This window comes from Myotis nattereri, assembly GCF_964212035.1.
Source record: "Myotis nattereri genome assembly, chromosome: 1".
Classification (NCBI taxonomy): Eukaryota; Metazoa; Chordata; class Mammalia; order Chiroptera; family Vespertilionidae; genus Myotis; species Myotis nattereri.
In genome coordinates this window covers 163,266,793-163,410,971 of record NC_138075.1, presented here as the reverse complement: position 1 = coordinate 163,410,971, position 144,179 = coordinate 163,266,793, and the positions used below count along the sequence as shown (strand labels likewise).

The following is a 144,179-nucleotide window of genomic DNA, read 5'->3' as shown; positions in this document are numbered from 1 at the left end:
ATTGATTTCTCCTTGTAGTTCTATCAGTTTTTGCTTCAGCAGTTTAATGATCTTTTTATACGCACATTATATGTTTAGGATTATTATGTCTTCTTGTCTTTTAACCTTTGTACTAGCTTTTGTGTTGGTTAATCTATTGCTTTTATTATATGTTTGCCTTTGTCAGTGAGAAATATTTTCTTTCCTCTATTTTCTTAGTCATTTAAAAACAAGTTTTCTTCTTAAAGAGGTCTCCTAAATATCTATATAGACTAGGGGCCCGGTGCACGAAATTCGTGCACTGTGTGTGTGTGTGTGTGTGTGTGTGTGTGTGTGTGTGTGTGGAGTGTCCCTCAGCCCAGCCTGCCCCCTCTCACATACTGGGAGCCCTCAGGCATTGACCCCCATCACCCTCCAATCGCAGGATCGGCCCCTTGCCCAGGCCTAACGCCTCTGACAGAGGTGTCAGGCCTCTGACAGAGGTGTCAGGCCTGGGCAGGGGACCCTCATTTCCCCCCATCACTGGTTCTTCCCCCAGCCTAGGCCTGATGCCTCTGGCCCAGGCGTCAGGCCTGGGCAGGGGACCCCCAGACCCCTCCGATTGCTGGCTCTGCCCCTTGCCCAGGCCTGATGCCTCGGCCAGAGGCGTAGACCCCCATCACCCTCCGATCGCCTGATCGGCCCCTTGCCCAGGCCTGACGCCTCCGCCAGAGGTGTCAGGCTTGGACAGGGGACCCCCATCTCCCCCCGATCACTGGCTCTGACCTCCGCCCAAGCCTGACGCCTCTGACCCAGGCTTTAGGCCTGGGCAAGGGGACTATCATATCCCTCCAATCCTCGGCTCTGCCCCCCCCCCCCCCCCCCAGGCCTGATGCCTCTGGCCCCGGCATCAGGCCTGGGTAGGGGACCCCCAGCCCCCTGCCCAGGCCTGATGCCTCGGCCAGAGGAGTTGACCCTCATCACCCTCTGATCACCAATCACTGGATCGGCCCCTTGACCAAGCCTGAGGCCTCTGACAGAGGTTCAGGCCTGGGCAGGGGATCCCCAGCTCCCTGCGGTTGCAGGCTCCGCCGCTGCCCAGGCCTAACGCCTCTGGCCAAGGCATCAGGCCTGAGTAGGGGACCCCCAGCCCCCCGCCCAAGCCTGATGCCTTGGCCAGAGGAGTTGACCCTCATCACCCTCTGATCACCAATCACCGGATCAGCCCCTTGACCAGGCCTGAGGCCTCTGGCAGAGGTGTCAGGCCTGGGCAGGGGACCCCCAGCTCCCCGCGGTTGCAGGCTCCACCTCTGCCCAGGCCTAACGCCTCTGGCCTAGGCATCCGGCCTGGGCAGCGGGGACCCGCAGCTGCAGCGGCCCCGTGATCATGGGCTCCGCTTTAGGCCCAGGCAAGGGACCCCTAGCTCCCGGGACTGCCAGCTTCGACTGTGCCCAGCTTCCATCGCTGCCTCCACCCCTACTTCCTGCTATCACTGGCCAGGGCGGCAAAGGCGCCTGATTCTCTGATCATGGCTGGGGGGCAGGGCAAAGGCAGCCCCAGGGCCGCCTTTGCCCTGCCCCCCACCTCTTAGCTCCCCCCTGGGTTTCTGATCACTGTCAGTGGCAGGGGGCTTCTTCCTGCTTTCCCTTTCGCCTCCCTGCATTGTGCCTGCAATATGCAAATTAGCTGCCATCTTTGTTGGCAGTTAACTGCCATCTTAGTTGGTAGTTAATTTGCATATAGCCCTGATTAGCCAATGAAAAGGGTAGCGCCGTACACCAATTACCATTTTTCTCTTTTATTAGTGTAGATAAATAGCTAAGAGACTGACCCTTAGGTATGACATGCACTGACCACCAGGGGGCAGATGCTCAATGCAGGAGCTGCTGAGCAACAGGAACTTTGCAGAGTGCCCTCTCGCACTAAGGGACCCCTTGGGGGATGTTGGACTGCCGGTTTAGGCCTGATCCCTGCAGGCCAGGCTGAGGGACCCAACCTGCCGGATGGATCCCGCTCACTCTGCAGATGCCCTTCGAGCCCCAGTGCTGCCCCAGGTGAGGCCAGCTGGGGAGGGACTGCGGGAGGTTGGCTCCAGGGTGTGTCCGTCCTGTCTTGCCCAGTCCTGCCCCACCAGCCACCTTCTAATTACTTTCCTTTCAGTGTGCATGAATCTGTCCACCAGGCCTCTACTTTCTTATAATATTGGTTTGATAGTGGTGAACTCCTTCAGCCTTTTCTTGCCTGTGAAACATTCCATCTCTCCTTTAATTCTAAATGATAGCTTTCCTGGGTAGAGTAATTTTAGTTGTAGGTCCTTGCTTTCCTTTTTCCCCCAAATTACGGTTTGTATCCAATATTATTTTTCTTTCATGTGTGCCAATCTCTTTTTGCCTGCAAAGTTTCTCTTCAGAAATCAGTTGATAGTCTTATAGGAGCTACCTTCTATATAACTCCTTTTCTCTTGCTGCTTTTAAGATTAACCTTTGGCATTTTTGTGTTGTTTTTATCTCCCCTATATACTCCACCAACCCGCATAATTTTCCCTCCAGCAATCAACACACTATTGTCCATGTCCATGAGGATTTTTGTTTTTGTTTTTGTTTTTGCTGATGTGTGTTTTGGTGTGGGTCTCTGATTTCATCTTATTTGGGACTCTGCACTTTCTGGACTTTTATGTCTATTTTATTTGCCATATTAGGGAACTTTTTAGTAATTATATCTTCAAATCTTTTGCTCACTCTCTCTTTTCTTTCTAGTACTCCTATGATGCAAATGTTGTTAAACTTCATGTTGTCCCAGAGATCCCTTAATCTATCCTCATATTTTTTTTTCTTTTTGCTACTCTGCTTGGGTGTTTTCTGCTACCTGTCTTCCAAATTACTGATTCTATTATCTGCTTTATCCATTTTGCTATTGATTCCCTCTAATGTATTCTTCATCTCAGTTCTTGTATTTTTCATTTCTGACTGGTTCTTTTTTATGGTTTCTATCTCCCTTTTTTTGTGTGTGTTTTTTATGCTAATTCTTTTTTAAAATATGTTTTTATTGATTTCAGAGAGAGAAAAAGGAGAGGGAGAGAGAGATGGAAATATGATGAGAGGGAATCAACTGACGGCCTCCTGCACAACCCTACTAGAGAGTGAGCCCAAAACCTGGGCATGTGCCATGACTGGCAAACAAAACTATGACCTCCTGGCTCATAGGTCCATGCTCAACCAATAAGGCACACTGGCCGGGCTCTATCTCCTTTTTTATGTTTCTTATCTCTTTGTTGAAGTTCTCACTGACATCATCTATTCTTCTCCTAAACTCATCATCTATTCTCACTCCTAAACCAGTGTTTTGAACTCTTCATCTGGTCTTGCCTCCATTGCATTTAGTTTTATTTCTGGAGCTTTATCCTGTTCTTTCATTCGGGACATGTGTCTTTGTGTCCTCATTTTGGCTACCTCCATGTGTTTGCTTTTATGTATTAGGTAGATCTACTACATCTCTAGTCATGGCGCCTTATATGGAATGTATCCTGTGAGATTGAGTGGCAGTCTCCCTGTTCAACTGAGCCAGGTGTTCCAGGGTGCCCCTTGTGTGACTGTGTGTACTCTCTTCTTGTACTTGAGCCTTGATTGCTATTGGCACATTAGTTGGTGGGATTGACTCTTGGGCTGACTGGCTGTGAGGACTGGCCATGACTACAGTGGACAAGCTGTTATGTGGGGACTGACCCCACAGAGTGGAATTCACTTTGGTGGGGATGTGGTGCCTGCCAAGTCCACCCTTTGGGTATGTCATTAGCAGCATTAATTGGGTGGTGCTCTGGTGTGGTCTGAAGCTGGCCACCAGGTGTGTTGGTTCTGGGGATTCTTGAGAGAGGCTCTGGTTCAGGCAAAGATAAGCTGCTGCCTTTGTCTGACCTAGGACTGCATGATAGGAACTGCAAAGTGGTCTGTGGTTGGTAGCTGCCTGTGCTGGACCTAGGGACAACTGGAAATGTTATGCTGTGAACTATGGCCAGCTGCCACAAGTGCTGAACTTTGGACCACTTAGCAAGAAGTACGGGGCATCTGAAGGCATTTTTGGATTTGTGGACCTTTGAGAAACAAAGAAAGCCCATAGCATGGACCAAGGCCAGCTGCTTGTGTGGATTATCTGCCGGGGTCCAACCCCAGCGGGTCCAGGGGTTCCCAAAGTCGTAGACGGAGTCGGCGAAGAAGGAATGACACGGAGACAGCGTTCAGTTGATCAGCAGCCTAGCCAGGATCTCCAGCCAAATTCTGGTCTCGATCTCCAGAGAGGTTCTGCTTAGGATCTCCAGCCAGGTTCTGTGTCCATGGTCTCTTGCTAGGTTCTCCAGCCAGGTTCTCCAGGTTCTCCAGCCAGGTTCTGTAGCCATGTTCCCTCGCTAGGTTCTCCAGCCAGGTTCTGTCCAGGTTCTCCAGCCAGGTTCAGTCACCAGGTTCTAGTCAGGTTCTCTTGCCAATTTCTGTAGTCAGGTTCAGTCCAGGATCTTTTGCTATGTTCTCTCGCTAGGTTCTGTCTCTAGGTTCTGAGGCCAGTTTCTGTCCAGGATCTTTTGCCATGTTCTCTCCAGCGAAGTTCTTCTGTCTCTAGAGAACGTTCTGTGTAGGTTCTGTGCCAATTTCTGTCTCTCTTCATTCTGTCTTCTTACATCTGTATTTATACCAGTTGATTCCAATCCTATCAACCTCTATTTCAAAGGTTAGGGCGTTTCTTATCTCCATTCCAGGGAGTAAAGATTATGTAGCTTAAGCATGATTGTTCGTAGTTAAAGTGATTAATTACCCACCTGGCACTTAGTTGAGTGGTTTTATTCCCTCCCTAACTTCAGGGGAAAATCCCTACTTGGGGAAACAACCTTTCTCAGAGAGGTGACCTTGGTTAAAACACATAGTGCCAAGAAGGTGAGCAAACATATTAAGAACAGTATGTCATATATGCCAGGTCCCTTGAAACAGCAAGGATGGACTGGCTCCCTGCAATTATCCTCTGAAATAGGTTTTGGGCCAGGCGTGTGAATTAGATGATACTGGCTCTCAGAGCATCACCAGGGTCGGGTAAGAGCAGTGTTAGCCAAGTTGATGAAGACTCAGATTTGGCACCTGCCTGCAGATTATGGGGGTAAAGGGGTCAACAAAGGAACTATGGCACCTGCCAGCACTTTAGTCTCTAAGATTGCTGCCCCTCCAGCCCTCACCTTGAAGTCAGAAAATCAGTTTCTCCCCATATGTCCCTGAGACTCTTTGAGTTGCTGTCCCTTCTCTGGAGCTTAGAGTAAGTGTTGTGAGCAAGTGAGGCTTTGATGGCCCCTTTAAGAGAATGCCTGGGTTTACAGCAGCCCTCCATCTCACCAAGAGTGAGTCCCTGCTGATTTTCACAGCCAGCTGCAGTGGGTATTTCTCTTCTCAGCACAGGAGCTGCAGGTTTTGGAGCTGAAACTCCTCACTCTTCAGTGGGGATCTCCGTGGCCAACGTGTTCCTCCCTATTCTTAACCACCACATGTGGATGTGTGACCAGTCTGTTCCACATTTCTGCCCACTCAGAATATTTTAAGGTTACCTAAAAATCTGTTGATGTGTGAATATCCAAAACTGTAGGCAATTTTTATAATAATTTATTTCAGTCAAACAGGATATACCTGGAAGTAAGATCTCAACAGACTGAGAAAAATGCTTCTGAAAAATGGCAGTTTGCAGCTTCCTTTATGCATTTGGAATTAAGAGAATGTAAGGCTCAGCCTGTGTGGCTCAGTGGCTGAGCATCGACCCATGAAGCAGGAGGTCACATGCCCACATTGTGGGCTTGATCCCCAGTGGCGGTTGTGGGGGGTTGTGCAGGAGGCAACCGATCAATTATTCTCTGTCATCATTGATGCTTCTCTCTCTCTCTTTCTCTCTGTCTCTCTTCCTTCCTGTCTGAATCAATAAAAACAATTTTTTTAAAAAGAGAAGAAAACGTAAGGAACATCACATTCAGCAAGGAATGGACTGAAGGACAAGACAGTAAATAAGATTATATGTTCTCTTGAGGGTGTGACACTTTAGAAAGAGGTGCCTTAAAAGACGCATTTCAAAGGAGTGTAACTCAGATGCACTGAAACAATGGACAAGGCTTGCTTAAGGCAAAGATAGTTCTTTTTTTTTTTTTAGATATATTTTATTGATTTTTTTACAGAGAGGAAGGGAGAGAGATAGGGAATTAGAAACATCGATGAGAGAGAAACAACGATCAACTGCCTCCTGCGCATCTCCTACTGGGGATGTGCCCGCAACCCAGGTACATGCCCTTGACCGGAATCGAACCTGGGACCTTTCAGTCTGCAAGCCGACGCTCTATCCACTGAGCCAAACCAGTTTTGGCAAATAGTTCTTTTTAAAAAGATATATATTTTATTGATTTTTTTACAGAGAGGAAGGGAGAGGGATAGAGAGTTAGAAACATTGATGAGAGAGAAACATTGATCAGCTGCCTCCTGCACACCCCCTACTGGGGATGTGCCTGCAACCAACATACATGCCCTTGACCGGAATTGAACCTGGGACCCTTCAGTCCGTAGTCCGATGCTCTATCCAATGAGCCAAACCAGCTAGGGCAAAGATAGTTCTTTTACTAAAGGAGTTATATGCCTGGGCATAACTGTTCACCACCACCTGCCCAAATATGAATTTCTCATCAGATCAGCCTGTGAGAACCACTTTTCTGTCCATTCATCCTTCCCTGGTACATATTTCTATATTACTAACACAGTGGAGTTCATGCCATTTGCATTACTTTACAATCATTATACAATATTTTTATTTCTGCAGCATCACAAAAATGATCATTTGCATACCTCTTCATCAAGCTGACCCATATATTTCACTTAAGCATTCAGATTATTTTAGTTTGGTGCTCAGAAAAAAAAACAACTGCCAAGAACAATTTATGGTGTTGGTTTTGGGTAGATCAAACATATTGACTTAGCAGCTTAAATGTTTGGCTACTATTAACCTCTCTCCTTACCCCGCCTCAACCCCATGATATCCAAAAGCTATTAGATTATTTATGCACCCATGAGAAGAGTTACATCTGTTTTGTTTTCCAAGTATCTTTTAAGTAAATATTAGCCACATTGCTTTGCCATGACATTTGGCCAATAAAACAAGAAATTTGGAATGGATAATTTTGGAGTTCCTTGCCAGGAGTGTTCTTTCTGACGCTTCTGAAATGGTGGGGGCTTTTTGGATAGATAGCAGAATGTCTTACTCCAACTCTGTTATGCTTTGCTTTATATTTGTAGAGTAGTGGAAAATATATGGGTTTAGACAGATGTGGTTAAGGATTCTGCCACTGTCACTTATCAGCTTCGTGATACCATTGGAAATTGTGGAGCTCTCTACAGCTGCACGATCTCAACTGTCTGGTTTTAATTGATTGTTTCATAGCTGGACACCTGAACCAGGTTGGACACCTGCTATAGATTGAGTGTTGTGTCCTCCCCAAATTCATATGTTGAAACCTAATCCCTAATGTCATGGTATTTGGAGGTGGAGCCTTTGGGAGGCGATTAGATCACAGGCTGGAGCCCTCATAACTTGGAGTAATAATGCCTTTATACAAAGAGACTCCAGAGAACTCCCTTGCCCTTCCTACCATGTGACAACACAGAGGATGGTTGTCCATACACCAAGAGTTGGGCTCTCACGAGACACCAAATCCACCTTTACCTAGATGTTAGACTTCTCAGCCTTCAAAACTACCAGAAATAAATTGTTTAAACTAGTTTGCTGTTAAACGGATCTTTTTTTTTTTTTTTTTTTTTAAATATATTTTATTGATTTTTTACAGAGAGGAAGGGAGAGGGATAGAGAGTTAGAAACATCGATGAGAGAGAAACATCGATCAGCTGCCTCCAGCACATCTCCTACTGGGGATGTGCCCACAACCCAGGTACATGCCCTTGACCGGAATCGAACCTGGGACCTTTCAGTCCGCAGGCCGACGCTCTATCCACTGAGCCAAACCGGTTTTGGCTAAACGGATCTTTTTAACAGCAGCCTAAATGGACTAACATAAATTGAATTCAAATTATTCCTAATACTGATCCCACCATCACTCTATAAACTCATGTTAAGTCCAATGAATCTTTCTAAATTGATTGGGGTATATGAGCTCCTTGATGCCTCCCAGAAACTCTGAAAAGTGGTCAGACTCCCTTTCTTCATCCTGCTCTGCACAAGTGAAGGTGAGCAGCAGGGAGAACAAGGTGGTGACCATTCTGTACAAGCAGTGTTTTCTCTTCTGGGTGGATGTAGTGTAGCCCAATATGACCAACTACACTTACATAAGTAAAGTTGAAAACAGATAATAGTGTCATTCCCTCGACAATTTTAGAGAAATGTACCCTTTATGCTAATGCATACATGTTGACAGTTTATATCTAATTAAGTACTTGAATGCAGTATGCTCCCCAAGTGTTGGTAGAAGACTTGAGATTTATTGAAAATAAAACTCATATTCTTTCTCTTATTCATGGCACTAACCAAAGGATAGTAGAATTGCACAAGGGTGAGTGTTTTTCTTTTTTGACTCTGTGAAAAAGATCATTATTTAGTTTTTAATAGAATGTTCTCTCTACAAAGCCTCCTTTGAGACCTTCAGTCAGATGCCCTCCTTTGAAATAGCACAACCCGATGGTCTGACTTGTTTGCCTGTGTCTTTTTTGCCATAGATTGTGAGTTTCTTTTATGGGTAATCATTGTAGCTAATATTTATTGAAGATTGTCCTATCTGCCAGGTTTCCTGGTAAGTGTTTTAAAGGGATTGTCTCATTTGTTTAACAAACAATGCTTTGAGATGGTACTATTATTCTATTATTTTACAAATAAGGGCAAATTCACGCAGCTGGTAAAGATAGGGTCTGCCTGGAATCCAAGGCCATGTCATAAGCATGACCCCGTACTGTCTCTAGGCAAAGGTAGAGGCCGTCTCTTATCCCTCCTTGCCCCCCCAGTGCACCCAACTGAATGCCTGGAACAGGGAGGTGCTCAGTCAGTGCTGCTAGGTATTGAGTAGAGCAGAAATGCCAGGCACCCTTTCTGTAAATGACTGGTGTCTGACCTCTCTGCTATGAAGAGGAGGGGGGTGCTGGGGCAAACACATTCCTCTGGCTTGTACTTCTCTCTGTCCTATGTCATTTGTGCTGCTTCCTTACTGCTCCTTCTTTCTAACTGCAGCATGAGGATTAGAAGTTGCAGCTTAGTGCACACAAATGGGAAATAGAGCACTGGGAGAGAATATAAGTGGAATCCAGAAAAAAAAGTGGGAGAGAAATTAAATTTACGTGGAAACAAATATTTAACTAAAGAAATCAAGCTGTGACCTGTAATTGGCATATTACAAAGTCCAGGTCTGAGGGCTGGCCCATTTCTCTCTGATTTGATATAGTTTGAGAATAAACTTGTGGGTGTGGCTTAAAGCAGATCACATGCGTGGAACTGGATGTTGCTCAAGCAAATAAAATATCTGTGCAACATATCTGTTTCATGTAATCGAGCAGGAGAAGGTCTGCCAGAACCCATCTGCCTCCTGGCCTGCAGAAAGAACAGAAACATGAGCACAGCAGGAAAAGTAAGCATTATTTTTTTTAACTTTTTAAAATATATTCTCATATAATTCACAGAGAGAAATAATATTTAATGAATAATTTAAAATTTATATCTAAATTAAAATCCATATAAACTGAAACATAAAATAAAATATATGCTTTATTATGCAATGTTTATTGAACCAGAATTTAAATAGATTGTTGCTAAAATATCTTTAAAAGAATATATAGCTTCTGTACCTATTAAAGTCTTTATTTTGTATATCAAATAAATGGGCAGTAGTTACAGGCAATCATGCATAACTTGAAAATCTGAAGTTAGAAATATTTTTAATCAATAATTTAACTTTGTATTAAGAAGCCATAACTTACACGTTATTGTTTTGTAATCATATTTTTGTTTTTATGAACACAGGAGGAAAGTTAAGTCTGACATAAGTTTTATTGATCTCAAAGCATTAGAATCATCAAGGATAAGCAAGCCAACATCAACATGCAAATTCTAATTTTAAAGGGTCCTATGATGGCTCAATGCAGGAAATTTCCACAGAAATCTTAAAGAAAAATATTTTCTCCATACAAAAGTCAACATGATTTTATCAAAAGTTAATACTGATATAGTTTGAATCACTTATTAGTAGTAGGAACAGGGATATTTGGTTCTAGGTCTTCCATAGATCTTTTTACCTCTTCAATGTGCTTAAAAGTGCAGAAAAATGCACTTGATTATATTGAATGTGACCATTCAGTATAATCAATTCACATTGTTTAACTGCTCAGTCCCAAAAAGTGTCCAGTACTTTCATTGTATTAGGAGTGGAATACACACTCTAATATTTTGCTATGATAACACAACTGAAAGTTTCTGAGATTTCTACACACCCTGTGTTATACAAAAGGCCTATATATCAATATGATTTGTTGGAAATCTCAAGGGAGCCAATTGTCAGTTTTTTTCATTTCAACTTTCTTTATTTTCATTTGTTACTGATTAGCCATTATGATGGTGAATTACATTCCAAATGAAGAAAAGTTAGGAAAAATTAAAAATAAATTTGTCAAAATTCAGCTTGCAAGAAATAGTGAGTTCAGAGAGCAAATGGGTAAACCGAATGTATTCATGAAAACAGTAAATGCTAAGCAATCGGTTCTTCCCCCTCTGGGGCAACATCCATAGCTTTCAGCTTGGTGGTAACACTTCACCTGTTTATTCTTCCTGCATTATATTTTTCTCAAATGCAAGACAGCAATCATAATAACACCTACTTCATAAGATAGGTGTGAGGATGTAATAAATTAATACTCCTTAGCACTTAGGATAGGGCCTGGTACATAGAAATAATTCAATAAATGTTAGTAACTGCTACTGATGTTGTTGTTATTTAAACTTTGGTTAATCTACCATAGGTTGGTGAAAAGATAAAGTTGGATTGATCTTAATTTTCTGGACAGCAAACTTTGTGACTTTGCAAAAATTACTCAGTCAGATACTGAGTCAGTTGAGCCTCAACTTTGCCATCTGAAAATAGACCAATAACTTAATAATACTGCCCTGTGGGCTTTAAAGATCAGTATGTAACTCATTCAGCATTGGCCACAATGTGCCTGCCCATTAAATGAACACTTGATAATCAGAAGCTATGTACTATTAGTGTATTATTTCTAAGTACTCTCATATTTATTGTGATATTGATCATGACAAACACTTGGAAAAGTGGGAGAATTTGACATATAAATAATGAAAATTAATTTGCAAAAGCATACATTTCAATTGACCTTTCAAAATTATATTTACAATTGGGAATTTAAAATTCATAATAAAAATTATTACATAATTTTCTATCTAGAAAAAATATCTCAAATTTATAAGCTTGTAACAATAAAGACAGGCTTTATACTGTATTACATTCTCAAGTACTAAAAATATGTGTTCAACTTTAATTTTGAAGAATATTTATGGGTAAACTATGCTGCATTAAAAAGTCAAACACAGTTAACCCATTTAAAAATATATATATGTGTGTATGTCGGTAAGAGTATGTGTGTGTGTGTGTGTGTGTGTGTGTGTGTACAGCTGTAACCTCTGTGATTTTTGGCTCACCTCTAACACATAAATTAGAAAAGAAAACCGAGCTGCCAAAGTTCACTTCCAAATGAGTCATGCAAACTAGTAGCACACAGAAGTAGTGGGGAGAGAAATCGGAGGAGGAGGACAGGCAAGGAGAAAGAGAAGTCACCTATGCAGGGAGGCAAGTATGCACTGGAATCATAAAGTCTGGTTGTTTGCGGCTTAAGCAGAGACTTGAGCAAGAGAGCAATCGATTTTATGTGACCAGACAGTGATCCTATCAGTGAAATATTTGTCATTTAAAACTTCATTGCAAGCCAACAGTTGTGGGCAAACAACCAATTTCAGGACTGCATTAGGAATTATCACAAATAAACAACCCTTGGAAAAAGAAACAATATAAGGATGACTTAAAAGAACATATTCCATTTTATCTCAATGCCTCATTATAGTTAGTTCTATTTCTATTTTCTTATGTTATTACTTTACACTTTTTAAAAAGGTATTTCCATTCTTTTTGCAAATCAGAAGTTGTCCTTTTCTATATAACATTTATCAGATTTCAGACAGGGGGCTAGATGTTGCACATAAAAAGATGAAAGTCACAATCCCTGTCTTCAAGAGTGGGTAAGCACTTGTGTAATCTTTCTGTTCAATTTCCAGGTAATAAAATGCAAAGCAGCTGTGCTATGGGAGATAAAGAAACCCTTTTCCATTGAGGAGGTGGAGGTAGCACCCCCTAAGGCTCACGAAGTTCGTATAAAGGTGAAACACTTTTTTCACTTCTTTTAAATTTTAGGTATAAGAAAATTCAGAGAATAGTACAAATGGAAATAACACAAAGTTTATTAAGAAGCACTTATTTTTAATCCTCATGCGAGGATATGTTTGTTTGTTCATTGATTTGAGAGAGAGGAAAAGGGGGAGAGAGGGAGAGAGAGAGAGAGAGAGAGAGAGAGAGAGAGAGAGAGAGAGAGAGAGATCTCAATCAGTTGCCTTGCCTCCTGTACATGCCTCAACCAAGGATCAAACCAGGAGACCTAGGTAAGTGCCCTAGGTAATCCAAACAGTGAAATTACATTTCTTGTCAAGGAAAGATAAAAATACAAATTGCTAAACTTTTAAAAATAGAACAGACAGTATGTACAGTATAATCCTAATGTCAACCTCAATAAAGAGGTAAACCAAGTCAAGTTCAAAATGGTCAAAAAGATGAATTTATTCAAGAATAAAAGAGTAGTTGCTATTTGGAACATGCAAATTGTAGCAGTCCTTGGAGGGTTGAGGCTAGGCTGTACTTATGGGCAGGCAATGTAAAGAGGGGAGAATTTGGTTATAGTCTGTTAAAATGTGTGTGTGTGTGTATATATATATATATATATATATATGAAATGGTATTTTTATTATTATATAACTAGAGGCCCGGTGCATGAAATTTATGCACAGGGAGTGGTCCCTCAGCCCGACCTGCACCCTCTCCAATCCGGGAGCCCTCAGGGGATGTCCTACTGACAGCTTGGGCCCGCTCCCCATGGTTCTCTGCTCTCTTCAGGGCCTGCCTGCTCCACACCACGGCGAAGAGCAAGCAGGACCTGCTGGGTGCTGCCTGAGGGCCACGCTTGCCTGCTCGTGGGTCGCTGCGGCGATGCCTGCTGGGCTCACATTGCCGGGGTGATGCTGGCAATGTCCTGCCCCGGCCGCTATGGGCGCCGCCATGGGCACCACCATCTTTGTCGCAGAGTGACGGTTAATTTGCATGTTACTCTTTCATTAGATAGGATACTATTTTTTTGTCTCATTTAATTAGTTTGGGCCTTGAATTTTTCTTAATCTGATTATAATATTGCAGCCATGTGTTCTTTTTTTAATTTCATTAAACACTTTTTTTCATCTTTGAAACAAAAACAAATGGACGCAAGTGTTGAAAATTTTCCGTGGAGAAAAAAAACAATCCAGTCATACAAACAAAGCTCAATTCAGCTTATTTTGTGAGATGAATCCTACAAGAGTCATTTTAGTTCAAAATTTCCCAAAGGTTGATATGAGGCAACTCCTGACCAACTTTTTATCATATAGGAAAATCCCAATATTATCAGTTTTCTGTAAATCTGGCATTTACAGAAAATTGATTTCTCAGTCCTTGTGTTTTGCTTTCCTGATGGCAAATACATGAGATTTCTGTCTTTATATCCCTCAGTTCCATTTTAGATTAAAATTCTTTCACAAGAATAAAATAAAAAAGAATTGATATATTTATACAGGAAAAAGTGCAAAAGAAAATGTATATATATATACATATATATAATAATCAAGATTTCAAAATCAATTAGCATTACATGTGGAACTTAACTGACTTAATTTTCTTGGTGCTAATCTGTAATTTCTACTTCTATAAAAAAGAATGCATTCTTGTTTATTACATAAGACTTAAATATTTGAAAAATAATTATTTCATAGATTACTCTGGTTTGCCTAAGGCAAGGGAGGAAAATATAGGAGGGTTTTAATCTGAGTCATCTTGAGAAGCAGGATCTTGTGTATTTGGTTAGAGTAGAGATTATTAGAAAAAATCCTTGAAAACTCTTCAAAAGCCCAACTTTAGGAAATTGGGCATGTGAAGTACATCTGAGGCCCACAATTTTTCTGAACCTAATTATCTTCCCTTTACCTTGTAGATGGTGGCCACAGGAGTCTGTCGGTCAGATGACCACGTGGTTAGTGGAAACTTAGTCACACCTCTTCCTGTGATCGCAGGCCATGAGGCAGCCGGCATTGTGGAGAGCATTGGAGAAGGGGTGACTGCAGTAAAGCCAGGTATAGGACTCCTACTGGGAGAAAGTACTGTTCAGGACCCCAAGATCACCCAGCCTGGGTGATGAAACTGAAGCAATGAGAGATGTAAGACCTTGCCGAGGGCAGCAGCACAGCTAGGGCTTGAACAGAGGTCTCCTTCTTTCCTGCCCCCTTCCTGCCTCAGACATGCATGCATTCATGCACTCCTGTGTTCTCTCCTTCAGCAGGAATTTGTTGAGCGCCTGCTATCTGTCAGGCACCAGGTTAGATCCTGGGATACATGAGGATCAAAAGGGACCCACTCCCTGAGGTCATAATCAAATAACTTCCATTTCAGTGTCGCTGAGCACTGCTTTCTCTCAGGTCCAGAAAAAAAAAGCTACAAATGGGACACAGGAAAAACATATAAGTCTGTGTCCTGAGCCTATAGGTCAGTGCATGGGAACTGTTCAGTGCTGACTTCCCAGAATGGGGACCCTGATGAAGCATAGTGAGTCCTCCTTTGGAAAACTGCTGTTGAAATGCTGTTTGAACTACTATGTTATTCTTAGACAGTCTCTTATTCTGTAGGTCAACTCTGTCATTTTTAGATAGTCCTTTATTCTGTAAAATAATTGTTTTAGTTTGAATAATAGAAAAAGTTTAAAAAACCCCCCACAACTTAGCTATCTGACCTTGCAAGCTAGCCATCTGACTTAACAGGCTAATACTGATACTGATAATAATTCCCATATTCTTATGCCAAGTGTTAGTTCATTATGTATTCAAGGTTACAAACTGTTTGTAACAATGACCTACACAGAGCTTTTTGTGAAATCTGTAGACAAAGGGCTCAAAAAGGTATAAATAGAAAAAACTTCCTCTATGTGTTTGCTCAGAGATTTGGGAAACACCTCCCTCTGGGCCTGCGCGAATAAAGACTCCTAATTAATTGGCTCATTAAGGCGTCTCGTATCTATCTCGCTGATTTAAGATACAACACTGAGGCTCTGACTGAATTAACATGATCTCCTCTAGGTGGGAAGTGGCACCCATTCATTGGTTTTCCCTTCCACTATGGCCTCCCTTCTTGAGCACAGAATGAATGAAACAGAGTAGTTAGAAGGCAAGGAGAGACCTGGCAGAAGGCCCCTGAAATGAACAATATCTGTTTTACTGCATTAAACCATGGCTAACTGTGGTCGGTTACAGGGTACTAGTTTATCCTTAACATTTATTTTGTCTTAATTTTATTGTGCATTAATATAGATAAATATTCTTAGAGGTAAAGAGTGAGTAAATATAAAATGTTCATGCGATAATCTCCATATAAAGTTTATCTATTAAATGTTATGGCCTAACCCTTTTTGTGGGTTTTGTGGATATGGAGAATAGCTAGTTGAAAACAAAAATAATGTTTAATTCTAAAAGAAAATAACTTTAGCCAGTAGATTTGACCTCCCCCATTGCCAAATACTTATTTATATTGTTGAGAGAAAATATTAAAATATATGGTCTGGTTTGAGTTTCAGCTCTTAGTATTTCCTTTACTTAGAAATAAATTAATAATAAATGACACTTTTACCTTCATCCCAGCTCCCTCCCCCATAGCAGGCAAAATAAATAATTCAAAAATTAAGTTATCAGCTAAAAACACTTAAAAATCAGTTCTCATCCTAAAGGGAAGTACCTCATTGCTGAGGGTTGAAATTTTCAAAGGAATTTCTTTAATTCTTTTTTGTTACATTCTGATTATTTTTTCTTTAAGAAAACTAAAATTAAAAAAATAGAAACTCATTTTATAATTAAAATAAGCAGTCACTTTGTGTTCTTAATTTTTTAAATATATTTTTATTAATTTCAGAGTGGAAGGAAGAGGGGGAGAGAGATAGAAACATCAATGATGAGAGAGAATCATTGATTGCCTGCCTCCTGCAGGCTCCCCACTGGGGATCAAGTCAGCAACCTGGGCATGTGCCCTTGACCGGAATCGAACCTGGGACTCTTTAGTCTATAGGTTGATGCTCTATCCATTGAGCCAAACCAGCTAGAGCATACGCAGTCACTTTGAAAAGCCATTAATGGTTGTCAAAATTCTCATTTTTTACTGTATCCCAAACTATTACAAAATACTGGCTGTCCCCAACATCTAGTGATCCTATGGCAGTCTCTCATAACTAAAATTTATATATATATACTTACAGTGAGTACATTTGAGATTTAATTATTAAGAGTTAAGTGAGATGCAAAATCACCAAGAGAAAGGGCATGGAATAAAAGATAACTATTAATGCAGTGGAAATACTTTAAAATCCATGTTTGTCCCCACAGTCACATCTTCAGGAACGTACAAACCCAGACCAATAACAATGCTGCCAGGCAATGTCTAATGACATCATGGTGACCGGATCCTGTTTCTGAGAGACAGCTGCCTCTAATACATACCCATAAGCTTTGAGTGCTTGCTCTATTAATTCCTGGGTAGAAATTTAATAAGAATTTGCTTTTTCCCCCTTCCAGGTGATAAAGTCATCCCACTCTTTACTCCCCAGTGTGGAAAATGCAATGTTTGTAAACATCCGGAAGGCAACTTCTGTGCGAAAAATGAGTAAGTTTCTGTTACTCTCCTTACACAGCCAATGAATTTGCACACTGTTATGCACGTGTCTCATGCCCTTGTGTGTCTGTGTGTTGCACTGGCCAGTCTGAGCATGCCTCGCGGGACCATGCAGGATGGTACCACCAGGTTCACCTGCAAAGGGAAGCCCATCAGCCACTTCCTTAGCACCAGCACCTTCACCCAGTATACAGTGGTGGACGAGATCTCAGTGGTCAAAATCGATGCAGCCGCACCTCTAGAGAAAGTCTGTCTGATTGGCTGTGGATTCACAACTGGCTATGGGTCTGCAGTCAAAGTTGCCAAGGTAAGAATGACAACGGATGACAAAGCAGTTGCACTCGGGCTGTCAGAAACAAAGAGGAAAGCGATTTCTCACAAGACTCAGAGGTCATTCTTCATAGATTTACTGGTAGATCCCCCCCCCCCCTTCCCACTACCACAATAACATTGACATACTCCACAGAATTTAGTGTTGATTATGAGTAGAAAATGCCCTCAGAAAACATTAAGAGCATAAGCTAGAAATTTAATCTGTTTATAAAAAGTGAAAAAGCTGTTGATAACTAGTGAAGAAAAAGTAAAGCTGCCATTTTCAATCATTATTTTTCTATATTTGTTCTTTATGGGTTTACTAAATTTTAAAGCTAGGACCTTATGTAGTCATTCATTCTATGGTGAGTCAGCATAAACATGCACCAGGTACAGTATGACCCTCTAGGTCCTGAGGCAGCAGAAGTAAATGAAATGAAAGAGTTGCCTTTAAGGAGCATCTTCTAGACCAGCTGTGGGCAAACTACGGCCCGTGGGCCGGATCCGGCCCATTTGAAATGAATAAAACTAAAAAAAAAAAAAGACCGTACCCTTTTATGTAATGATGTTTACTTTGAATTTATATTAGTTCACACAAACACTCCATCCATGCTTTTGTTCCGGCCCTCTGGTCCAGTTTAAGAACCCACTGTGGGCCTTGAGTCAAAAAGTTTGCCCACCCCTGTCTAGACCATGACTCGCTATTCCCAGAATTAGGACCAGCAGTAGATTCCAAAGCCTTACCTGAAGTACCTCCAGACCAAGCATCACCAACCTACTTGCCCTGTGGAACCCTATGAGGAAAGCAAGGAAGATAAGGTGATGTATTATGCATTTTTTCCACTCATTAGGGGATCTCACTGCTTCATCTCCTCCCTGCCATGAACACACACACACACACACACACACACTCTTCAGAGGTGGTAGATTTGAAGGAGAAATTCTTTAAAGGCCTCTCTTCACAAAAGGCTGGAAATCTAGTAGGCCCGGATCCATACTGCTACGTGCCCAAAATCTTACGGCTGTAACTAGCATGTCTTTCTCCTACTGCATCTTAAACCATCCTATATAATAAAAGGGGAATATGCCAATCAACTGAACAGCAGAAAGACCCGACTGCTCACTATAATGCACACTGACCACCAGGGGGCAGATGCTCAACGCAGGAGCTGCTGAGTGACAGCAACTTTGCAGAGTGCCCTCTCCCACACTCCAGAACCCTTAGGGGGAGGTCGGACTGCCAGTTTCGACCAATCCCTGCAGGCCAGGCTGAGGGACCCCACCTGCGGGAGGACCCTGCTCACTCCGCAGATGCTCTTTGAGCCCCAGCACTGCCCCACATGTGGCTTCCGGGGAGGAACCGAGTGAGGTTGGCTCCAGGGTATGTCCCACTCTTCTCGCCCAGTCCCGCCCCACCAGCCACCTTCTAATTAATTTACTTTCAATGTGCACAAATCCATGCACTGGGCCTCTAGTAATATATAATTGCCTGCATTTTAAAATCACAGTCACAAATCTCATATTTCTTTAAGTAATGTAAAAATTAATGTTGTACCCCCAGAGAATACTTGATTACTTGGGACAGAAGGAATATTTTACCCACACTGAAGGCTGACTCCTATCACTGACTAGGTGTATTAAACAGTCCCTAGCCAATTTCAACAACTGAGAGCACATGTTTTTCAAATTCGGTGACTCTAGCACTGAGTCCCTTGTGCAATTGCCTTGTCTGTTTGAGCAGGTGGTCTAACTGAGCCTGCACACAGAGCAGAAGGCAAGGGCACTCATGAAAAGGAATCTCATCCATTATTAAAATGTAGGCCAACTTTTATTGCATTATTGTTCATTAGTGTATTTTAAAAAGCAAAGATAAAGACCCACTAAGATCACATTGGTCTCAAGCTGTTTAAAGTTTCCAGTTCCATTTTTCCTGTTGTTAGGTTTGACTTGAAGCTGAGAATAACTCTTCTCTGCCCTACAGCTAATTTCTGTTCTCATTGTACTGGTCATGACTTCTAAAGCTAATGAAACAAGGAGTTAATCATTGAGCATTTGATTAGATTATTTTTGGTCTCATGGATTAACCTTTCCCACTTATTTCATTTCCCCAAAATTGCTTCTGTGTATGTACAATTTACCGAAGCCTGTCAGTGGATTTCAGCCCCTAGAGATTCTCTTCAAGATGGGAGTCATTGGCATTTAGAGCTCAGAGATCATTCAACCCACTGGCTCCCAGCCTGGGCTTTCTTTCCATTGGAATCACCTGGGAACCAGGCCCCACCTGCACAGGTTCTGCTGTAATTGGCTATGGGCTGTGGCCTGGCCATTGAGAGGTTTTAAAGCTCCCCAGGGGTGGGGTCTAATGTCTGGCAAAGTTTGAGAACCACAGATTTAAACTCCTCAATTTAAATACGAAACAACTGAAGCCAAAACAGGTTTTGACAGCAGGTTGGACATAGGAGTCTGAATAGTCCTGATAATGGATAAGACAGGACTCTTTATACAACAATCATTACTTAATCCATTTTTGCATTTTCTGAAACACAGGTGACCCCAGGCTCCACCTGTGTGGTGTTTGGCCTTGGAGGAGTCGGCCTGTCGGTTGTCATGGGCTGTAAAGCGGCTGGAGCAGCCAGGATCATTGGGGTGGACATCAACAAAGACAAATTTGAGAAGGCAAAGCAAGTGGGCGCCACCGAGTGCATCAGCCCACAGGACTTCAAGAAACCTATCCACGAGGCGCTGAAGGAAATGAGCGGTGGAGGTGTGGATTTTTCATTTGAAGTCATTGGTCGGCTTGACACCATGGTATGTATGTGCCATGGAATGCCATGAAATACGTGTTTCTGCATTCTGGAGAGTGATTTTAGGCAGCAGAATATGAATATTATATGTACAGAATATTTTTCAATCTATGAATAGTGATTTTTCATCTCCCATTTAATGACTGGATTATTTATTATTATAAGAAATGTTTCATTCCATCAGTTATGCCATCCTAGTTGAAGTAATATTTCCCTTTTAGAGTATTCGGCCATTTAAAATTTACTTTGTTAACTTTCAGCTATAATATTCAACTTAAGTAAACATAAAAAATACTAATGCTGTTCTCAAATTGAAAAAATTTATTTTTCAATTTCTCACATTTTTAAACAAAATGGTTTAATAATTTTTATGTTTTAATGACTTCCAATTTTTTTCAGAAATCACAATTTGCTCAAAAGAAATAGTGAGCAATTTAAAGCAAGTATCATGTTATTAACATAAAACAGGCCCCATTTTACCACAGCATTCAGCACAGTGCCTGACACACATATTAAGTGCCAAATCTATGTGTTAGACTGAATACTTTTAAAAGTCAACAGATTTTTTCACCAAAAAGTATAAGACATACATATCTATGGATTACATGAGACAATGCATATAAAATACTTAGCACAGTGCCACTTGTCCAGTGGAAAGCTCTTACTAAATATTATCTAGTACTACTGATAGGAAGTAATGTTTTCAGTGATGCAGTGCTTTCATCATCTCTACAACATACATAACATTACTTTCACATAATTACAAACATGGTTAATTACCATGAGGAAGCCATCTCCAGCTAAATTCCTTCCAATTCCTCATGTGGGATTGGATTTTTACTTTATTTGAAGACACCAAATGTCTGATAACCACGTGTCTCATGGTCATCTGGTTTTCCAGATGTCATACTCCTAAATCAAAGGACTAATCAGTATATATAGCTGGGAGATCCTGAAAAAGTGTCCTACTACATGTTTAAAACCCTGACTGGAAGAGGAAGGCTTTCTTTTGGAGTTCCAGAATTATAGGTATAGTTTAAAGTAAAACCAGTGCACTGTATACATTTTTGGGAGGTAAGAGCTCATTTAAAACATGTTCATTTCAGTCCAGTAGGTATGTTACAAAGTGCTCACCATGATTAATCATCAGGGCAGTGCAAATCAAAATTACAGAGACAATACCTCACCACTCCTGTTAGGATGGCTGTTATCAAAGGGTCAAGAAATGGTGTTGGCAGGGGTGTGGAGAGAAGGCAACCCTTGTGCACTGTTAGTGGGAATGTAAAGTGGTTTAAAGTACTGACCTTATATCTTGTTCACCATCAAAACACCTGGTTTAAAGTACTGAGTTCTAAATATCTACCCGATAAACAAATAAATATGAGTAAACCAACTCATTATTTTTGCCTGAGAGTCATGTGATGACAAAGCACTACTTGTATTTGAGGAATCAGACTTTAAGTAGATATGTTTGTAATAACATTTGCCTCTTCATTACTTTATTAAGGAAGAGTACACAAATTCATTCATCCATTGTCTCATTCAAAAAGTGTTTTCTGGGCATTTTCTAAAGCCACAGCACTACTCTGGGTGTAATGGGATTGAAGAAGCCATAAACATAATCTCTTCCCTCTACATGTTTGCAATCTAGCTAAATCAATATTACGTGATACCATGTATCATGAATGAGGACTATCAGAAAGTCCTCTTTAATGATCCCAAATATTAATTTTATTCCAGGAGGCTGCCTTGGCAAGCTGTCATGAGGCATATGGTGTAAGCGTCATTGTAGGAGTACCTCCTGATTCCCAGAATCTCTCCATGAACCCCATGCTGCTATTGAGTGGGCGTACCTGGAAAGGAGCAGTTTTTGGTGGTATGTATTTAGGCTTGAGGGATGAATTTTTATTAATCTTTATCATTTGACTGGAGGCCCAGTGCACGAATTCGTGTATGGGTGGGGTCCCTCTGGGTGGCCTGCGAGGATCGGCTGAAACCCGCAGTCCAACGCTGCCTGCAGCTCCTACCTACCACTCCTGCTCATCCCGGCCCCACTGTGCCTGCTTGGGCTCGCGCCCAATCAGTCCCAATCAGGAGAGGCTTGTGCCACTGCAGCAGCAGTGCTCACCACCCATGAGCCCTGTGTCTGGCGCCCTCCGGAGGGGAGTGGCCTGTGGGATTGGGCTGAAACTGGCTCTCTGACATCCCCAACATCCCTTGGGGGGTCCCAGATTGCAAGAGGGCGCAGGCCAGGCTGAGGGACCCCACCAGTGCAAGATCAGGGCCGGGGAGAGACCATCCACAGTAGACCTCCAGGTCATGTCTGGCTCCATCTTGCCCATTCCTGATGAGCACCAGCCGTGGAGGGACACGGGAGGTTGGCCAGTCGGGATGGACCGAGGGAGGGCTCCAGGGCATGTCTGGCTAGTCTGGCTCAGTCCAGATTGGCAGATCCCAGCCGCAAGCTAACCATACCAGTCAGAGCGTCTACCCCCTGGTGGTTAGTGCATGTCATAGCGAGCATTGAGCGGCTTTAGCATATCATTAGCATATTATGCTTTGATTGGTTGAACAGTTGACCAGCCACCAGACAACCAGACACTTGCATATTAGGCTTTTATTATGTAGGATTTCTTCCCTTTATCAAGTTCCAAGGTGAGTTTTTAAGAAGCAACGTGGTTTAAATAAATTAAGTCATTTGTATACATAGGCTTCAAATTAACTAGAAGTAGAACTAATACACACATTCCCAAGATAGACATTTTTGGTGTTCCCATAAACTAGGGTCTTTCAGCACCACTTCTCTTTATACATGTGACTACACAAGGCATGAAATATGCCTAGGAGGACACAGGAAGTCCATAGCAATAATTCATGGTTACTCTCATTGCCCAAATATAGACAGCTGCACATTTTGCTCCTTGTCTTTGGGAATTACCATGCATACAATAATTTCTCTGTGAGAGAGCTAATAACTAAGGACCCTAGTTTAACTCGTCAGATTTTTTTAAGTAACAACAACAAAAAAAAGTCTAACCACTGCAAGAGGATATTGGAGCACTCGGTCCCTCACTGACCTCAGTAATAGTAGTCTGCGTACAAGTAAGTAGCAGTAGAACTTCCACTTGAATTCTATTCAGAAAGTCTCCTCTCCAGTTCTCTTACCCCTGGCTGCCTCTAACAATGATGTCATGTTCTTTTCAGGATTTAAGAGTAAAGATTCCGTCCCCAAACTTGTGACTGAGCTTATGGCTAAGAAGTTTTCATTGGATCCATTAATAACCCATGTTTTACCTTTTGAGAAAATAAATGAAGCATTTGACCTGCTTCGTTCTGGAAAGAGGTAGTTTTTAAGTTTCCTTTTATGGTGGGGGTTTGATTAATAGAGAAAAGAGGTGAAAGTATGAGAAAAACATTGGAGTGCCTTGGTTTTCCATTACTAGTTCAGTCTTTGCATGTAGAAGATTTAGGATCATATTGTGAGAAGCTAGGAACAGTTGTTTTGCATTTCCTGCTGAAACATTGTTCTGCTGAAATGAAATTACATATGTTGGTTACAGTGAATCCAAATGATCAAAGCCACTCATCTTTATATGCAAAAGAAGAATCACCCTTGCTAAGAAAAAGAATCGGAGTCCCACAGTCATAAGCATAACATGGAGTCACTGCAGCTTCTGCCTGGCCAGCTAAAAGGTTGACCATTAATGGCTGTAAATGCAAATTATATGTAGGAGTAGGTGGAGCTACATTGGGATTGTTTTAATATAATGTAACATTTAATATAGTATGATATATCATATAAATAATTTTTACAGGCATGGACACATTTTTCTAAAAGTATCCAACAGAAGATGATTTTAAGAAAGGACATGAGTTGCAGTGTAAATATTATATATCTGATCTTACCAAGAATGGAGTCTCTCTAGCTTTATCTTCTTACTAAGGCTCCTTAAGCACCACTTTATCAGAGCTCTATTAAATCTTCATCATTTACTATTATATCATTGCTTCCTTCAGGCAAGTTACTTGTCATCTTGTAATTTGTGCAATTTTGTATTCAGGTTTAAATCCCAGCACTTTACACTACATGTGTGATTTAGAGCAAGTTACAAATATCTCTAAGCCTCAGAATTTTTAATCTCTAATCTTTAAAGCCTACCTCATAGCATTGTTGAGTTTAAGTGATAATATGCACAAGAAACATCTATGGAGTATGTGATAAACAGCAAGAACTTATTACCCCATTGTTGTTTTCAATTCATTATTATGCCAGGCATGTAGGATCTCAAAAATGTTTTTTGAGAATCCTAATCTATATGTATAAAAGCCTAAGTGACCGAAAGACTGAACAGCTGGAATGACCAGAACGACCAGAACAACCAGTCACTATGATGCACACTGACCACCAGGGGGCAGACACTCAACGCAAAAGCTGCCCCCTGTTGGTCAGTATGCTCCCACAGCGAGAGCACCGCTCTGCTGACAGACCCATCCCGGCATCCCACCAGCCTGGCAGCAGCCACTCCCTCAATAGTTTTGCAGGTCTAATCTCTGGAGAACGGGCCAGGCACAAATGGACCAGCGTCATCAGCACAATCCTGACAGTGCCACCCGCCCCCTGGAAGTCCACTTCAGGCACCGTGGCTGCTTCCCCTCCCTAGATGCTTTGCAGGGAAGAAAGGCTATAAAAGTTGCTGCCATGTGGCTCCCGACAACTGGCACGACTGTTGGCACGTCGGATCCAGATCCCAGGCTGGCAAGGGCATCCCACTGCCTGCCTGGAGGGCCGATCATGTCCTGGGGACCCCAACCTTCTTGGGACCCTACCCATGCACAAATTCGTGCACCGTGCCTCTAGTTCATTAAAAGCCTAAATGACAGCTATTTTCAGGTTTGAGTTTAAGGTTGGAGAAAACACAAGACCAAATCCGGAAAAGGTGAACTATCTTTGACTTGAATACATAAGGATAGGAAGGGAGTGGCAGGAAATACAGACACCTGTTCAGTGAGACACATCAAACGCCCCTTGGACTCTTTCATGGAAGAATGTGAACTACATAAATATTAAAATATCTTTTATTTTGTGTTTCAGTATCCGCACCGTCCTGACATTTTGAGATCATACAAAGGCCTTCACTTGTAGCTGTCTTCTGGTTCCTTCATCATCTGGCACATCAGACAAACAACATCAATAATTCTGTTCTTCAGAGATGTTGTCAATAAATTACACATGGGAGGTTTCCATGGGAAATCAAGAAACAAAAAATTATGTGAAAACCTTTTTAAGGCATATTTTAAAAATCCAAGTGAAAGTTAGATGAGCCATCAGCTGAGTCATTGAATCCAATAAACATTTCTTCTTAATCACTCCACTCACATTGCATGGTGTCGTCTTTCCCATTAAGGAAAAGGATTTCTTTGACTTCTTGCACGTTTTGTACCGTTGCCACCCTTAGTCACTGAAGCCCAGTGGGAGAGGTCCTCATTTTACTTGTCCCCAGCATACACTTGATGGGCTCTTGTGCTCAAAGTCTTCTACTTCTGCCTCTACTTCCACTGCCTGTATTTTCCTTTCTATGAAACGTACCAAAGCCCAAAGGTAAAAACTGCTGGGTAAAGTGTACACTCAGACTTTTAGGTGAATATGGACCAGGATGTCTAAATGCAAGAAATTTCTTAGGGAAATGTGTCACACACATTTTATATGATACAGGGAAGTGTATTTATTGATTTTATACTCTTTGCTCTTAATATATAACTGTTCTTTAAAATAAAAGCAATTTCGTGCTATCTGCGATAAATGTGAGGTTCAGATATTAAATGTGAAAACTGAGCTATTCCTAGGAACTTATTATAAAAATCTGGATTTTTACTCATGAAAGTGCTTCATTGGTTAAAACATTTTACTTGTTATAATTAACTGAAAAAGAGTCATAGGTAATTAAAAATATGGTGGCTTAAAGTATATGGTTGAAGCAGGTGTGGATACAGCATGTAAAATGGTAACTAAGAAATGGCACAAACATCAAAAGCATTATGTTTTCTAAATGTGTGCATATATACAGATGTACAGTTTTGCTAAAATTATTTTCTATCTAGAACTTTTCTATTAACTACCATGTCTTAAATCAAGCCTATAACCCTGGAATTAGTTTAATGTTTTTAAATATGTGGGAGCCTGTGGTACGTTTGTTAATGCTGTCCCACCATCAGGGGAAGGTTTGCATTTAGGCTTTATCTCTAAATGTGTAATGGAAAGCTTATTCCCGTAAGGAGTTTTAGCTTTCTCCAAAAGTGTATTTGTTTCCATGTCTATAATTTGTTTGGTGTTGTGGAAAGGACTCCAGACTAGGACAAGCGATCTCCCACTTCTCTGTGACCTCCTGTAACTTACTCAACTTCTCTGAGCCCATTTCACCCTTTATTTTTAAAAATTATTCTACTGACCCATTACAGCTCAGAAAGCTTTGATGAGATGATGCCAGTTAGAGAGCTTTCTCAACGATGAAGTGCCATAAAGATGTAGGGGATAGTACAATTTTTTGTAAGAGGCTGAGGGAGATATTGAGGGTCCAGGCAGCTTCAGAATGTCCCTTTGGGTCCATGTGGCTGGATGCTCCAATGACTTTATATTGGTGCTGATGATGTGAGACCCAGAGGAAAAGATGATGGTTCTAAATACCCACATCACAATAGTGAGCATAATGTTCTGCTGGTTGTAGAAACGCCTACATCCAGCTTCATCTCCCCTGCCGTCCAGGTTGTGGGGAGCAAGTGGAGAGCAGGATGTAGGTAGGCATGTCAGTGGCACAGTCCTCCTCCATAGGGTGTGTGGAGAGGTTGAGGGAGGGTACCTTTTGTGCACTGGCTCCCTGCATACATTGACATTGGTGGGGAAGGACACAGCTGAACTCAACATATAAAAATGGGACTCCAGATTGTTGGTATCCTGATAAGCCTGTGGGGGACATGGACCCGGTGTCCTGTTGGTCTCTAGTAATGAAAATTCTGACTCTAGAATCAAGAATTTCTAATTTTCCCTGACCTGTGTGGCTCAGTTAGTTGAGCATTGGCCTGCGCATCAAGAGGTTGCTGGTTTGATTCCTGGTCAGGGCACATGCCCAGGTTTCAGCACCCATCCCCAGTAAGTGGCATGCAGTAGGCAGCTAATCAAAGTTTCTCTTTCATCGATGTTTCTCTCTCTCTCCTTCTCTGTTCCTCTCTAAAATTAATAAAAAATATATTTTTTAAAAATTTACATATTAGTTTGTTGGTCTGCTTTTTTAAAAATGTAACTGTAAATTCATACAGCTTGCAATCACTTTTAGCCAACTGCAAAAAGTTTAATCAAAATGAAGAAAATTTTCAGTTTGAAGAAAAAGAATTTCATTTTGATGGTTTAACTAATCACTCTAATACAATGTCTTAGGTTCTCCAGAAATAGTAAATAAAGAAAAATTCAACTCTGAATTAACCCTTTGTTGCTTTATAAATCACACAAGCTGCTCTAAGATTAGAAAGTCATTTTGACAGAATCATTAGAAAATCATAAGTTAAAGTGAGAGCAAGCCTATGTTTAATAATTAATTCTTACATACTTGACTGCTTAATTCTGATAACAAATGATTGTTGCACAAATAACCTCAATATGTTTTCCCTGAAGATTCTAAGGTAACAATTTTATTGAAGTACATTAAATTCTATTTACCTGTCAAATACCTAGTAATTTTCATGAAATGGGCCATTGCATAAGAAGAGAAACCAATATTAGTGGGACAAGAATAAAGTAGAACGGGAGCATTACAGTGGAGGCCAAAAACTATTCAGATGAGATTAACGGTCAGATGTGTGGACTTGGTTAGCTCCTTTCATTCAGGACCCAGCGTCTGGAAGCCCATCTGCACAGCCCTACCACAATTAACAAGAGAACCCAGAAGTTGCTTCATTACTCACTAACAATGCTAACTCAGGAGAGAGGACAGCTAGAGAGAGAAAGCATTGGGTTTCCTAGTCCAGGCTTGTTTTGAGGTATCTGGTGTGTTAACAAAGAAGTCAGTAGATAGATTTATAATGAGAGAAAGCAAGTTCAGAGAGATTGCCAAATAATATTTATATAAATATGTTGTTTATACACTACCACTCAGCCAGAAATCATTCACAGTGTTTTTGCAGATATGTAATTGCCTTAAGGGTGAGTCATTACTATAGTTTTGAAACAAAAATAATTTTAGTTCATTCTAAATTTAAGTAATAAATATCCCCCAGCTAATTTCATATTTCAAAGTGTAACAGTGAGGAATTGTAACCCACCACACCCTTCTTTTGACATTTTTTCTATAAATGCTGACTCTAATATTTAGCTTATAGATAAACAACATGATTATATAAGAATCTCAGAGGGAAGGAAGGAGGGGGCATGAAAAGATCAACCAAAGAACTTATATGCATACATGCATAACCCTTGGACAACAGTGCAGTGAAGTCCTCGGATAGGGGAAGGAGTGGGATGTTGGTGGGGGTGTCAATGGGGACATCTGTAATACTTTCAACAATAAAGATAAATTAAAAAAAAAAAAGAATCCTAGGAACTAACTTTAGAAGATGCAGACTCTGACCATCAGTCATCCCAGTTCTGGGAAATTTGCTAACCTTGATCCATAAAACTAGGTGACAAAGGCCAGGATGATGCACACAAGACCATCACTTGACCAGTTTTTGAGATCTTATTATAATGGACTGTGGGGGCCTGCATGTAGGAAACTTTCCAACTGCCTCCCCTTGACCTCTTTGTTCTTCTTTCCCTCTCCCTCCTTATAAAAACTGTCTGCTCTGAGATGTAGAGATAGGCTTTGTGACAAGAGTCCCTCATCTTCTCAGGTGTCTGGCACTTGAATAAACCCCTTTCCTTTTTCACCAACATCTTTCTAATACAGTTCCTCATGTTGTGGTGATCCCCAACCATAAAATTATTTTCGTTGCTACTTCATAACTGTAATTTGGCTACTGTTATGAATCATAATGTAAATATCTGATATGCAGGATGTATTTTCATTGTTACAAATTGAACATAATTAAAGCATAGTGATTAATCACAAAAACAATATGTAATTATATATGTGTTTTCTGATGGTCTGAGGCGACCCCTGTGAAAGGGTTGTTTGACCCCCAAAGGGGTCGCGACCCACAGGTTGAGAACCGCTGGTCTAATGAGTTTGGCTTTCATGGCGACAGGTACTGAACCTTAGTTCTGGTTACAAGAATGGATTGGAGAAAGAGATTAGGAAATAACTGGGCAACTAAGTATTTCTTTTGAACTTCAATTCAAACCTCAGTAAATTAGAAGTGAAAGAAAGCTAAAGTGAAATAAATTCCTTCATTAATGAAAGGAAATGCTAAGGCATTTGTTTTATCTTTGCAAAATTTTCAAACTATAATGAGTAGCAGAAAAAAATTAGAGCTATTAATGACCTGTTATTTTTCATTTGCTTCCTTCCCCTCTTCATGGGCATTTAAAGACAGGACATTGAAGAATATGGTGGTTAGCTTTTTCAGTGTGAGTGATATTTGAGGTTCTCTGGCCTCTTTTCCTCCATCTCTGCAATAGTTCTGAAGAAAAATAAAGGAGTGAAAGAAGGGGAAAGGATAACAATTATATCCAAAGCTAATACCATTAAATTGTCAATGTTTAAGTTTAAGTTGAATTTTGCATTCTGTGATTACAATGATTGTTACTTAGGAGCAAATATTTACACCTAAATTTAAAGGATGAAGAATAGTTTGGAAGGAGGAAAATTGGAGGATGGCTCTGCAGACAGAGGGCTTAGCATAAAAGAGCAGAATGTGTTTAGGAAATTTTAAGCATTTAGTATTGCTAACCTGAAAACTTCACAATGGGAAATGTCTGGGTCAGGTAACCGTAATTCTTGAATTCCTCTAAAGATCTTTAGATTTTATCCCCTGGATAATGGGAGCTCTATTAAAATCTTCTGCCCAGCTGAGGTGGCTCAGTGGTTGAGTGTCGACCTATGAACCAGGAGGGCATGGTTGGATTCTTGGGTTGTAGGGTTGATCCCCAGTAGCGGGTGAGGAGGAGTCAGCCATTCAATTATTCTCTCTCATCACTGATGTTTCTATTTCTCTCTCTCTCTCTTCCTTCCTCTCTAAAATCAATAAAAATATATTTTTAAAAAGTCTGAGCAGATTGGTAAAATGATAAGATTAACATATTAGAAGTTCATTCTTACACCTGTGGGTGGGGGTTATTAGAGGTGAGGAGAGAAAGAGAATGAGGAGGATACAGACAAGAGAGGATAGGGCCCATTTTAGAGCAATGTCCAAGGGGAAGGAATTCATCAGAATTGGATAATCTTAGGAAGTAGAGTTGACTTGGCACCAGGACTGAGGGACTGTGGGCCCATTCTTTCCTGACACCTGAGTATGGATGGTAGGCCCCTTCACCAACTTGGGAGCTAAGACCATTGGACTTGACAAGTTTGAAGCACTTCTAAGATTTACAACTGTAGTTGTCCATACAAATCTGCAGCTAGGAAATAACTTCTGAGTTAAATATATAGCTTGCAGGTGGATTCCCATTTTGATAATTCCCTACAGTGTAAGTCCTCCTTTCCTAGCATGGAATTCTCCCCCAAAACATTACAAGACCCAGAAGTGTGATTTAAGTTCTACTAATCAAATACACTCATGAGAGACCATGCCGAAGAACTGCAGTTTCTCCAAAGAGGCAGGATATAGAGCAAGCGTGTCAAATTCATGGCCCACAATGAATATTTTTTTTGTGGCCCAGCCAATATAATGGCATGTAAGAAACATTTTCATAAAAATTTCATAACTTAATTTTTACAATACCCTGTTATATATAATTATTAATAACAAACTACAACGTTTGCTAATGACTGATTACTATAATTGTGTTGCATTCATTTCCCTTACGCACCTTACGTGCAGGCGCACCATTTCTCTCCACTAATACTAGCAGCGAATATTTTAGCAGCCGATTGCCACGTCTTTAGTCTTGGACTGACTTGTTTGGTGTACGCAACAGGAAATATTTCACTTTCAGAGAACAAGAAAAATTGGTTTATTTGCATTATACTTATTAATCTGTGCAGTTATTCAGTGTCTGGTAAGTTAATGTTCAAAAAAAAATATTAATTTTTATTAAAGTGTTCTATTATTTTATGTTAATGATGACTCATTTATTTCAGCCCTTTGTATTCAGCATGTCTCTACAAAATAAACCTATGTTTCTATGAAAATTGAAGCTTTTGTCTTTTTGCGGCCCACATAAACTTAAACCTTGTTGGCCCGTGTTAGCCTTTGAGTTTGACATGCTTGATATAGAGGATCCATTCTACTGGTGTGGATCATAATGAGGATAGATAGGTCTGGAGTTGGAGTCAAAAGCTGGCAGCTCCCTGATCAAGGCAAGCTGGGTCCTGACATTATTTTTGGAAGCTCAGCCTATAGTCTGCTTGCTCAACCATCTCAATTATTCTGCTTGCCCAAAGTATGTAAACATGGAAGTTTTTGAGATAATGGAGATGATAGCTAATATGGAATTAATCTGCTTGACTTCTAGGTGTTAGTTGAGTCCCTGGGCATAGATAATATTGCCCAGGCAGAGAGTATAGGACAGAAGGAGAAATGGAAGGAGCATTTTAGTCAGGGAGAAAATATCAGCTCAGGGCCACAGACAGAGGTGTTTGCACTGGTGGAACCGGGAGTGAGTTGTTTGATTGAGAGCTGGGAGACATGTTTGAACAGGCAGAAAGATGACAGACTGTGGTCATCTTAGTGATAGGCGTTGGCTCCTTTCGAAAAGAAAAGAACTATCGAAGGTTTGGCAAATGTGGTAATCTTGAAAATTAATGTAACAGTAGTAGGTAGGATGGATTGAGGCCCAACAAGGCAATCAACTGGAAGAGAGCTGCAGTGTGACCTGAGTGAGACACATCTGGGGGCTCCCGGGTTGAGCGCAGAGCGTTAACCCTTCCAGCCCCCGAGGGCGAGGGCGACAAGGAGGACAGAAGGGCGCAGGGGCCAGGGCCAGGATGCCCGCGGCAGGCGTTCCAACTCCCCCCCCACCCCTCCCCCCGCAGGTAGCCTCTGCCATCTTGGGCGGCCCCAGAGGGTGGGCGCGGATTTCGGGTCAGGCGCTCAGGAAGCTGCTCTGGCTGCGAGGAGCGGCCGCCTCCGGCAGCCCTGGCGCGCCTCGGACCCCTCCTTCCGCCCAAGCGTGGCCAAGTGAGGGTGCTCCGGTTCCGGTAGCGGAGAGGCCGACGGATACCCGGACAGACGGATTCCCAAAACCCCCGTCCCGGACATTAGCGACGGTCTGCGCCGTCCTTGTGGGGACCTGGAGTCACGGCCCAGGGCCTGTCGCCGGCCCGAGCGCCGCCGCCACCACCACCACCACCGCTGCTGCTGCTGGTGGCGCGTGGCGGGGGCGGCGGGGGCGGCGCGCTGCATACCTTCTCCGCGACGTGGGCTGGTTTCGCGCGCGCTCCCGGGCTGCTCACCCTGCGCATACTCTTCCCCATGAGCCACTTGCTGCGGCGCATCATCTGGACTCGCTGCTGGACAGCGGCAGCGGCAGCGGGTTCTCGGTCCCCTCCTGCGCCTCCGAGCAGGAGCTGCGTTCGTCTCGCCTGCCTTCCTGCAGCTGCCCAGCTACCCGGAGCTCAAGTACCTGTCAGCCTACAAGGGGTCCATGCGGCTGCAGCAGCCCAGCTCCGGGGAGGTGGTGTTGCCCACGTCGGTGCTTGCACGGCCGCCCTGGAAGCGGCGGCACCACGGACACGAGGCAGACAAAGGCTGCTCCCCGCTCCTCTGAGCGCCCAGGACCTGGGCTGGGGGCTGCACTGGGCTGGGGTCCGCGCGGGCAGAACTGGGCTGGGGGCTGCGGGGGGGTGGCGGGGGGGCGGGGGGAGGGCCGTTGGCCGCCAACAACTGCCACCAGACCTAACCGCCCAACCGCCCAACCGCCCGGAGACTGGGTTGGGGACCCGCTCTTCCCTGGATCCTGAGTTTCCCCACCTTTCGTTCAGTTCAAGGCAACATTAGGCATCGCGGCGGGGCAACTGCAGCCGACTAGGCCGGGAAGCACCTTGGAAAGATGTTCCCCTGCACCCAGATGGCGGTCATTAGTAAGTGCCTGCTGCCCGCATCCCAGAGAGCGCGGGAGCCCTTTAGTGCAGCCGGGGAAGCGCAGCGCCCATTCGGGATGAGGGCAAGGGGCGAAGCTCCACTCTTTTCCCTCCATCCAGGACGGGTCACTGCCTCCCAGGAAGGGTGCGGAGCGGCTTGGGGCAGCCCAGGCTGGAGCCTGGATTGGGTGCTTCCCTTGAGAAGAACCCCCAAACCCTTCCATGTCTTCCTGGCCAAGCATAACACAGCAGTTGGTTCAGTCTGGTGGGGAATACTCTTGATATGGAGATATCGGTTAGTGGCTGTACCTATTCAAGAGACAGGCTTTACGCATATCCAAGACCATCTCTGGAAGAAGATACAGCTGGACTTCGGATTTTCCAATAACTGAGAAGATATTTATATTTGTCTTTTACAAATATTTTTTACCATGTATTGAACGTATCAGGAGCGTATTTCTGCAATTAATGACAAGATACTGGTCTCATCATCTTTTCTAGGCCTCAGTGGCCCAAGAATTGCCCACACTCTCATGATTGTTTAATAAAATGTTGGACATTATTTCATTTACAATGGGGGGGGGGGAGGCATGATTGAATGAGAAAACATATGTGACAAAAACATGAAGGATATCTTATTTTCACTATTTCGGAAGAATGAACTTTATTTTTAGTCCTGTGGCATAACATAAGACTTTTATACTAACTACCCATTATGTAATCTAAGTCTTCATTGTAGCTAGATATAAAAATGATCAAGACAGCCCTAACTGGTTTGGCTCACTGGATAGAGCTTCGGCCTGCGGACTCAAGGGTCCCAGGTTCTATTCTGGTCAAGGGCATGTACCTTGGTTCCTGGCACATTCCCAGTAGGGGGTGTGCAGGAGGCAGCTGATCGACGTTTCTCTCTCATCGATGTTTCTAACTCTATCCCTCTCCCTTTCTCTCTCTAAAAAATCAATAAAATATATTTTAAAAAAATGATCAAGACATATATGCATACCATGAAGCATGATGCCATGTTGCTTTCACTGTTTCATTTGGCATTCTTGTTAAATTGTGTTTTGTGGCCCAGAATGTGATCCGCCTTGGTGAAAGTTCCATGTCAGCTTGAAAAGAATGTGTTCTGCTGCTATTAATGACGTAGTCCATAAATGTCTTATGTACAGCTAATTGATAGTATTGTTTAGTTCAACAATTTAGATCAGTTTAGATCAGTCTTCACTGATCTTCTGCCTGCTGGAATTGTCTTTTTCTGCTAGAAAGATGCTGACACCTCCAGCTATAATAATGCGTTCATTGATTTTCTCCTTGTAGTTCTATCAGATTTTGGCTCAGCAGTTTAATGGTCTCTTTATAGGCACATACATGCTTAGGATTGTTCTTTCATTTTAACCTTTGTACTAGCTTTTGTGTTAGTTGACCTATCGCTTTTATTATATGTTTGCCTTTGTCAGTGAGAAATTTTTTCTTTCCTATCTTTTCTTAGTTATTAAAAAAATTTGTTTTTCTTCTTAAAGAGATCTCCTAAATATTTTTGGTAATATTGGTTTGATAGTAGTGAACTCTTTCTGCCTTTTCTTGCCTGTGCAACATTTCATCTCTCCTTTGATTCTAAAGGATAGCTTTCCTGGGTAGAGTAATCTTAGTTATAGGTTCTTGTGTTTTTCTTTTTCTTTTTTCCAATTACAGTTTATATCCAATATTATTTTTCTTTCAGGTGTGCCAGTCTCTTTTAGCCTGCAAAGTTTCTCTTGAGAAATCAGCTGACAGTCTTATAGGAGCTACATTTTCTCTTGCTGCTTTTAAGATCATTCTTTGGCATTTTTGTTTTCTTTTGCTTGCTTTTTTATCTCCCCTATACTCTCCTCAACCTTCCCCTCATGACTCTCCCTCCTGCAATCAATGCACTATTGTCCATGTCCATGATTTTTTTTTTCTTTTTCTTTTTTGATGATATGTGTTTTGGTGTGAGCCTCTGATTTCATCTTATTTGGAACTCTGCACTATCGGGACTTGTATGTCTATTTCCTTTGCCAGACTGGGGAACTTTTTAGTAATTATGTCTTCAAATCTTTCTCTCTTTTTTCCTCCCTCCCTTCCTCCCTCCCTCCCTCCCTCCCTCCCTCCCTCCCTCCCTCCCTCTCTTTTCTTTCTGATACTCCTTTGATACAAATGTTGTTACATTTCATGTTGTCCCAGAGGTCCCTTAAACTATCCTCATGTTTACTTTTTTTTCTTTTTGCTACTCTACTTGGGTATTTTCTGCTACCTGTCTTCCAAATTACTGATTCTCTCATCTGCCTTATCCAGTCTGCTGTTGATTCCCTCCAACGTATTCTTCATTTCAGTTATTGTAGTTTTCATTTCTGACTAGTTCTTTCTTATGATTTCTATGGCCCTGGCATGCTTTGAGTTGCTGTCCCTTCTCTGGAGCTTAGGGTGAGAGTTGTGAGCAAGTGAGGCTATACTTAGGCCCTTTAAGAGGATGATTGTGCCTACAGCAACCCTCCATCTCACCTAGAGTGAATTCTAGCTGATTTTCATAGCCAGCTGTTGTAGGGATTTCTCTTCTCAGTACGGGAGCTGCAGGTTTTGGAGCTGTCTTCATTCTTCTGTGGGGACCTCCATGGCCAACGTATTCCTCCCTGTTCTTAACCACCACATGTGGATGTGTGACCAGTCTGTCCCACATTTCTGCTCACTCAGAATATTTCAAGGTTACCTAAAATCTGTTGATGTATGAATATCCAAACCTGTAGGAATTTTTTTATAATTTATTTGAGTCAAACCGAGGATATGTCTGGAAGCTAGATCTCAACAGACTGAGAAAAATGCTTCCAAGAAATGACAGCTTGCAGGTTCTTTTATGCATTTGGAATTAAGAAGAGAATGTAAGGCTCAGCTTGTGTGGCTCAGTTGTTGAGTGTTGACCAACGAACCAGGAGATCACGGCACCTGCCTGGTCAGGCCACATGCCTGGGTTGCAGGCTTCATCCCAGTGGGGGGGGGGGGGGGGCGTGCAGGAGACAGCGATCAATGATTTTCTCTCTTCATTGATGTTTCTATCTCTTTTTCTTCCCCTTCCTCTCTGAAATCAACAAAAACATATTTATGTTAGTCCATTTGGGCTCCTGTAAAATAAATGTCAGTTTACGCAACAAATTGGTTTAAACAACAGCATTGATTTCTGATAGTTTTGGAGGCTGGGAAGACTAACATAAATTGAATTCAAATTATTCCTAATACTTTTCCCACCATCACTTTATAAACTTATTCATGTACGATGTGTCTTTCTATATTGATTGGGGTATATGAGCTCTTTGATGCCTCCCAGAATCTCTGAAAAGTGGTCAGACTCACTTTCATCATCATGCTCTGCACAAGTGAAGGTGAGCAGCAGGGAGAACAAGGTGGTGACCATTCTGTACAAGCAGTGTCTTCTCTTCCAGGTGGATGTATGTAGCCCTGTATGACCCTCTGCACCTACACAAGTAAAGCTGAAAACAGGCAACAGTATCATGCCCTTAACAGTTTTAGAGAAATGTAATATTTATGTTAATGTATACATGTTGACAGATTATATCTAATTAAGTAATTGAATGTACTGTGCTCCCAAGTGTTGGTATAAGACTTGAGATTTATTAAAAGTCAAACTTAGAGGCTTTCTCTTATTCATGGCACTAACCAATGGATAATAGAAATGCACAAGATTGTGTGTTTTTCAGTTTTGACTGTGCAAGAGAGATCAATATTTAGTTTTTAACTAAAATGTTCTCTCTACAAAGCCTCCTTTGAGACCTTCAGTCAGATGCCATCCCGATGATCTGACTTGTTTGCCTGTGCCTTTTTTTTGCCATAGATTGTGAGTTTCTTTTATGGGTAATCATTGTAGCTAATATTTATTGAAGATTGTCTTATCTGCCAGGTTTCCTGGTAAGTGTTTTAAAGGGATTGTCTCATTTGTTCAACAATGCTTTGAGGTGGTACTATTATTCTATTATTTTACGAATAAGGGCAAATTCACGCAGCTGGTAAAGATAGAGTCTGCCTGGAATCCAAGGCCATGTCATAAGCATGACCCCGTACTGTCTCTAGGCAGAGGTAGAGGCCATCTCTTATCCCTCCTTGCCACCCCAGTGCACCCAACTGAATGCCTGGAACAGGGAGGTGCTCAGTCAGTGCTGCTAGGTATTGAGTAGAGCAGAAATGCCAGGGTCATGAGCACCCTTTCTGTAAATGACTGGTGTCTGACCTCTCTGCTATCAAGAGGAGGAGGGTGCTGGGGCAAACACATTCCTCTGGCTTGTACTTCTCTCTGTCCTATGTCATTTGTGCTGCTTCCTTACTGCTCTTTCTTTCTTTTCTTTCTCATGCTCTAACGGCAGCATGAGGATTAGAAGTTACAGCTTAGTGCACACAAATGGGAAATGAGAAGAAGAGTGAATAAACGTGGAATCCAGAGAAAAAGAGATTAAAATTTATGTGTAGAGAAATATTTAACCAGATAAATCAAGCTGTTATCCATAATTGGCAAATTACAAAGTCCAGGTCTGAGTTGTGGATTAGTGCCCATTTCTCTCTGATTTGATATAGTTTGAGAATAAACTTGTGGGTCAGGCTAAAGACACCAGATCACATGTGTAGAACTGAGCATTACTCAAGCAAATAAAATATCTGTGCAACATATCTGTTTCATGTAATCGAGCAGGAAAGGGTCTGCAAGAATCCATCCGCCTCCTGGCCTGCAGAAAGAACAGAAACATGAGCACAGCAGGAAAAGTAAGCATTTTTTTTACTTTTGAAAATATATTCTCATTATATAGTTCACAAAGAGAAGCAATATTTAATGAATAATTTAAAATTTATATCTAAATTAAAAACTATATAAACTGAAATATAACATAGAATATATGCTTTGTTATGCAATGTATATTGAATCAGAATTTAAATAGGCTGTTGCTAAATATCGTTAAAAGAATATGTAACTTTTGTACCTATTAAAGTCTTTATTTACTATATTAGATAAATGGGCAGTAGTTACAGCCAATCATGAATAATTTGAAAATCTGAAGTTAGAAATATTTTTAATCAATAATTTACTGTTGTATTGAGAAGCCATAACTTAAACGTTATTGTTTTATAATCATATTTTTATTTTTATGAACACAGGAGGAAAGTTAATTCTGACAAGTTTTATTGATCTCAAAGCATTAGAATCATCAAGGATAAGCAAGCCAACATCAACATGCAAATTCTAATTTTAAAGGGTCCTATGATGGCTCAATGCAGGAAATTTCCACAGAAATCTTAAAGAAAAATATCTTCTCCATACAAAAGTCAACATGATTTTATCAAAAATTAATACTGATACAGTTTGAATCACTTATTACTAGTAGGAACAGGGATATTTGGTTCCAGGTCTTCCATAGATCTTTTTACCTCTTCAATGTGCTTATAAGTGCAGAGAAATGCATGTGATCATACAATATAATCAATTCACATTAACTGCTCAGTCCCAAAAAGTGCTCAGTACTTTTGTTGTGTTAGGAGTGGAACACACACTCTAATATTTTGCTATAACACAATTGAAAGTTTCTGAGATTTCTACACACCCTGTGTTATATAACAGGCCTATGATTTTTTGGAAACACAAGAGGGCCAATTGTCAGTTTTTTTCATTTCAACTCTCTTTATTTTCATTTGTTACTGATTAGCATTTACAATGGTGAATTACATTCCAAATGAATAAAAGTTAGGAAAAATTAAAAATAAATTTGTCAAAACTCAGTTTGAAAGAAATAATGAGTTCAGAAAGCAAATGAGTAAACCGAATGTATTCATGAAAATAGTAAATGCTAAGCAATCGGCTCTTCCCCCTCTGGGGCAACATCCATAGCTTTCAGCTTCGTGGTAACACTTCACCTGTTTGTTCTTCCTGCATTATATTTTCCTCACATGCAAAACGGCAATCATAATAATCCCTACTTTATAAGATAGTTGTGAGAATGTAATAAATTAATATTCCTTAGCACTTAGGATAGTGTCTGGTACATAGAAGTTATTCAATACATGTTAGTCACTACTACTGATGTTGTTGTTACATAAGATTTGATTAATTGCTTATTACCATGGGATGGTGAAAAAATAAAGTTGGATTGTCTTAATTTTCTGGGCAGCAGACTTTCTGACTTTGCAAAAATTAGTCAGTTGCTAAGTCAAATGAGCCTCAAATTTGCCATCGTAAAATAGACCAATAGCTTAATAATACTGCCCTGTGGGCTTTAGAGATCAAGTATGTAATTCATTCTGCATTGGCCACAATGTGCCTGCCCATTAAATGAACACCTGATAATCAGGACCTATGTACTATTAGTGCATTATTTCTAAGTACTCTCATATTTATTGACCATGGCAAGCACCTCAGCAGAGTAGGAGAATTTGACATATAAATAATGAAAATTAATTTGCAAAAGCATACATTTCAATTGACCTTTTAAAACCATATTTGTAATTATGAATTATACATTCATAATTACAATTACTATAGAATTATCTATCTAGAAAAAAGCTCTCAAATGTATAAACTTTGTAGCAATGAAGACAGATTTTACCAGTATGTTACATTCTCTAGTACTAAAAATATGTGTTCAACTTTAATTTTGAAGGACATCTATGGATAAACTATGCTAGATTAAAAAGTCAAACACACAGTTATTCCATTTTTAAATATATATGTGAGTATGTGGGCAAGAGTGTGTGTGTGTGTGTGTGTGTGTGTGTGTGTACAGCTGTAACCTCTGTGATTTTTGGCTCACATCTAATCTGGAGAAAAAAAATAGCTACACATAAATTAGAGAAGAAACTAGAGCTGCCAAAGCTCACTTTCAAATGAGTCATGCAAACTAGTAGCACACGGAAGTAGTGGGGAGAGAAATCGGAGGAGGAGGACAGGCAAGGAGAAAGAGAAGTCACCTATGCAGGGAGGCAAGTATGCACTGGAATCATAAAGTCTGGTTGTTTGCGGCTTATGCAGAGACTTGAGCAAGAGAGCAATCGATTTTATGTGACCAGACAGTGATCCTATCCGTGAAATATTTGTGATTTAAAACTTTATTGCAAGCCAACAGTTGTGGGCAAACAACCAATTTCAGGACTGCATTAGGAAATATCACAAATAAACAACCCTTGGAAAAAGAAACAACATAAGGATGACTTAAAAGAACATATTCCATTTTATCTCAATGCCTCATTACAGTTAATTCTATTTATGTTTCCTTATGTTATTACTTTACACATTTTAAAAAGGTATTTCCATTCTCTTTGCAAATCAGAAGTTGTCCTTTTTTATATAACATTTATCAGATTTCAGACAGGGGGCTAGATGTTGCACATAAAAAGATAAAAGTCACAGTCCCTGACTTCAAGAGTGGGTAAGCACTTGTGTAATCTTTCTGTTCAATTTCCAGGTAATAAAATGCAAAGCAGCTGTGCTATGGGAGATAAAGAAACCCTTTTCCCTTGAGGAGGTGGAGGTAGCAGCCCCTAAGGCTCATGAAGTCCGTATAAAGGTGAAACACTTTTTTCTCTTCTATTGAATTTTAAGTATAAGAAAATTCAGAGAATAGTACAAATGGAAATAACAAAAAGTTTATTTAGTAGCACTTTTTAGCCCAGCCAGTGTGGCTCAGTGGTTGAGCGTTGACCTATGAACCAGAAGGTCATGGTTGATTCCCAGTCAGAGCATAACCCCAGGTTGTGAGGTTGATCCCTAGTATGGGCATGCAGGAAGCAGCCAACCAATGATTCTCTCTCATCATTGATGTTTCTATCTCTAGCCCTCTCCCTTCCTCTCTGAAATCAATACAAATATATATATTTTAAAAGAAGCACTTTAAAAAAAATACTCATGCAAGGATATGTTTGTTTATTGATTTGAAAGAGAGAGAAAATAGGAGAGAGAGAGAGAGAGAGAGAGAGAGAGAGAGAGAGAGAGAGAGAGAGAGCTGTGAGAGAAACATCGCATCAATCCGTTGCCTTGCCTTCCGTACATGCCCCAACCAGGATCGAATCAGAAACCTAGGTAAGTGCCCTAGTAATCCAAACAGTGGAATTACATTTCTTGTCAAGGAAATATAAAAATACAAGTTGTTAAACTTTCAAAAATAGAATAGATAGTATGTACAGTATAATCCTAATGTCAACCTCAATAAAGAGGTAAACTGAGTCAAGCTCAAAATGATGAAAAAGATGAATTTATTGAAGAATAACTTGAATACCTTTTATTTCTCCTTCTTGGTTAGCACTTTCAATGTTGAATAGGAAAGGTGAAAATGGGCATCCCTGTCTTGTTCCCTATTCTTAGGGGAAATGGTCTTACTTAGTATTTGCCCACTGAGTATGATGTTGCTGTAGGTTTGTCATATAAGGCTTTCATTATGTTGAGATATGATTCCTTTATCCCCACTTTGCTGAGAGTTTTATATCAAAAAGGGGTGTTGGACTTTGTCAAGTGCTTTTTCTGCAGCAATTGATATAATCATGTGGTTTTTACCTTTCAATTTGTTTATGTGATTTATCATATTTATTGATTTGCGGATACTGTACCAGCATCCTTGGAATAAATCCCACTTGGTCATGGCGTATGATCTTTTTAATGTATTGCTGGATTCGATTTGCTAATATTTTGTTGAGGATTTTAGCATCTATATTCATCAGGAATATTGGCCTATCATTGTCTTTATTTACAGCATCTGATCTGGTTTGGGGACTAGGGTAATGCTGGCATCATAGAAAGAGCTTGGAAGTGTTCTTTCCTCTTGAATTTTTAAAAATAGTCTGAGGAAGATTGGTATAAGTCCTTCTTCAAATCTTCGTAAAACTCCCCTGTGAAGCTGTCCAGAACTGGAGAAGATGAAGTAAAATAGTCACTTTTTGCAGATGACATGATATTATACATAGAAAAACCTTAAAGACTCCATTAAAAAAAACTAAATTTAATAAAGGATTTTGGCAACATAGCAGGATACAAAATTTACACCCAGATATCTATGGCTTGTTTAGACACCAATAATGAACTCAAGAAAGAGAAACTAAAAAACAATCCCATTTACCATTGCACCAAAAAACTAAGTTTATACCTAGGAATAAACTTAACTAAAGTGGTAATAGGTAATTGGACAGATACATGCAAAAAGATGAAACTAGACCACCAACTTACACCATACACAAAAACAAACTCAAAATGGATAAAGGACCTAAACATAAGATGGGAAACCACAAAAATCTTAGAAGAATCCATAGGCAGCAAAATATCAGACATATATCATAGCAATCTGTTTACCGATATAGCTCCTAGGACAATGGAAACAAAGGAGAAAATAAAAGGGACTACATCAAATTAAAAGCCTTCTGCACAGCAAAAGAAGCCATCAACAAAACAACAAGAAAGCCCACTACATGGGAGAACATATTTCCCAACATTATATCTGATAAGGACTTAATCACCAAAATTTATAGGGAACTTACACAACTTAACAAAAGGAAGCTAAAAATCTAATGAAAAAATGGGCAAAGGACCTAAATAGACACTTTTTGAAAGTGGACATGCAAAAGGCCAAGAGACATACGAAAACATGCTCAAAGTCACTAATCATCTGAGAGACGCAAATCAAAACAACAATGAGGTACCATCTCACACCTGTCAGAATGGCTATCATCATCAAGTCAAAAAGTGAAAAGTGTGGGCCAGGATATGGAGTAAAAGGAACTCTTCTGCACTGCTGGTGGGAATGCAGACTGGTGCAGCCACTGTGGAAAACAGTATGGAGTTCCCTCAAAAAATTAAAAATGGAACTTCCATTTGACCCAGTGATCCCACTTCTAGGAGTATATCCCTAGAAGCTAGAAACACCAATCAGAAAGGATATATGCACCCCTATGTTCATAGCAGCACAATTCACCATAGCTAAGATCTGGAAACAGCCTAAGTGCCCATCAGCAGATGAGTGGATTAAAGACCAGTGGTACATCTACACAATGCCATTTGTGGAATACAATGAACAACATAAACTGATGAACAAAAATAGAACCAGAGACAAACTGATTGTCATACCTCAGAGGGTAGGAAGGGGAGGGGGGTGTTAAGAGATCAACCAAAGACTTGTTGCATGCATTTAAGCATAATCAATGGACACAGACAGTAGAGGGGAGAGGGCATGTGCTAGGGGACAGGAGTGGCCAGGGAGAGGTCAATGGGGTGGGGGGGAGGAGACATATGTAATACTTTCAACAATAAAGAATTTAAAAACAAAACAAAGCAAAACGAATAACAGTAGTTGTAATTTGGAACATTCAAATTGTAGAAAGCTATAGGGCAGTCCTTTGAGGGTTTGAGGTAGGCTATACTTACAGGCAGGAAATTTAAAGAGGGAAGAGTTCAGTTATAGTCTATTAAAATGTATATATTTTTTATGAGAGTATCTTTTATTATTATATAATACTCTTTTTGTCTCATTTAATTAGTTTGGGCCTTGAATTCTCCTTAATCTGATAATAATATAGCAGCCATGTATTCTTTTGTTTTTATTTCATTAAACAATTTTTCATCATTGAAACAAAAGCAAATCCAGTAATACAGACAAAGCTCAATTCAGCTTAAAATGTGAGATGAATCCCACCAGAGTTATTTTAGTTCAAAATTTCTCAAGGTTGTTATGAGGCAACTCCTGACCAATTTTCATTTAGGAAAATTCCAATATTATCAGTGTTCTGTAAATCAGGCATTTACAGGGAAACGATTTCTCAGTCCTTATGTGTCCTTCCTGATGACACATACATTAGATTTTCCTTTTTATATCCTCCAGTTCTATTGTAGATTGAAATTCTTCACACTAATGAAATTAAAAAGTATTGATGTGTTTATACAGAAAAAAAGTGCAAGATTTCAAAATCAATTAGCATTAAATGGTGGAGCTTAACTGACTTAATTTTCTTGGTTGCTAATCTATAGTTTCTACTTCTAGGAAAAAGGATGCATTCTTGTCTATTATATAAGACAAATATTTGAGAAACTTGTTTCACAGATTATTCTGAATTGTTTAAGGCAGGGAAGGAAAGAAGTGGAGGGTTTTAAACTGAGTAATCTTTTTTTTTCACTCATAAACTTTTATTTTTATTTATTTATTTTTAAATTTAAACTCTTTATTGTTTAAAATCTTACATAAGTCTCTTCCTCCCCCACCTCCCTTGACCTCTCCCTGCCCGCCCCCAAAGGACTTGTATGCATGCATAAACTGAGTAATCTTGAAGAGAAACGGGATCTTGTGTATTTGGGGAAAATAGAGATTATTAGCAAAATCCTTGAAAACTCTTCAAAAGCCCAACTTTAGAAAGCTGGGCATGTGAAGTCCATCAGAGGGCCACAGTTTTGCTGAATCTAATTATCTTCCCTTTACCCTGTAGATGGTGGCCTCAGGGGTCTGTCGGTCAGATGACCATGTGACTAGTGGAAACTTCGTCACACCTCTTCCTGTGATCGCAGGCCATGAGGCAGCCGGCATTGTGGAGAGCATTGGAGAAGGGGTGACTGCAGTAAAGCCAGGTATAGGACTCCTACTGGGAGAAAGTACTGTTCAGGACCCCAATATCACCCAGCCTGGGTGATGAAACTGAAGCAATGAGACATGCAAGACCTTGTCGAGGGCAGCAGCACAGCTAGGGCTTGAACAGAGGTCTCCTTCTTTCCTGCCTTCTTCCTGCCTCAGACGTGTATGCATTCATGCACTCCTGTGTTCTCTCCTTCAGCAGGAATTTGTTGAGCGCCTGCTATCTGTCAGGCACCAGGTTAGATCCTGGGATACATGAGGATCAAAAAGGACCCACTCCCTGAGGTCATAATCAAATAACTTCCATTTCAGTGTCGCTGAGCACTGTTTTCTCTCAGGTCCAAAAAAAAAAGCTACAAATGGGACACAGGAAAAACATATAAGTCTGTGTCCTGAGCCTATAGGTCAGTGCATGGGAACTGTTCAGTGCTGACTTCCCAGGGTGGGGAGCCTGGGGCTCTGACTGAATCAACATGATCTCCTCTAGGTGGGAAGTGGAACCCATTCACTGGGTTTCCCTTCCACTATGGCCTGCCTTCTTGAGCACAGAATGAATGAAACAGAGTAGTTAGAAGGCAAGGAGAGGCCTGGCAGAAGACCCCTGAAATGAACAATATCTGTTTTACTACATTAAACCATGGCTAACTGTGACTGGTTACAGGGTACTAGTTGATCCTTAACATTTATTTTGTCTTAATTTTATTGTGCATTAATATAGATAAATATTCTTAGAGGTAAAGAGTGAATAACTATAAAATGTTCATGCTATTATCTCCATATAAAGTTTATCTATTAAATATTATGGTCTAACCATTTTGGTGGGTTTTGTGGATATGTAGGAGAACTAGTTGAAAACAAAAATCATGTTAGCCAGTAGATTTGACCTGCCCCATTACCAAATACTTATTTAACTTGTTGACAGAAAACATTAAAATATATGGTCTGGTTTGAGTTTCAGCTCTTAGTATTTCCTTTACTTAGAAATAAATTAACAATAAATAACACTTTTACTTTTCACTCTGGTTCCCTCCAACATAGCAGGCAAAATAAATAATTCACAAATTAAGTTATCAGCTAAAAACATTTAAAAATGAATTCTCATCCTAAAAGAAAGTGCCTAACTCGTTGAGGGTTGAGATTTTTAAAGGAATTTCTTTAATTCTTTTTTCTCACATTTTTGTTACGTTTTCTTTGGGGAAAAACCCCCTAAAAATTAAAAAATAGAAAGTCATTTATTAGTAAAAATAAGCAGTCACTTTGAAAAGCCAGGAATGGTTGTCAAAATTCTCATTTTTTACTGTAACTGAAACTATTAGAAAATAATGGCTTTCCCAACATCTAGTGAAACTATGGCAGCCTCTCATTACTAAAATTTATAAATGTACTTACACTAAGAACATTTAAGACTTAATTCTTAAGGGTTAAATGAAATGTGTATAAAACTATCTAGAGAAAGGGCATGGAGAAAAAGATAACTATTAATGCAGTGGAAATACTTTAAAATCCACGGTTGTTCCCACAGTCACATGTCCTCTTTGGCAATCTTCAGGCACATACAAACCCAAACCAATAACAATGCTGCCAGCAATGTCTAATGACATCATGGTGACCGGATCCTGTTTCTGAGAGACTATTGAAAGGCAACTGCCTCTAATACATAGCCATAAGCTTTGAGTGCTTGCTCTATTAATTCCTGGGTAGAAATTTAATAAGAATTTGCTTTTTCCCCATTCCAGGTGATAAAGTCATCCCACTCTTTACTCCCCAGTGTGGAAAATGCAGTGTTTGTAAACATCCAGGAAGCAACTTCTGTGCAAAAAATGAGTAAGTTTCCATGACTCTCCTGACAAGCCAATGAATTTGCACACTGTTATGCACGTGTCTCATGCCCTTGTGTGTCTGTGTGTTGCACTGGCCAGTCTGAGCATGCCTCGCGGGACCATGCAGGATGGTACCACCAGGTTCACCTGCAAAGGGAAGTCCATCAACCACTTCCTTAGCACCAGCACCTTCTCCCAGTACACAGTGGTGGACGAGATCTCAGTGGTCAAAATCGATGCAGCCGCACCTCTAGAGAAAGTCTGTCTGATTGGCTGTGGATTCACAACTGGCTATGGGTCTGCCATCGAAGTTGCCAAGGTAAGAATGACAACGGATGACAAAGCAGTTGCACTTGGGTTGTCAGAAACAAAAAGGAAAGTGATTTCTCATAATAATCCAGGCAATTCTTCATAAATTTACTGTCAGCTTTCCCGCCTTCCCACTACCACAACATTGATATACGCCACAGAATTTAGAGTGTCAATTATGAGTAGAAAAATGTCCTCAGATGAGAAAAACAAAAACAAAAAGTGCCCTCAGAAAAAATTAAGAGCATATCCTAGAAATTTAATCTGTTTATAACAAATGAAAATGCTGTTGATAACTAATGAAGAAAAGGTAAAGGTGCCATTTTCAATCATTATTTTTCTGTATTTGTTCTTTATGGGATTACTAAATTTCAGAGCTGAGGCCTCATTTAGTCATTCATTCTACTGTGAGTCAGCACACACATGCACCAGGCACAGGAAGTTCTGCTGGGTCCTGAGGCAGCAAAAGTAAATGAAATGAAAGAGTTGCCTTTGAGGAGCATCTAGTCCAGGGGTGGGCAAACTTTTTGACTCGAGGGCCACAGTGGGTTCTTAAACTGGACCGGAGGGCTGGAACAAAAGGATGGATGGAGTGTTTGTGTGAACTAATATAAATTCAAAGTAAACATCATTACATAAAAGGGTACGGTCTTTTTTTTTTTTTTTTAGTTTTATTCATTTCAAACGGGCCGGATCCGGCCCTCGGGCCGTAGTTTGCCCACGGCTGATCTAGTCCATGACCCGCTATTCCCAGAATTAGGACCAGCAGTAGATTCCAAAGCCTTACCTGTTACGCCTCCAGACCAAGCATCACCAACTTATCTGCTCTGTGGAACCCTATGAGGAAAGCAAGAAAGCTGAGGTGATGTATTATGCATTTTTTCCACTCATTAGGGGATCTCACTGCTTCATCTCCTCCCCTGTCATGGACAAACACACACACACACACACACACACACACACACACACACACACACACCATAGAGGTGGTAGCTTTGAAGGAGAAATTCTTTAAGAGTCTCTCTTCACAAACAGTTAGAAATCTAGTAGGCCCAGATCCAAAATGCTACTTGCCCTAAATCTTATGGCTGTGACTCACATAGCATGTCTTTTAAAAAACTCTTGCTGAATATTAAACCACTCATATATATAAAAGGCTAATATGCTAAGTATCCATCCGGGTAATGACATCAAATAGCAATGCCTGGCTTCCTCTCCCTAGCTACTATCCTCCTTGGAGTTTCTTCAGCCCAGGAACATGGCTTGCTTTATAGCCGGGTGGAAAAATTTTACACTGTCATCAAATGTTTGTGAAGCTTTTTCCTGTGCCTCATCGCATTTGATTCTCACAGAAGTCCTGGAGTAGGTAGATAGGAAGCCCAGTGGAATCCTATTTTCTTTTCATTCCCCAGAAAATGGAGATTTAGAAAGCTTAGAAACTTTACCCGACTAAAAAGAAGTAAGAAATGGTGGACCTTGAAAATGTCTTAGGTTTTCTCACTGCACAGAATATAGTCAAACACTGCTACAGTTAAATATTTTACCCATTGTTCTCGCTGTGTGATCTACAATAATAATCTGCTTTGTGTTGATATTTACTGCTGTGTTGCTGACAATTACCTGAAAAAGAAGTTGGGATGCTTCATTGGGCTGGAAAAAGTTTAGCTAAATCAGAAAGCAGGTCTAATTAAGCAAGTTTATTCTATATCTATAAAAGGCTAAATTAACTCATGCACATGCAATCCATATAAAGCTCTCCTAGAACCAATTGCATGCATGTGTCTCCATCTGTCATTGTCGATTGTGAATTTGGTTGACACTTATATTATAGAGGAAGGGAGAATAGCAATATTAAAATATTTCTTGTAATTTCCTTTCAATGTGCACAAATTTGTGCACCAGGCCACTAATCTACAGTAATAAAAGAGAAACATGCAAATTGGTGTCACTTCACTATGCCTGCCAGCCAATCAGATGAGTATGCAAATTAACCCAACAGAGATGGCAGTTAATTTGCATACACCGGCACGGAGCGAAGACTGAAGGCTCCGGCCGAGTGAAGACTGAAGACTGAAGACTGAAGAGGCTTGGCTTCTCCGCTAAGGCCGCAGAGGAGAAATAAAACCTTGCTGCAGCTGCAGCAGAGAAGCCAAGTGGCCATGGAGCTGGAGGCTTAGGTTGCCCCCAGCAATGGAGGAAGGGAGAGAAAAACACGCAGGCACAGCCAGGAGCCTGAGAGATCAACACACACAGGCTGCCTGCGCCAAGCCTCCGACGCGGCTGGGGCAGGTCATCAGTGAACATATACACACACACACACACACACACACACACACACACACACGGAGCCTGCTCCGAGCCTCCGCTGCCAGACGGTGGCTTAGGCCACTGAGGGCTCCTGGACTGTGAGAGGGGCCAGGCTGGGCTGAGGGACCCCCAACCCTCAGTGCACAAATTTCATGCACTGGGCCTCTAGTAATATATAGTTACCTGCATTTTAAAACCACAGCCACAAGCCTCACATTTTTTTTTTTTTAAGTAAAGTAAAAAGTGATGTTGTACTCCAGAGAATGCTTGATTACTTGGGACAGAAGGAATATTTTACCCACACTGAAGGCTGACTCCTATCGCTGACTAGGTGTATTAAACAGTCCCTAGCCAATTTCAACAACTGAGAGCACATGTTTTTCAAATTCGGTGACTCTAGCACTAAGTCCCTTGTGCAATTGCCTTGTCTGTTTGAGCAGGTGGTCTAACTGAGCCTGCTCACAGAGCGGAAGGCAAGGGCACTCATGAAAAGGAATCTCATCCATTATTAAAATGTAGGCCAACTTTTATTGCATTATTGTTCATTAGTGTATTTTAAAAAGCAAAGATAAAGACCCACTAAGATCACATTGGTCTCAAGCTGTTTAAAGTTTCCAGTTCCATTTTTCCTGTTGTTAGGTTTGACTTGAAGCTGAGAATAACTCTTCTCTGCCCTACAGCTAATTTCTGTTCTCATTGTACTGGTCATGACTTCTAAAGCTAATGAAACAAGGAGTTAATCATTGAGCATTTGATTAGATTATTTTTGGTCTCATGGATTAACCTTTCCCACTTATTTCATTTCCCCAAAATTGCTTCTGTGTATGTACAATTTACCGAAGCCTGTCAGTGGATTTCAGCCCATAGATCAGTGATGGCAAACCTTTTGAGCTCGGCGTGTCAGCATTTTGAAAAACCCTAACTTAACTCTGGTGCTGTGTCACACATATAAATTTTTTGATACTTGCAATCATAGTAAAACAAAGATTTATATTTTTGATATTTATTTTATATATTTAAATGCCATTTAACAAAGAAAAATCAACCAAAAAAATAGTTCGCGTGTCACCTCTGACACGTGTGTCATAGGTTCGCCATCACTGCCCTAGATGCTCTTCAAGATGAGAGTCATTGGCATTTAGAGCTCAGAGATCATCCAACAGTGGGCTCCCAGCCTGGGCTTTCTTTCCATTGGAACCACCTGGGAACCAGGCCCCACCTGCACAGGTTCTGCTGTAATTGGCTATGGGCTGTGGCCTGGCCATTGAGAGGTTTTAAAGCTCCCCAGGGAGGGTCTAATGTCTGGCAAAGTTTGAGAACCACAGATTTAAACTCCTCAATTTAAATACGAAGCAACTGAAGCCAAAACAGGTTTTGACAGCAGGTTGGACATAGGAGTCTGAATAGTCCTGATAATGGATAAGACAGGACTCTTTCTACAACAATCATTACTTAATCCATTTTTGCATTTTCTGAAACACAGGTGACCCCAGGCTCCACCTGTGCAGTGTTTGGCCTTGGAGGAGTCGGCCTGTCGGTTGTCATGGGCTGTAAAGCGGCTGGAGCAGCCAGGATCATTGGGGTGGACATCAACAAAGACAAATATGCGAAGGCAAAGCAAGTGGGCGCCACCGAGTGCATCAGCCCACAGGACTTCAAGAAACCCATCCACGAGGTGCTGAAGGAAATGAGCGGTGGAGGTGTGGATTTTTCATTTGAAGTCGTTGGTCGGCTTGACACCATGGTATGTATGTGCCATGGAATGCCATGAAATGTGTGTTTCTGCATTCTGGAGAGTGATTTTAGGCAGCAGAATAAGAATATCATATGTACAGAATTTTTTTCTAACTATGAATAGTGACTTTTCATCTCCTAATTACTAGCTGGATTATTTAATTTATTATTATAAAAAATGTTTCATTCCATCAACTAAAAATCCTATCTCAAGGAATATTTCCCTTTTAGAGTATTAGACCACTTAAAATTTACTTTGTTAATTTTTAGTTAAAATATTCAAACTCAAGTAAATATAAATCATACAAATCCTGTTCTCAAATTGGCAAGTTTTACTTTTCCATTTCTCCTCACATTTTAAAACAAAATGGTTTAATAATTTTTATGTTTTAATGAGTTCTGATTTTTTTTTCATAAATCACAATTTGCTCAAAAGAAATAATGAGAAATTTAAGGCAAGTATCATTTTATTAACATAAAACAGGCCCCATTTTACCACAGCATACAGCACAGTGCCTGGCACACATATTAAGTGCCAAATCTATGTGTTAGACTGAATACTTTTAAAAGCCAACAGATTTTTTTCACCAAAAAGTATAAGAAATACATATCTATGGATTACATGAATTAATGCATGTAAAATACTTAGCACAGTGCCACTTGTCAATGGAAAGCTCTTAATAAATATCTGGTGCTACTGATAGGAAGTAATGTTTTCAGTGATGCAGTGGTTCCATCATCTCTACAACATACATAACATTACTTTCAAATAATTACAAACATGGTCAGTTACCATGAGGAAGAATCTCCAGCTAAATGCCTTCCAATTCCTCTTGTGGGATTGGATTGTTACTTTATTTGAAGACACCAAATGTCTGATAACCACATGTCTGGAGGTCATCTGGTTTTCCAGATGTATATACTCCAAAATCAAAGGATTAATCTTATCTAGTAAAGAGGGAATATGCAAATTGACTATCACGCTGTAAAGGTCAAGATGACTGCACCCACAGTGGAGGCCAAGTTCCCATAATGAGCCTTAACGAGCAATCAGCAGGGACCTGAGGCTGTGCTCCCAACCTGGTGGGGCTTGACAGGGCACCTCAGGCCGTGCCCCCCACCTTGGCGCCAGGCCAGGGGACCTCAGGCAGTGTCCCCTACCCTGGCACCGGGCTGGGGGACCTATGGGCATGTCCCCCGTCCAGTAGGGCTTGACAGGGACCTCAAGGTGTGCCCCCTGGCCTGGGCCAGAGGACCTCAAGGTGCACCACCCAGCCCAGGGGAACTCAGGCCGTGCCCCCCCCACCCCAACACCAGGCCAGTTGACCTTAGTTCTCGCCCCCGCCCAGTGGGCAGGGCTTGATGGGGGTGGGGCCAGCCGGGTCTGGATCTAGCCCAATGAGGGTGGGGCTGGCCAGGTCTGGGTCTTGTGCAATTTTGAGGTACACACGGGTGGGCGAGGACTTGACTCTGGGTCCCGCGGCATGCCCCAGACTCTGACAGGAGAAAGATTTTCATGTACATTTTATTAATTTTCTTTCATCTCTGACACTTCTATTATAGAGAAAGGGCAAATAGCAATATTAAAATATTACCTCTAATTAATTCCCTTTTAATGTGCACAAATTTTGTGCACCAGGTCACTGGTCAGTATATATAGCTGGGAGATCCTGAAAAAGTGTCCTACTACAACATGTTTAAAGCCCTGACTGGAAGAGGAAGGCTTTCTTTTGGAGTTCCAGAATTATAGGTATAGTTTAAAGTAAAACCAATGCACTGTATACATTTTTGGGAGGTAAGAGCCCATTTAAAACATGTTAATTTCAGTCCAGCAGGTATATTATAAAGTGCTCACCATGATTAATCATCAGGGCAGTGCAAATCAAAATTACAGAGACAATACCTCACCACTCCTGTTAGGATGGCTGTTATCAAAGGGTCAAGAAATGGTGTTGGCAGGGGTGTGGAGAGAAGGCAACCCTTGTGCACTGTTAGTGGGAATGTAAAGTGGTTCAACATTCTGAAAAGCAGTATAAAAGGTCCTTAGAAAATTAAAAATAAAACTATGGTATGATCTAGTAACCCCACTTCTAGGTATATATCCTAAGAAAATGAAATCACTACCTCAAATAGATTTCTGCACCCCTATGTTTACTGCAGCATTATACACAATAGCCAAAATGTGAGAACAACCTAAGTGTCTGTCAACTGATGAGTGAATAAAGAAATTGTGATATGTATATGATGGCATATTATTCAGCCATAAAAAGAGGAAAATCCTGCCATTTGCAACAACATAAGTAAGGCTGGGGACATTATGCTAAGTAAAATAAGCCACACACAGACAGCCAAATACTTTATGATCTCCTTTATATGTGGAATAAAGTTGAAGTCTTAGAACCACTGAGTATAATGGTGGTTGCCAGGGCTGGGGTTGGGGTAGGAAATGAGGATATGTTGGTAAAGGGTACAAACGAGAGTTATAAGATGAGTAAAGTCGGAGGATCTAATGTACAATATAGTGATTATGGTCAATAATATTTTATTCTGTTCTTCAAGTTTGCAATGGGAATAGATCTTAAGTGTTCTTACTATAAAAAAGAAAATGGTAACCATGTGAGATAATGTCAACTTGATTGTACTAGTCATTTCATGTTGCATATGTATAGTAAATCATATTTACACCCTACAAATCATGTTGTATAGCCTACATTTATACAATTTTTATTTGGCAATTATACCTCAACAAAGCTGGAAAAAATACAGAAAAATTGTCCATATTAGAAAAGGAGAGTACTGTAGGGAACCATTAAAAAGGGAGACCATCAAGTGGACAAAAGACAAATTGTGATGATATAATTGATCTTATATCTTATTCACCATCAGAACACCTGATTTAAAGTACTGAGTTCAAAATACTATTTAATATGCAAATGAAAAATGAGTTAACCAACTCATAGATTGACTGACAATTGGGTGATGACAAAACTTTACTTTTATTTGAGGAATCAGGCTTTACATAGATATATTTGTAATAACATTTACCTCTTCATTACGTTATTAAGGAAGAATTAAGTGTACACAAATTCATTCACCCATTGTCTCATTCAAAAAGTGTTTTCTGGACATTTCCCAAAACCACAACACTATTCTGGGCATAATGGGATCCAAGAAGCCAAAGACATATAATCTCTTCCCTCCACATGTTTGCAATCCAGCAAAATCAAAATTACATACCATGTATCAGGAATGAAGACTATCAGAAAGTCCACTTCAATGATGCCAGATACTAATTTTATTCCAGGTGGCTGCCTTGGCAAGCTGCCAAGAGGCATATGGCGTAAGCGTCATTGTAGGAGTACCTCCTGATTCCCAGAATCTCTCTGTGAACCCCATGCTGCTATTGGGTGGGCGTACCTGGACAGGAGCAATTTTTGGTGGTATGTATTAGGCTTGAGGGCTGAGTTCTTTTTTTTTTAAAATTCTTTATTGTTGAAGGTATTATATGTCGCCTTTTTTCCCCATTGATTTCTCCCCGCCTTCTCCTGACACCTAGCACATGCACTCACCCCCCTACTGTCCATGTCCATTGGCTATGCTTATAAGCATGCATACGAGTCCTTTGGTTGACCTCTTACCCCTGCCCACCGCCACCCTCCTCTGCCTTCCAATAGGGCTGAATTCTTGTTAATCTCAGGATTTCTCCCCTTCATCAAGTGACAAAGCCAGGTTTTAAAAAAAGCAAAATGTTTGAAATAAATTAGTAGGCTCCAATACATCTACAGGCTCCAAATCAACTAGATGTAGAACTAATACACACATTCCCAAGACAGGCTTTTCTGGTGTCCCCATAAACTAGGGTCTTTCAGCACCACTTCTCTTTATACATGTGACTGCACAAGGCACTGAATATACCTAGTAGGACCCAGGAAATCCATAGCAATAATTCATGGTTACTCTCATTGCCCAAATCTAGACAGCTGCACATTTTGCTCCTTGCCTTTGGGAATTACCATGCATACAATAATTTCTCTGTGAGAGAGCTAATAACTAAGGACCCTAGCTTAGCTGGTCAGATTTTTTTAAGTAACAACAACAACAACACAAAGTCTAACCACTGCAAGAGGATATTGGAGCACTCGGTCTCTCACTGACCTCAGTAATAGTAGTCTGTGTACAAGTAAGTAGCCGTAGAACTTCCACTTGAATTCTATTCAGAAAGTCTCCTCTCCAGTTGTCTTACCCCTGGCTGCCTCTAACAATGATGTCATGTTCTTTTCAGGCTTTAAGAGTAAAGATTCCGTCCCCAAACTTGTGACTGACTTTATGGCTAAGAAGTATTCATTCGATCCATTAATAACCCATGTTTTACCTTTTGAGAAAATAAATGAAGCATTTGACCTGCTTCGTTCTGGAAAGAGGTAGTTTTTAAGTTTCCTTTTATGGTGGGGGTTTGATTAACAGGAAAAGAGGTGAAAGTATGAGAAAAACATTGGAGTGCCTTGGTTTTCTATTACTAGTTCAGTCTTTGCATGTGGAACATTTAAGATCATATTGTGAGAAGCTAGGAACAGTTGTTTTGCATTTCCAGTTCTGCTGAAATGAAATTACATATGTTGGTTACAGTGAATCCAAATGATCAAAGCCACTCATCCTATATAATAAAAAGGTAATATGCAAATCGACCAAACAGCGGAACTACCAGAACAGCTGCGGACCCTCGCCCCAGCCACCCACACCAGTACACAATTTTGTGCACCAGGCCTCTAGTCTTTATATACAAAATTACACTCACCCTTGCTAAGAAAAAGAATCAGAGTCCTGCTGTCATAAGCATAACCTGGAGTCACTGAAGCCTCTGCCTGGCCAGCTAAAAAGGTTGACATTAATGGCTGTAAATGTAAATTACATATAGGAGTAGGTGGAGCTACATTGGGATCATTTTAATATAATGTAACATTTAATGTAAATGTTATGTTAAATATTAATGTAATATAATATTTAATATAAATTTTAAAGGCATGAAGACCTTTTCTAAAGTATTTATTCATCAGAAGATGATTCTGAGAAAGAACATGAGTTGTAGTGTAAATATTATATGTCTGATCTTCCCAAGAATGGAGTCTCTCTAAATACAAATCAGCTTTATCTCCTTATGCTCCACTTTATCAGAGCTCTATTAAATCTTCATCATTTACTGTTACATCATTGCTTCCTTCAGACAAGATACCCGTCATCTTATAATTTGTGCAATTTTGCATTGAGGTTTAAATCCCAGCAATTTGCACCAGATGTGTGACCTAGAGCAAGTTACAAATCTCTCTAAGCATCAGTATTTTTTAAAATATATTTTATTGATTTTTTTACAGAGAGGAAGGGAGAGGGACAGAGAATCAGAAATATCAATGAGAGAGAAACATCGATCAGCTGCCTCCTGCACACTCCCCACTGGGGATGTGCCCGCAACCACGGTACATGCCCTTGACCGGAATCAAACTTGGGACCTCTCAGTTCACAGGCCAACGCTCTATCCACTGAGCAAAACTGGCCAGGGCAGCCTCAGTATTTTAAATCTTTAATATTTAATCTTTAAAGTCTGCCTCATAGCATTGTTGGGTTTAAGTGATAAAATACACATGGAGTATGTGACAAATAGCAAAAACTCATTACCCAGTCTTGTTTTCAATTAACTATTATGCCAAGCATGTAGGCTCTAAAAATGTTTTGTGAGAATCCCAATGCATAATAAAACCTAAATGACAGCCATGTTCAGGTCTGAGTTTAAGGTTGGAGAAAACACAAGACCAAACCTGGAAAAGGTGAACTATCTTTGACTTGAATGCATACGTGTGGCAATGGAGTGGCAGGAAACACAGACACCTGTTCACGGAGACACATCAAATGCCCCTTAGACTCTTACATGGAAGAGTGTGAACTACATAAATATTAAAATAATATCTTTAATTTTGTGTTTCAGTATCCGCACCGTCCTGACATTCTGAGGCCATACAAATGATGTGAAGTCATTTTTCAGACAAATATTTAAATACAAAGTGAAATTTAGATTAGCCATCAGCTGAGTAATTGAATCCAATAAACATTTCTTCTTAATCACTCCACTCACGTTGCATGGTGTCATCTTTCCCATAAAGGAAAAGGATTTCTTTGACTTCTTGCACGTTTTGTACCGTTGCCACCCTTAGTCACTGAAGCCCAGTGGAAGAGTTCTTCATTTTACTTGTCCCCAACATACATTTGATGGGCTCTTGTGCTCCAAGTCTTCTACTTCTGCCTCTACTTCCACTGCCTGTATTTTCCTTTCTATGAAATGTACCAAAGCCCAAAGGTAAAAACTGCCAGGGAAAGGGTATACTCAGACTTTTAGATGAATATGGACCAGGATGTCTAAATGCAGGAAATGTCTTAGGGAAATGTGTCACACACATTTTATATGATACAGGGGAATGTATTTATTGATTTTATACTCTTTGCTCTTAATATATAACTGTTCTTTAAAATAAAAGCAATTTCGTGCTACCTGTGATAAATGTGAGGTTCAGATATTAAATGTGAAAACTGAGCTATTCCTAGAAACTTATTTTAAAAATCTGGATTTTTACTCATGAAAGTGCTTCATTGGTTAAAACATATTAATTATTACCTTAATTATTTCTCATTAACTGAAAATGAGTCATACATAACTAAAATTTAATATGGTGGGTTAAAGTATAGGGATGAAGCAGGTGTGGATATGTAAAATGGTAACTAAGAAATGGCATAAACATCAAAAGCAATATGTTTTCTAAATGTGTGCATATATACAGATGTACAGTTTTGCTAAAATTATTTTCTATCTAGAACTTTTCTATTAACTACCATATCTTAAATCAAGCCTATAACCCTGGAATTAGTTTAATGTTTTTAAATATGTGGAAGCCTGTGGTACGTTTGTTATTGCTGTCCCACAATCAGGGGAAGGTTTGCATTTAGCTTTATCTCTAAATGTGTAATGGAAAGCTTATTCCCATAAGGAGTTTTAGCTTTCTCCAAAAGTGTATTTGTTTCCATGTCTATAATTTATTTGGTGTTGTAGAAAGGACTCCAGACTAGGACAAGCGATCCCCCACTTCTATGTGACCTCCTGTAACTTACTCAACTTCTCTGAGCCCATTTCACCCTTTATTTTTAAAAATTATTCTACTGACCCATTACAGTTCAGAAAGCTTAGATGAGATGATGCTAATTAGATAGATTTCTTAACTATGAAGTGCTGTGAAGATGTAGGGGATAGTACAATTGTTTTGTAAAAGGCTGAAGGAGCTATTGAGGGTCCAGGGAGCTTCAGAATGTCCCCTTGGGTCCATGCGGCTGGGTGCTCCAATGACTTCATATTGGTGCTGATGATGTGAGACCCAGAGGAAAAGATGGTTCTAAATACCCACATCACAATAGTGAGCATAATGTTCTGCTGGTTGTAGAAACGCCTACATCCAGCTTCATCTCCCCTACCACCCAGGATGTGGGGAGCGAGTGGAGAGCAGGATGTAGGTAGGCATGTCAGTGGCACAGTTCACCACCACGGGGTGTGTGGAGAGGTTGAGGGTGGGTGCTTTTTGTGCACTGGCTCCCTGTATACATTGACATTGGTGGGGAAGGAGACAGCTGAACTCAACATATAAAAATGGGATTCCAGACCTAACTGGTTTGGCTCAGTGGATAGAGAATTGGCCTGCAGACTCAAGGGTCCCAGGTTCGATTCTGGTCAGGGGCATTTACCTTGGTTTCGGGCACGTACCCAGTGGGGAGTGTGCAGGAGGCAGCTGAATCGATGTTTCTCTCTCATCAATGTTTCTGGCTCTCTGGCCCTCTCCCTTCCTCTCTGTAGAAAATCAATAAAATATATTTTTAAAAAATGGGACTCCCGATTGTTGGTGTCCTGATAAGCCTGGAAGGGACACATGGACCCAGAGTCCTGCTGGCCTGTAGCAATTAAAATTCTGACTCTAGAATCAATAATTTCCAATTTTCCCTGGCCTGTGTGGCTCAGTTAGTTGAGCATTGGCCTGTGCACCAAGAGATTTCTGGTTTGATTCTTGGTCAGGACACATGCCCAGGTTTCGGCATCGATCCCCATTAAGGGACATGCAGTAGGCAGCTAATTGAAATTTCTCTTTCATTGATTTTTCTCTTTCCCTCTCCTTTCCTCTCTTTAATATCAATAAAAATATTTTTTTTAAAGAATTTCCATGTTTATCTTTTCAAAGATAAACAGCTCTTGGTTTGGTTGATCTTTTGTATTTTTTTTGTCTCTATATCGTTTATCTCCCCTCTGATCTTTATTATTTTCTTCCTTCTGCTTATGCTGGGCTTTTCTTGTTGCTCTCTCTAACTCTTTGAGTTGTAAGATTAGATAATTTATTGCCATTGTACTTGTTTTTGGAGATAGGCCAGTAGAGCTATGAACTTCCCTCTCAAGACCACTTTCACTGTGTCCCATAGATGTTGGATGGTTGTGTTTTCGTTGTCATTTGTTGCCATGATGCTTTTTATTTCTTCTTTGATCTCTTTAGTAACTCAATCATTGTTTAGTAGCATACTATTTAGCTTCCAGGTTTTTGCTTTTTAAATTTTTTTTCTAGATGCTGCTTTGCTTTGGTATTTTTTCCTACCTTGTCTTCTAGTTCACTGATGTGGTCCTCTGCTTCTTCTAGTCTACTGTTGATGCTTCCTGTTGAGTTCTTTATTGCAGTCATGTCATTTTTCATTTCTTCTTGGTTCTTCTTCATTTCCTCTTGGTTCTTACACATGTTGAATTTGTACTCCATTCTTTTCGGTGACCTTATGACCATTGCTCTGAATTCTTTCTCCGACATATTGCTTGCCTCCATTTTGTTTACTTCCTTTTCTGGTGATTTCTTCTTTTCTTTTGTATGTGGGCTATTTCTTTGTCTCCCCATGAACGCTCCCCTCTGGATGTCTGGTTATGTAGCTCTCTCTCTCCTGCATTGACTGAAAGGCACAACATACAACAGAACAAGACACAATGCAAAGAGCACCAAACACTATTACCCCAAATAAAGGTGACCACCAGAAAAAAGAGAGTTAGGGGATAGAAAAGTGTGCAAAAATGATATTGAGAAGAGGAAAAAAATCTGAGAGAGGAAAGAAAGAGAAGAAAAAAGGAGGGAAAGTATATGTATATTGGGAGAAAATTCAATAAAACAGCAACTAATCCAAAAAATGCAAACAACAAACACCCAGAGATGAATGCAAACTACAAACAATAACTAATCCAAAATATGTAAACTACAACCCCCCAAACAATAAACAGCCAGATGAATCTGAGGAAGCAGAGCTTATTTCCAGAAGATAAGGTCAAGGAAATAAATTAATGGGAAAATAGCCACAATTCAGTATAGAGGAGGTGGGTAGAGAATGAGTGTATAAGAAGAAAAATAAAAAACTAAATACAAAAAAGAAAAAATATATATATCCTATATAAAAAAGAGGTAATATGCAAATTTACCATCACTCCAACATACAATATGGCCGCCCCCATGTGGACAGAAGATGGCTGCCAGAAGATGGCCAGCGGGGGAGGGAAGTTGGGGGGGGGGGGACCAGGCCTGCAGGGGAGGGCAGTTGAGGTCAACCAGGCCAGCAAGGGAGGACAGTTAGGGGCAGCCAGGCAGGCAGGGGAGGGCAGTTAGGGGTGACAAGGCCAGCAGGGGAGGACAGTTAGGCTTAATTGGGCTGGCAGGGGAGGGCAGTTAGGATAAATAGGGCTGGAAAGGGAGCAGTTAGGCATCGATCAGGATGGCAGAGGAGTGGTTAGGGGATGATCAGGCTGTCAGGCAGAAGTGGTTAGGGGCAATCAGGCAGGCGAGTGGTTGGGAGCCAACAGTCCTGGATTATAGAGGATGTTCGACTGCCCGATCCAATGGGATTGGTCCTAAGTGGGCAGTCAGACGTGCCTCAAGGGGTCCCAGATTGGAGAGGGTGCAGGCTGGGTTGAGGGACACCCCCTCATCCCCCCGTGCATGAATTTCGTGCACCTGGCTTCTAATTATATATTTATAAAAGTATATATACAAAAGAAAATTTATATATATATATATATATATATATATATATATATATATATATATATATAATATATATATATATATATATATATATACTAGAGGCCGGTGCACGAATTCGTGCATAGATGGGGTCATTCAGGGTGGCCTGTGGGGACTGGGTCCCTGCTCATGACCCCAACCTCGCAGCCCCACAGCCCTGCCTGGCACCCTGCCTTGGCCTGGTGCCACCCCCACATCTGCTCCACAATCCTGCCTGCGAGGGGATCAATTGGAACCCCTCCCACTCCCCCTCCCTGGATCCCTCAGTGACTGGGAGCCAGGAGGCGCCCCCTCTACCCCCGCTGCCACTGCTGGCTGCCATCTGTGTGGCGATTGGCCCCTGCTTGTACCTGCCTTGGCCTGGCACTGACGCTCACCTGCTCCACCATTCTGCTGTAGTCCTGCTCTTGTTGGGGCCCATCAGGGCTGGCAGCACCTCCTCTGCCACCCGCGCCAGCGCCATGTCACCAACGTCCACCATGTTCTGCGCCGCCCCCTGATTGTCAGCACACATCATAGCAAGTGGTTGAACTCCCAGTGGAACGACTGCCCAAGGGGACAATTTGCATATTAGGCTTTTATTATATAGGATATATAATATATATATAAAATATATATGTGATATCTACACTAATAAAAGACAAACATGCAAATTGTACCTTCGCTATGCCTTAAACCACTCCCACCAGCCAATCAGAGTGACTATATGCAAATTAACACAACGAAGATGGCGGCCGGCAGCCACGGAGCTGGAGCAAGCAGGAGGCTTGGTTGCCCCAGTGATGGAGGAAGACAAGCTTCCCGCCTGCCGGGGCCGGCTCTGAGCTCCACTCAAGGCAACAAAGTTTCAATTATAGAAGATAAATAAATCCCAGATACCTGCTTTCAGCCGGCTGTGGCCACGGAGCTGGAGCAAGCAGGAGGCTTGGGTTGCCCCTGGTAATGGAGGAAGCCAAGCTTCCCACCCACCCTGGCTGGCTCTGAGCTCCACTAAAGGCTACAATGTTTCAATTATAGAAGGTAAATAAATCCCAGAATAAAAAATAAAATGAAAAAAAGGAGAGGCTGGGAGCTTCTGTCACCGGGGGGCTTGGCCAACCTGAAAATGGCCCTCAGCCCCTCACCCAGACTGGCCAGGCACCCCAGTGGGGACCCCCCATCCTAAAGGGGGTGTGGCCAGCCTGAAAACAGCCATCAGCCCCTCACCCAGGCTGGCCAGGCACCTCAGTGGGGTCCCCCACCCTGAAGGGGGTGTGACCAGCCTGAAAATACCCATTAGCCACTCACCCAGGCTGACCAGGCACCCCAGAAGGACCCCCACCCTGATCCGGGACACCCTTCAGAGCAAACCAGCCAACCCCCACCCATGCACCAGGCCTCTATCCTATATAATAAAAGGGTAATATGCAAACTGATCCTAACAGCAGAATGGGAATAACTGGTCACTATGACACACACTGACCACCAGGGGGCAGATGCTCAATGCAGGAGCTGTCCCCTGGTGGTCAGTGTGCTCCCACACGGGGAGCTCTGCTCAGCCACAGCCAGGCTGATGGCTGCCAGCACAGCGGTGGTGGCAGGAGCCTCTCCGGACTCTTCAGCAGCACTAAGGATGTCCAACAGTAGCTTCAGTCTGCTCCCTGCTGGTAAGTGGACATCCCCCGAGGGCTGCCGGGCTGCCATAGGGATGTCTGATTGCCAGCTTGGGCCCAATCTCCAAGGGAGCGGGCCTAAGCCAGCAGGTGGTTATCCCCTGAGGGGTCCCAGACTGCGAGAGGGCACAGGCCGGGTCAGTTTTCTCATCTTGTAGAAAGGGAGATAAAGTTATGATAGTTTATCTCCCTTTCCACAGGTTTCCTGCCTGTTTGTGTCTCTGCTGCAGCCCCAGTGGCTCCAGCGCCTCTGCGGCCTTGGGGCTAGGGGTTGCTGGGTACCAGCCCCCCCTACGGGCTGTGTCTCTGCTCTTCCGTCTCCAGCTGCCCCAGCACCAAGGCGGGGCTTGGGGCTGCAGGGTGCCGGCCCTGCTGCAGGCTTGTTTCTCTGCTCCTCTGACCCCAGCATCCCCAACAGCCCCAGAGGCTCCAGCGGCCCCAGAGCCTCCTCGGCCATGGAGCTTGGGGCTGCTGGGTGCTGCCCCCCCCTGCGGGCTGTGTCTCTGCTCCTCTGGCCCCAGTGCCTCCAGGGCCATGTGATTAGGGGTTGCTGGTGCCAGCCCCCCTGCAGGTTGTGTCTCTGCTCCTCTGGCCCGAGTGGCCCCAGCGCTGCCACAGCTGCGGGGCTTGGAGCTGCTGGGTACCAGGCCTCCTTGAAGGCTTGTGTCTCTGCTCCTCCAAACTGGGTGCTGAGGCAGGGCTTGAGGCTGCTGGGTGCCGGCCCGCTGTGGGCTGTATTTCTGCTCCTCCATCCCAGCGGCAGCGCTGACCAAGCAGGCCCAGAGGCCCTCCACCAGCAGGTTGGGGCAGAACGCCTGCGTCGTGGCCAGGCTTCACTCTGCCACTTGGAGCCTATGTATGCAAATTAGCCGTCATCTTTGTTGGTGGTTAATTTGCATATTACGCTGATTAGCCCATGGGAGGCGTAGCGAAGGTACGGTCAATTACCATGTTTGTCTCTTATTAGATAGGATTAAACATAATAAAGATTATGTTAAAGGTTAATGTAATCTTTAAGTTAACATAGTATTAAAGGCAACATGTGAACATTTGACATAGAAACTGTAAAACTATCCATTTAGGAGTCAGAGGAGGAGAAATCTCTCACTGCCATGTCTTGCGATGTCCATGTCCTTATTGTGGGGCAACCATTGTCACAATAAAGGAGCCCTTGTACCTCTTACAGAAATGTCTTAGGGGCTCATATTGTTTTTTCCCTTTTGTTTTTCTCTTTAAAGTTGATAAGCAATGAAAATAACAGCAGTTATTGATCAGTAGCTTACCATGTATTGGCAATGTGCCATAACATTGGGTATTAGATGGCATATTGTGTTTGGCAGGCTTACATGAAGGAGCAGGAGGCTAGGTGGTGGGGCTCAAGTTCAAATTTTGGTGTCGGGATTAGGAAATCTAAAGCAGCCCTAAGAAATGTATTAATTAGATATAAATTCAAGGACCAATAACTGAAAACCTGACTGAGAGTTCCTAGGGGTTCTTTCCTCCCTAGATAATCAGGATTTGGCCGTAGGCATTTTCCTGCATGTGTTCTGCTGCATGAGGAACCCAAGGCCACTGTTGCTGAAATTGCATTAGCCTTCCCATATTGTTATCATTGGTTCCAGGATGGCTGCCCCAGCTCCAGGTTCTTGAATTTGAAGAGACTTTGCCTGTGACCCAATATATGGTCTATCTTTGAAAATGACCCATATGCACTTGAGAAGAATGTATCTTTTGTGGCTTTGGGATGAAATGTTCTGAAGATGTCAATTAATTCCATCTGCTCTAGTGAGTCATTTAGGATTGATGTTTCTTTGCTGATTTTTTCTTTAGAGGATTTGTCCAATGGTGATAGTGGGGGGTTAAAGTCCCCTACTATGATTGTATTGCTGTCAATCTCTCCCTTGATCCCCTCCAGAAGTTTTCTTATGTATTTGGGTGCTCCTGTATTGGGTGTGTATATGTTTACAAGAGTTATTTCTTCTCGGTGGATTGCTCCCTTTAGTATTATGAAGTGGCCTTCCTTATCTCTTTTTATGTCCTTCACCTTGAGATCTAATTTGTCAGATATAAGTATTGCTACCCCAGCTTTTTTTCATTTCCATTCGCCTGAAAAACCTTTTTCCATCCCTTCACATCAGTCTCTGTGTGTCTTTTTTTCTGAGGTGGGTTTCCTCTAGACAGCAGATATATGGGTCATGTTTTCTTATCCACTCAGTTACCCTATATCTTTTGATTGCGGCATTTAATCCATTTACATTTAAAGTTATTATTGATAGATACTTGTTTGTCGCCATTTTTATTCTTTACCCCTGTGTTCCTTCTTCGTTTCTGATTTTTCCTTTTTACAGCAGACCTCTTAGTATTTCTTGCATTGCTGGTTTGGTGGTAATAAATTCCTGTAGTCCTTTTTTGTCCATGAAGCTCCTGATTTCACCCTCAATTTTGATTGATAGCCTTGCTGGGTACAGTATCCTTGGATTCAGAACCTTCCTTTGCATGACTTTGTATATGTCATTCCATTCCCTTCTTGCCTGATGTGTTTCTGTTGAGAAGTCAGTTGCTAGCCTGATGGGGGATCCTTTGTAGGTAACATTTTGTCTCTCTCTGGCCACTTTTAAGATTCTTGCTTTGTCATTAGTGTTTGCCAATTTAATTATAATGTGCCTTGGCGTCGGTCTTTTGGGGTTCATTTTGTTTGGGACTCTGTGAGCTTCTTGGACTTGTGTGAGCTTTTTCTTCCCTATAACAGGGAAGTTTTCTGTCATTATTTTTTCAAACAGGTTTTCTATTCCTTACTCAGTTTCCTCTCCTTCTGGTACCCCTATTAAGCGGATGTTGTTTTGTTTTGTGTTGTCCCAAAGTTCTCTTAGGCCCTCCTCCTGCTTTTTAATTTTTTTTTCTAGAAGCTGCTCTGCTTGGGTATTTTTTTCCTACCTTGTCTTCTAGCTCACTGATGCGGTCCTCTGCTTCTTCTAGTCTACTGTTGATGCTTGCTATTGAGTTCTTTATAGCAGTGATGTCATTTTTCATTTCTTCTTGGTTTTTCTTCATTTCCTCTTGGTTCTTACAAATATTGTTGAGTTTGTCTTCCATTCTTTTCATCCACCTTATGACCATTTCTGTGAATTCTTTCTCTGACAGGTTGCTTGCCTCCATTTCATTTACATTCTTTTCTGGTGATGCCTGTTTTTCTTTCATATGCGGGCTGGTTCTTTGTCTCCCCATGATCTCTCTTTTCCAGGTGTTTGGTTATGTAGTTCTCTCTCTGCTGCGTTGACTTAAAGGCACAAAATACAACACAACAAAGCCCAAAGCACAAGGCACTGAACACAAATGTATTCACGATAATAATAACCCCAAATTAAGGTGACCACCAGATCAAAGAGAATTAAGGGATAAGGAAGAAAGAGGAGAAAAAGAAAAAAGAGAAAAAATAAGAAGAAAATGAGTGCAAAAATGAAATTGGGAAAAGGGGGGAAAAAGTAAGAAAGAAAAGAAAGAGAATGAAATAGAAGAAGGGAAGAAACTATTTATATGTAAAGAAAACTCCAATAGAACAGCCACTAGTCCCAACAAATTCCAGCAACAGAATGCAAACTACAAACAACAATTGATATCAAGTGAGGCGAGGGAAAACAGGATCAAAAATAAATAAATAAATAAAATAACTGGAAAAGAAAAACAAAAACAAACAAACATAAAAATAGAAAGAAAGAGCAAAACAATCTCACAAACAAGCATAAAAAAACCCCCAATATACTGAACAATCAAGTAAACAACAACCAAATGACGGAGAGAAAAAAAAATTTGGATAGTGAGGAAAGAGAAGAGAGAGGTGTATATGGATTTAGAGCAGGGGATTGGGAATTAGATATATAAGTAGGGTGAAATTTTAACAGGGGGTAGGAAGAAAGAATAGGGAAAATCTAAAGCAGGAATAGGGTAAGAGAAACAGGACGTCAAAGGGGGGAAAGTGAGGAGGAGAGCTTTGGTGTAAAGGTAAAGTTGAGGTAGAGTAAAATGATGCTCAAGGAAAGATGAAAATAGAATTTAGAACACTAATCCCAAAATAAGATAAAGAGAAAATATAATGACACTTTTTTAAAAAAAAGGTAAAATGGTAGTAGTAATAATACTGGTTAAAAAAAAAAGTAGTAATTTAAAAGGTAAAATCAGGAGATGAAAAAAGAAAAAAATTAGTTTCTTAAGTAAAAGGTGAAAAAAATAAAATAAAAATGTGCAGTAGTGAAGGTCCTGCAGCTCCTCTACTCTTCTGTTTGACACGTCTTAGCCCTGTCAGGTATTCAGGAGAGTGTTGAAGTTCCCTGCGATACACTGTTCCTCCGTGTTGTAAACCACAGTCCTGATTTTAAAGCAGACTGCCTTTATTTGTATTTACAGAAGAGTCAGTTTGTGGTTCAGCCTCTGGGTGGCAGTGTTTCTGGATTGACCTCTGAGGCTATAAGTCCTCTCTAGCCAGTAGTTTGGAAGAGCTGTTTCTGCCACAGAGCTGTTTCTTTGATTGTTACCCAGCTCTGATTCCCAGGTTCCACAAAAACAACTTTTCCCTGCAGTCTCTGCAAGTGACCCCAATTGGGCGATCCTATGTATTGGGTTTAATAATCAAATGCAAAGATTTAAGGGGGAGAGAGAGACAAAAGGGACTGAGGAAGTGCCAAGCTCTTGCAACCCTCCACCGTCCAGCTCTGTGCGCAGTCTCTTCCGCACGTCCTCTCTCCCCTGGCACTAAGCAGCCGGTACACTGGCAAAATCCGAGGCTGAACTTTCTGCACCCAGTCCAGCTATGGGCTTATTTTTAGTGTTTCCTTCTGGCGGCAGCCCTGTGAGACCCCTTCCACACTCGCGGATCACGCTGGCCCCAAGGGCCGCGGACCTCGTGGGGTGCAGGCTACCCCCGCGCGCATTCCTCTCTCCAACCTGAATTGCAAACCACACCCTTATCAAGGCGAAATCTGACTTTTCCGTGGGCCAGTAGCCGATTCCTGGATGCCGTGGTTGCAGGGTCTCTGTATGAATACACTTCCGAAAACAGCCACTCAAGATGGCGCGGACTCCGCAGCTGAGCCAGCCATTCCGGGAGAGTTTCAGCTGCAGTCTCCAACAGTCCCTTTTCTCCGGGAGCCCTCTGCCTTTCCCAGCTGCAAACTGTCTCCCAGCTGGATTTCCTCTGCCTATTTGGGCTATATGTTACTCCGTTCAGCTGCTCACCCTATCTGCTCTGGGACAAGGCATGGGACATGTCTGTCTATACCACCACCATTTTCTCCTCCCTCTGTTTGTTTTGTTTTCTTTTTTTACTCGTTTTTCCTCTCCTCGCTTATTCTCTTCTCTTACTAATAGCTTAACTAATTCCAATCACAAACTCAGGCCTCTCTACTCTCTATTCTCCTTTTCCAATAGTAAATGAATACATAGATAGATAGATTTAAAAAGGAGAAAAGTTTTATATATATAATAAATTACACATAAATAATATATTATTTACACATATAATACTAGAGGCCCGGTGCACAAAAATTTGTGCACTCGGAGGGGTCCCTCAGCCGGCCTATGCCCTCTTGCAGCCTGGGACTCCTCGGAGGATGTCCACCTGCTGGCTTAGGCCCGCTCCCTTGGAGATTGGGCCCAAGCTGGCAATCAGACATCCCTATGGCAGCCCGGCAGCCCTCGGGGGATGTCCACTTACCAGCAGGGAGCAGACTGAAGCTACTGTTGGACATCCTTAGTGCTGCTGAAGAGTCCAGAGAGGCTCCTGCCACCACCGCTGTGCTGGCAGCCATCAGCCTGGCTGTGGCTGAGCAGAGCTCCCCGTGTGGGAGCACACTGACCACCAGGGGACAGCTCCTGCATTGAGCATCTGCCCCCTGGTGGTCAGTGTGTGTCATAGTGACCAGTTATTCCCATTCTGCTGTTAGGATCAGTTTTCATATTACCCTTTTATTATATAGGATAGAGGCCTGGTGCATGGGTGGGGGTTGGCTGGTTTGCTCTGAAGGGTGTCCTGGATCAGGGTGGGGGTCCTTCTGGGGTGCCTGGTCAGCCTGGGTGAGTGGCTAATGGGTATTTTCAGGCTGGTCACACCCCCTTCAGGGTGGGGGACCCCACTGAGGTGCCTGGCCAGCCTGGGTGAGGGGCTGATGGCTGTTTTCAGGCTGGCCACACCCCCTTTAGGATGGGGGGTCCCCACTGGGGTGCCTGGCCAGTCTGGGTGAGGGGCTGAGGGCCATTTTCAGGTTGGCCAAGCCCCCCGGTGACAGAAGCTCCCAGCCTCTCCTTTTTTTCATTTTATTTTTTATTCTGGGATTTATTTACCTTCTATAATTGAAACATTGTAGCCTTTAGTGGAGCTCAGAGCCAGCCAGGGTGGGTGGGAAGCTTGGCTTCCTCCATTACCAGGGGCAACCCAAGCCTCCTGCTTGCTCCAGCTCCGTGGCCACGGCCGGCTGAAAGCAGGTATCTGGGATTTATTTATCTTCTATAATTGAAACTTTGTTGCCTTGAGTGGAGCTCAGAGACGGCCCCGGCAGGCGGGAAGCTTGTCTTCCTCCATCACTGGGGCAACCAAGCCTCCTGCTTGCTCCAGCTCCGTGGCTGCCGGCTGCCATCTTCGTTGTGTTAATTTGCATATAGTCACTCTGATTGTCTGGTGGGAGTGGTTTAAGGCATAGCGAAGGTACAATTTGCATGTTTGTCTTTTATTAGTGTAGATATCACATATATATTTTATATATATATTATATATCCTATATAATAAAAGCCTAATATGCAAATTGTCCCCTTGGGCAGTCGTTCCACTGGGAGTTCAACCACTTGCTATGATGTGTGATGACAACCAGGGGGCGGCGCAGAACATGGTGGACGTTGGTGACATGGCGCTGGCGCGGGTGGCAGAGGAGGTGCTGCCAGCCCTGATGGGCCCCAACAAGAGCAGGACTACAGCAGAATGGTGGAGCAGGTGAGCGTCAGTGCCAGGCCAAGGCAGGTACACGCAGGGGCCAATCGCCACACAGATGGCGGCCAGCAGTGGCAGCGGGGGTAGAGGGGGCGCCTCCTGGCTCCCAGTCACTGAGGGATCCAGGGAGGGGGAGTGGGAGGGGTTCCAATTGATCCCCTCGCAGGCAGGATTGTGGAGCAGATGTGGGCGTGTCACCAGGCCAAGGCAGGGTGCCAGGCAGGGCTGTGGGGCTGCGAGGCTGGGGTCATGAGCAGGGTATGTTATGATCACTCCCAGGAAGGTCTGGTCAGAATACTGTCTCCAGAATAACGCTACTGTGGCAAATCATCTAAGAGAGGAAACAAGCTTTTGTTCGTTTATTCTGAAGGTCAGAGAACAGGCCACCCCAACATATGCCATGTTGTTATATTGACGATCTTGACCTGCAGATGCTGGAAAAACAGCAAATGCAAGTAGAGGTTTTCACTGAAGTCTCCTTCTCTGCCTAAAATCGGACCCCCTAAAAGGTTCCCTTGATGGGAAAAGTGCCACCAGCCAGTGAAGACTAACTCCTGTCACAGGACAGGAGACTAGAAGTTGTCATCACACCCAAACTTTGTTACAAACTATCTCCCCCACACCCATTCATCTTTCCTAAAAATCATGTACTCTCCTCTAAGAGGCCTCCATATCCCGTGTCCTTTCCCTAGGATGAAGGTATTTAAATCTGGATTCTAAGCCACCTTGGAGAGTTATTTATTTTTCCCTGGGATATCCCACATATACACGAGGTACACATGTTAATGAACTTTTGTTTTCCTCTTGGTAATATGTCTTTTATTACAAGGGCCTCCGCTAAGAACTCAAAAGGGTAGAGGAAAACTATTTTTCCTCCTCCATAATTCTATCTCAGGAAATCAAGTCCCAGGCTGAACAGTGAGTTTGGCTCAAGTGCCAACCAGTCCTGGCTGAGGGGAGGGAAGCTTCTAGGGGGAAATCAATGATACTGGCATCAAAGTAGGACAGAGGGCACATGCATGGTTGCTGGTGGGAGTTTAAAGTTGTTCAACATTTTTGGAGGATGATATGGCAAAATCGATAGAAATGTTCAAGGTACATCCAAGAGTCTTCATCTGCTGAGATAAAGCACGAGTGTATAAGCCCTGGTCAGAACCCAGGATGCTACTGCGGCCTCCCCTTCCACTATAGGAAAACCTGCTAACAACCTGCATTTTTAGGCAAGGTGGCATCTATACTAATAAAAAGGTAATATGCTAATTAGACTGAACATCTGCCAGACGATCTTCTGGACATCCTTCTGGACAAAGCAATGGTGGCAGGGCTGAGGCAGAGGCAGTTAGGGGTGATCAGGCAGGCAGGGGAGAGCAGTTAAGAGTATCAGACCATCAGGGGAGAACAGTTAGGGGATCAGGCCAGCAGGCAGGTGAGCAGTTAGGTGCCAGCAGCCCGGAGGGATCCCGGATTGGAGAGGGTGCAGGCCAGGCTGAGGGACCCCCCAGCTCCCATGCATGAATTTCATGCACCGGGCCTCGAGTATTATATAAAATTATGTTTAACTTTTACTTTAATCTCTTACCAATAGGTAACTTTCAAGGTCTGTGCCTTACAGTGCTAAGGCTTATGTTGTGTGTATCTCATTCCTCCAGCACCTAACACACTGCCATACACAGAATAGGGATCCAGTCAATGTTGATTTGCAGCTTCATCTTTTGCCAATTTAGACATTTGCAATGAGCAATAAATCACATCAGTGTGGAGTAATCCAATTTCATCGTGTCCAGTAAGAATAGCTTCAAGCCCATGACTGAGCCTTGCTGGCCGGCTGCCTAGGGTATACATTTCCATTCAATTCGTGGTTCTCCACACATCATTAAAGATACATCAATTCTTGTGAAATAAACAAAAACATTTCTTTCTCCAAAACATCTGTCAAAAGGAATTACATTTCTGTCTACTTTGGTAAGTGAAGAAAAATGGGAGAACTCTAATTAAATGATAATTTATACATTGAAAATTAGTGTTACATAAAAAAGGAATGATAACATTGAAAGTAGTTTCATTTTTTTTTGTTATGAACTCATCTACCATCTGAGCAATTGGGAAATTAGTAGATAAGAACAAAAATGACTTATGAAACAGAATGTCCTGGCCTGTGGCAAAACTAAACATTAAGTGAGAAGTAAATATTAAGAACTTGAAAGATGTCACTCAATATATTCAGCTATTTCCCTGTAATGGGGGAGGAAGGAAATTTATATAACAGACATTCACAGTTTGAGGGTTTACAACACCTTATGGCCTAGGCATCATGAATGTATAATGTGCATTACTTACAAAAGTAGAAATCTCTGTAATCTCTGGGAGAGCCCAGGTCTTACAGCTTCTCCCACAGGCTGGGAGAGAAGAAGGGAGGGAGGGAAGAACTACAGTGCTCCCCACTGGGACAACAACTCGTGACGCTGACACTTCCCACTTGCCCTAGCCCACTCTTCTACAGCACTGGGGGATGAGAGGAACCGCTGTTGTGGGGCCAGACATCAGTCAGCTTTGGGAGAAAGGAACCTCTAGCCCCAGTTGGTAATGGAGTCCTGAGGTCTCCTTGTTACATTTGTAGAACTATAAAAATTGTTGATTAAATGCTCTACTTAAAACTCCTTTGTGTATATATCACAAGTAGAAATAAATACCTTTAACATTTAGCCAGTATATAGGACTTCCTAAATTGTGCTTGTTTCTACTCCCATATCTTCCCTATTTTAAACTAAATTTCCATTTAAAACTTTTGTTTAGCAAGCAGTATTGTACTATGCCTTCCTACAAGTCAAAATCTTACACAAATGACTTTCGCATATCTACTCACATGTGTCCACATCATTCCAAAAGTTCCAGGACACCCTGAAGCCTGTTCTTACTAACTGAAAGTGATCCCCTTCCAAACAGCTCCCTTGGTTACACATAAAAGATTACTCTACATCTGTGAAAATGTACTTAAAAAATTAACAGCTGGAGGCGCCTTATAATTACCCCAAACATTTCTTCACAGGTGTATTTTCTATTGCTCAATACAAAGTACCACAAAATTAGTGGCTTGAAAGAGCACACATTAATTATCTCACAGTTTCTGTAGATCAAAGTCTGGGCAGGGCTAGACTGGCTTCTCTGCTCGGGGTCTCTCAAGGTTGCAATCAAGGTGTCAGCTGAGCTTCCATTCTGGAACTTGGGGTCCTTTTCTAAGTTGTTGCCTAAACTCAGTTCTCTGTGGTTGGAGGACTAAGGATTCTGTTCTCTTGCTGGCCGTAGGCCAGGAGCAATCTCAGCGTGGCTCACTCCATAGCCCCTCACACTTCCAATCTCCTGACTTCCAATCCCCCTCCAGTTTATATACCATAACACAGTCATGGAATTGACTATGCCATCACCATTTGTCATATGACATAACCTAGCTTAATCTAATCAAGGGTATGGCTAGCCCATGTCTATTATAGTCAAAGGTTTCATCTCCACTTAAGTGTAGGGGATCATACTAAGCATGCACACCAGGCGAATCTTAGAAGTGACCTGAGAATTCTGTCTACCACATGACAATAGCACTCAGAACTGAAAACCCTCATTTCAAGTACTTACAAATTATTAAAGAATGTTATTGAGTACGATTATCATGTCTCTCATCAAGGCTTTCACAAATATTGGATAAAGGTGTTTCAGAAAACCAGAAAAAAAATCAAACCTGCTTAGAGAGCTTGGAATTACACTTTATTCACTGTTGGATTTAGAGAAAAATGAATTCAAATTCTAAGCAGAGCTGCAAGCAGAACTTTCCTTTTTATTAAAGAGCCAGCCCTATGTGTGTTTAGTGGTTATCTCGCTGGTGGCCTTGAAAACAACACAGTTCTATCCAATTAAAAAATACACCTGGCATGGCATGAGAGTATGGGCGTATCTAGTATCTGGCCTACAAGGTCAGACAGCTAAGTTTATCTTCCTCATTATTCAAGCAGGCTAGAAAGCAAAGTTATTTTTTCAGAATAAGAGGCTCTCTAAAAAATAGCAGAGAATTCCAAACAGTAGTTTTACAAAATAGGGGTTAGCCTTCTCAAAGAAACTTTTTTATGGGGCAGATTGATTAAATAGGCCAAGGTTGAAGGTTTGATTCCCAGTCAGCGCACATAGAAGAAACAACCAATGAGTGCATAAGTAAGTGGAATAACAAAGTGATATTTCTGTCTCCCCATTCCTTTCTCGCTCTAAAATAATAATAATAATAATAATAATAATAATGATAAATAAACAAAATTATCATAGCAGAAATGAAAGTCTAACAGAAACATAAAAGATTTCGAGAAATTTACCCCTCAGCCCCAGCCCTAGCTGGTTTGGCTCAGTAGATGGAGAGTCAGCCTGCCAACTGAGGAGTTCTAGGTTCAATTTCAGTCAATAGCACATGCTAGGGCTGTAGACTTGATCCCCAGGAAGGAACGTGCAGGAGGCAGCTGATCAATATTTCTCTCTCATCATTGATATTTCTATCTCTCCCTCTTTAAAATCAATAAAAATATATTTTTTAAAAATTTATCCCCCACTGCACTTGTCTTAGAGTCCTACCTGTTGAACTTCCTCAAAATTGATAAATTAATTCAAGACAAAGACATGGGATCTAGGGAGCGGGTGCTCTCACCCTGGAGAGAGAGAAGGGATTCTCCAGGACTAGGATGGGGAAGCTCCAGGAAATGGATATGCTCAGGTACTGAGCATCCCTGGCACATGCTGGTGTAAGCCAAAGACTTTGGTAGGGAATGTGTCTGGGAATCTAAGTTCCAGCACTGTTTCAACTCTTGTTTGAAAAGGTGCTGCAATCAACTTAGATAAAAATAAAGTTGACATGTTCTGTGAAAATGTGCTATAAAAACCGGAAAGTGGCTTTAGTGATGGGAAAGACATTGATGAGAAATATGCAGCTCTAAAAGGGATGATAGTGAACCTACCACAGAGTTAGGGTGAGGATTAAAGGTAAAACACTTAGAGCAGCACCTGGAGCATTGAGGGTGTGACAAAGATATTAGCCCTTATTACTATTGCTAGGCAGGTTATTAAACTGGAGTTAGGCCTCCAGGAATACTGGCTCTACCACTAGTGGTTTCATCTTGGGAAATTTATATGAATCTATAATTCTTAGTGTCTTCCTCTAGCTCAGGGGTGGGATGAGTTAATTAAATGTGTGACCCAATATAGCAGGCTGATTTTGTATGGCTCTCAAGTAATGTTATAAATATCCCAAATGGCCCTTGGCAGAAAAAAGGTTCTCCACCCCTGCTCAATGTTCATGAACATGATACCATCTCATTCTTTCATTTAAGGACTGAATTCAATGAGACAATGTATGCAAAGTAGCCAGAAAATTTATCACTCCATAAATATTAGATATTGATTGTAATTTGTGTTTTTGATGGGAAATAACAATATTATAAATTTTGAGGAGGAATATCTCCATCATTAAAGTAGCATTTTTAGTTTTTAAGACATTTTAATTTTCTTACAATAATAGAATTTGTATTACCTCATATTTTTTTAAAGTAGTATGAACATTTGGTGTTTCTACATTATCTCAGTTAATCACATCAACAGAATAATTTAAAACAAGTCACCAAAACACTTGTGACATTCAGACTTGGGACATTCAGAATGTTCGTATTCTGGCTCTCACGGAGAAGACGGGCGTGAACATGTTTGTGGTTTTGGAGTTTGGCTTCTCTTAGGCTATTTCCCAAGACCCTCAGGAGACACGCAAACAAAATCCCCTCTCAGTGCTCTTCATGGCAAGGTTCCCAGCTCCACAGACACAGCATCACTGGCAAGCATTTCAGCTCCCTAACAACTTGGCTGCAGTGTTAGAATGAAAATGAAATGCTAACTGTACAGTAATTAATAGTAACTAATGTGGGTGTTTTCCAAATTTCTCTAGAAATTTAAATTTCTGGCCCAGAGTTCTATGTCTTAGTACTAAATTCCCTCCCCAACTCTTCATTTTGAACCACATCCCCCAGCATGCTTTGAAGTTCACAGACTATTTATGCATGTATGTAAGTGTTACATTTATTTTTCTTTCTAGATAGTTTAAAACTTATATTCACCTCAGCATTTGGGGGAAGTAATTTACCCCCCCCCCCAAAAAAAAATGAAGGATTTGGACTGAGGGTGATTTCTGCCAGTTACAATATTCTTATCGATTATGAGGCCTCCAGGCAAAAAGGAAACAGCTGGGTCTCCTAGAGATGCTGGTATTTCCCGCCTAAGCTTTGGAGTCAAATGCCAGCACTGCTCATTCTTAGCTTTTAACTTTTGATTGTGGTGTTGCTTCTGGGAGCATCCGACAACCCTGGTACCATTTTCTGAGAGGGGCTCTCTACCCGACCTCCTCAGGACAGGAGACAGTTCCTCTCCCAGTGCCCCTTTTTCGTATGGAGGGAGCAAGGTGTCGTAGCTGGGGCCATTGCTCTGCAGCCCCTTTCAGGACATGCTGGGTTCCTACAGGAGTAACACTCCCTCTTCTGGCAACTTCTGGGGCCGGGGGCGACCTGTGGGCCATCCCTGAGGTGACATTGCCAACCATAAGGCAGCTGCCAAAAGATTGACAGGTTTTTATTCTTTCTTTTCCTCAACTTGATCTTGAATGTCGAAGGCAGAAAAAGCCACATCTACTAATTCTTTACTGGGATTTGCGGACATAGTACTAGTCTCTGCAATTTCCTCCGAATATCAAGGGCAGATTGATTAACAAAGGGTATCGCTAGCACTGTTTCTCCTCCTAGCCAATCCAATCTATGCTGGGATACTTGTCAATGGCTTGGTTAGAGGAGAATGGAAAAGAGAGCGTTCTCCTCTGGGAGCTGAGTAACTGCTCTTGCTTTATCCTAACTGACAGCCTTGATGCTACTTCTTTTCATGCCTTCTAGAAGGCAGAAAACCATATGGTCTCTGTAGGCAAGTCCTACTTGCCCTGGTTTAAGACCAACTGGGATCAGTCTGGGGGACGGCGGTCATTTCTACAGGGAATCTGTTTGGCTGGGATGAATGTAAAGTTTCGGCATATTTCTGGGCAGCCCCTCAAATCTAGAGCCTTTCCTCAAGTTGGCAGCATTGGGAGAGAAGGACGGTTAAGTCCTTCCAGATTAATTCATAGGTTTTGTTACCGAGAAACCCCTGGTTGGGCTCAGGCTGCCTGTTGCTGTGTCCAATAACAAAGGCAGGGTTGAATCATATTAGGCGTTTATTGAGCAGGCTTGCTAACCAAGAAGACAGGGTGCTTACATGCATTCAAACCCTGTCTTACAGCAGGGTGCAGGGGACAGGATTATGAAGGGGAGTGGGCTAGGGAATGGAATGTGGCTACATGTAGCCCTAGAGGTCCCCAGAAGTCAGCTATTGTCCTTTACTCATCAGGCGATGAGATGATGTTGATGAGATGATGTTTTTACTCCTGGTGGGTTGGTCTGACCATGTTTATTAATTCTGATTGCTGGATTCACAACTGAGTCACCTTCTCAATTGCTTGAAAAGGAAACTTAAGAGAAACTTAACCCCCTCTTCACATATAAGAAACTTAACCCCCTATATATACTAATAAAAGGGCAATATGCCATAGTGGCGGGGGGCCGAGGCAGAGGCAGTTAGGGGACAATCAGGCTGGCAAGGGGGCAGTTAAGGGGCAACCATGCTGGCAGGAGGGAAGTTAGGAGGTTACCAGGCCAGTAGGGGGGCAATTAGGCATCTATCAGGTTGGCAGGGGAGCAGTTAGGGGATGATCAGGCTGGCAGGCAGAAGTGGTTAGGAGCCAGCAGTCACGGATTGTGAGAGGGATGTCCTACTGCCAGCAGTCGGCCATCCCCCAAAGGGTCCCAGATTGGAGAGGGTGCAGGCTGGACTGAGGGACACCCCCCCCCCCCGCCCCCCGTGCACAAATTTCATGCACCAGTCCTCTAGTCCTATATAATAAAAGCCTAATGTGCTAAGTGTCCAGTCAACCAGTCAGCCGTTCAACCAATCAAAGCATAATATGCTAGAGATGAGCCAGACAGGCCCTGAAGCCCTCCCGCAGTCCCTCCCCAGCTGGCCAACCTCCTGTGTCCCTCCCTGACCCTGATCGTGCACTGGTGGGGTCCCTTGGCCTGGCCTGCACCTTCTTGCAATCCAGGACACTGTGGGGGATGTTGGAGAGCTGGTTTCAGCCTGATCCTGCAGGCCAGGCCAAGGGACCCCACTGGTACATGAATTTGTGCACTGGGCCTCTAGTGTACATATAAGAAACGTAACACCTTTTACATAAGTATATGTGTTTTACGATTTACAATAATATGATTATTTTCCAGATTAATTCAGGTGCTCTATCTATCAGATTACAAATCTCCCCCCTTATCGGTTTGAGTTATAGTCTGAAATTCCCCTATGAGTCTTGTAGGGTCCTCTTAGAATCAACCTAGTCCTGCCTTGCAATCTCTTAAATCTAGCAAAGAGAAGGGTGTGTGGATCAGGTGATGCCCCGCCCTTCTGACACCTCCTGTAGGAGGCAGAGGAGGTTTCGTTCCAGACAGTCATCAGACATCTGAATAATCCAAGAGATGTGAGGGTGGATGATCAAGTGGAGATGCTTGTATTGGAATCTCTGAGTCTACTCTAGACCTTCAATTATGGAGACCATTGTGAAGGCAACCTTACCTATTTGTCTTGAGGACAGAAAATTCCTTCCTGTAAAAGAGGGAGGTAATTGGGTAGCTGAGGAAAAACATGAGTGTCCTCAATTTCCCAAGCTCTGCAGCTGTGTCATCAGAACCTAGGTTGATGCAAGACTCCCCACTGTCTGTCTCAGTGACCCGAGACTCAAATCTGGCCCTTCCCACACAGAAGGCTGAGACCTTCTTGAAAAGCTTTATGCCCCACAGTTATGACCTCAGGGGGCCAGACCTCAGGATTGGTTGTTGTTAAGACCCAAGATCTCTGAAGATCCGGTTTTCCCTGTTCTAAAATTGCCCCCAGTAGGGAGAGACCAGCCAGGGCCACAAGTGAAGAGAGCCTCTGGCGAGGCTTGAGGGCTCCTCACAAATCTGGATAAACATCTCAATGCCCCATATTTTACCAGCAAGTTCCTTGCTCCATCCCAAACCTGAGGTGCTCAGAAACCAAGTCCCCAGGGCACGATATGAGGTGTTTTACCAAACATGCAACCAGAGCAAATTGAGGCTGGGAAGCTTCGCTCCTTAGGGTGAAGAAATGTCTTAGTGTAAAGCCACTGTGCAGAGTTACCAGTTCTTGTTGGGGGAGGATGGAGATAAGTGAGGCACATGGACCAGTAAGAATTCTACCAAAGCTGCCCAGCCCCAAACCCCCAGATGGGTTCCGTGTCCTGGGTCCCAAGAAAGTGGCAGTGGCAGCCTGCCCAAGCTCTAGCGCCAGTAATGGCGAACCTATGACACGCGTGTCAGAGGTGACACGCGTGTCAGAGGTGACACGCGTGTCAGAGGTGACACGCGTGTCAGAGGTGACACGCGTGTCAGAGGTGACACGCGAACTCATTTTTTTGGTTGATTTTTCTTTGTTAAATGGCATTTAAATATATAAAATAAATATCAAAAATATAAATCTTTGTTTTACTATGGTTGCAAATATCAAAAAATTTCTATATGTGACATGGCACCAGAGTTAGGTTAGGGTTTTTCAAAATGCTGACACGCCGAGCTCAAAAGGTTCGCCATCACTGCCCTAGCCAGAGGCAGCAGGTGGCAGCCAGTGCAGGGAAGAAGCAATGGAAGGAAGGGAATCCTGGGCCAGAGTGGGCAGGCTAGGCAAAGGAGGGCAGCCCTTCAGCTCCAGGCACCAGAGGGAGCTGCTGGGAGGGGCTCATACAGCAAAAAGGATATAAAGCCTACCCCTGACCTGACAGCCTGTAAAAAAGATCAGTAATGTCGTCCCCCACCCAAGGGCCAAAATGGCACTAAAATACCACTCAGATGGGCAGCAGAGGCTAAACAAGGAGTGTGAGATGCCATTAGAAAAAGACTCGAGCATACCAGTGTCTTCCACTAATCCTGTCTGGGAATTGCCTCAGGTTTGGGCTGTCTTTGCGAACTAGAGTTTCTCAGTAGTTGAATTTGTCTTTTTTTTTCTTTATTGATTAAGGTATTACATATGTGTCCTTATTCCCCCATGGCCCTCCCTTCCCCCCCATATCTCCCCACTCATGCCTTCAAACCCCTGGTGTCTGTGTCCATTGGTTAGGCTTATCTGCATGCATACAAGTCCTTTGGTTGATCTCTCCCCCTTACCCCACCCTCCCCTACCTTCCCTCTGAGGTTTGATGGCCTGATCGACGCTTCTCTGTCTCTGGATCTGTTTTTGTTCATTAGTTTATGTTGTTCATTATATTCCACAAATGAGTGAGATCATGTGGTATTCATCTTTCTCTGACTGGCTTATTTCGCTTAGCATAATGCTCTCCAATTCCATCCATTCTGTTGCAAATGGTAAGAATTTCTTCTTTTTTACCGCAGCACAGTATTTCATTGTGTAGATGTACCACAGTTTTTTAATCCACTCATCTGCTGATGGGCACTTAGGCTGATTCCAAATCTTAGCTATGATAAATTGTGCTGCTATGAACATAGGGGTTTATATATCCTTTCTGATTGGTGTTTCTAGCTTCTTGGGATATATTCCTAGAAATGGGATCACTGGGTCAAATGGGAGTTCCATTTTTAGTTTTTGAGGAAACTCCATACTGTTCTCCATAGTGGCTGCACTAGTCTGCATTCCCACCAGCAGTGCACGAGGGTTCCCTTTTCTCCACATCTTCGCCAACACATGTTGTTTGTTGATTTGTTGATGATAGCCATTCTGACATGTGTGAGATGGTACCTCATTGTTGTTTTGATTTGCATCTCTCGGATGATTAGTGACTTTGAGCATGTTTTCATATGTCACTTGGCATTCTTTATCTTCTTTATGTCCTCTTTCGCAAAGTATCTATTTAGGTCTGTTGCCCATTTTTTGATTGGGTTGTTTATCTTCCTTTTGTTAAGTTGTATGAGTTTCCTGTTAATGTTGGAGATTAAACCCTTATCGGTGAAATATTGGCAAATATGTTCTCCCATGCAGTGGGCTCTCTTGTTGTTTTGTTGATTGTTTCTTTTGCTGTGCAGAAGCTTTTTATTTTGATGTAGTCCCATTTGTTTATTTTCTCTTTAGTTTTCAATGCCCTAGGAGCTGTATCGGTGAAGAAATTGCTTTGGCATATGTCTGAGATTTTGCTGCGTGTGGATTCCTCTAATATTTTTATGGTTTCCCCTCTTACGTTTAAAACCTTTATCCATTTTGAGTTTATTTTTGTGTATGGTGTAAGTTGGTGGTCTATTTTCATTTTTTTGCCTGTATCTGTCCAATTTGGTTGAATTTGTCTTGGTTCGGGCAGGCAGCCTAGTGCCTCTGGCCCATCTCACACAGGTCATCCCCCCCACGGGTGACTTCTTTATTTGGTGGCAGGCACCCTAATGGCATTTAAATCCTGACCTGTGCCCACCATAAATTTGTGGCTCGAAAACACCTGGACAAAAGGTGGAATAAAGAAAAAAGTGAGAGAGGCAGGCAGGAGATCGAGGTGAGGACACGGATGCCAGGCTGGGCTTCTGGCCAACTGAAGGGTCCCAGATCCCACCACACCTGGCTGCTTCTCCAGCCCTGGCAGAGTTGCCAACCTGTTCCTGGTGAGAAATGAGTGCTTTTCAGTGTCATGAGAAAAGAATTTCAGACACACACCTGGAGAAGTTCAAACATGATGGCAAGACTTTTAATTTGCTTTAAAGGAATTAATACACCCTCAGGGAGGTAGAGAGTGGGAAGCTCTAAAAGCACTGTCCCAAACCTTTCCTTATTCTGCCCTATAATTTCTTGTTTCCCCTAAAGAACAAAGGACTCTTCAGACTATCTAACTCAACTCTGACTTTTCCCTGGCCTGAGTCCTGCTACCTGCTTCAGCTTCCCAGGTTATTAGGCTTATTCTTTAGTTCCCTTTTGCTTTCTTCCTTATATTAATAACTAGCTTCCTTCCTTCTATTAATAACTAGAGGCCTGGTGCACAAAAATTTGTGCACTCGGAGGGAGGAGGGGGCCCTCAGCCGGGCCTGTGCCCTCTTGCAGTCTGGGACCCCTCAGGAGATGACCACTTGCTGGTTTAGACCTGCTCCCTGGGGGATTGGGCCTAAGATGGCAATCAGACATCCCTTTGGCAGCCCGGCAGCCCTCAGGGGATGTCCACTTGCCAGCGGGGAGCAGGCCTAAGCTGCTGTCTGACATCCTTAGCACTGCTGAGGAGGCAGGAGAGGCTCCCACAACCATTGCTGTACTGGCAGCCATCAGCCTGGCTTGTGGCTGAGCAGAGCTCTCCCTGTGGGAGCTCACTGACCACCAGGGGGCAGCTCCTGCATTGAGCGTCTGTCCCCTGGTGGTGAGTATGTGTCATAGTGACCAGTCATCCCCAGTCATTCTGCTGTTAGGGTCAGTTTGCATATTACCCTTTTATTATATAGAATAGAGGCCTGGTGCATGGGTCGGGGCTGGCTGGTTTGCTCTGAAGGGTGTCCTGGATCAGGGTGGGGGTCCTTCTGGGGTGCCTGGCCAGCCTGGGTGAGTGGCTAATGGGTGTTTGTAGGCTGGTCACACCCCCTTCAGGGTGGGGGTCCCTACTGGGATGCCTGGCCAGCCTGGGTGAGGGGCATGATAAGTATCTTGTCTAAAAGTTATCCACACTGAATATGATGGTTTAGGAAGAGGACAAAGTACAAAAGAGCAGTTCCAACCTAGGCATTTTATTCCTAACCTCCTGAAGTTGGAGGCAGACCATAACTGAGAATCAATCATGCCTAAAACTTACTTACAGGGGTACAGGAACTCCAAAGGAGTCTGAATTCTCAACTTCAGCAAGTCTGCTCTGCCAAAGTCAGGAACCTGGGTGGGAAAACTTAATGGCCAAGAAAAAGGTGATAAAGATTATTTTTAGAAGTCAGAAAAGGAACAGCTACATACAATAGAAGAAAAACTAGGAGAGTGTGAAGCCAAGAAGTCAAAAGAAGAGTGAGTTTCAATAAGGGGGCAATCAGTAGTAATAAGCTGTCAGAATGAACGCTGAAAAAGATGGCCATTGGCTTTACGGAAAAGGAGACTGCTGATAACATTAGATATGGCTGCTTGATGTGCTGGGGGTACAAAACCTAGTTGCACATGTGAAGGAGTAAGAGGGGGGTGAGGAAAAGGAGACAAGTATAATAGGTCTTTTCTTAAAAATCTATGACCCTGATTTATTGCTGACTTTGTAATCCTACCATACACCTCCTGAATCACTCCAGAAACTTCCCAAAGCTACAAAGAAAAAACTACTGTCAAATTATACCTTGGCAAGTTCTAATTATTTAAACTTGAAAGTCAACCCACAGGTTAGTTGAATTGCAAAGTCTCATTTTCTTCAGAACAATTATAATTTATCAAGGCCAGTCAACCAAAGCCCTAATTAGTAATATTTGGCTCAGAACTCTTAGCCCTCAATTAAAAGTGGCACATCAATATCCATTTTGACTCTCAAAGGAGCTTTGAGAAGTTTGTTTCTGTTTTTCTTTTTAGTGAAGGGATGATACATTAAAGGGTTGACAGGTCACATTGAGAGGAGAAAAAATTATTAACACTGAGTTTCCTAAGCAGAGATAGGTGATGAGGAAGGAGGATAATATGAGTATAGATGCAGATACATGACTAGTAATTAGCACCTAAGGGAGATCCTATCTGATAACTTCCATTTAATTCATTTAATGTATACTGATTGAGCTCTTACTATGTATTAGACACTTTTCCAGACACTTTCAGTAGAGAAATATAACAAGAGATTCAAGAACATTATTCTAAAAAAAATTATATTCTAGAGGAGGGATTTAGACATTAAACACTAACAAATTTGAGAAATATATTGGAGGTAGAGCTGGCAGAACTTGTTAATGAATTGGATATGGAGCTACTGGATGAATTATCTGTATTGTAAGTTTATCTCCTGAGTGAAAGGGGAATGGAGGAGGATGGGGGGGATAGTCAGATATTTGACATGAGTGTTGAAAGACTGCCAGTTATTTCAGGAAATTGCACAGCAGCTTGGCTAGGACAATGTTGGATTGTCAAGCAATGTTGAGACTTCATTTGATCTTGGTGAACAAGAATTTACAATGGAACCCACCTGCCCTGTGATTTTCCCCACCCACCTTCAGCTGCTCAGGGGAATCAACTTGGCTGTGGCAGTAGCTGCCAAATTCTACCCCAAACCCACAACTCTGGCTAGATGTCATTGGTCCAGGAGTGAGCACCTGATCAAAAATGAGCAAGGAGAGCCTTCCTTACATTTTTTACTTAAGATGAGAGACAGACTTCCTGAACTGTCTTGTTGCAGTTGTTAGATTTAAGAATCAAATGGTCTTTTTGTGACCATATTTCTCGTATTTGGCAAAAGCAAGCTGGTGGTGAGAAAATGAAATCAGTGTACTGAGAGACATCACAGTAATAACGGAAAACAAACAGTCATGCCATGCTATGGGCTGGACACAGTTCTAAACATTTATCAGATGTTAACTCTCTTAGTGCTTATAACAAACCTATGAGGTAGGAACTACTATAATCACCCTCACCTTACTGAGGGGGGAACTGAAGCACAGCGAGGTTGGATTTCTTGCCTTCTTTCATAGCAGGTAAAAGACAAAACAAAGACTTGAATGCAAGTCTGTTAGTGCTAGTGTCCATGCTTTTAACCACTATGCTGTACTGACTCACATAAGAGAGAGGCAAATCCTACCGAAGTTTAATTGATTTGAGTTTCTGCTCCCAGTTGCATTTCTGCCCTTGACCTTATTTGGTTGTTCATATCTGTCATGCTTTCTTTTTAAGTCACCATTGCTACCTTCAAACTACTTCTTTCCTCATTTAGCATCCTCCCTCTCAAACCCCTCCATAATGATTGCTTTACATTTCTTTCTGTCCTTTACTTTCACACGTTTGCCCATCACCTCACCTCTCTGGTTCCTGCATATTGTGTAATGATTTTTAATGAGTTTCAGTGTATAAAGACTATAAGTACTTGACCCTGTTTGTACAAGAGCAGAGTCCACAAGTGAAGTTCTTTTTGGTATACCCTAGAAAACACCAAGGAAACCAGAAAATTCATCATGGACACCTTGGCCAAAGTAAGTGCTACCTTTAAAATAGATCCATATCATCTTGATTACTTATCCCCAAACTGTATATTGAAACAAAGTTAAAACTTTGTTTTCTCCAATCAGATTGCTAAAGAATTTAATGACAATAATCAATGTCTTCCCACCTGTGGAAACTCATCCGCCACTGCTGGGAAAATAAATTGCTAGAAAATTCTTGGGTGATAGTTTGATAATATTGTATCAAATACCATGAAAATGTAATTATCATTTGATTCAGAATTTTATTCCACAGAAATAATTATGTAGTTTTTATAAACAGGTTAACTGCTTCATTATTTTTAAGAGTAAAACACTGGAAGCAACATTGGTCAAATACCAGGAAACTAAGTAAATTATGATATATTAGTCAATAAAGTCTGAAGTGGTTATTTTAAATTACCTGCAAAGTATTCATAATGTTAACTGAGAGAGTAGACTGTACAGCAGCATTCTCAGTATGATTATACAAACATACACATACATAGGATGTTGATTGAAAAGACTTACCCTAAAATGTTAAAAACGGTAATAGCTGGTACCAAACTTGCAATTTCCCCCCCTTTATCCTTGTCTGAGTTTTCCAATTATCTTAAATTTAATTTTTCAATTATGGTTGACATTCAATATTATATCAATTCCAATATTTGCTTTAGACATTTAGATTCGCCTACATTGGGTGCATAAATGTTTACAAGAGTTACATCCTGTTCTTGGATTGATTCCTTTTCCATTATGAAATGCCCTTTTTGTCTCTTGTTATAGCCTTTGTTTTAAAGTCTATTTTGTATAATATTTTGCCTGATGTAAGTATCGTTACCAGTTTTTTATTTTGTTTCCTTTGCATGAAATATCTCTCTTTGTCTCATTTTAGTTATGATGTGTCTTGGGTTCATCTTGTTTGGGACTCTGTGCTTCCTGGAATTCCGTGTTTATTTCCTTCCCCAGAATAACTAATACTTTGAGCTCTATATCTGGTTGATAGTTTGTCTCCATTTTATTTAGTTCTTTTTTTTTATTTTTTCTTCTTCTTTTAATTAAATCTTTATTGTTCAGATTATTACATTTGTTCCTCTTTTTTTCCCCTCCATAACTCCCCTCCTCCCAGTTCCCGCCCCACCCTCCACCCTCACTCCCCACCCACTGTCCTCATCCATAGGTGCACGATTTTTGTCCAGTCTCTTCCTGCATCTCCCACACCCCTTTCCCCCACAAGAATAGTCAGTCCATTCCCTTTCTATGTCCCTGATTCTATTATAATCAACAGTTCATTCTGTTCATCAGATTATTTATTCACTTGATTCTTAGATTCACTTGTTGATAGATGCATATTTGTTGTTCATAATTTGTATCTTTACCTTTTTCTTCCTCTTCCTCTTCTTAAAGGATACCTTTCAGCATTTCATATAATCCTGGTTTGGTGGTGATGAACTCCTTTAGCTTTTCCTTATCTGTGAAGCTCTTTATCTGACCTTCAATTCTGAATGATAGCTTTGCTGGATAAAGTAATCTTGGTTGTAGGTTCTTGGTATTTATCACTTTGAATATTTCTTGCCACTCCCTTCTGGCCTGCAAAGTTTCTGTTGAGAAATCAGCTGACAGTCGTATGGGTATTCCCTTGTAGGTAACTGAGTTTCTTTCTCTTGCTGTTTTTAAGATTCTCTCTTTATCTTTTGCTCTTGGCATTTTAATGATGATGTGTCTTGGCGTGGTCCTCTTTGGATTCCTTTTGTTTGGGGTTCTCCGTGCTTCTTGGACCTGTAAGTCCATTTCTTTCACCAGGTGGGGGAAGTTTTCTGTCATTATTTCTTCAAATAGGTTTTCAATATCTTGCTCTCTCTCATCTTCTGGCACCCTTATAATTCTGATGTTGGTATGCTTGAAGCTGTCCCAGAGGCTCCTTACACTATCCTTGCATTTTTGGATTCTTTTTTCATTTTGCTTTTCCGGTTGGGTGTTTTTTGCTTCCTCGCATTTCAAATCATTGACTTGATTCTTGCGCTCCTCTGGTCTGCTGTCGGGAGTCTGTATAATATTCGTTATTTCAGTCCGTGTATGCTTAATTTCTAGGTGGTTCCCCAATATAACATCGAGGGTCTCATTAGTTTTCTTGTAGATCTCATTAAGTTTATCGGCGGCTTCTAAACAGTTCTTGAGAGACCTTAAAAATGTGGTTCTGAACTCTATATCTTCCATTGACAATTTTGTCCTGTTTCTTTGTCTCCGCATTTTGTTATGCTTCCTTGGTGCACCCCCTAGTGGTCTTTGTGCGCAGTCTTATAGTTAAACCTTGATTGCTGTAGTTAATACCAGGGAGGGTTTGACCTCCAGGCCAAGTGGCTGTGAGAATCAGCTGTGTCTGCAGTGAGAGAACTTCTGTCCTCTAGGGAGGTGCTAATCTAGCCTTTGCCTGAGGCTATCCGGCAAATGCCTCTGTGCAGGGCTTGGGCGGGGCGGGTCGCACAGGATCAATAGGGTGGGCCAGAGAGATCAGTTATGGCGGCTCTCAGTCCTGTCCCCAGGGGCTCTGCCTCTCTGAGTCCCAGCAACGGCTGCAAACCTCGGAGAGAAAGCTGCACTCGCTCTGACCGAAGCCAGACAGTCCCGCTTCTCCCGTTTGAGTCTGGGTCCCTAAAGACTCGCCCGTATCTGGAGCTCAGAGTCTGCGACTCCCTCCTGATTGAAAACGCCAGCCGCGCCCTCCGCCGCCAGCCCGCTCCGCGCACTCCGCACCTCAGAATTTGACTTCAGCACTGCGCCTCCTCTGAGTGTCCGTATGCGTTTCTCTTTCCTCCTAGTTGTAGGACTTCCACTCAGCCAGCGTTCCTGTGGTTCTGGGTGATGTCCGTTCCGTCTTTTAGTTTCACTTTTGAAGTAGTTGTTCAAGGCAGCAAACTCCGGAGTTAACCTATGCCGCCATCTTGGTTCTCCCTATTTAGTTCTTTTCCTGGGGTTTTGCACTGTTCTTTATTAAGGACGTGTTTCTTTATGTCCTCATTTCAGCTGTATCCCTGTGTTTGTTTCTATGTATTAGGTAGATCTGCTATGTGTCCCCAGTCTTTGTAACGTGATCTTACGTGGTAGATATCTTGTGGGTACTCCAGCGGTGGTCCTTGTGTGAGTAGTGTGTGCTCTCCTATTGCAGTTGAGACTAGATCGCTGTTGGCACATCAGTGGGTGGAGACTGACCTTCAAGCTGGCTGGCTGTGAGAACTGGCTACAGCACATAAGCTTTTGGTAGGGGGCTGACTCCCTAAAGCAGAACTTATTTTAGTGGGACTCTGCCTGCCAAGTCTACCCTTTGGGTGTGTCATTTGTGGTGCTAATTGGGTGGTTCTCTGGTGTGATCTGAAGCCAGCTACAAGGTGTGTTGGATCTGGAGCCTCTTGAAAGGGCCTTCAGTATAGGCCACAATTAGCTGCGACCTGTGTCTGGAGCTACAAAGTGATCTACAGTTGACCATTGCCTTTCCTGAACTTGGAAGCACCTGGGAGTGGTTATGCTGTGAACTGAGGTTGGCTGCCACTAATGCCAGGCTTGGAGCCATTTAGCAAGAGGCACAGGGCATGCCAAGGCCAGCTGCTGCTTTTTTGGGGTTTGTGGATCTTTGAGATGTTTTAGAAAAGTCCACAGTATGGGCCGAGCTGGCCGCTTGTATAGAACAGTCACGGAAAAAGTGACTATTCTATGCAAGTTGCACAAGATGGATGGGGCAGGGTCTCAGGGAATCAGCAGGATGGGGCTAAAGCAGTGTCAGCCAGGTTAATGACTACTCAGATTCAGTGCCTATGGCTGTGTGTGAGGAGAGTTCAACAGAGAAACAATAGTGCCTGCCAGCATTTCCTTCCCAGAGAGGGCTGCCCCTCCCATTCTCATCCTGAAGCCAGACAGTTCCTCTTCCTTCATGTGTCCCTGGTACTTTCTAAGTGTCTGTCCCATTTCTGGGGCTTAGGGCAACTCTTTGTGAGCCAGTGAGTCTGTACTCGAGCCCCGTGGATGTACAGCAGCCCTCTTTCTCGCCCGGATAGAATCCCCGCTGACTTTCACAGACATGGTGGGGATTCCTCTTCCTGTCACTGGTGCTGAGCTGGGGAGCCTGGTGTGGAGCTGGGAACTCTTGCTTCTGTCAACCGATGGTTATGGAATCAATTCAACAGGACTCCCCAGTTTGGGGTGCAGTGAAAAAGAAAACTTTATGCAATCCAAACATCTCAATTGTGACACAGCACAGCTGTGAAATAACATGGCTGTTAGGAGGGCCTGGGAGAGGTGGTCCTGGGGCAAGGCCCCTCTTTGGCTAAACAGTTCTGCTCTGCTCTGCTTGTGCTGGTCTGCTCCAGTGGATACACATTCTTCAGCCTTCAGTGGAAAGGGTAAGTGCTCTCCAAGAGCTAGAAGGGAACTGACTTATATAGACAGAAGTCCCCACCCCTGGTTCCTGATTGGTTTGTCCTAATGCAAATGAGGAGTCCCAATCCTCGAAGTTTGATTGGTCCAAAAGACACTGTCGTGATTGGTCAAAATGGAGCCACTCTAATTAGTCAGTGAAAAAACTGAAGGGGGATATAGCTGCACAGCTCTGATTGGGTAGAGGAAGCTTTAGTCCTATTGGTTGAGATAGGATTCCAGGAACTCTTTTATAAGGGCTGGTTCAGATGGCAGAAACACAGTGCAGGCAGGCAGTTCAGTGCAGAGGCAAGCAGTTCAGTGCAGAGGCAAGCAGTTCAGAGCAAGCTTCTTTCTGAAGTGCAGTTTGCATGAGGGGCCCTTGTGTAGAAATGACTGCTGGGCTCTGTTTTATTTTGTTAGTTTTAATTTGAACCTAGATGTTGTAGGCATCTTTTTTTCCTCAAGGTCTACACTTCTTGGGTGTGTACGTTGGAGAGGTGGAGGGCGGTCCTCTGCAGTCAAGATATCTTCCCTATTCTTAACTGTGGGTTGGGACCAGCACCATGTCACGTCCCTGCCCATCCAACAGTCTCAACTTGATAGCCTTAGTTATAGGTGTTCTGTCCAACTAATCCAGTGGTTCTCAAGAGTGGCTGTTCTAGAATTCAGTTGTAATTTTGATGTGACCTTGGGAGGAGGTGAGCCAGCATTTACCTACTCTGCTACCTTGATTGGAAGTATTTTCTAGTTGTTTTTCCTTGAGTGTGTATCATTTTTGAAATTAGGAAAGTTTTTTCATGAAGTCTATAGTCTCACTTGAGTTTGATAAGTGAAAGCAGAATAATTCTATCCCAGAAAAAAAGTAATATTTTCTATAACATTTTCTTTAAATTTTTTTTGTGGCATTTGTCCCTTTTCTCTGTATTATAAGGCATTTCTTATCTCTTCTTTAGTATCTAAATTCCTAAAGACATAACAGATTTATCCAGTTCAGTATATGTTACAATTAGTAGGGTAGTAAACTTACGAATAGAGTATACATGAAATTATGAAGGGTACTAGTGTTTGGTATTAAGATGCATCAAAGAGTTTAAGTATTCAAAGAATTGAGGTGCTGGTGTAAGAATAGAGAGAAAGATAAACAGAATAGAAGCAGTTTCCAAAAAGAAACTTGTAGTAAACACATATAGTAAAGTTACTAATTTTTTATATATTGTATTTGTAACTGTAATATCTACTGATACACATTAATATTTCTCTTTGGTCTCCACCATGGGAGGGATGTATTTAACTTACAATGTTAAAAATGGTGTAGTTTCATGTTTCTTTTGTTGTTGTTGAGCTATCTTTGGTTTAAAATCATCTGAGTTTTTTAATTTTTTATTTATTTATATTGTTGAAAGTATTACAGATTTCCCCCCTTTTTCCCCTCTAATTTAAGCAGAAACAAAAGAAACAAGAGTTCATCCTGGGACAATTCATTTAGGCTCCATAACTTCATGCAATGAAATAATTTTCAGTTGAATTTAAAAGAAATATTTTAAAATAAAACTAGAAAAATCTAGAAAAAAATAAGAAATATTTATTTGGTCTCTAAGAATTTTCAAAATATAGAGATGGAATTAAAAAAAAAGGAAAAAGGTACTTTTATAAACCCAAATTTAAAAATGTGTGTTTATGTGTGTGCATGCATATACCTTCATAAAAAATTACAGGTCAGAAATCAGCAGGGGAAAATAATGTGACAAGTTGACAAACAACAGGTGACTGCTTTTATGAGGTCAAATGATTAAAAAAAGACACAGCAAGATGTCAGTAGATACTTACGTAAATTATATGACTAAACACTCCACAATAGAGAATAATATGTGCAATTAATATAAATATAAAGAACATTGAACATCACTAACATTCAAAATACACTAATTAAGTGAAATAACTAGCTCTTTCTGCCTGTCTGATATTATATTTTTAAGTCAATGCTAAGGAGAGTGAAATCAATGATGATATAGATATTCTTTTATATTTCTATAAATGGTGCCATATATCTCAACCTTCCTGTAAAGAGATTTGGAAATCAATTTAGTCCTAACAATTTCTCTATCCTTTCCAAAGTAATTCTTACTTAAGAAAGTCAGGCAAGTCCTAGCTGGTTTGGCTCAGTGAATAGAGTGTCAGCCTGCAGACTGAAAGATCCCAGGTTTGATTCCAGTCAAGGGCACATGCCGGGTTGCGGGCTCAATCCCCAGTAAGGGGTGTGCAGGAGGCAGCAGATCAATGATTCTCTCTCATCATTGATGTTTCTCTCTCTCCCTTCTCCCTTCCTCTCTGAAATCAATAAAAATATATTTAAAAAAGAAAGTCAAGCAAGTCAAAATTATAAACAAAGTTGTTCACAATATTCTTTATGATACTCAAAACAATGTAAATAACTACCTGTCTTGGTAATTACTGATTAAGCAAATTAGGACACATTCAAATGATGAAATAAAAGTGGCCATTTACAATTACGATTTCAAAGCATTTTAAAGTCATGATAAAATGCTTATGAACAAGTAAAGGGTAAATGTTCAATACCTGGTGGCTGTAATTAGCAATAAAGCAGAATAAAAAATGCTTGTATGACATGATCTCAACTACATAAAAATACTATAAGAGACTACAAGGATATATGCTAAAATTTCAACAGCTTGATCCTGAAATTGCAATGATCTCTTTCCTATGTCTTTATTATTTTAACAAATTTTAACACGTTAGTGCCATTTGTGTGATCAGAATAAAAGCTAAATGTTATTGCTAATGATGTCCTTTTATTGTCCTGTGTCAACAGACAATTACGTGCAGGGCAGCCATTGCCTGGAAAACAAATTCTCCTCTTGCAATTGAGGAAGTTCAGGTGGAGCCTCCAAAGGCTGGAGAAGTTCGTATTAAGGTAAATCTAAGACTTTTAATCTTTACCTTAGAAGTTAAATTCACGAAACACTGTCTTAGTGTTTAACTACATAATTTGTAGTTTTAATCTGTTCATTTAGTAAAATATTTAAAAATTAAGATAAATAAATGCAGTCAATGAATGTTTGAGATATTCTTAATAACAGTAAAATATTGGCAGTTCACTCAGCCAATATAATTACTTTTATTCTAGTATTACTTAGTATTAATTTTTTTTACTTATAGTAAATAATATCATAGGCCAATATACTTGACAATGTGATCTAGAATGTGTTTTAAGTGTTACTTACTTTTCATTTTGGGGAAAAGGACAATGAATGCATTTCCCCATATTTCTATGATACAAATGAATATTTAGTGACTAACAGACTTATTTTATATCTCAATTGTGTTGTGCTCAGATGTTATAAAAATGTCAGAATTTCTCTGAAAAAAATGCACCATGTGTAAATTTCAATTTCTAAGAATGAGCAGCTGGACCCTGTGATGGTATTCAAAGTCATTTGAAAGCATTAAAAATTATTGAACAGAGCTTAGACCAAGGACTGGAAAACATTGATTTGTCAAAAGCCCCTCACTGCTCTCAAATCAACCTCTCAATCAGTATATCTCAAATTTTATGAAATCATTAAATACACAAGATTAAGAGTACTTTTGTTTAAAGTCTTATTAAACATTAAAGTCACCTATCTTCTAATTTAAGACCAGGAAATTCAACACTTGATTCAATGAATGCAACAAACACTTAAAGCTATATGCTTCTAGTCCATAACTAATCAAAGTAGAAGGTATAGAAGGATGGTTCAAAGAGTAACAGAGAAAAGGAAGGGAATTAGAAGGATGCCAGAAGGAAAGAGAGATGGAGGGATGGAGGAAAGTAGAGATAGTTGGGCAATAATGAAAGACAAAACAGGAAAATATGAGAACTAACACTAAATAAATTATCAATTGTCTGTTGTTACAGTAAAGACTTTCTTTCACCAATGAGAGAGGTTGAAAAGAAAAAAGAAAGGTGATAAGAATGTACACAAAGGAAGGTGTTTGGTAACTGACCATTATTGAGAAGTTACATCATCTATTTCATTCATACAAAGGGCATTTAATTAATCCTTAGTTATTGTGTACTAGATCATCATCATTGAAATATTTAGTAATTAGCCAATATTTTCTGTTCTTACATTGATATGCTCCTTAACTACAGAGGCTGCACCTTAAATAATAACTCCAGAAGAACTTACCATGGTGAAAGTTACACAGCAAGGACCTGAGCAATATCACTTTGAATCCTGGATAAAGTTAAGGTTGAGGCCTGGCCAGAGTGGCTCAGTTGGTTGAGTGTCATTCTGTGCACCAAAAGTTTGTGGGTTTGATCCCTGATCAGGACACATATAGAAGGCAACCCATATGCCCTGAGTGTCCAGATTATTATGACCACCTGACATTTGTAGGCAAATTAGCTATAATTTCGCACTGAAGTTGCTAGAAGGCCAGATCATTATAAATAGGGAAGCAGGTTGTTTACCACGACAGTAGAAGTGATTTTTTTCCCCTGAAGATATGGGTAAACAATGTGATTTAATAGTCTTTGAATGTGGGATATATTTGAACATGAGTGGCCAGATTATTATGACCACCTGACATTTGTAGGCAAAATAGCCATATACTGCATCGTATGGGATATGGAAGCAAAAGGCCTGTTTGAACACCTTTGCTGTCTGCAGTTACCAAGATAAAACATCTCCAATTTGCAAAGGAACACAAGGATTGCATAGTCGAGCATTGGAAAAAAGTCATGTGGTCCGATGAATCATCTTTCCAGTTGCATCATGCAGATGGCAGAGTGAGAATTTGGTAGAAACAGCATGAAAGCATGCACCCCACATACATGAGTACAACCCTTCCAGCTGATGGGGGCAGTGTTATGGTTTGGGGCATGTTTTCTTGGTCCTTTAATTCATGTGGAACAACGTCTGAATAGCACAACATAGCTAAGTATCATTGCTGATCAAGTTCATCCTATCATGTTGATGGCGTATCCCAATGGAGATGGCTTCTTCCAACAAGACAATGTGCCATGCCATGGTGCTCGTATTGTGCAGGAGTGGTTTCAAGAACATGAGGGAGACTTTACCTTGCTTAGGTGGCCCCCACAATCACCAGATCTCAATCCAATTGAGCATTTGTGGGACGAAGTTAAAAGAGCCATCAGGCAGCTGGTTCCACAACCATCAACTCTCACAGAACTGGACAGTGTTATTCATCAGGCATGCTGTCAAATTCCTCACATCACCTTTCAACATCTTGTGGAGTCAATGCCAAGAAGAATCGCCACAGTATTGAAGGCAAAAGGTGGTCCAATGAAGTACTGATGGGGTGGTCATAATAATCTGGCCACTCAGTGTGTGTATATATCCCATGTTCAAAGGCTGTTAAATCGCGTTGTTTACCCATATCTTCAGAAAAAAATCACTTCTACTGTCGTGGTAAACAACCTGCTTCCCTATTTATAATGATCTGGCCTTCTAGCAACTTCAGTGCGAAATTATAGCTAATTTGCCTACAAACGTCAGGTGGTCATAATAATCTGGCCCTCAGTGTATATAATCATGCCATCTGCAAATAGTGACAGTTTTAATTTTTTTTCCAAATTTGGGTACCTTTTATTTATTTCTCTTGCATGATTACTCAGGCTAGGACTTCAACTACTATGTTGAATAATAGTGACAAGGGTGGGCATCTTTGTCTTGTTTCTGATCTTAAAGGAAAAGCTTTCAGTTTTTCACCTCAAAGATGGTGCTATTGATACATGGTCAAAAAGTCCTTCATTGTAATTGCCCCTCATATTTCAAAACTGTTTTATGACATGGGCTGTACAAAGTAGATTTCAAAAAACCTCAGTTTATTTCCAGGTCTGAAACATGTGCCATTTGACTTTGGGCAAGTCATTCCAAGTCTTTGAATCCTCCTTTCCTCACCTCTAGGTTTGGGATAATAAGGCCTGCCCTGTGTTCCTCTGAGAGTTGTTATAAATATCAAAGAGATAATTCATGTAAAAATTTTAATAATCATCCTCAGATAAAAGAAAGAGGAAAAAAATCCAAACCAATTAATCTTTTGTCACTTAATTCCTATGCAGCTCAAATCTACAGGGATCTGTGGTTCTGATGATCATGTACTGAAAGGATTGCTCCCTATGCATTTCCCTTTAATCCCAGGCCATGAAGGAGCTGGTATTGTGGAGAGTATTGGCACAGGAGTGAGCTCACTGAAACCAGGTGGGTAATGGGCCATAAAAGCCTTTCCATGAACAACCTGCCAAAGAGCTATCTTTACACAGTGAAGAAACTTATAATGCATTAACCTATTTATAGAAGAAATAACTTGGTTTACCTCTAGATTCTTCTAACTAATTATAGATCATGATATTAAATGTATCTAGTCATTCCAAGAGTCACACAGTTTCCCTGCTGTCATCTCTAGCAATCCAGGGGCAGTGGTTGGGCCAAGTATATATTCATAGCCAAATGAAAGTTGAGATGGGACCAGTGGACTTCTAAATAGATTGAAAACCTCTTAGGGTCAGGGAATATATATATATATATATATATATATATATATATATATATATATTCTCAGAGGAACACAACTCTCAGAGGAACACAGGGCAGGCCTATAAAATACATTGAATGGGTTTGACAAATGAATAAATGTCCTAAACACCTAGAACACAGAACTTGAATTTTTATTAATAGGATGATAGCACTATTTCAAAGAATCAAGGAAAGCAAGTATATGCTCTTTCCAAGACTAATCAAAAGGGACCTTGGCATACCTATTCTGAGCATGTCTGAAATGATCCAAGTCGCCCTGACCAGTTTGGCTCAGTGGATAGACCATCGGCCTGCGGACTGAAAGGTCCCAGGTTCGATTCCGGCCAAGGGCATGTACCTTGGTTGTTGGCACATCCCCAGTAGGAGGTGTGCAAGAGGCAGATGATCGATGTTTTGCTCTCATCAATGTTTCTAACTCTCTATCCTTCTCTCTTCCTCTCTGTGAAAAATCAATAATATATATATATATATGAAATGATCTGAGTGAATAAAAACAGTCACATTGATTAAGACACTAGAAACACTCACAGCCTGTAGCCATGCACACAGAGAGAGCTAGGAAAGTGCATGGTCAGAACATTCACAACCTGCCATCAAGGTATTCATTGCCAAGCAAGTATGGATGTCTACCCTACATATGACACTAGTTATAGCAGGAGGGACAAAAGTAGAAACTCATGGCCTTTACATCTCCAAGAACATAATGCAAATAGGAGGGATATATACTGTAGCTACTCTTCAGCTAGAAAAATTCCAGTGCAAGTTTTATTGAAAATGATGAGCACTTGAAGAGAAAGGACGATAGCAGAACTTCTGAATTTGAGATCCAGTACCTTTGGGTCAGTGAAGGTACGATGTGCCCTATCTAAACTACGAGAGATTTTTTAATGCCAACTAAGCTCTGCAAGAGGTCGAAGGGGAATAGTTTCTGCATTGTAAAAGTTTGTAAGGACTAGTATAGGAACAATATTGTAGAACTCTGCCGAGGTCTTTGTAAGTTGTGATGATCATGTTGATTTTCTTCCCTGACCCTACACTTAGTCTGTCCCCCTAGGGCCCAAGAAGGCTAGCTAGTAACTGGATCCAAATGTAATCAATATTCTTCCCACAACTCTGCAACTTAAAAGCCACCCTCCATAGAAAGTGCTCCAGAAGCAGGAAGAGGAATTACTTTTATTCTCTGAAGTTACCATGTCTTGGAATTTAGCCTCACTAAGAAAACATGTCAGAGGTCTGTCTGCTATGGGTCAGTGTGGGGAGACTATGAGGAGGCCTCCTAATAAAAATAGAATAGTGAGAGTGGATATAATAATCAGGGGCATTTTATTTTATATATGTGATTGCAATAGCATTATAGTTGATGAACTATACATGAATAGCATGAATGTGGGGCAGTGAGACTCAGTAAAGAGAGTTCTGCTGTTATCTAGCCAGGCCACTTTAGGCAGGTGACAACTACTGTGGAACTTAAATCTTTCAAAGGGATTAAACTAGATGATATCACTAAGATTCAGTCCTGATTTCATTATTCTATTTTCAGAATAGAGGCAAGCCAACTTACAACTCTCTATCAAACAGGGGATATCTCCAAATTTTCATTATTTGCCCAAAAGAATAATGGCATTTCTAAAACCAGGTTATATGGTTTCTTCTGCCAAACAACCATGGGAAATGTTATACTGGCTGCTGTAATCTGTCCACTCAAAGTTTTCAAGTCATCCAATGAAATCTTTATAAACACATTATTGTATTTCTGTTCCAATAATAATTTTAACTAATGGTTACTTTTTCCCCCCTATTTATAGGAGATAAAGTCCTCACACTCATTATTCCACAGTGTAGAGAATGCAATTCCTGCTTGCACCTGAAGGGAAACTTCTGTGAGAAACAAGAGTTAGTAGATTAACCCCTCACTCTTTTACTAAATTGTTTATATTGTGCAAGCATTGACCTGTAGCTAAAGGTGCTCACTTTTCTCTTTACAACTCCATGTCCGTGCTGGTACCTGTGCCTGTGTCTGTGTCACTGTGGATTAGTATTCTACCTGCTTCTGGATTAATGATGGATGGGACGAGCAGATTTACCTGCAAAGGAAAAAAGATTTATCACTCTTTCCGCACAAGTACCTTCTCTGAATACACTGTTGTGCCTGAGTTTTCAGTTGCAAAAATTGATGATGCTGCTCCTATGGATAAAATTTGTCTCATAAGCTGTGAGGTACCTACAGGCTATTGGGCTGCTGTTCACTCAGCCAAGGTGAGGAAGACCTCTGTGGAATAGTATGTGTCGTAGTGATTTGCCTAGAAAACATTAAAACTAGACCAATGTTTCAACTGATATTCCAAAAGTCTCAATGGTTGCTTTTGTTTGTTTGTTTGTTTGTTTGTTTGTTTGTTTTCTTAATTACACGTGTCCAGGTTTGATTCCTAATACAAACATGTCTGGTGAGTTTGTAGGTCACCCCTGGTTCCATCTGTGTGGTCTTTGGACTTGGAGGAATAGGCTCAGCCATTGTCATGGGCTGCAAAGCCTCTGGTGCTTCTAGAATCATCGGAGTTGATATCAATGAGGAAAAATTTCCCCGGGCAAGAGCTTTAGGGGTCACTGATTGTCTGAACCCTCGGAACCTCAAGAAGCCAGTCCAGCAAGTGGTCAAGGAAATGACAGTCGTTGGTGTTGACTTTGCCTTTGAGGCCATTGGTCTCGTTGATACCATGGTATGTAGGCTTGGGGCACAATGAGATGTTTAATCAATGAATACACCTTAAATATCCTCATGCAGGTAAGTAAAAAATCTCCTGAACATATGTTTTGGAACTGTGAACCCCAAATCTAAAAATAGAACATAAATTTACTCTAAGGCATTCATTTTTATAAACAAACAAAATAGAAACAGACTCATTGATAGAGGACAGACTGACAGAATGGAGTAGAGCAAGAGGGTTGAGTAAAATAGGTGAAGGGATTAACCACAACAAAAAAACCTTCATAAACACAAACAAAAGTATGGTGATTATCAGAGGGAAAGGGGGCTGGCAGATAGAAGAGGCTAAAGGGGGAATAAATGGTGACAGAAGGAGACTAGACTTAGGATGGTGAACACATGATACAGTATGCAGGTGATGTATTATAGAATTGTATATGCAAAACCTATATAATTTTGTTAACTAATGTAACCCCAATAAATTAATTTTGAAAATGAAAGAAATATATATTTAAAGATATCTACACTAATAAACGAGAAAAATGGTAATTGGCGTACGGCGCTACCCTTTTCATTGCTAATCAAGGCTATATGCAAATTAACTGCCAACTAAGATTGGCAGTTAACTGCCAACAAGATGGCGGTTAATTTGCATATGTAGGCACAATGCAGGGAGGCGAAAGGGAAAGCAGGAAGAAGCCCCCTGCCACTGACAGTGATCGGAAACCCAGGGGGGAGCTAAGAGGTGGGGGGCAGGGCAAAGGCGGCCCTGGGGCTGCCTTTGCCCTGCCCCCCAGCCATGATCGAAGAATCAGGCGCCTTTGCCGCCCTGGCCAGTGATAGCAGGAAGTAGGGGTGGAGCCAGCGATGGGAGCTGGGCACGTTCGAAGCTGGCAGTCCCAGGAGCTAGGGGTCCCTTGCCTGGGCCTAAAGCGAAGCCCACGATCGCGGCGCCCCCCGCTGCCACTGCAGGTCCCCGCTGCCCGGGCCGGACGCCTCAGCCAGAAGCGTCCTGCAGGGGCAGGGGCGGAGCCAGCGAGATCGCGGCGCCCCCCCGCTGCCACTGCAGGTCCCCGCTGCCAGGGCCGGACGCCTAGGCCAGAGGCGTTAGGCCTGGGCAGGGGCAGAGCCTGCAACCGCGGGGAGCTGGGGGTCCCCTGCCCAGGCCTGACACCTCTGCCGGAGGCCTCAGGCCTGGTCAAGGGGCCGATCCGGTGATTGGTGATCGGAGGGTGATGAGGGTCAACTCCTCTGGCTGAGGCATCAGGCCTGGGCAGGGGGCTGGGGGTCCCCTGCCCAGGCCTGATGCCTGGGCCAGAGGCATCAGGCCTGGGTGGGGGGCGGAGCCGGGGATTGGAGGGATATGATGGTCCCCTTGCCCAGGCCTGAAGCCTGGGTCAGAGGTGTCAGGCTTGGGCGGGGGGTGGAGCAAAGTGATCAGAGGGAGATGGGGGTCCCCTGTCCAAGCCTGACGCCTGGGCAAGGGGCCGATCAGGCGATCAGAGGGTGATGGGGGTCTACGCCTCTGGCCAAGGCATCAGGCCTGGGCTGGGGGCAGAACCAGTGATGGGGGGAAATGAGGGTCCCCTGCCATCAGGCCTGGGCAAGGGGCCGATCCTGCGATTGGAGGGTGATGGGGGTCAATGTCTGAGGGCTCCCTGTATGTGAGAGGGGGCAGGCTGGGCTGAGGGACACTCCCCGCCCACACACACCCAGTGCACGAATTTCGTGCACCGGGCCCCTAGTGTCATTATAGTATACAAAGTTTAAACATGCAAAGGCCCATAATACCAATATTCCATTTTATTTATTCCTAGCTCTTCATATATGTGTTTATTTAACTAGAGGCCTGGTGCATGAAATTTGTGCATGGGTGTAGGAGGGTATCTCTCAGCCCAGCCTGCACCCTCTCCAATCTGGGACCCATCGGGGGATGTTCGACTGCTGGACGAACCGGCAGTTGGACATCCCTCTCACAATCCGGGACCGCTGGCTCCTAACAGCTTGCCTACCTGCCTGATTGCCCCCTAACTGCTTTTGCCTGCCAGCCTCATTGCCCACAACTGCCCTCCCCTGCGGCAACCCGCCTCCCCCACTGGGACCTGCCTCCTCTGCACAAGGCGGTGGAGACACCGGGACCAGCCTCCTCCACACTGTGCAGAGTCACAGGACCTCCAGGCCTCACTGTGCAGCATGGCTGCCGGGCCTTGCCTCCGCTGTGCACGTGGCTGTCTTGTGATGATGTGAAGGCGCGATGACCTAGGCTATTATTAGTATAGGTCAGTGATGGCAAACCTTTTGAGCTCGGCGTGTCAGCATTTTGAAAAACCCTAACTTAACTCTGGTGCCATGTCACCTATAGAAATCTTTTATATTTGCAACCATAGTAAAACAAAGACTTATATTTTTGATATTTATTTTATATATTTAAATGCCATTTAACAAAGAAAAATCAACCAAAAAAATGAGTTCGCATGTCACCTCTGGCACGCGTGTCATAAGTTCACCATCACTGGTATAGGTTATATAGATTATTTATTTCCTATCAGATATTTATGTGTGTCCTGTGTCAGAATCATCCATTTGTTTGAAAAAATTAGCTTTTATGCACCTGTGTTACATTCTAGGGATACAAGGGTGAATAGAATAGGCACTGCACTCTTGGATCTTACAGGTTAGAAGAGGGAATATAGACATTCAATACATTTCAGTACGTAGCTAATGCACTTAGCCAAAGATTGAAATAGAAGTAGTAATATAGGCAATAGGAAAGAGACAAGGCAAAATGGAGAAAAAGGGGGAAGACAGCAGAATTAAGACCCAGAAAAGAAGTGAAAACAGATAGATAGAGCCCTAACCGGTTTGGCTCAGTGGTTAGAGCATTGGCCTGTGGACTCAAGGGTCCCAGGTTCGATTCCGGTCAAGGGCATGTACCTTGGTTGCGGGCACATCCCCAGTAGGGAGTGTGCAGGAGGCAGCTGATTGATGTTTCTCTCTCATCGATGTTTCTAACTCTCTCTCCCTCTCCCTTCCTCTCTGTAAAAAGTCAATAAAATATATTTTTTTAAAAAGAAAATGGATAGATATGAAGAAATACACTATACATCCTTAGAAAATTGACTTTTTAAATTTAAAAAAATGAAACTTCACACACAAATATGTACATATTTGTTTTGTTTTGTTGTAATAGAAATGAGTTGGACAGAAAGTCATGGCAAGTAAGGTTAGACAAAGAATACAGGGTATATGGCCTTTGAGGCAGTGGGTATTTTATTTAATAAACACATGGTGCTTACTATTTGCCAGACAGTCTTGTAAATGTTTTAAAAATGACAAATCACTTAATACTCATAACTCTATGAAGTAGATATTATTATTGTTTTTTACAAATAAAGAAGTTGAGGCATTTTAAGGTTAAGTAACTTACCTAAAGGTCACACAGATAGCCGAGTCTGTGCTTTTACCACTAAACTCTATTGGTTCTCTAATGGGATCCCATCACTGGCAGTGTTGAAATTGAAGTTGAAGTAGCATCTGCCCAGGAAGAGGTTAGAAATCCTTCCACCTCTGGTGGTACTTGCTATTTATAAAAGGAAATGTACTTATATTGATGATTATCATTGTCAGCTTGCTGCTTGGGATTCCTGCAACCCGAGCTATGGTGTCTGTCTGATCGTTGGGCTGGCTCCACCAAATACAAAGCTTTGCCTTGAAGCAGAAATGATTATCACTGGACGGACAATGAAGGGTGTATGTTTAGGAGGTAGGTGGGTGAATAGATGGAACCAGTTTGTTGATCTCATGAAATCATTTTTAATTTTGTAGAAATATGGAATTCAAAATTCCTCTCCTTGAAGAAACACAGCTATCATGGTAGAAGTCTCCAAAGATTTCTCCTCCAATGAGTTTGTGCATTTTGCAAGTCAATTTTAGTTTATTTAAATAAGCAACTTTTAAAAGTTTGAATAAAATATTATCTCATGCAAAATAGTTTTGGCATTTTTTCAGTGTTCGAAATAATTCAGTCAACTTTGGTTCTAAATTGGTGGCTTCAGTTTGTTGTGCTATTTTAACAGCAATGCTCTTTGGATAATTATATCCACCAACCTGGTGTTTTGGCACTGATTTTTGCCTTCCCAGAGGAGCCCTTATATCTGAGCAATTCTGAGCAACAGCTTTAATAAATTAACATTCCCATCTCCACCCATTCCTCTGATGGTAAGTCCCAAGCCATCATTATATGTGTAAATAAAGAGAGGGGAAAATGGTTGTGCAATAGTAAACCCAGGAGGGGAGTCAAAGACTGGTAGTTGAAATGGGCCATTTTCCACTCAGTAGCATGTAAATATTGACCCAATTTTTCTTCAAAAGAGTTCTAGGTAACAGAACTCTTTATGGAAGCCACATTTAGCAACAGAAGTCAATGGCTTCTGATGTACAAATCTATTATTTTTTATGTTCGATGGTAAATTTTCAGAGGAACACTATCCATCTCCATGAATTATTTGATTTTTTTTCCTTTTTGTTGGTTTGGTATTTCTCACATCTTATTACAATAACTTTTTTGTTTTTGCAGATTATAAAACCAGAGACTGTATTCCCCAACTAGTGACTTGTTACCTGCAAAATAAAATTAATATAGATCCATTAGCAACCCATCAGCTTCCTTTTGACCAAATCCACAAAGCTTTCGAGTTGTACCATGCTGGAAAAGTGTGAGTGTTTTGTTTTATAATCTTCTATATTCTGAACTATATTCAGAGAAAATCATTCTTCAAGCATTTCTAAGCGGTTCTGTGAGAAAGAGATGGCTACTTGGGCCTTCAATATTTTTCGTATGCTCCACCCTATTTGCTACTAGGATAAGAAAAGGTCTTACCTGCAGGCCCTTTTTTGGGAAAGACCCACATCAACCTATTTCAAAGAAATGTTCAAGAATTTAGTTTAACACTAAGAAACATTCTAACCCACATTAGTCAATTATGTGTTATTTTTCTGGTTAAAGAAATAACCTAGAATTGTTGGAGTCCAGCCCCAACAGGTCCAGGGTTTCCTAAAGGTGTGGACGGGGTCGGCGAAGAAGGAATAACACAGAGGCAGCGTTCAGTTGATCAGCATAGTTGGGTTTTCTCTTTATTGTCCTGTTACATCTGTATTTATACCATTTGACCCTATAAGCATGCCTCTATAATCACATCATGGTATGTTTTGGGTCCTCCCTTCACCTTCTACAGTTCCTTGTTTCATGTCCATAGTTTCTTATCTGACCTTTGCCAAAAATCCCATCTCCATCTAGTTCTGTTGATTTTAATCCTATCCATTCTATTCCAAGGTGTTATCTCCATTCCAAGGTCACTACTCTACTGTTCTGTTAAGCTACAAGGAAGTAACTGAAGGATATTATCCTAAGTAAAGATCATGTAGCTTAAGCGTGATTGTTCGTAGTTAAGGCGATTAACTACCCGGCTGGCACTTAGTTAAGGGGTTTTACTGATTTATTCCCTTCCTTAGTCCTGTTAATCCCTAAGTCCAGGGAAAAATCCCCACTTGGGGAAACAACCTTTCTTGGGGAGGTGGTCCTGGTTAAAACACATGGCACTAAGAGGGGGAGCAAACATATGCCATATACGCCAGGTCCCTTGAAACATATGCTGTGCAGATGTTTCTTCCCTGCAGCGACTGTGTCAAGCAGCAAGGGTGGACCGGCTTCTGGCATAGAATAAATGAGTTGACTTTACTTGAGTCTTACAAAGAATCTTAGAGGCAGAAGTTTAGACTCCACCCAAGACACAAATCCTTTCTGCATTATTTCTGACAAATGGTCAGTCTGCTTTAGCTAGCACACCTTCACAGATAGATTATTCACTCATTGTGTTCATACATTCATTTATTCATTCAAAACATATGTAGTGATGGCACACTCTATGCCATGAATGCCCTAAGTGCTGAAGATACATTGGAAAACAAGCAATAAGCAATAAATGGGGGATTACTCCTATGATGATTCCAGTTTGATTCCCCGGTTTGATTTCCTCATTCTGATTGCAAGCACATCTTTCTTCTCCAACTGCACCTGTATTCTTTATTTGTTAAGCAATGTTTAAATAGGTTTAATCTATGTTTTTAAATTTTACACTGCTATCCCTTGTTAGTTTTGATCTAGCATGTCAGCCATTAAATCAAAAATGCAAAGTCAAGGAATCTCATATGAAATTATGAAGAGTGGAGGGAAGGGATTTATCAAACAGTAAGCATACTGCCAAAGGAAAGGATCCAAGGGGACCCATTTTTTCTTCCCTAACTAGACATGGGACTATATTCTAAGGCTAGAAAAAGCTTATCAGAAGCTGTAGCAAAGGGTTTTAATGTTTTTGTGGTCATGCAGCCAGAAGAAACAGTGCTGAAAGCTGGGGGCTTCCATTCATGGCTGATCCAGATGGTGATATGAAAGATATCCCAATCAGATGGTGTGGTGATATTTCTTACAGGTGAACTAAGGTGAAGATGGAGTTGGGAGTGGGCATGGTTAAGCAATGCAGACTCTCATGATACAGTGCATAATTGCTTTGCTGAAATCATTGTTTCTCAAGCAATTCAATCATTTTAACATTGCACTTTTATGTTTCCAGCATCCGCTGTATTCTGCTGTTCTAAGATCCAAGATGATAAAAGGTACAAGATAATCCTTGGACACTTCCTTCTTTCCTGTTTCACTTTCCTGATGGTTCCAGTGCAGTGGAATAAGGGGCATCAGAGATGGAAATGCAATGTGATTGTGCAAAATAAAACAAGTGCGTTTTGAATGTAATCATAATAAAATAACTTCTCAGAGAACAAATCTATAATAATAAAAGCATGATTTTCTAATTAGGCTGGACAAAGCCAAGGCTGCGAGGGAAGCCTGGGTCCTGGGTGCCAGAGGGAAGCCAGTGCCAGAGGGAAGCCAGTGCCAGCAGCCGGGGGAAGGACTACTCTTGCACTAATTTCATGCATCAGGCCTCTAGTATTATATAAATCATTCTTTGTCCTTTAAAAAAATGATGGGATTTAATTGGTGATATTGTTGACGCAACTATCAGCCCAGCTGATCTCTGTCATCAGTCCATGAAAATTGTCACTGAGTTATCCTCAAGTTACCTTCATGATATACAAATTTCTCTGTATCTTTCATGCCACTATAAGTTTTATATAATGATCTTGCTGTTTCCACAACATGCTGGGGGGTCATATAGTTTTGAAAGGCTAAAGGAGTTCATCACCACCAAACCAGTATTACATGAATGGGTCTTCTTTAAAAAAGAGAAGGGGAGAAAAAGATTAAAAAATATTAACAATAAAATGGCAATAAATACATATCTATTAACAATTGAATCTAATAATCAAAATAAATGAACAAGGACTCTAGTGAACAAAATCAAATGATAAAAAAAATGGAACCAGCTCCAGACGGTATGGCTCAGTGGATAGAACCTTAGTCTGTGGACTGAAGGGTCCCTGGTTTGATTCCAGTCAAGGGCACATGCCTGGGTTGCAGGCTGGGTCCCCAGTGGGGAGCGTGCAGGAGGCAGTCAATCAATGATTCTTTCTCATCATTGTTGTTTCTACCTCTCTCTACCTTTTCCTTCCTCTCTGAAATCAATAAAAACATATATTTATTAAAAAACTGCTTCAGAAGAAAATTAAAAATAAACTGCTGCAGAAAATCATGCCAGGTGACAACAGAACCAATTACCGCATATGATGCTATATGATCACATGGTAATCATTTGCTGAACATTTTTCCAAGCAGTGACTCTTGGATTTAAATATGTAGACTATAGCTATAGTTATGTAATATTTATTCATGTCAGTGAAATGACTACCGTGTTTTTTTCCCCAACATATGGCCTTTTTGCTAAAATTGTTTTAAAAAATAACAGCGAATTAATAACAAAAAATAATCTGTTAATTTAATTATATGTAAATCTTGGTTTTAACCCACCTCCAGTATAGCAACCTACAATTGGCAGGTTCTCATGGGTTTCAAGTTTCTCCCTGAGAAGCTAAGAGTTTGTGCCCCAAGTTGGGCTCCCCAATCCTTAGCACCTTTACTGGAGAGAAAAGGCCCCAAAGATGTCTGGCTTTGGAAATCAACAGGGCTTACATCCGGAAGACCCAAGGATCTGTGGGGACCTGGCATACTTTCTTGGAGGGGCTTGCACAGGGGCTCACTTGTTCAGGGACCCAGCACAAAGCACTTTGAGAGGCGCCTGGACTATATGTGAAGGTGATACCTTTGCTAATTTTAAATCATCTACCAGAGGGTCAGGGACCACTGGGGACTTTCTTGGAAGACAGAGGCACTGGTGAGTGCCATTGTTGCACTATCCCTCTATCTAAAGCTGTGGGCAGGCCCCGCTTTCTGTCTACAACTCCCCAGCAGTCTCACTAAAGCTGGTGGGCAAGCGCCATCCACAGAGGGGACATCTCTTGATTGCCTGACCCTGGAGGCCAAAGAGGCCTGCATTCCTGGGACCCATGTGACTGTAACAATTAAAAAGACAGTTGTAGGCAGGCTACCACACCCAGGATGCTGCACAGACAGCAGACTAGCACATCCCGTCTGTGTGTGGAAAAGGTCCATTTGTTTGTCCTAGAGCTTCAACCTGGGGGACAGGCTTAAGGTCTGTCACACATCCAGAGGCTACAGAGGCACTCTCAGAGAATGTGGGCAGGGCAATATGATCTTTCCACAGCTCTCGGTACCTCCTGAAAAGGAGCTTACACACTTGTCTGAAGTCCCAATTTTTACAACTGTCAGCCAGGAGACACCTTCAGATTTCCATGGAGGTCAGGCTACTTACATAATCACAAAGGTTCAAGAGACAACTAAGAACTAGATCAAGGTTGAAAGATAAGGTTCATCCCCTATGTGATACCACTCCTTCAAGACTAAGAGAGGCAGCTGTTTTGCAAAAGCATAGGAACAAACATAGTGAGTCAAACAAAATGAGGAAACAAAAGAATACATTTCAAATGAGAGAAAAAGACAAAAACTCAGAAAAAGAACTTAATGAAAAAAATACTATAAATTAAAAACATAAACATAGATTACTTACTCTCTGATAACCAGTTCAAAGTAATGCTCACTGAACTTGAGAGAAGAATGGATGGAGACAGTGAGAACTTCAACAGAGAGATAAAACTATAAGGAAATACCAAATAGAAGTCACAGAGCTGAAGAATACAATAACTGAACTGAAAAATACACAAGAGGGATTCAACAGCAGACAATGAAAAGATGAAAAGACTAAAAGATAGGGCAGTGGAACTCACCAAGACAGAGCAGAAAAAAAGATGCACTCTATTCTTTAGTACACATAATGCAATAAAATATGATTCCTCATAGATCACCTAGTGCAGTGGCCGGCAAACTCATTAGTCAACAGAGCCAAATATCAACAGTACAACGATTGAAATTTCTTTTGAGAGCCAAATTTTTTAAACTTAAACTATATAGGTAGATACATTGTTATTAACTTAGTTAGGGTACTCCTAAGACTTAGGAAGAGCCACACTCAAGGGGCCAAAGAGCCACATGTGGCTTGGGAGGCACAATTTGCCAACCACGGACCTAGTGCATCCTACTACTTACATAGATGAAGAAACATTCAGAGAACTTGTTCCTGAGTCACAGATTTATAGGGCCCTTGTAGCTTGAATATTTTGTGGGAAGTCATACACATACATTGGCTCAACTCAAATAAAAACCTATAAAAAGGTCTCCGATGAGTAGCCACCATCACTTTTTCATTAACTTTTTTATTCTCCAGTGACTAGACCAAGGTGTGGCATATATTAATTGACACAATAAAAAAACTTGATAAATGAAGGAATAAATAAGATAAAATATGAGAAAGGCATTAGGACACTTTTTTAAATCCTCATCTGAGGATATTTTTCATGGATTTTTAGAGGGAGTGGAAGAGAAATATTGATGTGAGAGAAACACATCAATTGGTTGCCTCCTGCAGGAGCCCAGACCAGGGCCCAGGCTGGGGACCAGCCTGCAACCCTGCAACCAAGGTACGTGCCCTTGACTGGAATTGAACCTGGGACCCTTTGGTCCATAGGCCAATACTCTAGCCACTGAGCAAAACCGGCTAGGGTAACTATTGTTTTTTGTTTCTCAAGTATAGTTAACAGAGACTTCAATTAGCCAGAAAGGTCCTACTCATCTCCCGTCTGGAATGCTCAAAACACAAAGTGAATTGGGCAGTGAGGAAACCTGAATAATTAAATGCTTGGACAACCTAATGAAAGTTCAAATCATGACAGTTTTGGAAAAATGAAGAAAGTGTTCAGCTTACTGCATTTTAATGAAATTGTTGTAGAGTATATAAGTCACAATATATGCAGTATATCTCAGGAGTCTTCCAACTTGCTAGTAGATGCTATCAGAAAAAAGATCAAAGCCAGTCTCCTTATGTTAGGCTGAGCATAAATGAGCATATCCCTAATGGCTATCTTGTCCTTTCCTACAAGTCACAAATTTCTCTCAGGTCTCCGAAGGTGAATCTAGATGTCTCAGGTACAAAGGGGCCACATCATTGGTTTTAATTTCATAGCATCTCCAACAGTGCTCTCTGGGTGATGTGAACCATTCTGTATTGAGCAGAAATTCCCCTTCAGAACACCCACAGCGGGTTCTCACCTGGCACTGTAGCAGTTTTGGATGAGTCTAGTCTTTATTCTTGTTCTATCAAGAGGTCCTGGGGCCCCATATGCAAGAACATTCTTTGGGGTCTTGTGCTGTTGACATACAGTTTCCATGTTCAGTACTAGCTACCATGTGTCTAAGGGACTTAGTACACTTGATGCTGGAGTGTCCTCCTAGTTCTGATCTTTGAAAAGGAGAAAAGCCAGGCAGTGACACTTCGTAGTAGGCCAGTACAAAACACAATGACATTTTCTCCTTTTTACAAAGACCTGACCACTCAAAATAGCCACCTCTCTCTTTTTTCTAAAGATGATTCAAAATATAGGAACAGGGCTGACTCAGTTGATTTGATTAGGGAAAAAATGAGGTGATTTGGGGTGGGGTGGGGTGGGAAGAGAGAACACACAGCCTCTGTAGACAGTACTATTTCTAACCCTACACTCCAGTGCAGAACCTTTGCCCAAAGAAAAGAAATAAGATGAAATAAATGAGTTTTAAGATAAGCCAACGTTGAGGTAAGTTTCAGCCAGAGAGGGAGAGACACTCTGTCTTGTTTACACCATTTTTATTCACCATTATTTTCATCAACTCAGCAAATATCTGAGGAACAGTGGACAACCAGTAAATATCCTATATACTAGTAATAAAAGCCCAGTGACCATAACAGCAAAACAACCAGAATGACTGGTCGACCAGTCACTATGATGTGCACTGACTACCAGGGGCCCAGACGCTCAATGCAGGAGGAGGGGGAGGGGGGCGCAGTGAGTCCTGGAGGCACACGCTATGGCCCAGGGATCCCAGGAACCGCAAGCCCAGAGCTTGCTTTCCAAAAAAAAATAAATAAATTCGGGGGTGGGGGGGTGGGGGGGGGTGGGGAAGCGGCCAATGCTGCCACCCTGGGGAGAATGGCTCCAGGAGAGAAAGGCCTCCCCAGGCCCCGCCTGGCCCAGCTGGCACACCACGGGCTCGCAGGGACTCACTGGTGACTCCAAAGCCGGTCGCACTGACAGCTGCTCCCCGTCCAGCTCCATGGCGGACGGAGGTAGTGCTGTAGGGCCACCTCAGCTCTGACTTTCAGCTTCGGGCTTCCTGCCCGCTCCTTTGCATACTACCTGTGCTTGGGGACGTGGCTTCCCCCCACCTCCTTCCCTCCTTCTCCCCTCCCCTCCCTCCCCCCCAGCCAATAGCACTGCAGCACAGCCAGAGAGTGGCAGGACACAGCCACCAGCACTGGCTGGGCATTGATTTGGCCATGTGACTAAAGTCCATGTGCAGTTACACTGCGTGTTTACATTTGTAGGGAAGCAGGGCAGCCGGCTCCTGCCACCCACATCACCTTCTAGGCTAAGAAAGGCCTGCTGATCTCCATGTTTCTCCTCCCCTCTGGAATCAAAACCTCTTGGGGATGCATGATCCCAGCGATGGCCCCAACACATGCTCGATGTCACTGTCACAGACATTCTCAGTCATTATAACCTGTTCTTCAGCCCACAGTGTCCTGCTCCACCCACTGCCACTCCTCACCTGTCACCCCCCTAAGGACCACCTTATGTTTTCCTAGCTGCAATGTGAGCAAAATCTCAAATGACCCCCTTCAATAGCTCCCTTGCCCTACCTTTCTTCCTCTAAAAACCTTGCATTTTAAAATTATATATTTGATTGGTTTCAGAGAGGAAAACAGAGATAGAAGCATCAATGATGCTTCTGCATGTTACAAACGGGGGATCAATACCTCCCCTGACCTCTCCCCAATCCCTCCCCTGGCCAGCAGGCCCCCCGGTGGTGGCACAGCACTGAGGGAAGGAGTGGGGAGGAGGTGGGGAACCATGGGGTGGTGGGGCACTGAGGGCAGCGTCAGTGTCCGGCATCTGTTCCTTCTGCACCCAGCCTGGCCACTGTCACCTCCTCTCCCGACCCCACCAGGGCCTTTGGGCCCTGATCGGCCTGGCCCTGATTGGCCCTGATCACCCACCAGGCCTAGGGACCCCCACCCATGCATGCATTTCATGCACCAGGCCTCTAGTATATTTATAGATTTGAGTGCCAAGGTTGAGAAAACTTCTGTTCCTAAAACCAGATGACATAGATTACTGTGGTACTTGAGCCACTAAATATCTATTTTTGCATAAAGCAGTTTGACTTAGGTTTCTGTCCTGACTAATACAATGTTTTGTTTGTTTGTTCTTATTTTTAATTTAATTTATTGTTTAAAGTATTAGAAATAGTAGTGCATGTGTCTCCTTTTTTCCCCCATTGACCTTCCCCTAGCCTTTCCTATCCCCCGGCACATGCCCTCACCCTCCACTCCCTAGTGTCTTGCATCCATTGGCTATGCTTATATGCATGCATACAAGTCCTTCGGTTGATCTCTTTAAATAATATCTTTAATTTTGATCCATATTTCACACTCATTCCTTCTCTGTTATCTTTCACCAATCTTTACCATTTTTTCTAAACTATTTTCTCTTCTCATAATTTCTTAATTTTTTTCATTATTCCCCTCCCCCCACCCCCCTCCCCCCCTCCACCCTCCGCAAAATCATGATACTTGAAACTAGAAATCTTATTTGAGCTCTAGCTAAAATTATTCCATAAAGGAATGATATGAACAATTAGTCCAAGATTGGGTTAAAGATAAAATGAGATTATGCATGTAGTATTTCCAAACCATAAAGCATCATTGTATACATTGTAAGAGAGGGGGTTATTTTTATTTCATATCTTTTACATTTCCTTTTAAACACTTGTTTATTTTCCTTATTTTTCTTCCAATGATCCTCCTTTCTTTCCCTTTATATTGTTCTCATCCTCTTCCTTCCTCCCCCATTCATAGCTTTCATTTTCCTTCTTCCCCTTTCCCTGAATTTTTTTATTTCTCCCTTTCCTTTCTCCCTCCCTTCCTGATTGGTGTGCAGTGTGATGAGTCACCCTGAGGGGTGAAATACTCACTCTAAATTGGTGAGAAGAGTCAGAGGAGTTTGCACTCCTGCATCAGCCAGAGAGAGTAATGGAGCAAACTGAACTCTCCGCAGACACAGCTAACAAAGTAAGTCATGGTTTTCTCTTGAAATGTGTATGATCCTATTAGTAGGTAAAACCCAATATCTAATGCTGCATTGAAGTTCTCATGGAATATGTGTGCACCATGCTTTACACAGTGCAAGTATTCCAGGTAATTTGTAAGTCAAATTTTAAGAAACAAGATCATAACTGTGATAAAATAAGAACTGCTATTATTTAAAGAAACATCTTACTCTTTCTGTAAAGTAAAGTAATCTTTTATAAAATTAAAATCAGACTCAGCTTGTGAGACAGTTTGCAGCCGGGAAGGGCAGAACTCCCCTGGAAAGGTAAAAAACCAGGGATCTGGGCAGGAAAGTTTGCCAAACCTCTGAGCCCAGAGGGTTCATAGGGAGACCACGTGGCAGACAGCCGAGTCCCTTGGGACAGGCACAGCCCCTGAAGGGGGAAAGGAGAACCGCGGGATTCCTGGCACCAGGGGATTTGAGATCTGGGTTCTGTGATCACGGAGGACTGAGCCTAAAGGGGGCAGCCTGAAGAGCTGACCAGACCATGCAGTGCTGGTAAGAGAGCTTACAGAAACTCAGCCTTCCCTGTTTCCGCGGCCGGTGTTTGTTTGTTTTCACTGAATCCTGTTCATAAGACATTTTGGATATAGACACTCACCTGTGCTGAAGAGAGGGAGAAGGTGAAGACAAGTGGAATCTGGGGAGAGACTGAGGAGAGAGGGGGGGCCCGGGAGAGGTGGCAGCGAATTGAGTGCTGAGACACCCCTGGGCCCAGGATCCGGGCAGCCATTCTCTCCGGAGGGTGGGACTCCTCCACCTAGCCCCCAGGCAAGGAGCACAGCCACACCCAGATTCCACCCTGAAGGAGATCAAGGATTAAAATAATCTGATCAGTCCCTGGGAGTTAACAGGGTCTGGCCTATAGAGGGATTTTCAATCCCAGCAACAACACAGAGCAAGGTGACGATTAAAGAACCAGCTCTGGATAGGACTAAGGCGAGCCAGACTGACGAATAGAAGAACCTAAGGACCTTCACTACTGCAAATTTTTTTTTTCTTTTTTCACCTTTTAACTAGAAACCAATTTTTTTTTCTTCTTTTTCCATCACCTGATTTTACCCTTTTAATTACTACATTGTTATTTTTAACCAGTATTATTACTGCTACCATTTTACCATTTTTTTAAGTGCCATTTTATTTTCTCTTTATTTTATTTTGGGATTAGTGTTCTCCATTCTATTTTCATTGTTCCTTTAGCATCAATTTTCCCTACCTCAATTTTACCTCTATGCTAAAACCCTCTCCCTCACTTTTCCACTTCTGTTGTCCTGTTTCTCTTACCCTATTCCTGCTTTAGATTTTCCCTATTCCTTCTGTTTACCTCCTGTCAAAATTTCACCCTACTTATATATCCTATTACCAATTCACTGCTCTAAATCCTTATACACATATCTCTTATCTTTCTTCACTATCCAAAATTTTTTTTTCTTCTTCTTTTATCTTTCTATTGTTTTGTTTCTGTTTGCTTGATTGTTGAGTATATATTTTGTTGTTGTTGTTGTTTGTTTGTTTGTTTGTTTGTTTGTTTTGTGTCTGTGAGTGTGTGTGTGTGCTTTTTAGGACTGGTTGGGAGGCTATTTGTCTTTTTCTTTTTCTTTTTTTCTGCTGGTTTTTCCCCTCCCTTCAAACCCCCCCCCCCCCCCGCGGTTATTTTTGTGCTTCTGTTTTCCCTTGCCTCTCTTGATATTATTGGTTGTTTCTAGTTTGCATTCATCTCCAGGGAACTGTTGCTGAAATTTGTTGGGATTAGTGGTGGTTCTATAGGAGTTTTCTCCTCATATAAATAGTCTCTTCCCTTTTTCTACGTCAGTCTCTGTTTTGGCTCTTTTTTTTTTCTTTTTTCTTTCTCCCCGCCCCCACTCTCCTTTTTCCCAATTTCATTTTTGCACTCCTTTCCCCCCCCCCCACTTTTCTTTTCTTTTCTTTTTTCTCTTTTATCTTTTTCTCTTCTTTCTTCCTTATCCCCTAATTCTCTTAATTCGGGTGGTCACCTTTATGTGGGGTAATTAATATCGTGAATATATTTGTGTTTAGTGCCTGGTATGTGGTGCCTTGTTGTGTTGTATTTTGTGCCTTTAAATCAATGCAGCAGATCCAAGAAACAGCAGCCGCCTGAGCACCACACCCTCTGTCTGAGGAACAGCAGCTGTACATGAAACCTCCCCCCACCAGCCAGAAGAGCCACCACAGCTGTGAACAGCACCCACCAGAGGAGCTGCTGCCAACTGAGGAGAAGCTGCTACCACAACCACCCGAAGAGCAACCACAGCCCAAGGAGCTACTACCACCCAGGGAGCAGCCACTGAACGACTCAACATCTAGATATGTCAGTGAGATCAAACATGGGTAGACAAAGAAACCCCCAAAGGAAAGAAAAGGAGGACTCGCCAGAAAAGCAGCTAAGTGATACAGAGGCATGCAACATGACAGAAAAAGAATTCAGAGTAAGGGTCCTAGCGTGCAAAAACTGGATGGAGGAAAAAGTCAATAACATATGCAAAAAGCTAGAAGAAACAGACGAAAAAGTCAACAACTTAAGTAAGACCCAAGAAGAAATGAAGAGCGATATAGCTTCAATAAAAAACACCATGGAGCCGAAACCGGTTTGGCTCAGTGGATAGAGCGTCGGCCTGCGGACTGAAGGGTCCCAGGTTTGATTCCGGTCAAGGGCATGTACCTGGGTTGCGGGCACGTCCCCAGTGGGGGATGTGCAGGAGGCAGCTGATCGATGTTTCTCTCTCATCGATGTTTCTGACTCTCTATCTCTCTCCCTTCCTCTCTGTGGAAAATCAATAAAATATATTTAAAAAAAAAAAAAAACACCATGGAAAGTATCAACAGTAGACTAGAAGTGGAGGACCAAATTAGTGAATTAGAAGACAAGGAAGCAAAACACACCCAAACTGTACTGCAATTTGAGAAATAAATTAAAAGACAGGAGGAGAGCCTAAGGGAGCTTTAGGACAACATGAAACGAAACAACATATGAATAATAGGGGTGCCAGAACAACAGAAAGATGAACAAGGATTAGAAAACCTATTCGAAGAAATAATATCAGAAAAATTCCCTGAGGTGGGGAAGAAAAAAGTCACACAAGCCCAGAGAGTCCCAAAGAAGGTGAACCCGAAAAGACCCACACCAAGACACATCATAATTACCATGGCAAATGTTCAGGACAAAGAGAGAATCTTACAGGCTGCAAGAGAGAGATGGAAAGTTACATACAAAGGATCTCCCATTAGATTATCAAATGATTTCTCAACAGAAACACATCAGGCCAGAAAAGAATGGACAGAAATTTACAAAGTGATGCAAAACAAAGGACTGAATCCAAGAATACTCTATCCAGCAAGGCTATCATTCAAAATTGAAGGAGAAATAAGAAGCTTCACAGACAAAAAAGGGCTAAGGGAGTTTATCACCACCAAGCCAGCTATGCAAGAAATGCTAAAGGGACTGGTGTAAAAAGAATAAATAAAAAGTTCAGAAAGAAAACAGCCACACACTCAAAAAAAGAAATGGCTACAAACAAGTACCTTTCAATAATAACTTAAAACGTAAATGGACTAAATGCTCCAAACAAAAGACATCGAGTGGCTGAATGGATAAAAAATCATGACCCATACATCTGCTGTCTACAAGAAACCCACCTCATTAGAAGGGACTCACACAGACTGAAAGTGAAGGGATGGAAAAATATCTTTCAGGCAAATGGAAAGGAAAAAAAAGCTGGGGTAGCAATACTTATATTGGACAAAATAGACCTCAAAGTGAAGGCCATAACAAGAGATTAGGAAGGCCACTTCATAATACTAAAGGGATCAATACAACAAGAAGATATAACCCTGGTAAACATATATGCACCCAATGCAGGAGCACCCAAATTCATAAAAAACTCCTGGAAGATATCAAAGGAGAGATCAACAACAATACAATCATGGTAGGGGACTTTAATACACCACTGACACCACTGGATAAATCCTCTAGACAAACAATCAGCAAAGAAACAGCAATCCTAAATGACTCACTAGATCAGATGGACTTAATTGACATCTACAGAACACTTCACCCCAAAGCCACAGAATATACATTCTACTCAAAGGTTCATGGGACAGATTCAAAAATAGACCACATATTGGGTCACAAACAAAGTCTCCCCAAATTCAACAAGATTGAAATCATACCAAGCAACTTCTCAGACCACAATGGGATAATATTAGAATTAAACTACAATAAAAACAATCCAAAATACTCAAACACTTGGAAGCTGAATAGCACGTTATTAAATATTGAATGGGATACCAATGAGATCAAAGAAGAAATTCAAAACATCCTGGAAACTAATGACAATGAAAACACAACAATCCAAAACCTATGGGACACGATGAAAGCAGTCCTGAGAGGGAAGTTTATAGCTCTACAGGCCTATCTCAAAAAAACAAGAAAAAATGGTAGTAAATCAGCTAACTCTACAACTCAAAGAATTAGAAAGAGAGCAACAAGAAAACCCCAGAGTGAGCAGGAGGAAGGAGATAATAAAGATTAGAGCAGAAATAAATGACATAGAGACCAAAAAAACAATACAGAAAATCAATGAAACCAAGAGCTCGTTATTTGAAAGGATAAACAAGATTGACAAACCTCTAGCCAGACTCACCAAGAAGCAAAGAGAGAGGACCCAAATAAACAAAATCAGAAACGATAGAGGCGAAATAACAACAGACCCCACAGAAATACAAATGATTGTTAAAAAATACTATGGACAGCTCTACTCCAACATTCATAAAATGGACAAATTCCTAGAAAAATACAACATTCCAAAACTCAATCAGGAAGAATCTAAAAATCTCAATAGGCCAATAACTATGGAAGAAATTGAAGCAGTCATCAAAAAGCTTACAGCAAACAAAAGCCCAGGACCAGACGGCTTCACAGGGGAGTTTTACCAAACATTCAAGGAAGAACTAAAACCTATCCTCCTCAGACTACTACAAAAAATTCAAGAGGAAGGAACACTTCCAAGCTCATTCTATGAAGCCAGCATCACCCTAATACCAAAACCAGGTAAAGACAACACAATGAAAGAGAATTACAGGCCAATATCCCTCATGAACATAGATGCCAAAATCCCCAACAAAATCTTAGCAAATCAGATCCAGCAGTACATCAGAAAGATCATACACCATGACCAAGTAGGATTTATCCCAGGGATGCAAGGATGGTACAATACCTGCAAATCAATAAACGTGATACATCACATAAACAAATTGAAAGAAAAAAACCACATGGTCATATCAATTGATGCAGAAAAAGCATTTGACAAAATCCAACACCCATTTTTGATAAAAACTCTCAGCAAGGTGGGAGTAGGAGGATCATACCTCAACATAATAAAAGCCATATATGACAGGCCCACAGCCAACATCATACCCAATGGACAAAAACTAACACCATTAACCCTAAGAACAGGAACAAGACAGGGATGCCCGCTCTCACCACTCCTGTTCGATATCGTACTGGAAGTATTAGCCATTGCAATTCGGCAAGAAGAAGAAATAAAAGGCATCCAAATTGGAAAAGAGGAAGTAAAACTATCCTTATATGCAGATGACATGATATTATACATACAAAACCCTAAAGACTCCATCAAAAAGCTACTAGACTTAATACATGAATTTGGCAATGTAGCAGGATACAAAATTAACCCCAAGAAATCTGAGGAATTTCTATACACCAATAGTGAACTTTCAGAAAGAGAGATTATAAAAACAATCCCATTTACCATCGCACCAAAAAAATTAAGCTACCTAGGAAGAAACTTAACTAAAAAGGTAAAAGACCTCTACTCAGAAAACTACAGGACATTGAAAAAAGAGATAGAGGAAGACATAAACAGATGGAAGAACATACCGTGTTCATGGATTGGTAGAATCAACATCATTAAAATGTCCATACTACCCAAAGCAATCTATAAATTCAACGCACTTCCCATTAAAACACCAATGGCATACTTCACAGATCTAGAATGAACTCTCCAAAAATTCATCTGGAATAAAAAAAGACCCCGAATTGCTGCAGCAATCCTGAAATGAACAAAGTAGGTGGGATCTCAACACCAGATATCAAGATGTATTACAAAGCCACTGACAGAAAAATGCAACATGACAGCAAAAGAATTCAGAGTAAGGGTCCTAGCGTCCATAATTGTTCTCAAAACTGCCTGGTACTGGCACAAGAACAGGCATATAGATCAATGGACTAGAATAGAGAGCCCAGAAATCGGCCCGAACCAATATGCTCAATTAATATTTGACAAAGGAGGCAACAACATACAATGGGGTCAAGATAGTCTCTTCAATAAATGGTGTTGGGAAAATTGGACAGATATATGCAAGAAAATGAAACTAGACCACCAACTTACACCATACACAAAAATAAACTCAAAATGGATAAAGGACTTAAATGTACGACAGGAAACCATAAAAATTCTGGTAGAATTCTAAGGCAACAAAATCTCAGACATATGCCGAAGCAATTTCTTCACTGATACAGCTCCTAGGGAACTTGAAACTAAAGAGAAAATGAACAAATGGGACTATATCAAAATAAAAACTTCTGCACAGCAAAAGAAACCATCAACAAAACAACGAGAAAACCCACTGCATGGGGAAATATATTTGCCAATATCATATCTGATAAGGGCCTAATCTCCAAAATTTATAGGGAACTCATACAACTTAACAAAAGGAAGATAAACAATCCAATCAAAAAATGGGCAAAGGATCTAAATAGACACCTTTCAAAAGAGGACATTCAGAAAGCCAGGAGACATATGAAAGCATGCTCAAAGTCACTAATCATCCGAGAGATGTAAATCAAAACAACAATGAGGTACCATCTCACACCTGTCAGACTGGCTATCATCAACAAATCAACAAACGACAAGTGCTGGAGAGGATGTGGAGAAAAAGGAACACTCGTGCACTGCTGGTGGGAATGCAGACTGGTGCAGCCACTATGGAAGACAGTGTGGAATTTCCTCAAAACAACTGAAAATGGAACTCCCTTTTGACCCAGTGATCCCACTTCTAGGAATATATCCCAAGAAACCAGAAACACCAATCAGAAAGGATATATGCGCCCATCATAGCAGCACAATTCACCATAGCTAATATCTGGAAACAGCCTAAGTGCCCATCAGTAGATGAATGGATTAGGAAACTGTGGTACATCTACACGATGGAATACTATGCTGCTGTAAAAAGATGGAACTCTTACCATTTGCAACGGCATGGATGGACCTGGAGAGCATTATGCTAAGTGAAATAAGCCAGTCAATGAAGGAAAAATACCACATGATCTCACTCATTCATGGATAATAGAGACCATTATAAACTTTTGAACAATAGATACAGAGGCAGAGCTGCCTCAAACAGATTGTCAAACTGCGGCGGGAAGGCTGGGGAGGGTTGGGGGGCAGGAGGGAGAGGGGTAAGAGATCAACCGAAGGACTTGTATGCATGCATATAAGCATAACCAATGGACATAAGACACTGGGGGGTAGGGGCGGCTAAAAAAAAAAAAGAAAAAAAATTAAAATCATCCTCCAAATGCAGTCACTGATTAATTTAGGTGGGGAAATCAATCAATAAATATATAAGCTTAATCTGTATAGAGATTTAAAAATAAAAATGAAATAAAGAAATAATTTACAAGACACAGGAACTAAGTACCAAGGTAAGATAAGATGTTCTATGTTCTATGAGTGAAATTGACTAAACAAACAAAATTAATATTTTTGTCTTGTATCATTTCTTATCATTTTCTTTGCATTATGAATTTTAATCTGTTTTAAATAAATGGTTAATATTAAAAATTATAATGCAGAAATTTAGAATCTAAAAATGAACTGTGCTCCAAAGATCAGTTGGCCAATATTAACATCGTGTATCATTTGGAATGCAGAAAAGATATTTCCTAAGAATAAAGTGTATCAATCAGATTTATGTGATAAAACTATTTTTTAAACAAACACTATCTACTATATCATAGGATGACATGAGATGCATATAGAGAGAAAAACATTCACCTAATATTTCTACAGACAGATAAGTATATAGATATCACTGGTTTCACATTACAACATTGTAAATTATTATTCACACATGTGATTGCTTTCATTGAATGCAATAGATCATCTGCATTTCAAAGTGACACAACCAAAATGATCAGTCAGCATAGAAGTGAATTTAACTATGTTTTTCACTAATTTTAGTTTCATGGCAGTAAATTTTCATTTTTTTTTAAATAGGTGATTTTATGCAGGGCAGCCATTGCCTGGAGGGCAAATGCTCCCCTGTCCATTGAACTACTTGAAGTTGATCCACCAAAGGCTTGTGAGGTTCGAATTAAGGTAAATATAAATGATACTTTTTGCAGGTATGCATGTGGATATTTGTGTTTACAATAATTTTACAATTTTAGAAGAACAAGTGTCATTTTTTTTGCAAGATTAATCAATATTAAAACATTTATTCATAAAATTATTACAATAGCAAATTAAATATGTAAATAGTGAAAAGGCATTTGATAAATTTTAACAATCACAACTACTACTGAAATAAACAGAAGTGGCTGAGCATGATAAATTCTATTATCAAAGCCGACAATCAAACATTATAATAAATGTAAAATAGTAAGCAATCTCATTAAATCCAGAAAAAAAATGGGGATGTCTTCAAGTATCATTTGTTTTCAAGATTATTTTGGTGATTTTAGTGTATGCAAAAATAGAAGAAAATAAAAGGAGTGGTTTAAATTTGGAAATGTTGAACAAGTTATCTTTATTATAGATTATATAATCATATGACTAGAACACCTAAGAAAATATAGTAATATATATTTTTTAAATGATTGGAATTAAGAAGAAAATTTGTGTTTTGTTTTTTTTTTTTTTTTAATCTTTAGAAACCACATGTGTCATTTTCTATTTAAAAATAATTAAGGGTCTCTCTGATTTACATGTAGATCTGTATTAACATGTATAATAGTGAGATTATTTCATTTTGTTAAAGTGGCAATATAATAAATGCTGAAATGTCTTTTAATGTTTTAGATGCACTTTTTTTAATACTTTAAAAGTCAACACAGGTAATTATTGACCAAAAAACTTCTTGGGTTTTTCACAATTATAAAGTTATTCCAAATGCTGTTATATAATAGGGCAGACATTCTTCTCAGTCATGGCTGAGAAAACAAGGGTACCCTGCCCTGACCCAGCTCCTACTTATAGAAATCTGTGGAACCCCATCAAGCATATCAACATATGCATAATCAGTGTCCCAGAAGGAGAAAAGGGGGCCTAGAAAATTAAAAAATTAATTGCTGAAAACATTTCCAAATATGCTGAAACATGAACCTACATATCTGAGAAGCCCAATGAACTTCAAGTAGGATAAACACAGAGATCTACAATATCATAGACATATCAAGCCAAATTCTGTGTTCAAAGACAAAGTTTTAAAAGAAGCCAGAGAAAAATGACACATCATATACGAGAGAACCCCAATAAAATTAATATAAGAAGCAATGAAATCCAGAGGGTGGAGAGATAACATATTCAAAGTGCTTGAAGAAAAAACTGTCAACCAAAAATCCAGCAAAACTATCTTTCAAAAATGAAGGTGATTTTCTCTATATCCTCGCCAACACTTGTTGTTTGTGGAAAACAGTATGGAAGTTCCTCAAAAAATTAAAGATGGAACTGCCTTATGATCCAGCAATTCCACTTGTCCTTTTGGATATTAGCTACAAGTCATGCAACAGGTTGCCAGGATCAGGATAGGAAACATAACATGTTTTAACTTTTTCTATTGAGGATGGGAGGAGGGCATTAAGAGCAATGCAAAAGAGAAGCATATATACCTTGATACCCAGGAGTCCCCTCTATATATTTAAGTATAGGTATCAAAATAGACCATAAATTTTGGGTTGTCTATTTCATCACATCCCATAGAACACATAGCTCTTCCTGGCAAAGAGCTAGAAAATACTTCAATGATAATGTTAAATTCACTGTGATGTTAAAGAGGCCTAAATAAAATTATAAAGACAGAGGCAAACTAAGTGTTTTGGTCTGCTTTCTGAAATAGCTATACTGCAAGAGTGCAGTCAATAACATATCAAATATATAGTCAAGGTTTTAAAGAATATATTCTGTTGCTAGTTTGGGAAATATTGCATTTTTCTGAAAGATCCAATTTTATGACAAAGCATTTTATCTCCAATCATTTAATCACCTTTCAGATTCTATCTTCTGGGATCTGTGGTACCGATCTGCACATCCTAGAAGGGAGAAACAAAGTACCTCTTCCTGCAGTTTTGGGCCATGAGGGAGCTGGAATCATAGAGAGTGTTGGAGAAGGTGTAACCTCTGTGAAACCAGGTAATTGGACAAGATATGGTGCCAATCCAGTAAATTCTCCTTTCCTATCTCACTCCCTGACATTTCCCCAAACCACCTGAGAGAGCCAAACTCATCACACAGTAACAAAAATATTTAAATGCATTCACACACATATATAAAAAATAGTCAGCCTAAGATTCAGAATCTTTAAAATGGGTGTTTATCTGAAAAAACTCAAATAAAAAGAAATTTTCTCCACTCATTTCCATAGAGATTATCTCTAGTCTACCCATCTCAAATTAAACTAAAAGCTGCAAATATATACAAGATATTGGAATATCATCAGATTAAAATTATGTATGGTTAAAATTTTTTTCTAGATACACACACATATCACATATGATAATCCTTTAACTTGTCTGTAGCATCTATAAAAGTTTCATCAAGAATTTGCAATTACTTCTTCAACATTGGATACAATTCGTGTTCCAAACACTTTGGATAATGCTTTACAATATCACATTTTCCAACCACAAAGATGTCATAGATATTTTATACCTATTTTATGTATGAGAAAATGTAAGCTTTGGCCAGCTAATCATCTCATTAAGTTGATTTAGCTACTTAATGGCAGAGCTAGCATTGAAATACAGGTTGTCTTACCTCAAATTCTGCGCTCTTAATAATATATCTCATAATTAGTACTAATTCTATCATTAACACTACAGTATTAATTCATTCTTTCAACAAATATTTACTAAGTGCCTACTGAGTGTAACACTCTGCTATGCTCCTGGCATAGAACACTAATAAAAGTGGACAGGCCTTATACCACACATCCTTAGACTTAGGTCTCTATTGCCTTTGAGCCTCAATGTTATTAGAGAAAAATCTTCAATTTTTATTTTGTATTTTAAAGGTCTATTTGCAAACTCGGAAGGTTGAACACAGGTTCAAGTTGCCTTTGTTGGGGTTGCTCTGCTGAGCCAGGACACTTTGTGAGATTGGGGTCTGGCCACTGACCGTGGGGTGCAATGCCGCTTCTTGGGGTGTCTGAGGAGTGCTGAGCACCCTGGGGAAGTCCAGAGCGGAGCTCTGTGCAGACTGTGGAAGCTGACTGCGTGCTCCCTTTAGATCTGGGTATATACCCAGATGGCTTTCATCCACTTTGAGTAGTTATCCGAAGAAGCCTATGACTTCTTACCTTCGATTTTCTGAAAAACAGCTAGCATATATAAAGCTCAGAACCCAGATGCAAAAAATTCAGAACTACCATATTTTTCTGTGTATAAGATGCCCCCATGTATAAGATGCCCCCCAGTTTTCCAACTCAAAATTAAGAAATCAATATTTTAAACATAAAACAGAACACATTTTTATTTAGTAATTGCCACAGGTAATGTTTACATACCAGTATTATATTATACAGTATATCACTTTATTCAGCCTCTGTTGCATCACTGCTCTCTTCTTCATCACTATTAGTTCCAGACATATCAATTTCTTTGAATTCTATTGTATCACTGCTGTCTTTTGAGTCACTGTCTATATATGTGAGATCATCCTCATAAACTGGTGGCATTTTCTGAGCTAACTTTGTTTGTGTTCTCATGGCCAACCCTTCTCTCCTCATGAAACTGAAGCAGCATTTTGCCTTTTCTGTAAAATCAACAATGTTCATTTCACTTGCAAACATTCTTGCCTGACATTGAATAAGCTTGTCTGACACACATAAGACACTCTGGCACTGCTCCACAATCCAAGTCTTAAGCCTCTGCTCCAAGTTTGCCCATTTTGCTGGTTTTCCTCTTAAGGCCTTCTTTTTTTTTTTTTTTTTGCATCTTAAGTTGTTCTTCCTGTTTTCTCCACTGTCCTATCAGACACTCAGTGGGAGGAGGTCCAAATTGTCTCTCTGCAGCTCTATTTCCATGCTCTTTTGCATAGCTGATTACATTCAGTTTGAATTTTGCAGAGTAAGACAATTGCTTACTGCTATTTATCTTTTTATTGTTTGACATCTTCATGGGCTTGGAATGCTCTAGTCCCTGCTGCATCTGTGCACTCTCCACCTCCAGTTACAGTATCAGCTGATGTCAATAACAATAAGGCTCATGATTGGAGAAAGCCTGTTTCACAAAGTATGAGCAGCTATGCACCAGCATAGCTCCCTCCTCGGCTGACTTCCATGTATAAGATGTCCCTGAATTTTCAGTGTAATGATTTTAGAAAAAAAATAGCATCTTATACATGTGCAACAGTGACAGAGTTGAGTAGTTGCTTCAGAGGCTGTAATTTGCAAAGCCTAAAATGTTTACCACCTGACCCTTTACAAAACAAGTTTGCCAACCCATGATCACAGTATAGTGTAGTATGACAAGCATATTAATATGTTGGGATAGGTTTTTAACTGATTGAAAGGTTCTTGTTTTAGAATCTTTGCCACCATTGTCTTAAAAGGAAAGAGGTCAAATCACAGAAGAAGGTAAACAAACTGTTGCCCCAGCGTTTTAGCAAGAAAAATAATCTTGTTCCAAATTATGTTGTATGATAAAAGAGTTTCACTTAGTGTGGATGAGATTCTCTTCAATTATTTCCTATGACTTAGTAAGAGAATCTTAAGAGTTTTCCAGTTAGCACATATCACAAAAACCTTTCCATCTTTTACCACTTGCTTATCCTCTTAAGAGTCAGCAAGTTTTCAAAATTCACATTACCTTTTGGAGCAAAATAATTCATCTTTCATCATCAGTTTATAAGAATAGGATAACCCAAAATTTATATGTATCTTAATATTATGCAAACTTTTTAGGAATTCTGGATCCAAATCTCCAGAAAAATTTTGAGGATTTCTGTTGTTTGTGGATAGAAAATAAGTAAAAAGTCATTACTTGTTCTATACTGAACTTGACAAAAGTATGTACTGAAGATAAAAATATAACTTAAGAGGAAGATTAAGATTTAAATATTTGAAGTTAGGCATTTTCAAACAATTTTCCCCTGGGGTTATGAATACAGGACAAAGTTGGCTATTAGTTAAACAGATACCATGGGGAGAGTGGTTGGGGAAGAAGAGGTGTGCGAGTGTCTATCGCAGCTTTCCTCAATGGGGTTTCCGGGAGAGGTTAAGTCCTAATTCCCTGTGGCATTTAGAATGGTACTGATTATGTACCATACTTAGGAGAATGGAAAAAAATCATCCAAGTCATATACTGTGTTCTATGCTTCAGAGGAGCCCAAGGAGCACATGGGAGTCAGTGTTTGTAATATAGGATGGGTGAGGTTGAGAAATGAGTTATGTAAACATCTTTGCAAATACTTTTTTCTGTGCTCTTTTATCATTCAACTACGTAAACTATTTTATACAGAACACGTTCAAGTCATATCTTCCCAGTTACATTAGGAAGTTCAGGAAGTTCAAGGATTTACAATTTAATGGTGGGGAGGGGGGGGGGTGTGAAAAGCGCTAGAGCAAAACCATTTTATGATAACATCAAATTTTATTTAGTTTTCTTTGTTTCTAAAAGAATGTCATTGTTGATGCTTTAAATATTAAGATAATCTGAGTCCTCGCCTTGCTTAGTAAATTTCAGTACATGTTGAAGACTGGTATGCATATGCCAAATGCCTTGCAGTTTAACAGTATGCCCAAATTTTCTATTATAAAGAATAAGAAATTATGTCACTGGCCACTCATCTAAAGCCTTACTTTTTAGACTTAGGTTGACCTAACAGTAATTGCTGTAGGAGCTAAAAGAAGAGTGCTAGGGGAAAAGATGCTGAAGAAATGAAAATGGTGTTTATGCTTTTCTGAGCATATGCTGTTCAGAGAAAAAGAGATTGCTATACATCTTTTCATTAGAGCACTAGTATTAGGCTTGAAATAATTTGATGGCAGGAGAGGGTTGTGTGATAATTTTACTTCTGATGTTTAAAGGATATTATGTGAAGATTCAGCCTACTGTAATCATGTAAATTTTGCTGTTGCTTTTTGGCTAAAATGCCCTTCTTGAAAATGCCATTTTAAAAAAACAAGGTGTATTTTTTTATAGTTGCTATGAATGTGTGTATTTAAATTTCTGAATTAAAATATAAGTTGATTTAAAGTAAAAATAAATTAAAAAGGTCTAATTTGCATTAAAATTGATTTGTTTCCAATCCAAAGTGAAATAATTAACTTAAGTAATAATTATCATTAAAACAAATTGATAACATGCACTATAAATAATTTCCTATCAGTAAATATAATGCTTACTAGAGGCCCAGTGAACAAAATTCATGCACTGGGGTGAGGGAGGTCCCTCAGCCCAGCCTGTACCCTCTCCAATCTGGGATCCCTCTCACAATCCAGGACTGCTGACTCCCAACCGCTCGCCTGACTGCCTGTCTGATTGCCCCCTAACCACTCCCCTGCCAGCCTGATTGACGCCTAACTGCTCCCCTACTGGCCTGATCTCCCCCAACTGCCCTCCCGTGCCAGCCATCTTGTGACAACATGGGGGCAGCCATCTTGTGATGACGTGGGAGTGGTCATCTTGTGACACAAGGGCACTGGGGTCAATTTGCATATTACCTCTTTATTATATAGGACTAGAGGCCCAGTGCACAAAAATTTGTGCACTCGGGGTGGGGGGGTCCCTCAGCCCAGCCTGTGCCCTCTCGCAGTCTGGGACCCCTCGGGAGATAACAACCTGCTGGCTTAGGCCTGCTCCCGGGTGGCAGAGGGCAGGCCCAATCCCTAGGTGAAGCCCCTGGTCGGGCTCAGAGCAGGGCCGATTGGGGAGATGGGGCACCGCCCCCTGTCATGCACAGAGCAGGGCAGATTGGGAGGTTGTGATGCCACCCTCAGTCACACTCAGGGTAGGGCCGATTGGGGGGTTGGGGCACCACCCCCTGTCACACTCAAGGCAGAGTCGATGGGGAGGTTGTGGCGCCACCCCCTGTCACGCACAGAGCAGGGCCCAACAGGGGGTTGAGGAGCTCCCCCCTGTCATGCACAGAGCAGGGCCCATCAGAGGGTTGAGGAGCTCCCCCCTGCCACTCACAGAGTAGGGCCGATAGGGGAGTTGGCACACTGCCCCCTGTCACACACAGAGCAGGGCCGATCAGGGGGTTGGGGCGCCACCCTCTATCACCCACAGAGCAGGGCCAATCAGGGGGTTTGGGCGCTGCCCCCTGTCACGCTGATCCCAGTGCTGGGAGGCATATTACCCTTTTACTATATAGAATAGAGGCCTGGTGCACAGGTGGGGGCCGGCTGGTTTGCCCTGAAGGGTGTCCTGGATCAGGGTGGGGGTCCCCACTGGGGTGCCTGGCCAGCCTGGATGAGGGGCTGATGGCTGTTTGCAGCTGGTCACACACCCTTCAGGTTGGGGGTCCCCACTGGGGTGCCTGGCCAGTCTGGGTGAGGGGCTGAGGGCTGTTTTCAGGCTGGGACTGAAGCTCCCAACTGCTCCTTTTTTCTTTTCTTTTTTTTTTATTCTGGGCCAGCTTTAGCTCTGAGGCTCCAGCTCTTAGGCCTCCGCTCCTGAAAGCAGGTATCTGGTTTGTTTCCGTTCTCGAAACTCTGTATCAACTCCAGCTCTGAGATCCCAGCCGGTTGAAAGCTGGTTTCTGGGGTTTTGTATATGTGCTGCCGAAGCGAGCACCTGGGGTTTTGTTTAGCTTCTATATTCGTTACAATGTTTCAAACTGCAAGCTCAGAGGCTGGCAGTGGCAGGCGGGGAACGTTGGAGTCCTCCGTCAGTGAAGCAAGCAAGCCTCATGTTAGTTTCAAGCTGCCTGGCTGCCAGCCGCCATCTTGGCTGACAGTTAATTTGCATATTTCCCTGATTAGCCAATGGGAAGGGTAGCGGTTGTATGCCAATTACCATGTTTCTCTTTTATTAGTGTAGATTGCATTCCATGCCTCTGCCCAAGATTCTCACTTTGTTTGTTCTTTTTTCTTTAGGAGATAAAGTCTTAATGATACCTCTTCCAGAGTGCAGAGAATGCTGTTTTTGTTTGCACCCCAAGGGCAACGTATGTGTGAAGGAAGAGTTAGTTTCAATTTTTCTGACTTCATTTCATCCAATTTGTTTTCATTGGGATAGGTATTGACTGGGAACTAAAATCCTGTATTTTTATGTCACACAGTATTCTTTCTCCAACTGGATTAATGTTAGATGGAACCAGCAGGTTTACCTGCAAAGCACAGAAGATTCATCATCTTTTTGGCACTAGCACCTTCACTGAATATACTGTTGTGCATGAAATTGCAGTGGTAAAAATTGATGATGCTTCTCCAATGAATAAAGTCTGTATCATTAGCTGTGAGGTGCCTACGGGCTTTGGAGCCGTGTTTAACACTGCAAAGGTAAGAATGTACTTTTGTGCTGTTTTCAGTGACTTTACCTACATCCTGGGAGCCATTCAATCAGAGAGCTTCTTCCATTAGAGATAAACCAAAGTGGCTTTTTTCTAATAGAAATTTATCTTCTGGGTTTGTAGGTTACTCCTGGTTCCACCTGTGTTGTCTTTGGACTTGGAGGAATTGGTTCAGCCATAGTCATGGCATGCAAAGCCTCTGGTGCTTGTAGGATCATTGGGGTTGACATCAACGAGAAGAAATTTCCCAGGGCAAGAGCATTAGGAGTCACAGATTTTCTCAACCCTCGGAACCTCAAGAAGCCTGTTCAGCAGGTGGTAGTTGAAATGACAGGCTTTGGTGCTGACTTTGCCTTTGAGGCCATCGGACTCATTGATACCATGGTAAGTGGTTTTGGGGCACAGTGAGGGGAAGTCGCTTGCCAAGATGTGGGTACATATTAAATTAACTTTATGAAGACATGAAATTACTATAATTTTTAACTATTTTTGAGTCCACCTTATGAGCCTTGCACCAAGATATTTATACACTTTATCCCCTTTAATCTTCATATCATTTTATGAATTAAGTACTAATCCCCAGTTTCAAGATTTAAAAACGTAATTGTGATTAAGTTAAAGCAACTTGCCTAAGATCTCAAGGGGAGGGGTTGGAGGGGGATACCACATTCTATTCTATTCTATTCTATTCTATTCTATTCTATTCTATTCTATTCTATTCTATTCTATTCTATTCTATTCTTTTCTTTTCTTTTCTTTTCTATTCTATTCTATTCTATTCTATTCTATTCTATTCTATTCTATTCTATTTTTTCTTTTTCCCTCATACAGCACCCCTGAAAATATGTTTTAGGATTGTGAGTCAAAAGAGGTATGATTTCAGGGTACTGAGATGCTAATCAATCTACTGCTGAAATTAGGTTGCAGCTTTGGAGTCATGCCGTCGGAGCTATGGAGTCTGTGTGATTATGGGAATAGCCCCCAGCCGTGAACAACTCTCCTTTGATCCACTGTTGATTAACTCTGGGAGAACCCTGAAAGGCAGCTTTTTGGGAGGTAGGTCTTTGATGCCACATCACCTTTTCCAGAAACCTGGTCACCCTGCATTGTCCTTGGCAAGAAACGAAGGAATGAAAAGGTAGGAAAAATATACCACTATGAAAGGAAATAGGAGACATGTTAAAATAGAAAGGCACACTTATGTCTTCCTCACAGGTATTTATTACCTGTGGGAGAAAAAAACAGATTAACATTTTGATATTATTAAGATATAGAATAATCATATTGCAGCATACTCATTGGCACTCAGACATTCCATAATTGGTGGAGAGTCATTGTGTCTCTGAGTGGCTCCCCAGCACAGGATTAGACTAGAAGAAAATCTCAGTGTATTGAACCCCAATTCTCACCATACAATCACCCTAATTTTTTATTCAAGAACAAAACAAACAACTCTATTGTGGCATATTTGAATTTCTTTTTCCCAAAAACATCACCTCCAAACCCCTGTCTGGGCATGCTTTACACCCACAGATGCTTCCAGACTAGCACTGACCAAGAGAGTTTTCTGCAATGGTAAAAATGTCCGAGAGCTGGACTGTCCAATAAAAGAGGCACAAGCCATATATAACTATTGAACATCTTATGTGTGGAAACCAGAAAACTGACTTTTCATTATATTTAATTTTAATGAGTTTACATTTAAATAGCCACATATGGCTAGTGGCTACTTTATGAGATAGTACAGTTGCGATAGCTTGCTCTCTGACTTTTGCTAGCATGCTCAAATAAGATTAATTTGGCATAAACTTAAAAACAAGGGCGTTGCTGTCAGAATACTCACCAGACCTGTTCCTTAGCAAGTTATTTAAGCTCATTAATTGCCAGTACTATTTCCTGGAAAGTAGAGTAAATAATAGTTTTGTTCTTACATAATATAGAGACAATGAAATGAGAAGATGCAGATAAAGCACTTGGCAAGAGAAACTGACACATAATAGGTACAGAATTAACATTAGATTGTAGCAGTAACAACGATTACTGTAGCTTATGAGGAGGAAGGCACATATGTTGCAAAAGATAACTGGAGGCCTTTTTGCTATCCTAAAATATCTGGGTGCTCTTCCTTTTCTTCATTGACTTAGCTTTGCATGAGTTGATTGAACGTAAATAAAACTGAATTCATACCTAGATGTCAAATACTGGAAAAAACTTTGCCATTGACCAACCTCTTATATAAAAGCTTGTTTTCCCAGAAACTCTATATGTCTGAATTTTCCTATTTGAATAAATACTCAATTTAAAAATTGAACTATTTCAAAAGAGATTAGGCTGGTGCTTGGAATGGTGAAGCATAATTGACACTGATCATTTTTTTTCAGTGCTAGTTGTCCTTGGCTTCATTGGAGAAATGTATTTCCATTCCTAACACTCCTCATTATGTATCTGCCATGTCTCCTTCCTTCCTCATTAAATACAAATACACCAAGGAAAATCACCCTAATGAAACTCTCATTCAGATGGAGAAATCTGTGATGGCTTTGTCCTTCCACTTCCATGCGGACACATTTCTAAGTTTCTCAAAGTCCTACATACCAATTGCCTAATACTCACATATTTTAGTACAAATTTCCCTATTAAGAAACATAAAATATCTGCAGCCAGGACTCTGATAAAGAGTACCAACTATCTTTTTAAAAAAAGAAAAAAGAAAAGAAAAGAAAAGAAGAAACTCAACTTTTTTGTGGTGCTTTATTTTTAAACCATCTATATATATAAAAGCCTAAGCAACCATCCGACCGTGCGACCGTCTGACCGATAGCTATGATGTGCAATGACCACCAGGGGGCAGACACTCAATGCAAGAGCTGCTGAGCTTCTCGGGTGATGCACCTGGAACCACAGAGGAGGAAGCCCAATTCCAGGGTGCATCACCTGAGAACTGCCCTCTCGCAATCTGGGACCTCTCAGAGGATGTCGGAGAGCTGGTTTTGGCCTGATCTCCACAAGCCAGGCTAAAGGACCACACTGGTGCATGAATCCATGCACCTGGCCTCTAGTATCTTATAAAAACATAATGTTGTATAAACAGGACTCTGCTAGCAATATAAAAACCTGGGTTCTGGGTTCAGCTTCCCCACTTTCAGGATGTGAATCAGAGTTTTAAAACAGGATTTGATTTCATCAGACATGGTAAGATGACAGACACAGGGACAATTGCCTTGAAAGAAGAGTTTATTGCTCAGAGTTCCCAAGAGAAGGGGTCATGCCATACCATATAGGTCCTTATGGGGAAGCACCAGGGCTAGACAGGAGACAAGAAGAGCTGAGGGAAAGCATGGGCCAGAGACTTACTGTGTTTTTCATGAGAAGGAACGGGCAAGATGAGTAGGAAAGCTAAGCAAGTTTCAACAGGTTCTAGGCTATAGGAATGGTCCTCAGTTATCTGGTAACTGGTCCTAGGATGATTTAGGGCAGAGGAATAGTATCCCAAAATGTTGGAGACTGATAAAAAGAGAGAAATCAGGAATAGGGACTCAAGACTGTTTGGTTTGCATATCAAAAGCATGCTAAAGCAGTCTGTTCACTACCTCTAGAAATCAGTAAACCCTGGGAAAGGCAGTCTCTCTCCAAGTCTAGAAGGCCCCAAGATATCAAAGCATCATAAAATATAGAAAATTAAAAAATAATAAATACAATCAGTGAAAAATACTTAACATCTCTAAACCTCAGTCCCCTCAAAGTTATAAAAATGGGGAAAATAATACCAGCATCTTCTACTAAACTATTCTCCAACACACCACTGAAGAAGTAGAAAAATTTATTTTTGAGGTTGAAATGTTAAGGTTTTTTTTTTTTTTTACATATCTTTATTGATTTCAGAGAGGAATGAAGAGGGAGAGAGAGATACAAACATCAATGATGAGAGACAATCATTGATTGGCTGCCTCCTGAACATGCCTCCTATACCAGGCACCGAGCCTACAACCCTGGCATGTGCCCTTTACCAGAATCAAACACGGGACCCTTCAGTCTGCAGGCCAATGCTCTATCCACTGAGCCAAACCAGCTAGGGCTGAAATGTTAAGTTTTGAAGGAGATATATCTGGAGCCACAGGTAGAGGGAGAATATGGTAACTAAAACCAAATCAGTTGGAAGGTAAGCTGTTTTAAGAAGAAATCCTTAATGCCCTGAAGGCAAAGGAACACTATGGTTTGATGGTCTGTGACCATGACAGTGTCAGGTCACTCCAACAGTTCATCCCAGCCCTGACACTGTTCACCTACAATGCTGGGGTGTCATGGTACTCCTAAGTGATAGCAGAATTTTGCAATGGGATAAATTACCTTACTTCTGAAGATTAGGAAGAGGGTCAAGAGTGAAATGGATTACTGACTCCCATGAATGCTTTTGCCAATTTTACACATAATAAATTCATTTGATTCTTTAATTAGTTTAGTATTTTTTAGGTTTCTTTATTGTTGTCCTTCTTTTCTACAGAGTACAAAAGCAGAGATTGCATTCCTAAACTTGTAACTGACTACCTGCAAAAAAAAATCAACATAGATCCACTTATAACGCATACATTCCATTTTGAAAGAATAAACAATGCATTTGAAGTGTTCCAGGATGAAAATGAAAATTGGTGAGTCTGTGCGCGCGCACGCACGTGTGTGTGTGTGTGTGTGTGTGTGTGTGTGTGTGTGTGTTGTGTGTCTGTGTAAGATGTATCTGTATGAGATATCTTATACATGTAACACATCCAAAATTTTATGAAAAATGAGGTCTCAGATCAAGTATAGAAGAGGGGGGCATGGAAAATGGTTTAGAAAATGGCAATGAAATAGTGTTAAGTCAGTGTGAAGAGCGCTAAACATTTTACTCAGTCACTGTGTGATCTAAACAGCTACCTTTGCCCATGATATTGTCCTTATCTAAAAATGGGGATAATGATACCTCTTCTTGTTATTGGACGGGCTCTGCACCTGGGTGGGTCTGCCTAGGGCCACCTGAAGTGTGTGGGTTCTTGACTTCGTGCAGGAAACATTTCACCAGTCGAGTCCAGGTGGCTTTTGAGAGCATGTTTAATAAATCTGGGACAATGATATGAAAGAAGGGTTTGATGTAGAAGAAGTAACAGGAGACAGCTGGGTGACAGAAGGGAGCTCACTGGGAAGTCAGAGACAAAGGGGGCCCTGGAGACAGATTCAGAGAGTAAGCCTGGGACAAACTGCCACTGCTCACTGCTCCCTTGGCTACAAGACTCATAGGGTCCTTTGGAGTTTAGGAGATGCATGCCTGTGAAGGAAGAAGTTGGGGAAGGGAAAAATGTGAGTAGGCGTGCTCCCAGGAGGGAGAGCACACCCTAGATCCCTTGTCTTGAGACTTTTTAAAAAATCTTTCCTTGGCTGGCTGGAATCTTAGGGGAGGTCTCAACAGAGGGTCTTAACAGAATATTCATTAGCTTTTTAGGTGTGTCCTTCAATATGTTCATTCATTAAAATGTGTGTATAAAGGGGCCAGGATTATTTTCTGTTTTGGTTTTATTTTTAAAGAATATTATTGAAGAGGGACTGGGCTGAAGCAGGTCTGTCCCAGGACAGTCTGTACTACATAAACCATTTGCCCCAAAGTGTCCTTGGATAGGGAAGATAAAACCTTGTGATTTATTAGCCGGCTGTAAACTGCTCAAGTGGTTTGGCCTTGTGTAATTATTTTGTCGCAGTTTCCCTTTATTCCACTTGTCAAGGAATTCCCCTAGCTTCTTACTATCCTGCCTCATTCCCCTCTTAGATACTTCTATCCCTGAAATCTTTTCGGATTGATGAGGGAGGACAGTCCATTTTCAGTAACTGCTTCCTGCTGACAAGGGTCATAGTCCCTGTGTATGTAAGGTGAGAATGTCTCTCCCTGCCTGACCTAGTGGGGGGGGGCAAGGGGATGGAATCTGGGACCAGAAGAGAGAGGTCATTAGCTAATCCTTCTAAAGTAGGGATAAGCTGGAGTTCCTGAAGTGTCATCATCCAAGAGGTGACAAATTTGACAAGAAGGTTAGTGGAGTGGGGGACAATTCTTTGAAAGCCCAGTCACCACCATATCTGTATCAGGATTTTGGTTTTTTGAAGAGGAGCTTGAAGTTCTCAATGGGTTCAAAAGAGTAGGTCTCAGGTTATGGTTCCTGTGGGGATTCACAAGAAACAGGTTTAATTTGAGATAAGTGAACCCAACTGGCTATCCCTGTGAGCTTTATTGCAGTTGGGTTGCTTAGTAGAACCTGATATGGACCTTAGCACCTGGATTAGCATTAAGTACAATGCCTGAAATATGTGAGTTGCTCAGTAAAAATTTGTGTTTAAATGAGTGATTAATGAGTCAAGGTCCCTAACACAAATGCATTTAGAACTGCATGTATCTAGGGTACCTGCCAATATACAATGTAAATGTACATTATTCTTCATGATAGAGCCCTGTTTCACAGCTATTAAAAGTGAGGGTATAACACCATAGGAGATGAGGAACAAAACTAAGAAGCTAATGTTTAAAGTGATGGCCCTCACGTAGCCATTCACAACTGAAAAGTAGAGAGAGGGGGCTATGGTAATTCTTCTGTCCCCACCAGACAAGCTCATGGCCAGCTGAAGGGTGATTAAAAGTCACAGAATGAAATGCACGCTGTAACTGTGGATTCTCATGAGATGACTTCTCAAGGGTACATAATTCTCTCTTGCCTTGTCATCTTTGCCTCTTATTACTAAAAATCAAATACCATGTTTAGTGACTACACACTAAACTTGATTCAGAAACATTTTCTGGTGCCTTGAGGGGAGATTAATATAGAGATAACAAATGGGATTGGTAGATAAGTTTGTCTCTTAAAATGCTCATGCTACAATTATTTTGTGCTGCCCACATTTATGCAGGCAAGTCAGTCATTTCAATGTTTGAATTTCTGTGTTTCAGTATCCGCTGTGTCCTCTTGTTTTGAGATTTCCAGATGATAAAATGGAGCGTGAATTTCCTCAGCAATGCTGTTTGCTTCCTTTTTCACTACCTTGATGACTCCATTGCAATATATATAACCCAAAATTGGAAAGAGAGCACTTCTGGAATTTTAAGAAATAAAACTGTTATAATAAACTATTTTGAAACTGGTGTTTGCATTTCAGCCTAAAGCTTAAAGAGAAAAAACAGGGATATCTTAGTGATGGAATGCATCTTCTGCCCATCCTAACGATTTCACTTTAAATGTATTATGTGATGGATATGCTTCATTAGACAGCTTGCATATTTTGAAAACTGATTTAAAGCATGAACCCTTCTCCACTACTCTATGTGTTGCTGAGTTGGCCTGTTATGAAAAGCACATCTACCAATAGTCTGCCTTCTTGGGCAAATAGTGGGAAGAGGGGTGACTAATTCTTTGAATCTGAGCTTGACATACGTTGGGCATTGTTTTTCTAGTTGGAGATGAGGGGGCTGTTAACAGTGGTTCAAAAATGGTAAAACTCCTTGACACTCAGTCTTGCCTGCCTTTCTCAAACAAAAATGATATACGAACAAATAAAACAGAAACAGACTCCTAAGTGCAGAGAACAAACTGAGGGTTGCCAGACAGGAGCAGAGTAGGAGGACTGGTGAAAAGGGGGAAGGAATTAAGTGCAAATTGGTAGGTACAAAATAGTCATAGGAATCTTTTCTATTTCTTCTCAATATGTTGTTCTCATGTGGAGGGCCTACAGTTTGGGGGTGCAACTAAGCCTTTTCCATTCCCTTTCTCTGCTCCATTTCCCCAGCCCATGACTGAATAGAGAAATCTGGTCATTGATTAGCAACATGATTTGGTCCCAAATTGGCTGCAGTTTGGGTGTGCCAATTCCATCAACCAAAAACCATGGAATAAAGAAACAGTGGTTGGCAGGATTCGGGTAAAAAATCACCATGCAATATCTTTAACAATAGTATAGTTACAAGGATAATGAAGAGGTGGTTGTTTGGCTCTGCCTTTGGCTAGAGACTAAATTATATGAAAAGCATTCTAGGGAACCCCTAGAAATGTAAATAATATGCAACAAACATCCTTTTAAGCATATGTCTGAGCTAACAAGAAAGTAGGGAAAACTCCAGGGGAGCAGGAAAACCAAATGAGAAATGAGCAGCAAAGTTACATCTGACCTGATGATTTTTGCTGATCCAATAAACTGTGGGTTGGGTATTAAAGGCAAAGCAAGAAATATGCAGCTTGGACCTGGTACAAGGTGGGGAGCTGGAATGAAGACTCATGCATACCCCACATCTTCCAAGAGCTGCAACCTCAAGTAAATCAGAGGGACTAGTAAATGTTCCACCCACCAGAAAAAAAAGACCATAATGTCTTTTCACAGCCTTGGAGAGGGGAAAAATTCTTATTGTGTTTTGTGAAAACAGATGTGCTTGCAGATGAATTAAATTTGAATTTATTTTGACTGCCAGGAAATTTTACTGTGATAGTTCTAAGTACGTCACATTCTAGGTCTCTGGAATAAACATATTTTTTCAGTTTGTGAATCAGAAGCTCAATCAATTTAAAATAAGCCAGAAAAAGACAATTTTTTTAATGGAGTAGAAAAAGCAGGATAAAGAAAGAAAAAAAAACTCACTATGATAAGAATAATTCTAAAAATATTAGCAATCAAAATACTGTAGACAGATTAAACTCACTAGTACAAAAAAAAGAACTGCAAAAAAATATTAAACTTTAGTCAGAAGATTTATTGTTAGTAGTAACATCCTATATAATAAAACCCTAATATGCAAATCAATCTAATGACGGAACTACTGGTCTCTATGATGTGCACTGACCACCAGGGGGCAGATGCTCAATGCAGGAGCTGCCCCCTGGTGGTCAGTGCGCTCCCACAGGGGGAGCGCTGATCAGCCAGAAGCCGGGCTCATGGCTGGCAAGCTCAGTGGCCGTGGCGGGAGCCTCTTCCGCCTCCGCAGCAGTGCTAAGGACTCCTTGGGGGATGTTCTCCTGCTGGCTTAGGGGAGCGGGCCTAAGCTGGCAGGCAGACATCCCCCAAGGGATCCCGGACTGCGAGAGGGTGCAGGTCTGGCTGAGGGACTCCACCCCCCTGCCCCCAGTGCACGAATGTCATGCACTGGGCCTCTAGTAGTTAAAATATTAGAAGATACTATTAAGTAAATGTATTACATTTATTATGAAACAGGAGTTCTACCATGAATGAGATACAAGTACAAAGGGAGCCTGATTGCTGGAACAGGAATGATTGAAGACAAACAAAACCATATCAAAGAAACACAGCAGCCAGCAGGATGTGGTTCCCACTGGCCAAATTTAGGACAATTCAGGCATCCAAAGTAATAAGAGTAATGTCTTTCACTGATTACAACACGTTGAATTTTTTTAATGATTTTATAGAGGACTTCTACTTCTGGGAAGATGGAGTAGACAAATTCCCTAATCCTTCCACTAAATATAATAAAGCCCCTGGATATTTTACATAGAACAAACACAAGGAAATTCTTAAAGGTGTAGAGAAGGCAGAAAGACTAGAGACTTGGAGACCAAGGAAGGGTACAGGTGTGTGTTTCCTGGGTCTTCTTTAAGCCTCATATATCCCGGAGTTGGAGTGAAGAGACCAGAAACCTTGAAATAGCAAAATGCACAGACAAAAAGAAGGCCCAGCAAAAAGCCTGTTCTCTAGACAAAGAACTGAGAAAGGGCAGCCTAGCTAGGCAGAAAGCTTTTAGATAATAACTGCTCTACTCCCTCCAAACATCAAAGGTAAAAAAAACAACAACAACAACAACATGACCCCTCCTGTACCCATGGAGCAAAGACTAAGTAAGGTGCTTATACTTTCACCCTCCCCTGACGGTAAAAAGGCACCAAACCCTACCCACTACCCACTCACTAGGATGCGATCAGAAAAGACAAAGAGATAGTCTGGGAATTTCAACCACATCCAGGAGTAATAGGCAACCACCTCAAAGTGTCCGTGGGGAGCTTGGATTTTTATGCACACGCAGCAATAAAGAGGTGATCCCTCCCACTCCTTCCTGAGATGGTGTTGGAGAAGGCTGGTGGTGTCCTTGAGGCCATATGCTAACGAGGCACTTTCCAACCAAGGAGGTGTCAGAGGAGGCCTGGGGGAGAGCCGGAATGCTCATCTCCACCCAGAGGTAAGACTGAGCAGTCTCCTCTTGGGGAGTTAATGAAGGCTGATTCATAGCCCCACCTGAGTGTAAAAGACTGACCTGACAATGATGAGGCAGCCTCCCCTTGCTCTGCCAGAGCCAGCTGGCTTGTCAGAGAGGTCTGAGGAAAGAGAGTCAGCTAAGTGGGGGCTTCTCAGACTCAAAACAAATACCAAATTTGGACTTCAAAACTATCCCTTCAAAGAAGTCCAGATTGAATTAGCTCAGTCTATGGAGCAATTTAGGCCCTAGGGCATTGGGGAAAGAGTAAAGCAGTCATCTAGCAACTCCTAGAGCTCATGGGATGAGCATGGTCAGGGAAACAGCCAGATGGAGCCATACCAGAACCACTGTCATCTCATGGTGATAAGCAGTTCACCGTGGCTGTGCCCTCTGAGGAGCAACATCAGAGACTTCACACAGGGGAGGGGAAACAGACTCTTCTAGAATATTTCAGCTAGTTACTAAAAATTAAACAAATGCAACCCAGGTGTAGGATTTTTAATTCTCTAAAAGGAGCCCAGCTGGTGTGGGTCAGTGGTTGATCTCTGAACCAAGAGGTCACAGTTCACTTCCCGGTCAGGACACATGCCCAAGTTGCAGGCTCGATTCCCAATTGGGGGCATGTAGGAGGCAGCCAATCAATGCTTCTCTCTCATCATTGATGTTTCTATCTCTCATTCTCCTTTCTTCTCTGAAATCAATAAAAAATATTTTTAAAAGTAAAAAGGAATAGACGAAATTAATTTTAATATTGTTTTATCAAACCAGAAATATACAAAAATGTTATCAATTCAACACATAATTTAAAAATTTTAAGTATTGATTATTTTAATTACACTTACAGCACATCTTAATGTGGACTAGCCGTAGTCACGTCTTCAATAGCCACACGTGGCTAGTGGCTACCACATGGACAGTACACTTCTATAGTTTCTGTATTCTCAACATGCATTATTTGAAATTACAATTAAAATGCATTCTTATATTCTTTTCATAACTAAAAAATTAATAAGAAGAATATAAATTGAAAAGCAAAATGGTGTATGCTGTTCAATCTGAAAATAATTTTTTTTTAAAACTGTCTTTTATTCACTGAGAAAAGTTTAGGAAGGCCAGAGGTGCCTGGATAGTGGAAATGAGCACTATTACCCCTTTTTCTGAAAGAACAATGGGCTGCCTTGTCTTGTGTGACCTTTCCCCTCAGGGAAGTATTAACATAGCAACAGTGAGCAGAGGATCCCTTCTCTGCATAGAGACTCCTGCCCAAATGACAGGCTGCTAAAAGCCAGACTCTACCAAAGTCTTTTTTTAATGAGATATTATTGACATATAACATTATATTAGTTTCAGGTGTACAACATAACGATTCTATATATGAATATATTCCAAAATGATCACTGCAATAAGTCCATTTAACATCCATCACCACACAGTTACAAAATATTTTCTTGTGATGAGATCTTTTAAGATCTACTCTTTTAGCAACTTTCAAATGTACAATAGAGTATTAACTACTAGAGGCCTGGTGAATGAAATTCATGCATGGGTAGGGGGTCCCCTCTGCCTGGCTTGCACTCTCTCCAATCCAGATCCCTCTCACAATCTAGAACCACTGGCTCCTAACCACTCACCTGCTTACATACCTGATCCCCCTAACTGCTCTTCCCTGCTGGCCTGATCCCCCTAACTTCTCTTCCCTGCCAGCCTGATCCCCCTAACAGCCTAACTGCTCTCCCCTCCTGGTCTTAACCCCCCTAATTGCCTAATTGCCACCTTCTCCCTTCTCCCTTCTTGCGTGGTGTTGGCCTTCTCCCTTCTTGTGTGGTGCCAGCCTTCTCCCTTCTCCCTTCTCGCTGAGGTGCTGGCCTTCTCCCTTCTGCTTTCTCCTGCAGCGACTTCTCCTGTGGCCTCTGCAAAAGGAGGATCAGCCCACACAGCCGCTGCGGCTGCAGGCCCTTGGTCTTTTCAGCTGCTGTGGCTTTGACTGGAAGGATGTCTAATTAGCATATTACCCTTTTATTAGTATAGTCACCATGCTGTATACTACATCCCTAGGATATATTTATTTTATAATTGGAAGTTTGTACCTTTTGACCTCCTTTAACCATTTTGCCGACCCCACATTCCCTCCTTCTGGCAACCACCAATCTGCTCTCTCTATGTGTGATTTTTTTTTTTTTTCCAGTTGATCAGCATGGTTGGGTTCTCTTGCCTGGTTCTATTGCCAGGTTCTGTAGGTTCTCCAGCCAGGTTCTCCAGCCAGATTCTCCAGCCAGGTTCTGTAGCCATGTTCCCTTGCTAGGTTCTCCAGCCAGGTTCAGTCACCAGGTTCTAGTCAGGTTCTCTTGCCAATTTCTGTAGTCAGGTTCAGTCCAGGATCTTTTGCCATGTTCTCTTGCTAGGTTCTGTCTCTAGGTTCTGAGGCCAGTTTCTGTCCAGGATCTTTTGCCATGTTCTCTCCAGGGAAGTTCTTCTGTCTCTAGGTTCTGTGTAGGTTCTGTGTGTCTATGTGTGATTTTTTTCAAAAATCCAACATATAAGTAGAAAGAGTACACTCTAAAATAATGATATAGAGAATAGTATAGTAAATACATAAACCAGTAACATTGTCTTTTATAATCATTATCATGTACTATATAGTGAACATAATTGTGTGTGCTACACTTTTATATGACTGCAGTGCAGTAGGCTTGTTTACAGTAGCATCAGCACATACATGTGAGTAATGCATTGAGCTACAATATTATGATGGCTACAAAGTCACTAGGCAATAGGAATTTTTCAGCTCCATTATAGTCTTACTAGAGGCCCGATACATGAAGTTCGTGCAAGAGTAGGCCTTCCTTCCCCCGGCTGCCAGCACCAGCTTCTCTCCAGCACCCGGGAGCTGGACTTTCCTCACAGCCCCAGCTTTGTCCGGAAAGTCATCTGGAAGGATGTCTGGAAGGACATCTGGTCTAATTAGCATATTACACTTTTATTATTATAGATGGGAGCACCGACATATATACAGTCTGTCATTGACAACAATTTTATGCAGCTCATGACTGTATTTCCTAATGCAGTCCTTTACATGTTATCTAACCACAACTGTAGGTCAGTGCATGAAATTCTATATCACCAGTATTTGGTCCATAAAAAGATGTTGTGTGTGTTTACATAATCCCTATTATTCCCTACTCAATTGTTTGCTTCAAACCAGTCTGTGTTTATTGTCCCACGTGCTTCCTGTTTCCCTGTTTCTCCTTCTCCCTCCTGTCTGACTGGGAGAGTCTCTCCATCACTCTCTGTGTGTCTGCTCCACCCTTGCTATTCTGTCTCCTCACATACTAATGAGGGGATGTCTGTTTGTGTACGTCATTTGGAATTTAGCATGCATACCTCCTTTTTTTGTTTGTTTTGTGTGTAAAGACTGCTTTCTAGGTTGGATTTGAGCCAAAAACGTGCAGAAATCAAAACCACAAAAATAAATAAATAAATAAATAAAAATGAGTAGACTTTTTCTTTTTGTTATTCCCCATTTTCTTCCTTGTCTTCTTCTTCTATGTAGGAGAACTGGGTTTGGATCTGTACCGAAGGTAGTTTAAGGGATTAAGTTTGCTTAGCTGTTTTTAGCCTTAAACTTCATGGTGATTAAGTTGACATTCATTTCTATCAATCCCTATGTCATCAGTGTAAAGCTACTACATCAACACATTTCCATAGAGACTGACATACGCTCCAGCACTCTCATCCCCTTCAGAGCAGAGAAGTCAGATGTCCATCAGTCACAGGAGAAGTGCTCACTGACCCTGGCATTCCTGCTCCATGCAATACCAATCAGCACTGACAGAGCACCTCCCTGTTCCAGGCACTCAGCTGGTTACAGTGAGGAGTCAGTGATGGATAAGAGGCCTCTACTCCTGCGGAAGGCAGTACAGGGCAGCACTTACAACATAGTCTTGGATTCAGGCAGACCTTATCCTTACGAGCTGTGTGAACTTGGACTTATTATTTAACTGTCCTTAATTTCCTTATCTGTAAAATGAGGATGAATCATAGTACCACCTCAAAGGGTTGTTTGATGAGAAAATGATATAATTCTTTCAAAACACTTATCAAGGAGACTGATAGAAAGAACAACTGTCAATAAATATTATCAACAGTAATTACGCATAAAAGCAAGCTCACAATCAGTCTATGGGGAAAAAGACACGCAGTCTTGTCAGTGTGGAAGGGCCGTATCACAGGTGTAAGTTAGTGCTTTGGGGACAGAGGTGCCCTGCTGAATGAAGGACTCAGAGGGAGCCTTGTAGATGAGCAGGCACTTGCGGGAGACTTTAATCTTGGAGAATGGAGAAAAATCCTCACTGGGTCATTTCTATTGTCCTTTGTTCAGTGTAACTAGTATGTGTGTGGTTTCCAGGAAGTAGGAATTTGACTTTTCTTTTATCCACATTGAGAGGCCTCCTAAAATCCTTCGTACAGTCAACTATTTAATTAGATGTAGTCTGCCAAGGTGGATAAAATAGCAGAGGACATGTTTCTCTATGGAAATTGAGAATGCCAAGGGAACATTTCCATGACTGGTTCATGACTGTGTTAGTAAGCCTTAATTATACACAGGATAGGGCAAATGTAGATTTACAGTTGTGAGTATATGAAACAGAGTCTACTTTGTATTATTATTAT

General features: G+C 41.4%; 4 protein-coding genes across 4 annotated transcripts; all 4 read left to right on the top strand.

Annotated features, from left to right (window-relative positions):
• The first annotated feature begins 7,405 nt into the window (after nucleotides 1-7,405).
• LOC308519298 (alcohol dehydrogenase E chain) lies at nucleotides 7,406-25,505 on the top strand. The gene is made up of 9 exons (XM_081091283.1): nucleotides 7,406-9,584; nucleotides 12,293-12,394; nucleotides 14,305-14,443; nucleotides 16,922-17,009; nucleotides 17,106-17,325; nucleotides 19,878-20,138; nucleotides 21,875-22,010; nucleotides 23,339-23,477; nucleotides 25,227-25,505. The coding sequence occupies exons 1-9, from the start codon at nucleotides 9,456-9,458 to the stop codon at nucleotides 25,249-25,251; spliced, it is 1,239 nt and encodes a 412-aa protein (XP_080947409.1). The 5' UTR covers nucleotides 7,406-9,455; the 3' UTR covers nucleotides 25,252-25,505.
• A 12,144-nt stretch (nucleotides 25,506-37,649) lies between these two features.
• Nucleotides 37,650-57,664, top strand: ADH1C (alcohol dehydrogenase 1C (class I), gamma polypeptide). The gene is made up of 9 exons (XM_081091293.1): nucleotides 37,650-38,082; nucleotides 40,770-40,871; nucleotides 44,764-44,902; nucleotides 46,643-46,730; nucleotides 46,826-47,045; nucleotides 50,826-51,086; nucleotides 54,381-54,516; nucleotides 55,359-55,497; nucleotides 57,054-57,664. The coding sequence occupies exons 1-9, from the start codon at nucleotides 38,065-38,067 to the stop codon at nucleotides 57,076-57,078; spliced, it is 1,128 nt and encodes a 375-aa protein (XP_080947419.1). The 5' UTR covers nucleotides 37,650-38,064; the 3' UTR covers nucleotides 57,079-57,664.
• Nucleotides 57,665-69,724: 12,060 nt separating this feature from the next.
• LOC308532421 (alcohol dehydrogenase 6-like) lies at nucleotides 69,725-105,401 on the top strand (the record flags this gene model as incomplete). Its single annotated transcript, XM_081109869.1, is given in 11 exon segments — nucleotides 69,725-69,828; nucleotides 70,518-70,524; nucleotides 92,264-92,300; nucleotides 92,303-92,412; nucleotides 95,569-95,707; nucleotides 97,849-97,936; nucleotides 98,080-98,299; nucleotides 98,500-98,760; nucleotides 102,375-102,510; nucleotides 103,324-103,462; nucleotides 105,377-105,401. Coding segments are annotated over 11 exon segments (1,266 nt in total).
• Nucleotides 105,402-118,700: 13,299 nt separating this feature from the next.
• Nucleotides 118,701-136,293, top strand: LOC308532339 (alcohol dehydrogenase 1-like; the record flags this gene model as incomplete). Its single annotated transcript, XM_081109743.1, has 9 exons — nucleotides 118,701-118,721; nucleotides 120,851-120,952; nucleotides 122,845-122,983; nucleotides 128,892-128,979; nucleotides 129,077-129,296; nucleotides 129,431-129,691; nucleotides 130,228-130,363; nucleotides 133,809-133,953; nucleotides 136,269-136,293. The coding sequence occupies 9 exons, from the start codon at nucleotides 118,701-118,703 to the stop codon at nucleotides 136,291-136,293; spliced, it is 1,137 nt and encodes a 378-aa protein (XP_080965869.1).
• Between the last annotated feature and the right edge of the window lie 7,886 nt (nucleotides 136,294-144,179).

Coding starts and splice junctions, on each gene's coding strand:
- LOC308519298 (XM_081091283.1), top strand. CDS start 9,456: ATGTTGCTCAAGCAAATAAAATATCTGTGCAACATATCTGTTTCATGT. Junction 17,010..17,105: donor AACTTCTGTGCGAAAAATGA/GTAAGTTTCTGT, acceptor TGCACTGGCCAG/TCTGAGCATGCCTCGCGGGA. Junction 22,011..23,338: donor GAAAGGAGCAGTTTTTGGTG/GTATGTATTTAG, acceptor TGTTCTTTTCAG/GATTTAAGAGTAAAGATTCC.
- ADH1C (XM_081091293.1), top strand. Junction 44,903..46,642: donor GGTGACTGCAGTAAAGCCAG/GTATAGGACTCC, acceptor TCCCCATTCCAG/GTGATAAAGTCATCCCACTC. Junction 46,731..46,825: donor AACTTCTGTGCAAAAAATGA/GTAAGTTTCCAT, acceptor TGCACTGGCCAG/TCTGAGCATGCCTCGCGGGA.